This window comes from Brachypodium distachyon, chromosome 4, assembly GCF_000005505.3.
Source record: "Brachypodium distachyon strain Bd21 chromosome 4, Brachypodium_distachyon_v3.0, whole genome shotgun sequence".
Taxonomy (NCBI): domain Eukaryota; kingdom Viridiplantae; phylum Streptophyta; class Magnoliopsida; order Poales; family Poaceae; genus Brachypodium; species Brachypodium distachyon.
The window spans coordinates 5016358-5157277 of record NC_016134.3 but is presented as its reverse complement, the minus strand read 5'-3'; the positions used below and the strand labels follow the sequence as shown (position 1 = coordinate 5157277).

The 140920-nt window shown below is 43.6% G+C and overlaps 12 protein-coding genes, 5 long non-coding RNA genes, 3 other non-coding genes and 2 pseudogenes across 26 annotated transcripts; 9 read left to right on the top strand and 13 right to left on the bottom strand.

Moving 5' to 3' along the window:
- Positions 1-7622: 7622 nt before the first annotated feature.
- Positions 7623-8507, top strand: LOC104584859 (glutathione S-transferase T3). Its single transcript, XM_010240624.1, has 3 exons — positions 7623-7813; positions 7916-8222; positions 8301-8507. The coding sequence occupies exons 1-3, from the start codon at positions 7623-7625 to the stop codon at positions 8505-8507; spliced, it is 705 nt and encodes a 234-aa protein (XP_010238926.1).
- A 4702-nt stretch (positions 8508-13209) lies between these two features.
- On the top strand, positions 13210-15491 carry LOC112272448. The gene is made up of 2 exons (XM_024463219.1): positions 13210-14585; positions 14688-15491. Exons 1-2 carry the CDS (start codon positions 13281-13283, stop codon positions 15138-15140), a joined length of 1758 nt encoding a protein of 585 aa, XP_024318987.1. The 5' UTR covers positions 13210-13280; the 3' UTR covers positions 15141-15491.
- A 317-nt stretch (positions 15492-15808) lies between these two features.
- LOC100839019 lies at positions 15809-28157 on the bottom strand (annotated as a pseudogene).
- Positions 21596-22025, bottom strand: MIR7750 (microRNA MIR7750). Its single transcript, NR_127037.1, has one exon. It is a non-coding gene; the product is annotated as a microRNA MIR7750 (primary transcript).
- MIR7764 (microRNA MIR7764) lies at positions 23142-23252 on the bottom strand. Its single transcript, NR_127053.1, has one exon. It is a non-coding gene; the product is annotated as a microRNA MIR7764 (primary transcript).
- Positions 28158-55034: 26877 nt separating the features above from the next.
- On the bottom strand, positions 55035-56699 carry LOC112268908. Its single transcript, XM_024455177.1, has 6 exons — positions 56581-56699; positions 56313-56507; positions 56129-56227; positions 55800-56053; positions 55438-55513; positions 55035-55342 (listed from the first exon to the last, which is right to left on the bottom strand). The coding sequence occupies exons 2-6, from the start codon at positions 56367-56369 to the stop codon at positions 55220-55222; spliced, it is 609 nt and encodes a 202-aa protein (XP_024310945.1). The 5' UTR covers positions 56370-56507; positions 56581-56699; the 3' UTR covers positions 55035-55219.
- On the bottom strand, positions 56577-59694 carry LOC112272447 (annotated as a pseudogene).
- A 749-nt stretch (positions 59695-60443) lies between these two features.
- On the bottom strand, positions 60444-68850 carry LOC100821635. Its single transcript, XM_003575857.4, has 12 exons — positions 68593-68850; positions 68187-68478; positions 65650-65833; positions 65514-65563; positions 64886-64978; positions 64706-64794; positions 64520-64598; positions 64104-64186; positions 63857-63935; positions 63082-63781; positions 61513-62125; positions 60444-61046 (listed from the first exon to the last, which is right to left on the bottom strand). The coding sequence occupies exons 1-12, from the start codon at positions 68622-68624 to the stop codon at positions 60911-60913; spliced, it is 2430 nt and encodes an 809-aa protein (XP_003575905.1). The 5' UTR covers positions 68625-68850; the 3' UTR covers positions 60444-60910.
- A 132-nt stretch (positions 68851-68982) lies between these two features.
- LOC100822884 (pentatricopeptide repeat-containing protein At4g02820, mitochondrial) lies at positions 68983-70956 on the top strand. The gene is made up of 2 exons (XM_010238918.3): positions 68983-69325; positions 69441-70956. The coding sequence occupies exons 1-2, from the start codon at positions 69038-69040 to the stop codon at positions 70695-70697; spliced, it is 1545 nt and encodes a 514-aa protein (XP_010237220.1). The 5' UTR covers positions 68983-69037; the 3' UTR covers positions 70698-70956.
- A 274-nt stretch (positions 70957-71230) lies between these two features.
- On the bottom strand, positions 71231-76115 carry LOC100838408. Of its 2 annotated transcripts, none has more exons than XM_010238916.3 (5): positions 75954-76115; positions 75569-75835; positions 73862-74870; positions 73425-73573; positions 71231-71703 (listed from the first exon to the last, which is right to left on the bottom strand). In XM_010238916.3, the coding sequence occupies exons 2-5, from the start codon at positions 75802-75804 to the stop codon at positions 71607-71609; spliced, it is 1491 nt and encodes a 496-aa protein (XP_010237218.1). In that variant the 5' UTR covers positions 75805-75835; positions 75954-76115; the 3' UTR covers positions 71231-71606. The 2 variants fall into 2 exon arrangements, with proteins under 2 accessions (XP_010237218.1, XP_010237219.1); XM_010238917.3 differs by having other exon boundaries at positions 75915-76110.
- Positions 76116-81707: 5592 nt separating this feature from the next.
- Positions 81708-84568, top strand: LOC100838111. Its single transcript, XM_003575416.4, has one exon. It carries the CDS (start codon positions 81913-81915, stop codon positions 84325-84327), a length of 2415 nt encoding a protein of 804 aa, XP_003575464.1. The 5' UTR covers positions 81708-81912; the 3' UTR covers positions 84328-84568.
- An 843-nt stretch (positions 84569-85411) lies between these two features.
- Positions 85412-85494, bottom strand: TRNAL-UAA. The gene has a single exon. It is a non-coding gene; the product is annotated as a tRNA-Leu (tRNA).
- A 1362-nt stretch (positions 85495-86856) lies between these two features.
- LOC100842885 (AP-5 complex subunit mu) lies at positions 86857-91402 on the top strand. The gene is made up of 8 exons (XM_003575850.4): positions 86857-87018; positions 87140-87265; positions 87571-87879; positions 88063-88346; positions 88495-89390; positions 89780-89836; positions 90231-90278; positions 91114-91402. Exons 1-8 carry the CDS (start codon positions 86948-86950, stop codon positions 91186-91188), a joined length of 1866 nt encoding a protein of 621 aa, XP_003575898.1. The 5' UTR covers positions 86857-86947; the 3' UTR covers positions 91189-91402.
- A 1282-nt stretch (positions 91403-92684) lies between these two features.
- Positions 92685-99186, bottom strand: LOC106866840. The gene is made up of 2 exons (XR_001407831.2): positions 98909-99186; positions 92685-93513 (listed from the first exon to the last, which is right to left on the bottom strand). It is a non-coding gene; the product is annotated as an uncharacterized LOC106866840 (long non-coding RNA).
- Positions 92929-98141, top strand: LOC100840147 (glutathione synthetase, chloroplastic). Its single transcript, XM_010238915.3, has 13 exons — positions 92929-93123; positions 93291-93460; positions 93691-93766; positions 93897-94027; positions 95166-95288; positions 95373-95453; positions 95805-95885; positions 95992-96061; positions 96345-96466; positions 96707-96846; positions 96917-97109; positions 97209-97335; positions 97776-98141. The coding sequence occupies exons 1-13, from the start codon at positions 93004-93006 to the stop codon at positions 97776-97778; spliced, it is 1437 nt and encodes a 478-aa protein (XP_010237217.1). The 5' UTR covers positions 92929-93003; the 3' UTR covers positions 97779-98141.
- Positions 99187-100117: 931 nt separating the features above from the next.
- Positions 100118-101187, top strand: LOC100841970 (germin-like protein 5-1). The gene has a single exon (XM_003575848.4). It carries the CDS (start codon positions 100310-100312, stop codon positions 101000-101002), a length of 693 nt encoding a protein of 230 aa, XP_003575896.1. The 5' UTR covers positions 100118-100309; the 3' UTR covers positions 101003-101187.
- A 2104-nt stretch (positions 101188-103291) lies between these two features.
- On the bottom strand, positions 103292-106613 carry LOC100838324 (acyl transferase 5). The gene is made up of 2 exons (XM_003575839.4): positions 106088-106613; positions 103292-104359 (listed from the first exon to the last, which is right to left on the bottom strand). Exons 1-2 carry the CDS (start codon positions 106544-106546, stop codon positions 103490-103492), a joined length of 1329 nt encoding a protein of 442 aa, XP_003575887.1. The 5' UTR covers positions 106547-106613; the 3' UTR covers positions 103292-103489.
- A 1648-nt stretch (positions 106614-108261) lies between these two features.
- LOC100837807 lies at positions 108262-110184 on the bottom strand. The gene is made up of 2 exons (XR_732091.3): positions 109867-110184; positions 108262-108508 (listed from the first exon to the last, which is right to left on the bottom strand). It is a non-coding gene; the product is annotated as an uncharacterized LOC100837807 (long non-coding RNA).
- A 201-nt stretch (positions 110185-110385) lies between these two features.
- On the top strand, positions 110386-114704 carry LOC104584389. Of its 5 annotated transcripts, none has more exons than XR_001408029.2 (6): positions 110386-110702; positions 110822-111094; positions 111704-111746; positions 112419-112743; positions 113904-114005; positions 114331-114704. It is a non-coding gene; the product is annotated as an uncharacterized LOC104584389 (long non-coding RNA). The 5 variants fall into 5 exon arrangements; XR_001408030.2 differs by having other exon boundaries at positions 110387-110702; positions 110929-111094; XR_001408031.2 differs by having other exon boundaries at positions 110387-110702; positions 110822-111015.
- A 6448-nt stretch (positions 114705-121152) lies between these two features.
- Positions 121153-125420, bottom strand: LOC100834341 (pre-rRNA-processing protein TSR2). The gene is made up of 4 exons (XM_003575831.4): positions 125165-125420; positions 124295-124386; positions 122637-122750; positions 121153-121610 (listed from the first exon to the last, which is right to left on the bottom strand). Exons 1-4 carry the CDS (start codon positions 125358-125360, stop codon positions 121434-121436), a joined length of 579 nt encoding a protein of 192 aa, XP_003575879.1. The 5' UTR covers positions 125361-125420; the 3' UTR covers positions 121153-121433.
- Positions 125421-129345: 3925 nt separating this feature from the next.
- Positions 129346-130231, bottom strand: LOC100832796. Its single transcript, XR_732089.2, has 2 exons — positions 129931-130231; positions 129346-129864 (listed from the first exon to the last, which is right to left on the bottom strand). It is a non-coding gene; the product is annotated as an uncharacterized LOC100832796 (long non-coding RNA).
- Positions 130232-130914: 683 nt separating this feature from the next.
- LOC104584390 lies at positions 130915-135472 on the top strand. Of its 2 annotated transcripts, XR_002966180.1 has the most exons (4): positions 130915-131442; positions 131518-132786; positions 132887-135071; positions 135181-135472. It is a non-coding gene; the product is annotated as an uncharacterized LOC104584390 (long non-coding RNA). The 2 variants fall into 2 exon arrangements; XR_732090.3 differs by having other exon boundaries at positions 130917-131442; positions 132887-135472.
- The last annotated feature ends 5448 nt before the right edge of the window (positions 135473-140920 follow it).

Below are 140920 nucleotides of genomic sequence, written 5' to 3'. Positions count from 1 at the left end.
AAAACGGTAAGCAGACTAGACATGCCACAGGCATCATGAAATATCTATACATTATTCTGGATATGAAATGAAATTAAGATATTCCCCCTATGTTTTGATTCCTGGCCCTCATTTTGTCCCACGCAAATGATCCTTGTTTCAATATTTAAGTTTAAGATGAAGTGTATTGTATGATCTTATATATTTTTCGATAATGTATGTTGTAGGACAAATATTCAAAGCTGGTGGAAGTGACATGGTCGGCACTTTCCATATTTCAAAAAAGCAAAGGATCTCATCAGGTGAGATATATAGTTTGTTGCTTACTGCACAACAATCTACTTTATGAGATGTTTTGTAGCTTCTGATGCATTCTTTATATATAAATTCACTTTTCCCATGCTGAGTAGCTGGCTGGAACTTATCTTAATTTGCTAATGACTTTATCTGATAATGAATAAGAAAATTAATCATGTGTGTGTTCGTCGTGGAATGCTGTAAGCTTCCAGCAGCTTACAAAGAAAGCAGTAAGAAAGTTTGATTTTATATGTTCATGCTTGCACTAAGAAAGTTTCCCAATTTTTTAGAACAAGAAAAAGACAATGAAGACAGCGTACATGCTGGAACTGGAAGGACCTTGGAACATGGTATGCGTATATATCTAAAAAAATCCTACTATGCTCGAATTGTTGGAGTAGATACCAACTAGTAGTCCTTACCAGAAACAACTTATTTTTCTTATCCCTTTAATGTTGCTGTAGAAGAAAAAAAGGCTGATAAGATAGATGATTCTTCTGCAGATACTGCAGGCAAGGATGAAGGTAACATGAAATATATATTTATACCTTTTAACTCTTCTCTAATTAATTACATCCTGGTTTCACTAAGCAAGTTCTTTTCAGTTTCAAGGGACGTGCAGAACAACGAAGATGCATAGATTCAAGATCAAGCACTACAGGGGGCATGCGTCGCCCTAAAATAAAATTATTGTCGATTATCAGCTAATATATTACTTTATTGGTTTTCACATGAATTGTGCCCGCTGGTGTGTCACAGTTTGTTTGTTTTTTTGTCATCAATGTTGACATTTGTTCAAGCTAGAGGATGTATTACATTATTGTTGCATAATACTCTTTCGCACTTCAAATTGGCACTTTAAACAAATAAATATTTCTTGCTAATTAATCTCTATCTCTCTTTTTTTGTGATGAGTTAGTGTATATCATAGTGCTACATCCGGAAGACCTAAATACAAATATTTTGTCAGTGGAGGAGCCAAGCTAACATTCTGCACAGTAGTTTACTGATAGGTCGTAGAGTTAGGTATGAGAAAACTACGTACATCTTTCATATCAATTATTATCTGGAGTTCAAGGCCTTGTTTCTCATCCTGATCAGGTAAATATATCATTCCTTATTTGCGAGGGGATGTAAAGTTCATTATATATTAGCTATCCACGTACTGGTTAGTGACCTGCCACCAATCCACTATGAAGGCATGATTTGTAAAAATGGGAGTTGGGACTTCGGAGGGTATAGCTTGCACCAATTTACTGCCGTACATTTGTGAGACAACCGTTTTTTAGATCGAATAACTGCGTATAATTAATTAATGCTTGAATGGGCTTTATTGACATTTACCATTTAAAGATAATAATATGCCCATAAGAAGAGCTTGCGTGCTTTCATTGCTAGCAGTGGAACATAATGCATGGCAGAAGCCCAGTCCAAAATTAAGCTCCCTGCAAAATCAGAATTCGAAATTCACAAGACAAGGTTCTTTCTATCTCCTAAATTTCATCGCGAGGCATTCACACTAAATTACATCTCTCCATGATTCTTCATCTAATTAATATAGATAAGAATGAACCGTCATGGATAGCTAATCTAAGTTTCTAGCTCATTATTTCTTGAAGACTACACGGTATGGCATCAGCAAAGGGACAAGGTGACCACTAGCAACTAAATTGAATCTATTTCTCAAGAACACTGGAAAATAAATATATACATAGAAACAAGAGCAGAAATGTATCTCATGATTACTCTAAACAAGAGGATATAAGCAGACATTCAAAATTTTCTATGTGACCGTCCTTTCTGCCATGTGCATTTCGTATTTCCATTGCGACTTGTTGGTCTATCGGTGATAGATGCGCACATTGTTTTAACGCGAACACAAAATGGGCCTCTCCCTGTCCGCCTTCCATGGCGGCTTCCGTTGGCCAAACGGATATTGGCTACTGAAAGGGGGGCGCTGACGACATGCCTTCCTTCAGTGGCGGTTATAGGCCAACCAGCACTGAAGGATTCATATCCAGTACATGGCGGATTCATATCCAGTACATGGCGTTTTCTAGTTTTCAAAACATCGACCTCCACTGGATCGAGGCTATCCCACCACTGGCGTCTCCATCAGTGGCGGTTATCTACTGAACTGCTGGTGGAAGATGTGGCTCCAGTTGCCGGCTGTAAGTACAGACCTCCACTGATGTAGAAGTGGCAGTTCATACGCCAGGAGACGCCACAACAAAAACATACATTTGGTCAACGGAGATAATATTCTGCACAGTAGATTACCGGTAGGTCGTAGAGTGAGATATGAGAAAACTACAACTTTCGTCAATAGAAGGGTGTACGCTTAGCAGGGAATTTATATATCCATGCAAGGGTGGTCTGTGTACACTCTACACCAGAAGGATGTGTTCGTTTTATGATATACTTTGTCAGGTAAAGAAGCAACGAATCACTTGTACTTAGCACGGGTGATGTGTTTTTGCTACTACACAAGTTCATTTTGTTCTCTCTTGGTCATATTCCCGTACTGTTGGGCTGAAAATTTGAAATGTGATCAATTATTATCTGAATTTTTCAAGACCTTGTTTGTCATCCTGATCAGGTAAGTTTATCATTGTTTTTGTGCGAGGGGATGTAAAGTTCAGTATATATTAGCTATCCACACTGGTTTGTAACCTGCCACCATGAATGCATGATTGTAAAAATAGGGGAGTTTGGACTTCTAAGGATATAGCGTGTCACCCATTTACTGTCATACATTTGTGAGACAACCGCTTTTTAGATCGAATAACTACATATAATTAACAAATGGTTGAATTAATGGGTGTGCTTGACCTTTACCATTTGAAGATAATAATATGCCCATGAGAAGAGCTTGCATGCTTGACATCATTGCTAGCAGCGGAAGATAATGCATGGCAGTAGTCCAGTCAAAAAGCTCCCTGCACAATCAGAAATCGAATTAAGTTCACAAAATTACATGTGTCCATGATTGTTCATATAATTAATATAGATAAGGATGAACCTTTATGACTACCTAATCTAAGTTTCTAGCTCACTATTTGTTGTAGACTACACATGATATCGCATGAGTAAAGGGACAAGATGACCACCAGCAACTAAGTTGACTCTATTTCTCAAGAATGTACAATGCAAAATAAATATATAATAGAAACAAGAAGAGAAAATTATCTCCTAATTACTATAAACAAGAGGAGATAACCAGACATTCAAAGATCAAATATTGGATTTATAAAACAGGTAGGCCTATTAATTTATGTAGATATATGTTGATTTACCGGTGATTGCTTCTGGGTAATTAATACCTAGTTTTTCCGAATTGACTTATATACAATACACATAAATATATATGAACAATGTGACCTTCCTTTTTGCCATGTGCATTGCACTTTTTCCATTGCAACTTGTTGGTTGAAGGCTGATAGCTGCGCACGTTATTTTAAAGCGAACAAAAATGCGGATATCGGCTACCACTACAAGAGAAATAGCCCGTAGAGACACTATTTTTGGTTTGTAGATACATTATAATTGTCTCTACATAACTTTAAACACGCTTGGTACAATGTCACAAAACTGCCACTACGGACAGTGTCGCTACGTGTGATGAGACACTAAGAAAATGTCTATATTGTTTTAGACATTGCATAGAGACACCATACCGTCTCTACGTTCAATACGACATTTCATAAAGACATTGCATTGTGTCTTTATACTTTTTAGACATTTCATAGAGACACTATATTGTCTCTACATTCAACGAGACATTTTGTAAAGACATTAAATTGTGTCTCTATAGTGATGTACTAGAAGATATGCATTGAAAAAATCATGTTGAAACCAATCATTGAACTCAAGACCTTAAGGAAAACTACACACTCACCTAACCATCTCAACCTGATACTAATTCTTGGTTATACTTCTAATGAAATTATTATGAGTAGTAATGTCTCTACACAACATAAAATGTGTCTCAAATAGTGTCTCTAACCATACCGTAAGGTCATTTCCTCAAAGTATCTCAAAACCATGTCTCTACATAAATTTTGTGACAATCTATTAAATGCCTCAAAAAATGTCTCTATACCATAATGTCTCAACTAGTGTCTCTATATTTAAGACATTGTCCATAACGACTCATAAACTGCCTTTACATGAAATTCTATCTCAAAATTGTCTCTAGGTAGAGACAAAGAGTACATTGGCTTAATGAAAATGTCTCTACAAGACATATTTGTTGTAGTGTACTAAAAGGGGGGCGGTGGCACACGCATTCCTTCAGTGGCCGTTGTGGGCCAACCTGCACTGAAGGATTTATATCCATTACATAGCAGTTTCTGGTTTTCAAAACGTCGATCGACTGCCACCGGAGGCTACGTACCCACCAATGGCGTCTCCAACAGTTGCGACTTGTATCTACTGAACCGGCACTGGAAGATGGGACTCCGGTGGCCGGCTGTAAGTACAGACCTCCACGATGTAGAAGTGGCACTTCGCACGCCAGAAACATACAAGAGTACCGGGAATTTATATATCCATGCAAGGGTGTTCTGTCTACACTCTACACCTAGAAAGGATGTGTTCGTTCTATGATATACTTTGTGAGACAAAGAAGCAACGAAATCACTTGTACTTTAGCACGGGTGATGTGTTTATGCTACTACACAAGTTCATTTTGTTCTCTCTTGGTTGGCACGGAAGGGAGGTGGAGCTTCCATGCTTGACATCAGTGTTAATTAGCAGGGAAGGTAATTCATCACATTAGGCCACTCAAGAAGCTCCCTGCACAAGTAGAATTCGAAGTTTGCAAGACGAGTTTCTTTATTTAGCTTTGATTTCATCTCGAGGTTTTCACACGAAATTACATGCATGGCTCCATGATTGCTCATCAAATTGAGAGAGATAAGAAACAACCATCACTGCTAATCTAAATTTCTAGCTTCATTATTCTCTGTAGATTACACGATGTGGCATCAGCAACGGGCCGGACAAGGTGACCCTCAGCAAATAAACTAACTCTATTTCTCACGAATACTGTAAAGTACATATATACATTGAAACAAGAGGAGAAAGTTATCTCATAATTACTGTACACAACAGGAGAGATAACTAGACATCAAAGATATTCCCTCCATTTCACAAAGAATGGCACACACGCATTTCAAGATTTTACTTTGACCAACAATTAGACTAGTTATTTGAGGTTTATGTGTTACAAAAATAATATCATTGGATTCATATTTGAAAAACCTTTCCAACGATATAATTTTTTTAACATATAATCTACATATAATTGGTCTAATCGTTTGTCAAAGTTCGACCTCTAAAAGCGTTCCCTCGGCCATCTCCTCCTTCACCTTCTCTCCTCCTCTCCCTCAACCTCACCTCCTCGCCATGGACGGCCACTGGGACGAGCACCGCTGGCTCCGCCTCGACGAGGCCGAGGCGATTCGGCGGACCGGCTACCTCTCGCCGCCGGACTGCCGCCTCCCCCGCAGCTGGCGACTCGGCTAGGGTGGCAGGCCCGTCCCGCCGGTGCCGACGGGTGCAGATCTGGGAGAACTTCGCCCATGCCCTGATGCTGGCGTAGCATGCGTCGGCGGAGTGGCATTGTGAGACCTGCACCGTCTAGGCCGGTCTCTTCGACGACGAGCACCGGCGTGCCGTCCATGATGTGCCACGCCCTACGGTGCGGAACAACATCGACGGCTGGCGCGCCTTCTGGCTAGGCGCTCCATTGACGACGTCCTCGCCCACATCGTCGTCGCTAACCAGCCGCGGCTCGACGGAGGCGCGGCCCTCCCTCCTCCACCGGTCGTACGCCACCGCTACTTGGGCGGTACCTCCGGCTCCTAGTTGTCCTCCTCGGCGGCGCGCACTCCCTGGCTCACCAAAGATGAGCCGGGTACCTCCTCGGCCCGAGCACGGTGGGCCGCGTCGTCCGGCCGAAGCCGGAGCTGGAGGAGTGGGCGCCTCCTCAAGAGTATGAGAGCGCCGCCATCGAGCACTGCAGCGACTCCGACCTGGAGGAGTACTCGGTCAGCGTGCTAGCAAGGAGGAGCCGGAGCGGCATGCGGCGGAGCGGTGCCGCCTCCTCGACTACGCGTTCGAGGCCGGGCTTGCCGACGAAGCGGCGAAGCCGGCACTAGCGCCGGTGAAGCAGGAGTCGGGAGTCATCGTCCTCGACTCTAAGGACGATGACTCTGACTTCAATTTCGACAGCGACGACGACTCCTGGATCAACCACCTAGACGACTAGGTTTTTTTATTATTATGTAAATTATCGCAAGTTTAATGAAATGTCACCGAATTTGATGAAAGGTCGCCTAATTTAAATTTGCTTCGAAAAAAGTATTGGGGGCCCGGCTAGGACACGGCAGGCCACCAAATTTTCCTTTGCGTTGGCGCCCTCCTATATGGCCAAAAATATGGCAGGCCGGCCGCCATATGTGGGGCCGAGTGGAGATGCTCTGAGGCCTGTAGCGTCGCCGCATGAGGGTTCCCTCAATATAATTCCCGATACTTAGGTCACCTCTAGTGGGGCGACCCATTTGGGCCGGCACGGTCCGTTTGCGGGAAACGGACCAAAAGCGTGGTCCAGCGGGGCGACGCATTTGGGCGGGCGTCCGGTTTTCCCCCGGATCGACACATTTCCATCCCAAATTTGGGGCGGGAATGCGTCGTGTGCGGACGAGGCACGGAGCTCCGCTCGTCCGCCCTCGATACAACCCTGGCCCCCTGTCTGGGACCCAACCTAAATTTCATTTGCCCCCCTTTCTTCCCCAGTGCCTCCCGCGCACTCTCCTCCCATGGCGGCAAGAAATCCTGCCCTTCTCGCCGACGCCAACCCCGAGCAAGCCGCCCCGAGGCAGCCGTAGCAGCCCTAGAACCAGCTGCCCCCACCGTCCTGACTCGATCGAGGAAACCGAAGAAGGAGATGACCCCAGAGGCGAGGGCCATCGAGTCCCAGAAGAGGGGCCAACGGTGGGTGCGCAAGCTGGCAAGTGATCCGGAGCAAGCCGCCGCCAAAGAGCGGGAGCCTGAGGAGGAAAGGGAGCGGTGCATCCAGGAAGCTGCCCTTGCCCAAGGACGGCAGGCTGAGGCGATGCGTACCATTCTCCTCTTTGGCAACTTAGCACAGGGCGCATTGTCGCCCGACGACAGCGGCGAGCATGGAGTCTAGCGTGGTGAGCCACCCATCGCCACCCCGGCCGACCACGCCGGCTGTGAGGCCATCATCAGAATCGCCCGACACGGCTTCGACGCCGGCGAGATGGGCTCCGTCCGCAGCAGCTGGCGATGCGCTTGACCTCAATGTGTCCCCAGTCACGATGCCAAGCCTGTCGATGAAGGTGCCCCGCCTTTTCCCTACCTCTTCTTTCGATAGCAGACGCAACCTGTTCGGTGATATGCCCGAACCGGCCGTTGATCCCGCCGACCCGAATTACTACACCGAGCCGTCCCAGTTCATGGACGACCTCATAAGCCAAGAGGGCCCGGTGTTTGAGGAAGAAGTTGACGAGTAATGGGACAACGAAACACAAGAGGGGGTCAGCATTGACACTGAGGCGTTGTACACCGGCATCGGCACTGATCCCGGCTCGGACGCGTCCCGGTGTCAAAGGAAGGGCAAAAGCAAGAGGACGCAGGCGTACGCCGAGTGCGAGGACAAGCTGCTGTGCGAGGCTTGGCTAGAAATTGGCCAAGATCCAATTTGGGGGGCCGAGCAAAAAGGCACCGCGTATTGGAAGCGTATCTATGATTACTTCCATGAGCATCGCCTCTTGCCCCCGTACAGCTTCATTAGCGACCGGGGAGAGGTTTCCCTTCAAAAGAGATGGGGCCTCATCCAGTCTGAATGCAACAAGTTCGCGGGTGCGCATGATCACGTGAAGGCGAGGCCAGTCAGCAGCGTCGGTGTCGGCGACATGGTGAGTTGTGTTCAACATTGTCCTCTTCTCATGTGTTTTTGTTTGTGTTCAACAATGTGTCGTCCTCATTGTCGGCAGGCGTATCAAGCTTTGGAGTATTTCAAAGTGATGTACAAGAAACCGTTTGGCTTAATCCATTGTTGGCGGATCTTCATGGAGGCCTTGAAGTGGCAAGATGTTTATGTGGCCACCAAGAAGATCCCCTGCGATGGGAAGAAGCGCGACTGCAACGCCATCGACCTCGAGGCCTCTGGCCACACTGAGGCAGCAAGCCGTGCCGTCTGACCTAGGGGGAGAACCAACTCCAAGTTGGACGCCAAGTGTGAGGCCTCCAACCTTGCCTTCGAGGAGACACTCAAGAAGATGTGGTCCGAGAAAGAGGCCGTGAAGGAGAAGATGCTTCAACTAAAGGAGGAGCAAATGAAGGAATTCCTCGACGTGCAAAAGAGGAAGCTCGCCATCGAGGAGGCCAATGCGGCGGCGACCAGAACTGCCGCCGCGGCCGCTATGCTCGCTGAGGAGACAAGGATCATTACGGCGGACTTGAACCTCATGGACGAACCGACGCGTGCTTGGTTCTTGGCCAAGAGGAAGATGATACAAGAACATGATGCGCCCTTGGAGGAATGATATGTGGCCAAATTTGTTTCATTTTTTAAGTATGAAACTATGCTTGCTATGTATGCCGGCGAGGCCTGAACGCTAATTTGTATTTTCGTATTTTAAATTGCCATCGATTTGACCTCAATCCTTGCCGGCGGGAAATCTGGCCGCGAACAGGGGAGCGATTTGAATTCCGATGCCAAAAATAGGCCGTAGCGTTTGGGTCACACCGCTGGAGGGTGGGCGATCCAAACAGACGAAGGCCGGACAGCGGAGCCAATTCTGTACGGCCCGCGACCCAAACAAACCAAAGAGAAAAAAAGCGGTCCGTTGCCCTCGTATCCATATCGATCACGTGTGCAAGAGTCCTGGAGCAACGACGAGTCACGCACGCATAAGCATAAATAAACTGATTCACGATTCAGTTCACAGTTCTCCCGTACGTCGGTCTGTGTCGTGTTCATCTCTAACTCGTTATACTACGAAATTTCAGTATAAATACCTGAACGTTTAAGGCATCGATCGATATCCGTACGTACGCCTTTCGCTGGTCCAGATGCCGACGACGTCGTTGCCCAAGCTCGAGGTGCGTGGCCTCGACTACGCACAAGACCACATCCTGTCCGCGCCGACTCTCGTCTTCTCCGTGGGCCGCAGGCCCACTACCGACGACCCGGACGGCCCACGCCGGCTCATCCCCGCCGTGGACGCCGCCCTCGCGCGGCGCGCCGACGGGCCCGACGTGGACGCGCTCGACATCTCCTTCGTCTACGGCGTCTGCCGCGGCCAATACGCGGCGCTCCAGTCCCAAGCCGGCTACGCCCTGAGGCACGGCCACGCCGCCGACATCACCTCGGCGCACCTCTCCGCGTGGCTGCGCTTCGCCGCGCGCCGCGTCACGGGGAGCTTCGCGCTCGCGGTGCCCCCGGTGCCGCCCGCGGCGCCGAGCACGTTGCCGCTGTGCGTCAAACGCGACACGAGCCTCGAAGCCCGGCTCCCCGCCACGGCGCGCGCCGAGACGATGAGCCTGGCACTGGCCACGGCCACGCTCGCCGTCCCCGCCGCCCGCGCCGGCGCCTTCCACGCGCTCACCGACCTCCTCCTCAGCCAGGCCACGCTCCGAGCCGAAGCGGACGCGCACAACCTGGGCCTCCTTCTATCCTCCTGCTGCAGCCCGCGTCTCCGGCGGCTCCGGCTCGAGCACATCGACGGGCTCGCCACGCTCCGCCTCGACGCCGCGTGCACGCTCCAGGAGCTCCGGCTGCTGCACGTCCCGGACCTCTCGTCGCTCGAGCTCTACGCGCGGGGGCTCCGGGCGCTGCACATCGAGTCCTGCCCCTCGATGTCCTCCCTCGAGGGGACGGCCAGGATCTCGGCGCCGAGGCTGGAGTCGCTGGTGTTCGGCGACGTGTGCGGCCCGGACCGCCTGGAGCTCACGGGCGCGGCGTCCGTCCGGCGCCTCGGGAAGCTCCACCTCTGGTCGCACTGCCTGCCCGACACCAACGGCGCGGCCGTCGGCCTCCTCCAGCGCTGCGCCGCCGCGGAGAGCGTCGACCTCACTCTGATGCCGCCCATCGGCGAGCACTGGACGGCCGGCCACGAAGTTATGAGCCTCCTGCCACAGCTTCCCAGAGTTGCCAGCTTGAATCTGGACGCGTGGACGTCCGTACACATCGGATACGCCGCCCACCGCCTCGGGAGGAGCGTCGCCACGCTCGTCGCGCGATGCAGCAACGTCCAGCGCCTCCAAATTGCCTTCACTTACTGGGTCAGAACTCAGAAAGATCCATGAATCTTCTTCTGACCCTGAATTTACTGAATGCTCGCTTTAATTTGTGCGTAAACCGATTGATGTTGAGTTCCTTGATTGATTTTCAGGACGGTGGGTGCTCGGACCCAGACTGCTTCTGCCGCCAGGGGGATAATAACGGCGCCATGGGCATGTCGCTGGAGCGGCTCCGGGAGGCAAAGATCACCGGCTTCCGCCCGTCGTTGGACGATCAGGCCAGCCTCGTGCGGCTGCTCGTCGCGAGCGCGCCGGGGCTCGAGACGATGACCCTGGAGCTCTGCGACACCGAGGGGGCCCCGGATCTGGAGATGGTACCTTGCGACAGGGGGCATTGGTCTTGTGTGTCCGACTCAGGGTCCTGGATTTACACGTGGACGCCGGAGATGCCGAGTGGAGAACAGCAGGACGAGGAGGAGGCGTCCGGATCCTGCTATGTAATGTAAGAAGCGAGCAGTCAGCTCCTCCGTCTCTTCTGATCTAAAGCCAACGACGTCCGCCGGCAACCGGGATGATACTAATTAAGAACACTGAAAAATCTGGAGGGCCGGGTGCCCACCACAAAAGGGCGAAGTATAGACCTTTTGCCACTTGTTTTTTTTCTCTTATTAAGAGGTTCCAGGACAAACATCTCGGTCTCCCTGCAGTAAGTTCGTTTCTATTTCGCGCAAAGTGTATTATACCGGGCCCGGTATATACCGGCACGGGTTTCGGTCATCAGATCTGCGTTGAGATCCGCGCCAACCCTGTCCCCCCCTCCCCACGTGATCTCCTCTGGCACACGGATTTCAAAGCAGATCCGACGGCCGAAACCGCGCTGGCATATATCAGGCCCGGTGTAATCGTCGCATTCTTCTATTTTGTCTAAAGTTTTAAAGACAGTGAGCAGTTGACCAGTCCAAGCATTAGCAGGATTTTGGTCATTTTAGAGGAAGCAGTTGACCAATATTATCCTCGCAGTTAGGCAGTTAGCCGAGACAATGTTTTGGTAACAATGTTTTGTTATGATGACTCTGTGGTTCCAATGGACCAAGGATGTGTTTGGTTGATGATCAAACCCAACTCTATCAATTTTTTGGTCATGACCAAATTTTTGGCACTTGTATAATTGACAAAATTTGGTAAGTCAATATCCATGACCAACTCTATTTCATTTTTGTTACCAACATTGACCAAATCTTGCACAAGCAGAATCATAACCAAAATATTTGGTAAGATCAGGATGGGATAAAACCAAACAAAAACCAAATGACCAAGGTAGGTTGAGGCGTGCCACAAGCGATGGGACGGGGGAGATAGGGCGTTGACGGCAGGCCCTCGTGTCAGCGGCAGCGAATCAATTGGGCGGGACCGACGAGCCAGAGAAAATAATTGCCCAGTCGAACAGTCAAAGCCAAAGGTTTGGTCCCACGTGAGAGAAACATTTCTTTTTTATTTCCTTTTGCAATTTGGTACCTGGTTTTAGAGAAAACGTTTCCAAGAGAAAATCGACTCCAAAACTTATGAAAATTGAAATGTAGGTTTGCAACCATTTTATATATTCCTACTGAAAAAATTCAAATTATTTTGAGTATGTTTGAAATTAAATTACCATTTAAAAATTCAAATGGGGTTTAAAAATTCCAATAGCTTGTTTAATTATTATTTTTGGAATTTTGTAAGCATTTCACAATCATTTGTGCTTATGCCAATAGTGTCAAGGTAATTGCAAATATTTTTATGTGGGTTGCTTCACTCGGTTGGAGGTTATGGATTTACGATATTTTATAAAAGATTTTATTCCTTAGCCAAATTCTTAATACATAAAAGGATGCCATGAATGTATGCTTATCCTTAATTAATCTTATTAGTCATATGGGTGTTAACAACTTAACACTGCGATGAACCTTGGCTAGCTTGACTGTTGTGCTCAATTCTGCAATCCAAACTGAGTGCTATATATAGTATTTGTTGGTACGGTACTTACATCATCCACGGTCATCGAAAAAGTTGCATCTATAAATGACACGAAGACTTAGATGCAACCTCTAAGCAATAAACAATAATACTTTCTCTCATCCACTGTGGCTGATTTGGTAATATGTTGTACGAAATCAGATTATGGATCGGAGGGAGTAAAATGGAACAGAGATATGTGTATGTTATTTTTAGTCATACTAGGGACCCAGCTTATATGTCTAATATTGCCTCAAACTAGTCACAATTAGATAGAGCTGCAATTTTGTGACCCTTACAGTATCCTTTGACCCTCTTTAGTTCAACCAAATGAACTAAAGTAATAAAATGATACAACTTTTTAAAAAACTAATTCATTTGTTTTAGTTAACTAAGGAGTGTCAAAGATACCTGAGGGTCAACATGTTGCACCTCTACAATTAAATGTGTCCCAACTTAGAAACAGAAATTGACTCCCCGGAGCGCAACGAGCCAACGAGAGTCACCCTCATAAATTGATTCAACTCGATCCCCCGTACGTGTTGGATTTAATCTTGCTAGTCCGGTTTCTACACGTGTGCTAGTGTGGAGTTGTGTTTAAACTTAGATGTGAACAACACATTTAGAGTCATATGTGTTATCCGTATAGGAGTAGAAGTGTCATACAGATCGGTCACGTGTTAGAGTCGGGATAGTATCCTATTAGGAAAGCAAGTTAAGTCACGGTGCTATGTATGTATGCCTTTGGCTGGCCAATCTTCTCACTCTGGAAGGGCCAGATGCCGACGTCGGCGGAACCAGCAACATCGATGTGCAAGCTCGAGGGCGCCGCCGGCAACCAGGTCACCGGCCTCGACTACGACGATGCCCACATCCTGTCCGCCCAGACTCTTCTCTTCTTCGTCGGCGGCAGGCCCACCACCATCGACGACGACGACGCACGCCGGCTCATCCCCGCCATGGACGCCGCTCTCTCGCGGCGCGCTGACGATGGCCCCGACGTGGACGCGCTGTGGATCTCCTTTGTCTACGCCTCGTGTTGCCACGACTACTCCGTATTAGACACGACCGATCTCTTGGGCTACTCCTTGAGGCACGACCACGCCGCCGACATCACCTCGGCGCACCTCTCCGCGTGGCTGCGCTTCGCCGCGCGCCGCGTCACGGGGATCTTCACGCTCGCGGTGCCCCCGGTGCCGCCCGCGGCGCCGAGCAGGTCAGAGTTATGCTTGAGGGACGACAACAAGCTCCAGGCCGAGCTCCCCGCCACGACGAGAGCCGAGACGATGAGCCTGACACTGGCCACGGCCACGCTCACGGTCCCGGGCCCCCGCGCCGGCGCCTTCCACGCGCTCATCGCCCTAACGCTCAGCCAGATCACGATCCGGACCGACGCCGACGAGCACAACCTGGGTCTCCTGCTGTCGTCCTGCTGCAGCCCGCGTCTCCGGCGGCTCCGGCTCGAGCACATCGACGGGCTCTACGCGCTCCGTCTCGACGCCGCAAGCACGCTCCAGGAGCTCCGGCTGATGCACCTCAGGCACCTCTCGTCTCTCGAGCTCTACGCGCGGGGCCTCCAGGCGCTGCACCTGGAAGCCTGCTGGTGGTTGTGGTTCGACGGGACGGCTAGGATCTCGGCGCCGGGGCTGGAGCTTCTGGTCTGCAGCTTCATGCTGCGCCATCTGGAGCTCACCGGCTTGGAGTCCGTCCGGCGCCTGGAGCAGCTTCACCTGGTGTCGCACGACGCGCCCGGCGACGACACCGATTACTGGAATCAGGCCGCCGTGGGTCTCCTCCAGCGCTGCGCCGCCGCGGAAAGCGTCGGCCTGATTCTAAGGCCGCCTCCCGTGGAGTGGAACGCCGACAGCGAGGTCCTGAGCCTCCTGCCACCGCTTCCCCACATCGCAGACTTGACCCTGGACGTGTGGACGTCCATGCGCATCGGAATCAAGGCCCACTGCCTCAGAGGCGGCGTCGCCACGCTCGTCTCGCGGTGCAGCAACGTACAGCGCCTCCAAATCGCCTTCTCTTACTTGCGGGTCAGGGTTTCAATCAGAGATATCCATGAATAATCTTCTACTACTCCACAAGAGCTACCTCTTCCTATACTGAATTCTCACTTTAATGCCGATTGATTTCAGCTCGATGAGTGCTCGGACCCAAACTGCTTCTGCCACCAGGACCAGGGGGACGAAGGCCCCGTCGACATGTCGCTGGAGCGACTCCGGTATGCAAAGATCACCGGCTTCCGCCCGTGGTTGGACGATCAGGTCAGCCTCGTGCAGCTGCTCATCGCGAGCGCGCCGGGGCTCGAGACGATGACCCTGGAGTTGTGCAACAGTACCGAGGCCAAGGGGGCACCGGATCTGGACATCGTGCCTTGCGACAGAGGGCGATGGTCTCGTGTGTCCGACTCCAAGTCCTGGATTTACACTTGGAAACCGGAGATGCAGAGAGTGGAGAAGAAGAGGAGGAGGAGGAGGCGTGCGGATCGATCCTGCTATAGAATCTCGTCTACATCGTTGGCCATCTCTGCTGTTTTACTTTTACTTGCTTTTGTTTTACTTCTATCTGGCTCCTATATATACATATAAAGAAGCCTTTTTTTAACTCCTAATTTGGCTCATATATAGGATGACTCCATGGTTCCAATCAAGGACCAAATGAAGATCCTAATTTGGCTCCTAATTATTAGCCGTACCTTCACTTTCCTCAACTCTTTATTCATAATCTGCATATTTGAATGCACCAAAGTAAGGTACATTGCAGAGCCTAGAGGGACTCCCTGGACTCCTTCATTTTCGGGAAAAAAAATGATCATTTGTGAAAATTCCAGGGAAACTCATCCGGCCACCCGCGAGTTCCAGCCTTCAGGCCAACAAAGGATGATACTCCACTTCGCCTGAGGGTGTTGAGATTTACAAGCTTCTAATTGCAGAATAAATTAATGTTCGAATTTTGAAGGATGACTACACTGTATTTTGATGCAGTGTAAGATTATGTCACACAAAAGCATGCTTTCATGGCTAGCAAGGTGTCCACACAGGACAGGGCAAGGCACAGAAAAGGCCAGAATCTTTTTCTATTTCCAGTGAAGATTAGAAAAAACAAGTAAATTATGCTTTGGTGTATCAGAGCCAACAGTGCCACTGACATACATATACAGTTACAAAAAAAGAATCTGTTATACAACGTCAGGGCTCAGGACTAAGTGTTCATCACTTTACATGCGAGGTGTGCTGAATGAAATGAATCCATGAGATTGAGGGAAGTGCATTCACCTGGCTGTCTATTAACAAACATTTTCCACCGCATAGTTATCAAGCAGTATTCAGTTTCCTACTACAACAATGCACATCTGACCACTTGGAGCATACTAGGTTATGTATAGACTACCATATTAAACTAGAACACCAGAATTAAAGAAGTTAACAATAAGTTGCTGTAATGTTTTCCTGCAAAGACCATTCACAGGGACTTTGTCCTGTTCCAACGTGCTATTCATTTAGAGGACAACGCCCATCTAACAATCATAGAGATTGAATAGCAAAAGGTTAAAAAAAATAACGGCCCCTTCTTTTGGGCTTCTAGGCCAACTTATAGGTTCCAGGCAGCTGAAACCCAAAAGAAAGGAAAATTTCTCAAGAACTGCTACGAGAAGCCCAACCCAAATGACATGTAAAACGGGCTGCATGGAGAAATTGGTCCCGACGGCAAACCGTTTTTACGCCCCAAATGCCACCGCCAAGTTCCCCAGTCTCCGCGAACCATTTTTTCGTCCAGACCTGACCGATCCCCTCGAGCAACCCTAGCGGGATCGGGCTCCTCTCCCCTGCCGCCGCCACTCCTCCCCCGCCCCACCTCCTCTCCACCTCCGGCCGCCCCGCCTCCTCCTGCCGCCCTCGGTCAGGTCGTCCAGGAGCTGGACGCCGGCTTCCCCGCAAATCTTGGGAATGAATTGATGGATTTGCTTGTTAGCGGCCATGGCGGTACGCACTCCACGGCGGCGTTCTCTCCTCTGTCACCTCTCCCGCACGTCCATTCCCTCCCTCCCTCTCTTGCCACCGGCCGCAGCATCTCGCCGTGGCACTGGCACACAGCAGGTAACGGCCACCGCATCGTTTCACTCGATGCCTCCCCTTGCAGCGGAAGCGGAAGACCCAGTGGCACCATGTAACCACCTCCCTCCCTGATTTGCTTTTAGCAGCTCCTAAATAGAAGATCGTTGTTTTGTTTGATCCACCTGACTCCGCCGGCCGCCAGCCTCTGTATTTACTGTAATCGGCTGAATCCTCTGAACATGCTCTGCTCTTTTGTACTCGCCTAATGAGTTCTTGATTATTTATTGCTAGATCTTCTTGTTTCTGGCCCAGTTGTAAACCGTGTAAACATCAAATCCTTCAAACTCTTATATCTACTCGGGTTGTGAGCATTGTATGAGGAATCATAACATCTAGAATAATGATCTCATACACCTGCATTCGTCGTAAACTCAAACTTTTGGAGCTTCATCCATCCTTGACCAAACTTTAGGAGCTCATACTGACTAATTCTCAGGCAATTCTTTACTACAAGTTCTTCCAGTGATCCATTCTGGCCAAGGTTCTCCAGCCAATCTGCGCTGCCTATTTTGTGGCAGTCAACAATATGGAGAGTAGATAGGCACTTGCAACCAACTACAACCGAGAGAAGCCCACATGAAGTTATGTTTGATTGGACCAATTATCAGGTTGTGTGCTGTCACAGACCATTTCGTCCACATAGGCCAAATAATCTACAACGTCGATCATTGTGGCTCTAGATTACGACATTTCAGATCTAAAGTAAAAGAAAAAGATAAAAATATACTCCCTCCGCCCCGAAATAAGTGACGTGGATTTGTATAAGAATCTATACAACACTTATTTTGGGACGCAGGAAGTATTTGGATAGAAGTATACGTACATATAAGCGTGAGTTGGTGATTGTCACTTTAGGAAGATGACCAAATATAAATTAAGAGAGATATAATGAGGGGTCTAGCCGCGCAAATGCAGCTAGTACTCCCTCCTTTTCACAAAGGTCGCGTATTTGGTTTAAATAAGACAAAGCTTTGACCAAGAATTACTCTATTAATATGTATTTTTTAAGATAAGAAATTTATACCGATAGATTCGTCTTCAAAAGTTCTTGCTGATAAGTGTGATTTACCATCATATAAATTACATATTGATTGAGTAATTCTTGGTCAATGCCTTGTCTTAACAAAACCTAATTCGTAAATCTTTGCAAAAGGAGGGAGTATATAATAAAATACTAGCTAAGTGCCCCTTGTGTTGCTACGGTCTTCACAAATTATGTATATCCAAACAACGGTATATAGACTAGTTATCCTCTTAGGCCTTGACGCCTTGTTTGGCACTACTGTTTTTGTAGTGTTTTCTAGGGTATTATCCACTCCAAATTGGAAAACACTAAAAAAAACCAATGGTTGTTTGGTAGGAAGGGATTGGAGGCCTAACGCTAGTTTCCCCCCCCACAAAACACCCCATTGTTGTACCAATTAAAAACACTTCTCATACTAGTGTTTTTTTAAACACTAGTGTTTTGGGTTTTTCAGAGTTTTGGGTGAATACCCAAACCCCTCAAATACCAAAACACTAGCGATTAAAAAAATACACAAGTGCCAAACAAGGCCTTAATTGTTGCATTAAGGTCTTGCTGCTGATTTTGGGCTGGACGCCTAGACCCATTAATTCTGTGTGCGGTGGGCCAACCGTTTTAAATCTATGTGTTGATATGGGCTGATGGCTACCTAGCTTGTTATCGACCTTATCATCTTAGTAAGCCAATTAATTTTATGTGCGGTGAAGGTAGAGAGGGACAGATGAACGGACCCCAATTTCAAATTAGTAGGTAGTATAAGCCTATCTCGTTATCGATCTTAGGCTAGGCCCATTAATTCATAATTCTGTCATGGTAATGGTAGAGAGTTGTGGATGATCGGACACCAACTATAAATTACTAGGTACTATAGAGTATAGACTATGGATATAGATAAACAGAACAAGTAACAAGAATTTAGGCTAGAGAGAGCTCACCACTTGCCATCAGAAGGTAGTTGGATCTCAATCCGGCCTCCTCCCAATCGCATCCTTGCCCAATTTGCGCAGTATCCAAGTGATTGCTTCATCGCCTGTGCTCTGGTGTGATACCTCTTGCCTGGAGTCTTACCTTCCGATCTGAGCCATCCATCTTGTCCATCGAAGGCCTTTTCCTCTTTGATCTCTGGCCTTTAGCAACATTTAACTCCTCTTGCTGAGAAGCCAATGATGGCTTTAAGCTGTCAGGAGAGTTGTTGAGGGGTAATAAAGCAGTGGCCTGGTTATCTGTCAGCTGATTGGGAATAGATTGTTTTTGTCCAAATGATCTGCTCTTGTACCGCTTTCACTTGCATTTTCCATGCCAGAAATTATAGCATTGCTCCTTTTTCCAGCTACATGCTTTTTGGAAGTGCCCTAATCTCCCAAAAGGCTATTTCTTTATTGAACTCCAGTCTCTCTAACTAGCTTCATTACACTCTTTTCTTTTTTCTCACTCCTTGAGCTTTTGAACTGGCTTGTTACATCAATCTTCCCTCCTGAAATAGCAAAAGGACACCAAGCTACTTTAATATTTAACACAGTACAAAGGGAAGAAATCTGAAGTAAACAAATCTTACATTGCGAAGAAAAAAAATACTAGCTCAAGTATTATTTATTACGAATAAAGGGATTAATAAAGAATCACGAGATGAATCCAGCTATTCAGGCATTAAGATGGAAAATTTACTGCCTCTCATTTTGACTTTGGGTATCATATTGGCATTGTTTGCAGCAGCTTTCTCTGAACTTCGAGTTGGAGATAAAGTAAACATACTATCATCATTCTTAATTGAATTCTGGCCATGGCTACCTTCTATAGATGACCCCCCAAATTACTCTATGATTTGGCTTCATGCCTTTTCTCCAAGAATATCTCATCCGGATCACCAACTGATATATTTCCTTGATTGCCTTTTTTTCTTGGAATGCTTCTTATTTGACACTGAGGTCTTGAGAACAATCTTCTCTTGCCCAGATTGATGTAATGGAGGCTTACTGCTGTTACTTTTGAAAGAGAATTTTAGTGTGCTTCTACCATCATTTTTTAGTACAAATGCACCGAGTCTTTCATCATCTGAGTTTGGGTTTGATGGTGATAAATCTTCTAAAGAAGGCAGTGCAGCAGCAGCCCTTAAACTAACCATAAGATCATTGTCTTCCAAAGCTCCCGAACTGCATCATCTGGATCCCTGATCTGAAGAAGCAAAATGAGTGTAAGATGACATAGTATAATCCAGCAATGAGGAACCACGACAGAAGTACATATCACCTGGGAGCATTCACCACGGCATGATGCGCCTGCAGATATTCGTCAGCTTGGAACTGCTGGTATTTTTCCTCACTGCATAATTTATTTATGGAAAGGCAGCAAAGTATGCACCACAGAACATCAAAGTGCGAGGTAAAGTGGGGCCAATGATCAAATTTGCCGTGTAGACTAGAAAGCAAGAAAAATGAGAAGTTGTCATTCATACAGTGTAAGCTCAAGATCAATCCAAATAGAGTTTGTTTTCTGGTTTAGTTTGTAGTCCTAGTCGCATTTAGTTAGGTTGTTTGTATCGGTATGCATCTTCCCATGTATATGTGCAAACGGTGCCTTGTAAATCAACCCAGAAAAATAAAGAAAAGAAGACAGGCTCGATTCAGGCCTGTAGCTCTCCAATTGATTCTCTTGTGTGCGGCTTGACGTAGAACTAGCTTGGTTTCATGTACGTGCGTGTCTCTCGCCGGATTCCATCGGCTCGTTATAAAATACTCGACGTGCTACACGTTTGTTTGCCAATCTATGTGGTCTAAACCAACATACAGTGATACAGACCTGATGACATCACACTCAATATGCACCCACTTTTCACAAATATCGCAGCACGCCATAGGTATCACATCAGGATCTCTATAAACCTGAAAAGACAAACCCAATCAGCAGAAACAAGTATATAGAAGTTAACACAGAAAAGCATTGAAAAACATTATGGTATGTGTAAACCAAGACTGCTACGCACGTTCTCCAAGTTAACAACACAAATTGAGTCTCAACTAGGAGACTTTAACCTATAGACAAATACAATCCTCACTTTAAGACCTCATGCATAGCCACTTTATTAGATGCGAAACAGTGGGACAAAACAAGACATACGAACTAATGCCATGAGGCGTATAAATTCGTTCTGTGTAGAAAACAAGCAGTCATGCCAAGAAAAAGTAATAGGATGGGACTACCTTCAAGCAAACTGGGCAGTAGTTTCCTTTCACAAACAGTCGCCCAGAAGCCCGAAAAATCTTCGAGGGGGTTCAATACAGAGAGGGGCAGGGCAGCAGGGTGTGGGGAGCAGTAGGGCAGTAGCCTTCCTGCTTTTTCTGTGGCTAAACCTTTCTCGGATGCTTTTTTACCATAGCACTTGGAAAATTGACACGTCTCAAATCTCCATCCCAGTAATGAATCGTTTGAATGTAAGTCTCATGTGTGGCGGGTTTTTAGAGCCGTCTTGGATGGTCCGTAAAGGCGTAAAGGATATGATATTCTACAGTAAAGACCTCTCCTTTACCTATGTTTTTGCCTTTTCAACACTTAACTGTGTGTAACGAACAGCTATGTAGAGACTTGCAGGCTGTGGGAAATCACACACAAGTGTTCTGTGTTCTTAATTATTTCATAAAAAGCTGAGGCTCAGTTTTGTTTGCACTAATTTGAGATTATTGATACAACGACTAGAAAAATCTACCGGTCAATGGCGAAAGTGGCAGAGTATTTTGACTTGGTGTCGGTAGCATACCTTGTCCAACACCTCTATGTATCAGACAGGTTACATAACATGTTTTTCGTTGAACAGTTTTCAAATTTACCCAAGATGAAATTGTTTTTTGATTTTTTAAATTATACTCGAAATCAAATTAATATTCTTACATGATTTTTATCATGCTATTTGTAGGGACCAGTCTCGTCTGTATCATTGCCGACCATGCAATGTAGTACTATCCTGGTGATTAATGTTACGACAAAATGACAAATGGTTCGCATGATGCCATTTGAGTTGAAGCTTGAATACAATAACTACTCACTTATGTTTTCTTTAAAAGGTGAAGCTGCTACGATCATTGTTAGTGATGCAAGAAACTAGGAAAAGGGTATTGAATTGCATCTTACTGTAATGCAATAACCCCATGTTGCTTGCATCACTAGCAATATTCGCAGCAGTTTTAGGAATCACTTTACTTTTTAGATAAACCAAAATGAGTAACTACTGCAATAATTCAAGTTTCAAGTCAAATGGCATCATGTAAACAATCTTTCATAACATTAGTCTCCAAGGATAGTACTATGTTGCATGGTCGGCAATGATTCAGATGAGTTTCCTCTCTAAAAATAGCATAATAAAAATCAGTAAGACCGCTAATTTGATTCTGAAGTTTCATTTAGAAAACAAAGAAACAATTCATCCAAGGTAGATTTAAAAAAATTCAATGCAAATCATTTAATGTTAACCTGTTGTTTGATGCTTAGAGGTGTTGGACAAGGTATGCTATTGCCACCAGTCCAAAATACTTGCCACTTTCGTTGTTGACCGGTAGATTTTTCTAATCATTTTATCAACAATTTTCTGAAATTAGTGCAGACAAAATTGAGCCTCAGCATTAGAAATAATTTTGAACAATGAACACTTATGTGTGATTTATACCACACCCTGCAAGTGTTTACATAGTTACTGCTTATACATGCAATAAGATTTGAAAAGGCAAACTCATAGATAAAGGACAGGTATTGTATTCCTCAGCATTAGAATATTGTATTCTTGACACACATCCAAGACGGTTCTAAAAAACCGCCATAACGAGGCTTAAATTTCCTTAGGCGACATCCACTTTCCCCTTTCGAGGCTCACAAAAAGGCAACAACACCATTGTAGGCCACATCCGACCACAGTCACCACACACCATACCGCCAGATCCAGTAGGAGGCAAGGTGGCATCCAAGGTTGAGAAGACAAGAAGGAGCTTCGTGCACAACCTTGCCATCATGAAGACACCTAGATAGACTCTGCTCCGACGTTTTCAACGTCACCCCAACATCAGTTTCCGCAACTTGCAGCTCACGGGAGGGCCTTCTTGTCGTAGGCCTCATGGTCAGCACAACAGGACCTAGAGAGTGATGGTGACATCGTTTTGAGGTGACATTGCGTCTTCATGCCAGATCTAGCTGGCCAAATGCGGTCACGGAACCAAAATGCACATAGAGGTTGTTTTGATTCTCAAAAATGATAGATGAACTAATTTTAGATTCGGTCCTCAACAAAATGCATTAACAAAGAGATATTTACAATACTTTATACTTGACAGCTATATGCAGATGTAAGATTTAATATTGTGTGGATATATAACAAAATGTTCCGGAAGAACAAATCCTATAAAGATGTCCATCAGGCCTTCTCTTGTTTTGAACAAGCCACCCTGTCGGTAAATTTCTCGGGTCAATCCCAGGTTTGCAACCCATAACGCCAAGATCTATTTCAAAAGGCGAGGATATTAGATATATGTGGAGATTTTCTTTGGGCCTTTTGATACAGATCTAGGTTATGGGCCGCAAATCTGTGATTGACCCGAAAAATTTACCAAGAGGGTGGATTGTTCAAGAGAAGAGAAGGCATGATGGACATCTTGATAAGGTTTGTTTTTCTTAATCCTTCTGTACTATGTCCGCACAATAGTAAATCTTAGATCTGCATATAAGTGTCAACTATATATATAAAGTATTGTAAGGGCTCATTTGGTTTCAAGGATTTCTACAGGATTTCATGCCTTAGGATTTTTTCTTATGTGTAGCATTTGTTTCATAGGAATGGACATGCTAGATTCCTAAGGATTGTGTCCAATTTAGCCTAATTCCTAAGGATTCTAAGCATTAGGTGAGACCTCCTATTCCTATGGTTTCAAAATCTTGTGAACCGAATAAGCCCTAAACATCTCCAATGAATTGTAAACGTTTGGTTGTGTTGCATTTTGAAAAATATTTTATTGTGTTGACAAGCAAATGATGAACATAGTTCATCCACCATTTAAGAGAATCAGAACTACCTCCATGCACATCTGATGATAGGTGAACTGAGCATTTCTGATATGGATGGTTGCCTGCCCGTCGCGGGTCTTCAAGGGCGGGCAGTGTTGTGACCACATCTGGATGTCCAGATCTAGCATGAAGACGGCAGGTCACCTCAAAATGATCTCACTACCATCCTCCAAGTCTTTTTGTGCCGACCATCAGGCTTATGAGAAGAAGGCCTTCATGTGAGCTGTCGTTGTCCGGAAGGTTGCACATGGTGTTGTTACCGTTGTGGGAGCCTCGAGAAGGGTGAAGTGGAGGTGGCTTGAGGAGATGTACTGTGGCGGATCTAGTCTGAGGTGGCAGTTGGATCAGTACAAAGAAGGTCAAGGCTGCAGGTTGCAAGGAGTAGCCGTGAAGATCTAATTCGGTTGGGTTAAAAGGCGGTTGTAGAAACATTGTCACATTTTTCTATGGTAAAACCTATCACGGATGACTTCTTATTCATGGCACTTGAAAACTTGACAAGTCTCAAATGTCCATCCCACTACATCTTGGCTACCGGATTAATATGTACCGGCTACAAGGATAATTATGAAAAGAAATTTCTTATGAAAAACACTGATAATACTAGTTAGCAATCATCCATTACCAGATTTTCTTATGAAATCATCGGTTACCAGATTTTCTTGATGTAGCTACTAGTTTTTTTACCATCTATTAGATTTTTATTGGTGTAGGTAGCAGATAAATGTGTTAAATTTTTTTATGTCAGTTGTTATTACCATAATTAATTATCTTTGCATCTAGGTTTTTACGACAGATACATGCATTAGCTTGGAAAGAGGATTTCAAAGAGATAAGAAAAACTTCCAAACGCATCATAGCAAAGTGCATAACCCTCTAGCAAAGTACTAAATATTGTAGCCAAAATAGTATTAGTACTGCAGTACGCAGTAGGTGGATGTAGGCCGCAGCCAGTAGTCTAGTACTCCCTCCGTTCCTAAATTCTTGTCATGGTTTTAGTTCAAATTAGCACTAAAACCACAAGACAAGAATTTAGAAACGGGGGGAGTACTATTTTGATATCTTCCTAGATTTGTAGCAGATTAGAGTCATGGTAGTGCAGCTATGTTTCTTGTCTTTGCTTTGTACTCCTGAGAGTGACCAGGAGCAGCGAGAGTGATTAGGAGCAACGGGAGGAAAGATAAGTTTCGGCGCCACATGCTAATGCCATTGTGTGCACATTGCTGTATAGTTATGTCCTTTAGTTATATAATACAAGATTGATAACATAACATTATAATTATGACATATGCCACATGTTTTCTTTTCGTGGATGATTTTGAAGCTTCAAGCAGTTTGATGGTACTAAAGGCCTGTGCAACCATTCACTTAGCCCATATAAGGCCCAGTTTCAAAAACCCTAGTCTTTCCTTTCGCGTTCCTCCAGCCTCCAGCCGCCAGTATTCTCTGCCACCATCTTCCTCAACTACTGCAGAACATGAAAGGAAAACAGCATCAACTGTGCCGCCGCCTGGAATTTCTGGCTCATAGGTGGCCACAATCCCCATCCTCCTCTCGATCATTACATTCTCCCTCGTCATTAGGTGTTGTCCCATCTTCCCCCCACCACCAGGATCTTCTTCCTCACGTACCGGCAGCCGCCATCTCCATCTTCCTCAGTATCCCGTATGTATCTTCCCAGTATCCCTACCGTATCCCCATTTCTTTGGTTTTATATCAAAAGAGGGATACCGGAGATACGCATATCGTGGCTTGTCCTGACGTATCCCCGTATCACTAGCGTACTACACGAGGACACAATTGTGTCGGTTCTACATAGACGAGAATCACTCGTCAGACAAAGCCAGAACTATGCGCCACACGCAGCCCAAGACACACTAGTTCTTCTGTCCACATACAATACGAGGGGTTTGCTAGGGGAAGGAGCATACTGTAGATACCATTTCTATAGTCCCCTTCCTAACGTAATAGCATCCATGCATCTCTCCTCTGATCCAAAGAGTGGAAAGCAAGTTGGAGGGAAGCAGATTTGGTAGAGGAATAACCTTGGTACAGTTGTACCTTGGATCCTGAAGGAGGCGGGGCACTTGGATCTTGGCCAGAGTGATGTGAAATCCATCTAAATCAACAAAGCCGAGAAGTAATTAATTAATTAGCTTATAAACGAGTAGTTAGAGCAATGCATTGCTCGAACTACTTCTGACATATAAGGTAATTAAGTAATTAGCTATGCTAAGTAGCTCAACCACACTGGCCCATCGAGCTACTTCTCACATATAAGGTCATTAATTAGCTAACTAATTAGCTCAATAGCTTCATTAAACTAATTAATTAATAAACAGTACAATAAACAATGCATCAAACAAGCTAATTAATTAGGTTAATTAATTAAGCATAATTAATTAGCTTGATTGAGTAGCTAAATTAGTTAGCTTAATTAATAAACAATATATACAATAAACAGCAATTAACAAGCAGTAATTAATTACATAATTAATAAACAGATATTAACAAAAAGTTATTAATTAGACAGTTAATAAATAGCATCAAATAAATAATAAACAGTAGTAGTAATTAATTAGACAGTTAATAAAAATAAATGAATAAACAACAAACAGCACATGGAAACAGTACATGAAATTAATTAAAAGGTATATGGATTAATGAAACAGCACATGAAAACAATAACAATACATGGATAAATTAAGCAGTACATGGAAAAATAAACATTAAACAATACACACTAAATAATCTCAGGGCAATGAAAGGGCAACCAATAGCACACACAATCGCAATGACAGCACACACAATCACAGATCCACGAAATTACCTTGCAAGAATCCCAAGTGGTAGCAAATGGTCTAGGAGATGCAGACTGAAGCTTCGCGAGCCTTGCAAAAAAAAAGGTCCAGAGATTATAACAGGTACAACCAAGAACAGTATAAGAAACTAGATCCAAGAAGTTGCCTTGCAAAAAGACCAAGAAAGAGCACAAATCAGCCAATTATCTTAAACAAGATAGCCACAAACAGTCCCTTCCAGCACCCTTTAAATAAGTAATTAATTAACTGATTAACTATTACACAGTACATAAGGCTAATTAATTAATAAAAAGTAATTGATTGGCTATTAGTTATTAAACAGTACATAAGCTAATTAATTATTAAACAGTACATTATACAGTACTATGTACAAGATGTTACTATGCTTAGGTTAGAGAATAAAGCAGGGGAGAGACTTGTTGTAAGTACATTATGTTATATTCTGAGAATGTCAAAATTGTTCTTAACAAATTGTTCTTAACTGAGAATGTAGCCACCTAGTTTCAGAATACTATAGAACCAATCTAATTGAACATGCCATAACTAAGATCAGAACCAATCTCAAGATCAAAACAGAGTAACTAGTATATTCTGAACATTTTCTCAATAGAGTGAACACAAGTAGCAATGCTGATTTTAACTAAAGATAAATCTTACATGACAGATAGCACAACAGTTCTTACAAAAGCAAATTTCTCAATAGATCGAACAAATACAAGATTCATGTCCTGTAAACAGATTGAGAACAACTGCGCACACCATAACACATCATCGAAGCTAGACTGAATGAAACCCATGGTCCAACACAAATATTTGATGTCAGTTTCTTGCTACAACATATTTTGCTCTGGGTATTTCACAAACTTCTGCACTGTCCAAAATAAGACATTCCAAAATCAGCACATCAATTATCACCAAGTTTGGCACTACTCCAAAAATCGACACTAATTATCACCAAGATGCTACTGCTAACGTAAGTACACAGTGACTGCATGTACACAAGGTGTACTCCAACTTCCTTACCAACGAGACCAACAATATAGCACTGGGAGATAAACATATAGCAACTACAACTAAGAACATCAAGAAACAGAGAAGGAAGGACAGAACCGGATCAAAGTGGTTACCTTGCAAGAAATCAAGAACTGGAAGAGGCAGTAGAGGATGCCGTAGGGAGGCAAGAAATAAGCAGATTGGTCCCTTCCAGAGCCCTGCATAGCAGATCAAGAACAGATCAGCCACGATCCGGAGAAGAACATGAAGAAGAGAGGTGAAGGAGGGATCAAGAGACTACCTTACCAAGAAAACCACGAAGAGGAAGAAAAGGCCGAACAAGATGCAGATCCGTCCCTACCGGTTCCCTGCAAACAGATCAAGAAACGGATCAACAAAAAAAGATCAAGAAACAGATCAAGAAAACCGGATCAAGAAAAATAAAAAGAAGAGAAGCGAGATGAAGACTTACCCGCATCCAGCAAAACGTGGTCGCCTTGTGTCGTCGATGGCCTTGCGCCGCCGCTGCCAGCCAGCCACCTTGCGTCTCCAGTTTGAGAGCGAGTGGACAGAGCGGGAACGAGAGGAGCAGTGGACGGCTAGGGTTTGGGATCAGGGAGGAGAGAGCGGCGCTATGGCTGCAGAGTTGCGGCTCGGGTTCGGGAGGAGAGAGCGGCGCGAGTGGGGAGTGGTGTTAGGGTTCGGGAGAGGGGGGCCAGAGAGGTATTTGTATGCCGAGGGAGAGTCGTACGTGAGCGAATGGGCTCGCGGGCCGCGTGTCCACAAAATTCAGCGAGCGAACCGAATCGTTTTTTGGGGAGCAATTTTCACCGTGGACCGCTCTGCTCTAGCCCAATCACCGATCCAAACACAAAAAAGCCTGTGTGGAGCCGACCCAACCCGCCCCACCCCAGAACCAAATACAGTACATCCTTAATTCTTCTTTCTAGCTTCAAGTCCACCTACTCTCACGTCCAGCTAAGAGCTTCGCTCCGGCGATGAACACCCTCCACCGCTGGAGCTTTGAGTAACCGCGCATGTGATTAATTAGGAAAGCTGCCGCAACTGCCGCCCCAAATTGATCAACTTTTTTTCTTTTTTGCCGTAACTAACGAGTGGGATAATACATGAAATGACCATTAATATACCATTTCAAAATGTCGAATTTTCTCTCTGATGTATATGGTTAGATCTGATTCGTACTCCGGTTTTTATCTTCTACTAGATCATGATAGCGCAAGTTGCAGTGCCTGTCTATTTTTTATGAATTTGATGGAAATTAGTGAGAAAATATATCAGCACACATACTTAAGAAAATAATGATCTTTGGATGCGTATTACATAATGTGTATGTTCTACAATTAATTTGGTGCACGCTGACTAATATAAGGTAGGATATAGATAGAATGAACTAAGAAAAACAAATAGTTTGGCAGTAACATCTAAGTTATGAGATAAATAATTAAGCACTTGTATGCCCTTCCACTTGTATATATAGCAAAACGGCTGTTTGAATCAGAGTACATGAATAACTAACATACCAAAAAGTACCTACCAATGCATGTCACCAGGAACAAGGACGCATTCTTTGGTGATGATTGTCAATTCCTGGATGGCATGGTTCTGAATAGGTATCATGGGAAGAATTCAACATGAAAGCAAAACCATCAAGGGAAGCATCATGAAACAGAATTAGAGCAGAGGCTCAATCTACGCCATTCAACAGCAGAAGTGATACCTCAAGAAGCTTGGGCCCCAATATTGACTTTTATGTAGTGTGTGGCTTTTCTCGAGCTCGACAAATTGTTGCATATAAAATTCAATTTAACAAAGAAGCTGCAAACAACCGGGTGAGAATCATGAAGGAAATTCGAATTAAGCGATGTCGATAACAAAATACGACTGGTTTGAAGAAATAGTGAAGCAATCGGAGCAGCCTATAATTGTTATTTGTTAGCACACATAATCGAATCCTAGCAAGGTAGAAATGATTCATAATCTGCAGATGAAAAGAACTCCCCTACAGCTTGGGACCTTCGATCTGGCCGTGGAGACCAGCAGTGCTTCGATGTCAAAACCGAAGGCGACCATGGCGAGGTCCCGTCTATAAAAACCTCACTTCCTATTCCTCCCCGTAGGATGCCCTGCGTCGTGCCGCCACCTCTACGGTTACATACAAAAAATTTAGAATGGTAAAGGTAAGGTAATGCAGTGAAAAGAAAGTGGTAGCACGAATGATAGTAATTTCAGTATCTAGCTCAGAAGCATAATACAATATTCATATTACATAATGAAACAATTCCAATTAGTAAGTTAAACTTCGAATATATAATTCTATAACTAAGACTACTTTAAACAGCCATGAAGTGTTCACCATCACAGGGAATTTGCAGTATTTTCTAGTATCATTTATCTTAGAAGCAAGGCATTAGATTCTAGTATCATTTATCTTAGAAGCAAGGCACTAAATCCGATGTAAGAACTTGTCGGAACCAAACACCAAACATTTGAGGTACTTGTCAAATCTATGACTGCAAATGAATAGCAGGAACATAAGGAAATCCACCATGCAGCACGCCAACATTCATACCTTCTGTCCAGTCAGCTTGTTACTAAATCTGAAACCCTGAACATCAAATTTTAGTACATAACTAAATACAACCTAATAGATATCGGAAAGAGAATAGGCCCGAATTAAATACCAAATGTCCTTTGTGCCTAGAAGATGAAATTGGCTCCTTCCTCTCTGAATGTCACTTCCAACTGCTGGCTCATTCTGAATGTTTCGAGCAGAAAGGCAACAATATAGCTCACTACAAGCACAAAATCAGGGAGCCGGAGAAGCCAAAAAAAAATATCCAATGGGACGAGGGGGAGACCAGTGTTAAGTTGTAACTACTAACTTTGTGGATGGACAGATGGAGTAGGGCAAGGGGAGCAGAAGCCGACAGCGGGAGAGATGGAGAGGGATTAAGCACTGCAGGTCACTACCTTTTTTAGGGTTACAATTTCTCTCAAGCATCCTCCTTTCTCAATGTACATGATTTAGAGATGTTACACTAAGAGGATGGATTCTTCCTGATCAATACATACACAAAGTACAACAGTCCTGGCAAGTCGAAAGAAGCAGACAGTGAGAACAGATTTTCTGTTCTCAAGATGAGCAATGAAAAATTGAGGGACTAACCTTATGATTCTATTGCAAGCACTGATGTGCGTGTTAAGGGTGCCATTTCATGACAAACTGTTGAGTTTAAACAAACTAATGGCAAATAAAATATACAATCAAACAAGGTAAGTAATATTTAACTGAGAATGTCTCTCAGTATGTCATGTGTAGCTTCTAGGATTTGTAAATAAGGTACCAACGGGTTACATTTTGCTAAGAACGTCTCCAATCCTTGTATATATCTCATGTCGTAAGAATGGCATGTGTACACCAGCTGTTCAGGTCAATCACAAGCACCAAATTGCTTGCCTTTACTTGAGCTTCAAAATGCTCCACAAGAAAGGATCCAAACAATGAATGTTTACACCCTTGGATGCCATTGCCACTTAACATCACTCAGCCATATCGAATAAAGAAACCTCTCATCCCTAACCTCGTGCTCATACCTACTATCTCACATTTGTCCCTGCTATCAGAAATATGAAGCAATGTAATTCCAATTTTGCACAAACCTAGCCTAACATAAGCACCCTTGGATTTGATGTTCCTGACATACATATGCGGTGTAAAGCTACAACTGTTTTATTGTTTGGTACAACCGCACTGATCAAACTAACCAAGTAAGCAACGGAGAAGACACGGCAACTACCTGCTGGTCGTCAGGCAGGCACACGGTCTCATCGGGCTCCCTCGCCGAGCCTGCGCTTCTGGGCCTTCTTCGCGCGCCTGAGCGTGGCACCTCGCTACGCTTTTCCTTGTTCTTTTTTATCTCCGACGGAAGCGGCAGCGCAGGCTTCACCTCCTTCGGCCGCTTACCCCGCCGCCACTTCCTCTTGCCCCTAGTCCCCCGGAGACGGCGCGTCGGTCGGCTGTTTCCGCTTCCTCGACTCCTCCGTCATAGTCGTCGCCGGCTCGCCGCCGCTGTCTAGCCTTGGCGCACCGGCGAAGCGACGAGAGACGCGGCAGAACGGAGAAACGGAAGCCGCGGCGCCATCGGTGAATGGGGCGAGGAGCGGACGCGAGTGACACGCCGTGGTTGCTCTTGGCGTTACGGAAGCCGAGGGATGCGGTGGCGCAGCATCGGGGCTCCTCGCCTCCTCGCTGGCCGCCGGCGTGGACACCCCGAACACCTAGGGCCCGGGAGAGAGAGAGGCGGAAAGGAGGGGGAGGACAAATGGACGATACGATGACGGTCGAAAACGTGGGTGTGGGCTTGCGAAACCAGCCCAATTGAGAGAGAGACGCACTCAAACAACTAACGCGGAGGCGGTAGGTCGGGAGCGATCTCGCCCCACCGTGTGAGCCACACGATGGAGCATAGGAACGCACTATTCGATCCGTTGAAATGATTTATAAAAATGTCCAAAGATTAAATCTGTCACCTTGCATGTAGCTAGGATAGGTACGGATACAGTGCTTGTTAGAAGCCAAAGAACAGGACACATAAAGTGGCGGGGTTGTCGGTAAGAGAGACTCTGAGGAGAGGGAAGAAAATATCTAGTCTTCTTCTTCCCTGACGAGAAGTTCTTCCTCATAACCTCCATTGTCCGGACGGACCTTGCGACGAATTTGGGTTTCGTGTTTCTCGGTTCATCCGAAACTTTGATTAGAAGTGTACAGGTTCTTCCTCCTCGCTTTTCTCGGTTCTGTCGCATGAACAATTCTACTGGAGAGGCATGGAAGTAATAGAAGTACCATCTAGGTACTGGATGTTCTTTTTGGTTCCATTCGGTTCTTCCTTTCTTACTTCCTACATTTCATTTAAATGGATATGTTATTTTCTTAGATTTGTTGTCCCTCCGCAAGAATCTTCGTCTGAATGCAGCTCTGCTCCACGCATAAACAAATCGCGAGGACGGAGTAGTGCTGGTAGAGCCAAGGATATTCCACAGTACGCGGGCAAAGCTTCAATAGAAGACTGGACTGAAATCGGTGCTTCAGGTGATGATGTTGGGTTTACTGCAACGTCTCGAAGGTTAGGCCACGGAATGTTTCTTTTTCTTGTCTGCAAAAATCTGAATTAGTTACACATGATGTACTTAGACGTACGAAAATAGGTTAGTGATGTACACGGTTTATTCTTAACTAGGTCAGTCCCAAGGAAGTACTATAGGACATTGTACTAACCTAACTTTTGAAATGTGTGGATTACCTAATTGGAAATTAACTGTGCACGAAATAACAGTCAAGTTCAACGCTAACTTTAATATCTTTCATCAGTACAAACCATAAGCAAGAAGTGTATAGGTAGGTCAGACAATGTTTCTTTTTTTCGTCTTCAAAAACCTGAATTAGCTACACATGATGTACTTAGACGTACAAAAAAATGTTAGTAATGTACACGGTTTATTCTAAAGTAGCTCAGTACTAAGGAAGTACTATAGGACATTGTACTTACCTGACTTTTGAAATGTGTGGATTACCTAAATGGAAATTAACTGTACACGAAATAACAGTTAAGTTCAACGCTAAATTAAATATCTTTCATCAGTACAAACGATAAACAAGGAGTGTATATAAATGTACCAACAATATTTCTGAAACGTTCGAAGTACTGAATTGAAAATCAATTGTACATGAAACAACAATGTATTTTATCATGTGCTTATTTTGTTATTATGATGGTAACCTAATGCCTGTCAATTGGTTGGATGTAGTAACGGTAGTTATGTAAAAACAATTAAGTGTTGCTCAAGTACTTAATCATCAGTCCCATAGGTACGTTCATTTCTTGGAAGTACGACCTTTAATTATGCAGGAAGAATTAGGTACTGTTGTAGTACTTAATCATGTGATAAGCCACAATTTTGAGATTTAATAACTTCTATGAATTTTGTGAACATAGGAAAAATTTTGATGCTGGACCAGAAGCACGTGTTCATGTGCCTGGTAGACCTGGTCCCCTTGAGAATGCATTGCGTGGTTTTGCACAGAGGAGCACTGAAGAAATTATGTACCCAAAATTGGTCTTTGCTTTGACTCATTAGCTGAGGCTTACGAGTACATCAATCTATATTCATGGGAAGTTGGGTTTGGCATTCGTTATAGCAGAAGCAAAAGCTATAAGTGCAAATCTGGTCCTAAGAAGGATGTCGTGTACCAAACACTGAAGCATATTGTTTGCGGATGCGAGGTATATTTTTTTCCCCTGATTACTAGCATAGTCAAATTGAACGAATTGTACTAATGGTAATTTATTATTCAGGGTTACCCCAGGAAGAAGAATACATCTTATGTTAGATGTGGTTGCAAAGCAATGATAAGGCTTTTGAGGACCAAGGACCATGGTTGGTATATCAAGGAGTGCAAGTTAGAGCATAACCATAACCTATCTCGGAACAATGGAGAGAAAATGTGTTGGCCCTCTCATAAACACATAGATCGGTACACAAGGGAGTTAGTAAGGAATCTAAGGGAGAACAATCTTCCTCTAACAAAGGTTTATAGCATACTTGGCACGTACTTTGGTTCAACTGAAGACATACCGTTCAATAAACGGTCGCTTGAGAATCTATGCAAACAAATATCAAAAGAGGAAGCAAATGATGATGTTCGCAAGACAATGGATTTATTCACGAAGATGAGAGATGAGGATCCCTCTATTGTTTACACTGCTGATTTAGATTCAGATGGAAGAATTAGGACTCTAATTTGGGTGAATGGTAAGAGCAAGATGGATTACAAGTGCTTTGGAGATGCAATCACTTTTGATACGACGTACAAGACCAATCTGTATGGTATGCCTTTTGGACTTTTCGTTGGAGTAAACAATCATTTTCAAAGCATTATATTCAGTGGAGTTCTCATGCGACAAGAAACTATTGAAAGTTTTGAGTCGATCTTTCGTGAATTTACTTCTTTGATGGGTGGAAAACCTCCGGTGACAATACTTACAGGTACATGTTGTGGTACATTTGTCTAATATGTGATGTACTTCATTGTAAGACACGTATAAAATAATTGAATCCTATCATACTGTTTTACAGATCAATGCCGTGCCATGGAAGTTGCAATTGAACGTGTCTTGAAAAATACAACTCACAGGTGGTGCAAGTGGCATGTTCCAAAAATGGCGAAAGAGAGACTTGGTTCTGTTTACACAAAGTATAGTAATTTCGAACCTGAGTTTCACAAGCTAATCAATTATAGTATAACTGTAGAAGAATTTGAGGCTGCTTGGGAAGGACTATTGCAAAAGTATGATTTGAAAGAACATCATTTCCTTACGCCCATCTATGAAGCGCGTCATCATTGGGCAAAACCGTACTTTAGTGGTATATTTTGTGCAAAGATGATAAGTACACAACGAAGTGAAAGTGCAAATCACATGTTAAAGGGATATGTACCACCTGGTGCTCCGATGCATTTGTTTGTGAAGCAGTACAACAAACTTATCGCTGATCGTATTTTGAAAGAAGATTCTGAGAATCAACGAACTAGGATGGTGCGTGTAATAGTTGACAGCACTGTAGTTTGATTCATTACGTCATGTTACTTATGTATCATCTGTTTTTGCAGGGTGGTGTTGTGCTAAAGACCGGATGGCCTATTGAGAAACATGCTGCCACAGTTTATACCAGTGCTATGCTTCAGCTGTTCAGCGATCACATATTTGGTAGCGCTGCATGCAATGTGATTAAAGCAGAAGCGAACAAGAAATATCTCACCATACATTCTGATGCTGCTAGGAGGGAGAAGTGGTCAAAAGTAAATTATGAGGTAACTATAAGTGATGGTGGTTGCATGTACAAGTGTGAGTGTGGACTAGCTGAACATATGGGCATGCTTTGCTGTCATTCCATCAGGGTACAAACTCGATAACACCAGCTACCTTAATGTTCTCTTCCCGTACATGTAATTTTTTGTCATACAGTTTTTGTTACACTGTTTAGGTCATGCTGAGACAAGGAGTTGACAAGATACCTGAAGGGCATATCTTGAAGCGATGGACAAAAGATGCAACTGATGTGTTGCCTGATCATTTAGTACATTTGCAGAAGGATAGAGGTTCGGCGAGGTCACAGTCTTATCGCCATGCTACTCTCCACGTAGCAGCTCTTGAGTTAGCTGCTATTGGTGATAAGAATGTAGACTGCTATCATGATGTAGTGAAATATATGAAGGACGGCACGAAGAAGTTTGGTGAAATGTACCAATACACTGATGGACGCAGTCTACAAGAACTTCTTGTTGCCCCTGTTGTAAATTTACAAGTACCACAGGGTAGTGATGTTGTTCCTGGGCAGATTCATACCGGAGTGCTTGCGCCTGTTCGTAAGTGTCCTGAGGGAAGACCTACAAATACTAGAGACAAGCCTGCTTACGAGCTGAAGCGGAAAAGGACGAAGTTCTGCACTATTTGCAAGCTCAGTGGACACAATCGTTCAGCGTGCAAAGCTAACCAAGATAAACCAGCTTCTAAAAGAAGCGATCCTAAGTGTGGAAAGTGTGGTCCTGTGGGACATCGCAGGAATGTTTGCGCTTCGTCAATTGATGTTCAGCATATTGAGTATCAACTAGGTGTTTAGATGTTGTAGCACCGTGTAATATTATTGTGTTTATGAAATGGTAGTACGTGAACTTTATGTTTTGTTGAACGAAACTAGTCATTTTTCAATTTTCAAAACTATGTTGTTCTCAATGGATGTGGTTAACCTTGTAATGGATGTTTCAATACTGCATGCAAGTAAATTGAGGTGTTGTTACTTGTTTCTTCTGTTTGTACCATGTACCAATACGGATGAGGTTCTCTATTGGAGAGACTGCTTCTTGAAGAGGATATAGTCCATTTTGTAATGTACCCAAATGTTCCGTCATGTACTACATAATTGTACTCAAAATAATTTCTGGGCAAAACTATCGGTTAAATAGAATAACTATATAGTAATATGTAATATGTGTACCATGTACTTCGTATCCATCTTATTACTGATGTACTATTGTTACTTCAGATGCTAAAAAAGGATTTACTTACTTATCGTGTGTGCAATCGTCATGTGCTTTACGTTCACATGCCTTTACTTTCATCTACGACCAAACATCTCAACTTTTATGATGTATCCTAATTATCAATGTACTTAGTACAAACGCAATCATCATGTCCTGAAGCATGATGTACCCAAATGTACGTTCATGTACAAAGTTTTATAGTGCAACTATGAGTACTAACTACTGTAAATACCTTTTCTGAATTGGATAGAGATTTTTTTAGACGGCGGTGGGTCCTCCTCGTTTGAAATATATGTTCTGGGGGGAACCTCTACGTAGGAAGTGGAGAAGACCAAGCCATATTGAATCTCCTGGGAGGGAAATTAGGTTCCATAAAAGGCACTACATCTGTGCTCTATCATTCTCCTCTATTCAGCATACAAAGTAATTCTCCTCTCTCGACCACCATCGTACAGAATAGGCAATAGGCATGGCTGCATCACCACCTGTAGTGTCATCTTTGGATTCAGATTCATTAGTTCTCAGCCCTTTGTAACATCCCAAAATTTCAAACTTTTACATGTGCATTGCATCCATGAGCATCATGCCACAATTGCATATTTAAATTCAAATTTTGAATCTCAAAAGGCTTTAAAAGATTTTGTTTACATCCATTTAAGCTTTGGATTTTCAAACCAATAGGGTTTATGTATAAAAGGGGTTTAATGCATATATAAGCTATCCCATAATTTTTGGATAATTATTTGGAGTTGAAAAAGTATTTTATTTAAATAGATATATAGCCCTAAAGGCATTTATAGGGCAAATGTATTTTTATATATTTTATTTTGAGGGGAAACTACTTCCAAAAGTTGTATCATGGTAGAACATGATTTTACAAATTTTCTGGATTTTATTTGGACAAATTTGGAGTTCAAAATCAAAAGTTATCAAAGAAATGAGAAAAGCAGAAAAAGAAAAGGGTAAAAGAAAAAAAAAGGGAGGAAACCGGATCGGCCCGGCCACTTTAGGCCGAACCGGCCCAATCCCTCGCACGCGCCGCAGCCCTGCCAGCCCAGCCGCTCGCCCGCGCCGCGCCCGCACCCGCTGACTGGTGGGGCCCACTTGTTAGGGGCTTCTTCCTCGTTTGGAAGGCGCTCGCGACGCGTGCCGCCTTCCTTCTTCGCCGCCGCGCGCCGTCTCCGCGGCAATCTCCTCTTCCGTCCTTCTTTCGGAGCCCCGAGCATGTCCATTTAAACCCCGCGACCCCCTCTCTCCTTTCCGTCTTCTCGCCCCCGCTCGCAAGCGCCCACGCCGCCGCAATTTCTCGCCGCCGCACTCCACTGCCGCCGCCGCGTCTTCGCCCGTCGCCGGCAACCAGGTGAGGCAACCTCGGCCATGGTTCAATTTTCGGGACCCCCGAGACCGTGCGCATCTTTTGACGCGCTTCCCCCTTCGTTTTGCGCGCTGCAGCACCCCGCCGACCGCCGCCCGAGCTCATCGGAGTCCGCCGCCCGCGCCGCCGCCTCATCTTCGACCTAGGCGACGCCCCTGACCCCGGTTCGCCGCGCCGACCATGTCCCCGCCTTCGCCTCGACGAGCCGCATGCACTCGTGCCTTCCCCGAGCCGCCCGTGTTGCCGGAGAACCCCACGCCGCCGCCGGAGAAGCTCGCCGGAACCCTAGGTGATCCCGACCTCCCCACGTCCGTCCGATCTTTGATCAACGGTGTAGATTAGATCCTTTTTATCTCACTTAAACGAACCGGTACAAACCAATGAGAACGTGCCACGTGTCACTGCTAAATAAAATGAAAATCTAATTTTAATTCTCCGGAATAATTAAATGGCTTTTTTGCAGAAAAGCCCATGTTATTTCAAATGATCATAACTTTAAATCTGTTTGGCCAAATTTAATGATCCACACCTTTTTGGAATCCTTAGGAAATATAGAATCTTTTGGCACTGTCCTATTTCAAATTTTAATCTTTGAATCACATTCAAATTACAGAATAGTGTTTAATACCATTTAATTCATAACTAATTATTTAGAAGTCCTTTTTGAATGACACCAGTGCCCAAAATTTTGTTTTAATATCCTCTGTCCATTGGAACCTTTGCCTTTTATTTAAAACCCTAATGCACTTGTTTTAAATACTTATGCTTAACATCAGTAGATCACCCGAATAAAATAAACCCAATCATGTCGCATGTTTGCATCGCATCATAGCATACATTCTTTTGTCATGTTTGGATTGTGTGTTTATGTGGGTGTATGTTTGTTTGATTGTATAGTATGCTCGGAGAGTGAACCTTGCGATTGTGACGAGTGTTTGAACTCCAACTGCTATCAAGGCAAATTCACTTTGATCATATCCTATTACTGTTTGTTTTTAAATACTTATGCATTAGAGTTGTTTGTAGAAATGCATTGATAGCACTATTACTCGTACTTATGGTAGCTATGATTGACCTACTAGCTATAGGGTTACCTTTGCCATGAATCCTCCACCAATAGCCATCGTGATTAGAATTGCTTAGCCCTGCTATGTTAGTATACGTGGGAGGGAATCTCAATCAAATGTGAAATGATGATGTGGAGTGATTTTGGAAACTTGGCAAAAACAACCCTAATGAACCATTCTGGGTGGACTGCTTTGAGATTTTGAGATGTTATGCGACGTCAGGTCCATTTCTATGGGTCCCTCTGAGTCGAGTCTCCGTGGATTCAGAGATGGATCGTCCATGGACGTCTCTTCCGTGGATTCGGGGAGCGCTTGCGTCGGAAATGTGGAATGCCACCTGGGGTATCAGAGACTGGACTAGTTTCCTGTTTAGTAGCTTCCAGTACAACCACAAGCTAAATGGGCTCTGGCTGGATGGAGTAAGAATTGTGAACCCAGATCTGAGGGATTGTACTGAGGTAGTTGTGTAGGTGGGAGCGTGGGCCCCTCAGGTGGTCTGGGCAAACATGTTCTGAAAATTCTTGAAGTCGATGTCGTTGCTACTCCCCCGGGAGGACATGAAGGGATTAACACGTCGATTTCTTGTGGGGAATGTGTACAACCTCTTGAGAGTGTCAAACTAAGTACTTAGCCGTGTCCCTGGTTACGGACAATTATGAGCAACTAGATATTGGGGCTGTAAGGAAAGTCTCACTCATTCCAACTTCTTAAATAAAATGAATGGTTTGAACAGGGTAGGGGCACTTGATGTTTCTACTCAATGTGCTCTAGGTTAATAGGAGCATGGGTGTTTCTACCCCGTGTCCATTAGTTAACAATATTGTAACATTCACTTGTAGTAAGATAAACTATGTTTTGCTACAATGCCATAAAGCCTGAACCCCACTATACCTCAATTGCATATACTTGGTAGGATCTGTTATAACTTTCAGGTGAACTTGCCAATACATTCAAAAGTATTGACCACTTGGTGGCTGCAATTAATAATGCAGGTGAATCAGACGGAGAGTGAGGTTCGTCGATGTTATTTGGGTCATGTGGTTACATTCCAACATGCTCTCTCCTCTGGGAGTAGATGAGGCCCTGTTGCTCTACCTTTCCGCTGCAGTTTTGTGATACAATGTTATCATGGTTTTGAAACGATATCTGTTTATGCTGGCCTAAGAGGTCATGCAAGTTTGTAAGTACAATTTAAGTTCTGGATGATATGATGTAATAAAGTACTTTTGACCTTTGTATCTTGGTATTACATCTTGAACTGTGTGTGCTAGTGAGTCGATCCAGGGACTAGCACAAATAAGCACAGAGATCGAACCCTGGTAAGGGGGCGGTCGCTTCACCCTTCTTCTTCATCTTCTGTCAATGGCCGTTCCCCAGATCATTCGGAGGTACATTTCTGTTACAGCACGTCTCTGTACAATTGTTTTCAAATTTGGAGTTCACCGTTTTGTTGTTAGGTTATTTCTGCTGAAGTCAATTCGCAGGAGGAGGCTGGATATGAGGCTGATTTCGAAGAGGTGAACGATGATTCAGATAAAGATCCAGAGTTTCAGTCCGACTTGGAGGAGGAAGACGACCCCGTAAAGATCAGTCCCTTCTCTATTATACCTTGTGATTTAGATTTGTGCAATGCTCATAAGTAAATATGTATGCAGGAGTACCAATTTCATGTAGATGTTGTTCATCCAGATGCTATACCCTACTTTGTGCATGTGAAAGAAGAAGACGCTGTGGTTGGAGACAACGATATGTTTCTCGTTCTTGGAAAGAAGGAAGAAGATGCTCCTGAGGCGAAGGCTGGGAATGATTCCGATGCATGTTCAAGCACAGAACGTGCAACCAGAGTCAGCGGTGGACGTCAAGGTATCTCATGTCGGCTAGACGTCAAAAGGAGGAAACTGGAGTAGATTGTTCGTGGATCAAAGTAGCGAGTTAATACCATATTTTGCTTGTACCTGGAAGTACATGTGTGTACGTTCAGGTTCCCTGATGTACAAAGTTCTTCGGAATGTTGGAACATTTTGTAAAATGAGTTGCATCGAGTCTAAGTGCGATGCACTAATTTGGGGGTTGTTTTTGCAGTACCAATATTAATCTTTGTTTGCTGAAGAGAACAACATTTCTGTTCAGAACCTGAATTGGAGTTGTTAATCTTATTATGATTTCAATAAACCAATATGTTTATTAATGTTGAAATCATGTATTTGAATCAACCAATATGTATCACAATTAGTATTGACATTCTATACGAGGCCGTTCAATTCAGCTTCTGTTATATTTTTTTCATTCATGTCATAAAATAATCTAACAGTACGGTGGGACCACCAGATATGGATACATAAATTTGGGCTCTCTGTTTTCTTTGTACCGGCAGTACATCAGAACCAACTTAGGGATTATTACGCCCCGGACTCGTCGGACAGGGAAGAGAGGAAGTCGGAGGCCTAGGGGAGTCGAGGAATCCAGAATCCGTGCAGATTAGGTGAGCTCTGGCTATCACTTCTTCCACATCGCGAGCTTAGTCCATCTTCTCCGACGAGAAGCAACCTACCAACAGGTAGTGGAGATGCTTCCCCCTTTTGATTTTGTTTCTACATTTGTTACTTCATTAAGGCTCAAACCCCTGTTAGCAATCTTGTGCTGGATTTCATCTACTATCCCCCAGTAATGGAACTTCTTATATGGATGTTTCTTTGAGTACAAATCTGTACGGATCTTGGGTACTTAATGCTTCTTACTTCTGCCGAAACATATTTTTGAAGACAACTTCGCGCGCTTTATGTTTCTCTTGTTTTTTTATCTGTTGTACGTACGGTACTTTATCCAACCAAGTTGTGATATTATGTGCATGTGTACCAAAGTACTCAAGGTACATATTACTAGCAACGAATTTTATATATTTTAAGATACCTTCATGTACGTTTTTCATATTAGGGCTTAATGGTTTATGTTCACATGTGCCATGTGGTGTACATTTCAGTACCTCTTTCATTTGGACTGCTAGTTGTTTAAGATATGTTGGTTATGAACTAAAAGTACATTGATGTACTTTTATTTAATGTTTTCCTGTATGGATCAGCAATGCAAGTTTATTTGTCCATACAAATAATTTGTATTCTCTTTGGGTATTCCTGTTCCCATTCCTTGTAGAATTTTTTGCATATGAAGAAACTATAATCTGGATTATTGTTTAAGATGTGTCAATTTAGATACTAATATTTCCTTCTCAAAAAATGATACAGCACGTACTAAGCAACTTGTTTCTGATTACCTTGGATTTGGATTCAAAAAATGATAAATTACAATTCAAGGTCCCTTAATGTACCTTCTTGTGTTAGCTTTCTTATTCGATTGGCAATGTATATCTAAATGGATACAGTTACTTCTAAAGTAAGGACAGTTCATATGTGAATGTGTACAATCCACTGATCTGAATCTGGATGTCTAAATGGGTACAATTTCGATTAGATATGGTCCCCTCACCGTCAAGAGGACGGTCGAGAAGCAGAGCGTCAAGTTTTAGGACTACGCACGTAGGTACGCGTTAGAATGAAATAGCGATATGTTCTAAGGTACAGCAAATTGTGTGATCACTTCAGTACTGATTTATAATTCCTTCAACCGTTTGTAACCCAGATAGAATGTAAGTACAATTTGATATATGGGTACGATTAATTAATATTGAAATAGTTGTTGAGTTTAATTTTTTTTGTTTTGGTAGACATGGTATCATCTGTGAGCAGAGGACGTGGAAGTAGAGGCCGCAGCATTAGTTTACCTGATCATGAGATCTGGAATCCAAAACTGTTTGGCTGTCAGAAGCCAAATGTTTTGGAAGATATCTTCTCAAAATTTAATCCTTTCAAGTTATTACTGATGAAAGAGATTTCATTTGATGGGTTGGCAGAAATGCCCAAGCAGCAATGGAATCATCAATTCTCTTTTTTCTGCTTGCACCAGACTGATGCAAATGGTGATCCTATTGAGTTTGAGTACTCTGATGGTACTCGAGTACCCATGTACCCATCACATGTACATGACATCATAGGCGTAAAATCAGAGGGCGAACATATTTCTGTGATTGATGATGATATTCTGCAGAAACAGTCGAAGAAGTTTGCACGGCTCTAGGAGTGCAGGAGTTAACACTATCCAGTGTTTGGAGGGTGGTTGAAAACTTTCTTGATGAACAAAGCACAAAGCAGTAACAAGAAGCTTTTCAAATAGGAATTGTCATAATGGCATTCACGTTTATGCTTGACTGTAGAGATCGTGAGCCAAAGATGCCAAGATATCTATTACCTTACATGGTCAGTGTTGAGAAGTTGAAACAAGTGAACTACGGAAGGTGTGTACTTGATATTATAGCTATTGCTGCTCGGAAGGTTCAGGAACTGAAGAGAAGTCGTTATTCGACATGCACAGTAGGTGGTTGCTCCATTGTATCTCAGGTTAGTTTGAATTGTAAATATTTCGTAATGCAGCATCATAGTGTTCAGATGATAAAATGTTTATATTACATGATGTTGTGTGCAGATTTTTTATTTGGATACCCTATATTTTGGAGAGAGGAAAGCTATGGCAAATGTTTTCCCCAGGATCAAGGCCTACCATAAGGCAAAATTAGATTTGTTCATCAGTATGGACAAGAATGCTCATAGTGTACATTTGAGCCAGTGGTACGGTTATTGCAAGGTAAATGTCGTGACATGTTATTACGTACTAAAGAAAAAAAATATCTCTCATATTTCTATTACGTGTTGTAGAGGAACGATCAAGTCAAGGATGGAACAAAAGGGGAAGGCATAGAAACAGGGTCAAAAAGTTCTAAGAAAAGGAAGTACCGGAGCGATAGGCAATCTAGGAAACAGAAGCGTTTCGATGCTTTGATGAAAGTTGTTGTCGCACCAGTGGCACCCGGGGTACCACGGCTGCACGACGCGTGGTTCACATCGCTTGGTCCCTGGGGGATCGCACCCCGGGCGGCAATGTGCAAGCTGCCCACGACAATGTGCTACCAGCCCGGCAGGCCTAGCGGGGCTTCGGGGAATATTTTTGCCTGGGTGCTACCCGGGAGGTAACTCGCCAGGAGGAGGCGTTCCCGGGCGCAGGTTCCTGCTGCGAAGGCGGGGCCGAGCAAACAGAGCGGCAGCGCCACGTGGGCGCGCGGCAGGCACCCAGTGTGCAGGGTCACCAGGACGAGGAGTATAGCGCAAGACACATTTAATGAGCCGACAGGAGGGGGTTATCCATCTAGTCAGGCAAACAGTGGCTGCCCAGAGCTAGTTTATAGGCTATTAGACCCCTAGCCGTAGGGCTGGCGCATTTGCATGTCTGCCAGCGCACCAAGGAGGAGCTGCCCGAGTTCCCTGCTCGCCACTTGTAATCTATGCACTGTGGCACCTGTGGTATCCCCTTGGCTATAAAAGGAGGACCCCCGCCAACGGTCAAAGGGTTCGTTTTCTCGTTGGTTGGTCCAACACACAGTTTATTACTAGCACTAGCTCAGAGTAGCAAGGAGCACTTAGCCAAAAAGAGAGCACCCGGGACTCTTCCTCCGGCAACTTGTAAACACTCAATCTTTCGATAATACAAGCTCAGACAAGCAGGACGTAGGGTTTTACACCTCCGGGTGGCCCGAACCTGGGTAAAACGTGTGTGCATGTGTCCGTAGTGTGTTTTGCAGGCTGCGCATCGGCCCCGCCAGTGATCGCCGAAGCGATCCCCGTTGCCTTCTGCCGAACCTAAAAAGGGGGTGCCCGCACACCCCTGGTGTCAAAGCCCCGTGCTATGACAGTTGTTGAAGATCATCATGCTGCAGATGGTTATCTTAGCGAAGACCTGAGGAAAGATATACAGAAAAGGAAGAATCTACTTCTACAGAAAATAGCACACCACTCGGAGAACGAGAGTTCATCTGATGAATCAGATGAGGATACGTCGCATCATGTACATGGGATAGAAGGTACGTACATTTGTTGGTACATATAGATGAGTACTCGTGTTGCTAACCGTGGTAACCAATTTTTTCTCAGCTCATCGCAAAGAGCGTTCGTTTCACGATGATGCAACATCAGGTGATTTTGTTGGCAGAATTTTCCTTTCCATGTTGACGCATTTGAGTAGTGTAAGAAGTTACATGATATTATGTTCTTATAGGTAACCCTCCGTTTAAAAGACCTAATCGGCTACCACAAACCAGTGGTGTATGGCAAAGGGAGAAAGTTATTACAAAGAAGAACTCTGAAGGTACTTTCATGCATTTTGTACCTTAGTTTTGTCTGGATGTTTTTAATGTACGGGACCTGTTAGACAGTACTAACCGTACATGACTATTCAGTTCGAGCATCTGCAAATGATGAAAACCTTCGAGAGGACAGTAACATGAATCAAGTCAGAGACAAGAGAGGTGGAGAAGGTAACTGCTTTTGTGTTTGAAAATATGTTTACTGAAGGGATTAATTTATGTTGTGGTCCCATTTTAGGGGAATTAAACTCAGGAAGCGAATCGTCGCAAAGGTACGGTACTTTTGTTGGGGTGTCTTTTTAGTTCAATGATACAGGCATATAATTTTGAGTTGTACATAACAGCAAAAATTGAAAATATGTGTTCTCAGGGTAATAGTTTTTTTGTAGATGCAAGAGTACTGGGCCTAAGGTTGACGTACCTACGAATTATAGAGACAGTCGTACGGAAGGTTAGTTGTAATAGGTACTTCGAGGTACCTTATGGAACATTTAATGAGTATGTTTGTAAATAAAATTTCAGCCACGGAAGGGCATCAACCTATAATAGAAGGTCGAAAAGTAGACAACGGTAGGATTGGAAGGCCAGGTACGTACTTAAACTATGCTGTTTTAATTTTTCAGTCATATAGATTATGGTTGGGTTTGAAAGACTCATGTGTTTCATCTCCAGGAAATCCATGTGTTCCCAGGTCTAGGAGATTGGGTAAAAAAATTGCATTCAGGTAGTTCGCTTTCCGTCTCGTGTAATTTGTCTATCAGTTGTATAGACGTGAAGACAAAAAATTTGGATTCAGGGGTCCACGATGACAGCAGTTTAGTGAAGACAATAAAAAAAAAGAAGATGTTCAGCATGATGTGGTTGGATCAGTTTCAAACACTAATTTACCTTCTGAATCAAGTAAGTGTTAAGCATAAAAAATCGTTAGAACTTTTTTTGACCGAGAGTACATTATTTCTCTGACATAGTACGCTTGTTTTACTTGTTCGAAGATAATGATGACTGCAGCCAGAAGCCCAACTGTGAGGCAGGTAATTTTGCATGTACATTTGATGAAGATGTGATTATTAATAGTGTACTGGAAGATATTCAGGCTGGAGAACATACCGAGCGTGAAGGAGATAATCTTCCAAGTATAGAAGGTTATTATATTTGGATGATGAATAGAAATAGATGGAACCCATAACATATGACCCTCATTTCGTAATTGATCTTTGCAGAAGAACCTCAGGAACTATGCACAAAACAACCTGTCCATGTGGTATCACCCGTTGTTGATCCTATACAATCATCGTCTCAGGGTATGGCAATAGCAGTAATATACTATGTTTGGCTCATAATTTATTATTGATAATGACTTATGATGATTGTTTATTTTAATAGTACATGGCTAGGAGAAGATAACTGATGTTGTTAATGAAGGTACAGCAGGTTCGAAAAGTACAAATTGTGGCAATGTGAATGAGTTGGTCAATAATTTCCTGCTCACTCCTCCAGGGGAGCATGTGTTAGTAGGTACTTTAGTTTATTGTTATCATTAGTGGTTATTAATGGAAATTGTAAAATTTGTGTAACGAAAACAACAATATGGTCATATAGATCACAATGAAGGTTGTTATGGAGACTTTTACGATCTCCAAGGTCCTGCTGCTCCTGTATTTGATCAGACACCACAATGTACGTTGTCGAATCATTCCATTAATTTATCAACCCACAGATTTGCATACTGACTCAGTACATTCTTCAGGCCCAATGAAGGATGCAGTGGATTTTGTTGACAATCTTATTGAGGAGCAGAACGTGGTGGTTTATCGATCAGGTATTTATTGAATTACTAATTGTTTTTTGTCGTGGAGATTCTTAATTTCTATGGCCCATTTTACAGACAGACCAAAGGTGTACGAAAGGAAGACTGTGGCAAAGAGGAAGTTGGGAGGATTGATGGAGAAGAAGCAAGTGATAAGATTGTGAATGAAGGTGCTAGTACTTTCTAGCGGGTAATGACAAAGTCATGTTATAAAATCTGGTACATGCTTAATGCAACTGGAATCGTACTTTGTAATATTTAGATGGTACATGTTGGACACTCCGTTCTAATGAGGAGAAAGTACCTTTAGCAAGTAGTTCATATTTTGTGGGATTCGGTACCACTTAGTGAACATGGATCATCCTTATGTACTTCCTTATGTACTGTATTTTGGAGTTATCCAGATATGCTGTTGTCTTTCTCAATATTTTGGAAGTGATGTGGTTTTCATATTTCGTATGTTATTACTTCTTATGTACTGTATGCTCCTGTATATAGTTGACGTTGTTTTAGTGCAAACTTGCACTAAAACAAGGACAAGTATTTAGGAACGGAGGGAGTACTATAGTTTGTTAATAATGTTCTATTGTTATTCTCCAAAATAGTACTAATGTACTATTTTCATTGCCGAACTGCGGGGTTAACATTATATTTCGTACAGTGCTATATTAACCTAACGTCTATTCCTTGAAATGGTGTTCTAATTATGTTGTATCGATGTTAGTACTAATGTACTATTGTTAGTTAATGAGGTACATGTTTTAACATAATAAACTGCGTGCTATTCAAAGTATTTTGTATCCATCTTAGTAGTAATGTACTATTGATAGTATGTAATATGTCTTCTATAAAAAGGGGTTCTAACTTTTTTGTATCCATCTTAGTACTAATGTACTATTGTTAGTTCATTAGGTACATGGTTTAAACATACTAGTTTGTGTTGTAGTTTGTAACTATAATTTCCATTGTGTGAAGTACCATGTGAAGTTATGTACTTATGTAGTGTTGTTAATTCATGAGGTACATGGTTCTAACATTATAAATTGGATTTCAAGTATTTAATGTCCATCTTAGTGCATAGGTTTACTTCATGATATACATGGGTTTGGGTTTAACGTAATATGTACGACAGTACTATGTTAAGTGACGTCAATTTGTATAGATTCTTGTAACGGAAAAAATTGACGTTTATTTGTGTACATTGACGTCACTTATTTTTTGACGGAGGGAGTACCTCGTGTCCATGTTAGTACTTTTACTATTCTTACTTATGTTCATAAAATAAAGATAGCACAATAATTAACTTTTTTTGCTAGGTTCGTTGGGGTTAAGCTTCGTTGATTTAATTAACATTACTGCCCTGATAAATTAATGTGAGAAGTTGGTGGGGACCACAAAGGAAGCCTAGGTCTCTCTCTCTCTCCTTTCTCTCTTCACAGCCGGTTCCTCGTCTTTCAACCGCTGCAGTCGCCGGCGACTTGGTTGGACGATTCAGCGGCGGCGACGGCGGGAAATCGATGAGAAACCTGCGGAAAGACATCGGCAACAACCAGGTACCGCTTATATCTGGGATTCGGATGTTCTTCTTCGTAGATTCGATGCTAGGTCTTCGCGTAAGCAGCGCGCTATTGTGCTCTATTTTTTGCTTGCAGTACAGATCTACTGTATGTTGTATGAAGGTTGAGTTATGTACTGCTAAGATCTTGTTGTTTTATTTATTTTTTGCTTGTTTGTCATTCGGTATTGTGATGCAGAGTGTTGAATAGATGTCCTCTGTCCTGTACGAAATTAGTATTATTTTCTGCATATATAGTTCAGTGTGGTAAGAAGTGGATCTGGAATGTACAGTTGTGAACAACATGTTGTATTTTTTTCATTTGGTCGGAATAGAGATCCGAACAAACCTGTTTTCTATTTCCTGTAAGTCAGAACAGTAGATCCATGATTTTGTTTCAGTTGTACGTTGTTGTACTTTGTGTGTACCAGAGGTATAGAGATCAGAAGTAAACGTTTTGTCCAGGAGAGCAACAGATATGGAAGGGACAAGTTTGTTTGCATGTCATGAAGGAAAAAAATTTAACTAATTTTTTTACAACTTGAACAATGTATGTGGGATATATATATATATATATATATATATATATTAGGTTTCTGTTTTTTTGCGAGTACTGAACAATGCCCATGTTGTCTGGTTTTGAAAAATGAAGTTATCTTCATTTGTACAACTGACCTGAAATGTGCACGTATCACTTAGAAGTGTAGTACATATGCGTGCAATGCAGTACTAGACGTTCTGAGTGCTAAGTTAAGTACACGTCATTGAAATAGCCGTTAATTTTTTTAATTTGTTGAAATGACATGCATGTGCAATAAATATAAGTGTACGGGATTCTAAGTGTATTTGAGTATGTATTTTTGTTTCCAGAAGTACGTACTCATTTTTGACATAGTTTATCAATTGTTCGTACCATAGTTACTAACTGTATTGTACCTTCTCTGTTAGATATGGCATCATGCGAGGGAGAAGTTCTGGTTCGGTTCCCCGAGGTCGTGGTACTAGAGGACGCAGCCTTCAGGTGCCATATTTGGAGTCCCAAGTTGTTTGCTTGTCAGAAGCCATCCATTATGAACGAGATGTTCTCCAAATTCAATCATTTCAAGCTGTTATTAATGAAAGATATTTCTTTCGATGGAATGGCAGAGATGCCGAAACATCAATGGAATCGGCAGTTCTCACTGTTTTGTCTGAATCAGACTGATGCTGATGGGGATCCTAAGGAATTTGAGTACCCTGATGGTACAAGAGTACCCATATACCCATCAGATGTACATGATATTATAGGTTTGCCATGTGAAGGAAAGCATATTTCTGTAATAGATGATGAAGTGCCTGAAGAGATGATTGAAGAAGTTAGCAGGGCTCTGGGAGTTAAACAGCTAACAATCTCGACTGTTTCTAATGTCGTGGAGAGCGTAATTGATGAGCACAGCTCGAAGAAAGAACAAGAAGCTTTCAAAATTGGAGTTGTAATTTTATCATTCGCTTACCTTCTTGACTGCAGAGATCGCGATCCAAAGATTCCGCTATATTTGCTTCCTTACCTGAGCACCGTTGAGAAACTTAAATAAGTGAACTATGCAAGGTGTGTGCTTGATATTCTAGGATTTGCTGCCAGGAAGGTGAAAGAAGGGAAGAGAGGCAGTTATTCGACCTGTATTGTGGGTGGTTGCTGCATTGTACCTCAGGTATAGAAAAGAACGTACTTCTAAATTATTTGTATTGTGCCACACATGATGTAATGTTTGTTGAACACTTTTGTGTGCAGATTTTCTATCTTGATAGCATTGACTTTGGCGTACACAAAGCTAGACCAGATGTATTCCCAAGAATCAAGGCTTGTGATAAAGGAAAGCTAGATATGCTCATCAATATTGACAAGAAGGCACATAATGTTGATTTGAGCCAGTGGTACGGTAATTACAAGGTAATTTTAACATCATATGCGCGGTGTTTCTAGGATCAGGTTAATGAATGTGTACATCGTTCTTATGATATGTGACTTCTCTACCAGAGAAACAACAAGATCCATTTTGACCGAAAAGGTAAAGGCATAGGGAGAAGTTATGGTACGCCAAAGAAAAAGAAGTACAGGAGCGATCGACGATCCAGGAAACAACGGCGTTACAATGCTTTGATGACGGTCATTGAAGAGCAGCATGATAACGATGGTTATCTGGTTGAACATCTAAGACGAGAGCTAGTGAAGAGGAAGAATCTTCTTCTCCAACGTATAGCGGACTACATGGATAAGGAGACTTCTTTAGATGAATCTGATGAAGAGACGAGATCTCAGGGACATGGGATGGAAGGTACGTACTGGATGTTCTTTCTAATTTTGAAACGAGTGTTAATTAGTGTTATTTATCCAGCACGTTAAGTTATGAATATGTTTGCAGCATGTGACGGAGCAGAACAATCAATTCACGATGATGCGACATCAGGTTATTTTGATCACATTAGTATGTACACAAATTTCATTGGACTAAGCAATAAATATTTATATAGGTAATCCGAAATTCCAGAAGCCTACTCGAGTAGCAGATGGTTCTGGAGGTAATTAATTACATCTCTGTCCATAGCATGTAGTGTCAGGTTTTCATTTAGCAGATTTATTGCTTTTATGAAATGTACCAGATGTACCAATTATTAACACTGGGAGAGAATTTACAGTACAATCTTCTGGGAATGGTGACAATGTTGTAGAGGATAGCAACATGAGTGAAGTTGGTCAGAAAAGAGGAAACGAAGGTAATGATTTATGTATTTTGTATGGTACATTTTTTTTCGGATGATAATGAAAATTGATAATATATTATGTTATGTCCTAGGAACTTAGGAAGCCAGTCCTCAAAAAGGTAGACCCACATACGTTAGTATTGTCCATTATATATTATAAGGAGGAGTAAATAAACATTAAAGATTAAAAAATTTGCAGATGCAAGAGTGTAGGACTCGAAGAGGTCGCACGCAGAGATATTGAAATTACTGATGTAGAAGGTTAGTACAGCTCCATAATGTATTGTACCTCGTTGTACATTGAATTAACATTATTGTACAAATAATTTTAGCAGGACATGGCCATTCTGCAATTCCTGTGGTTGAAACTGAAGCCCCGAGAAATGTTGAAACTGCAGGTACGCAATCTAAAAAGCGCATGTGCTGTGATATGGATAAATGGTTGGCAGTTAGATTTGTAAGAAGTCATTTAACGCGATGTCATGGTTTTTTGATATGGGGGTACACTAGGCCATGAAGGTAACAATATAGATGTACATTCTTCAATAAAGATTATGGTTGCAGAAGCACTTGGACTGCAGAAACACTCATGCAAAAGACCACCAGGAATGCCACGTGTTCCTGAGTGGAGAATAAGGAGGAAACAAGCTGTGAGGAGGTGACTTTCATTTACATGGCTTTATCTTTTTTATAGTACTGTAGTTGTCTAAGTCGCAACAAATATGTATGTAGGGGTGTACATCCAGAACTTTGTTTTGAAGAAGAGGGGGCAAAAGTGTCATCGCATGGTGCTCCGACACCGGGGGCGTGCGGTCACAGCCCCCTTTTAGGTTCGGTATGGGCGTCGGGGTTCGCCCCGGCGATCGCCGGCTCGGCCGATGGGCCCTGAGAGGCCGGCGAAATGATGTACTAGAAGTACGCGCTAATCAAAGAACCCCTGCACGCACGTTTTTACCCAGGTTCGGGCCACCCGGAGGTGTAAAACCCTACGTCCTGCTTGTCTGAGCTGGTATTGATTGCAGATCAAGTGTTTTACACCTTGGTGGGGGAAGGTCCCCGGGCTCTCTTTCTCTCTTCCCTTGCCTACGCTACCTGCTACCCAGAGCTAAACAAACTTGCGGACGTGGAGCCTTTTTCCGGGACTGAAACCTACCGGAACCCCAACTCAGCAAAACTTGACCCTTTTGACCGCTGGCGAGGGTCCTCCTTTTATACTCAAGGGGATGCCACAGGTGCCACGGTGCATGGGCTACAAATGTCGAGCGGAGAGGCATACAGCTCTCCCTCAATGAGCTGGTGGCGCGCATGGACGCCACCTCCGCCGCTAGGAGTCTGAAACCCTAGAGTAGGATTGGACAGCCACTGTTCACTTGACTTGGACGGGTAATGCCCCTCCTGTCGGCTCATTTAATGAGCCGTGCGCCTTACTTCTTGCCCCGGTGGGGCCACGCACCCCACGCCCGCCACACGCCCGCGTGGCACTGTTGATCTGCTCACTGGGCCCCGCTCTTGAGGCGGAGGCATGCGCCCGGGAACCCCTTGTCCCGGCAAGTCGCTCCCCGGGAAGCGCCTGGGCCCAACGCACCCGGGAACCTCCCCCGGGAAGCAGCTTCCCGGGAGGTGCCCAGGCGGGAATATTCCCCGAAGCCCCGCTAGCCCTTCTGGGCTGGTAGCTTGCCGGACTGCTCGTAGCCGCTGCCCGAGATGGAACCTTCCCAGGAACCCGGGGACGGGGCCCACGCGTTGCGCAGCGGTGGTACCCCAGGTGCCACTGGTGTGACAGAAAGAAGATGTGCAGGAGGAAGTTGTCCGTATAGGATTGAACAGCACTGTTCAATCAAGTGAGTATTTGAAATACAGACGCAGAGTCATCCATGGCTTCGAATTAAGTGAATAATGCTTCATTTATTATTTATTAGATAACGCGGAGTTAAGTGCGAACAAGAGAATTCAGGCTGGTACGTTATGTGTTACATAATTTGATAATGCGAGGAGTACTTATTTATGTACATGATGTTTTGTCTGTTTCTCAATTGCAGGTGAAAGCGTGAGTGAAGACTTTAGTATTAATAACGTACTTGATGATATTGAAGCTGCTGAACACATCCACGCTGAAGGACAACAACAGTTTGATGAGACATCAGGTTTCCGTACTTTTATTATGTTCGATGACAGCGTTGACGATAGAAAGTTAAGATGTTAAATTGTTTGCAGATAAAGCTGGTGCAGAAGAGGCATTACCTGCTTGTGTCGTAGAACCAGCAGTTGTTGATGGAAAAGAATCATCATTTGATGGTACTTGTCATATAGAAGGAATAATGTTTGTTCTTGCTGCAAAATTAAGTTGTGGTATGATTTGTAATGTTGTTTGGTAGTTCCAAGAGGAGAGCGTACGGAGAACATATTAGATGGTGAGCACGGTGGGACGGGAGGATCGGGAAGTACAAATTCTGGCAATGTGCATGACTTCATTAACAGTTTCTTCCTAACACCACCAGGTGACGAGACGTTAGGAGGTACGGTATTTATAATTTGCAAGGACCTGTATGTTGTTGAACTTTGTCATATGCTTAGCCTATGCAATGGGTACTTAGCAAGGTTGTCAAACATGTAGGGAAAGAGAAGGATGCCCCTAAGTTGGGTGAGAAGGAGGTTGTAGAAGAGGCAGTGGAGGCGAAACCTAAATCTTCAACTGGAGAGGAAGATGCATCAGGTCTGAAGATGTTATAGTTTGAAGTCCAGTTTATTGTAGTGCAGTTTATTTTAGTGCAGTTTATTGTAGTGAGATGTATCATTCTGAACGCAGAAAATTCTGTTCAAGGCGGCGAGATTTTAGTGTACACAAGGCGTAACACGCGGAGTATGAAGAATTGTGGCGGAGATGCAAGTAATCATGTCACAAGTGGAGGCGGCAGTACTGTGTAGTTGTTTTATGGAATTATGTATGCATTTGGCGAAACAATTTGTTATTTTAGGAGTGAAGGCGGTAGTAAGATGTCACTGCGCTTATTGCAAGTACTTGATGATCGAGTCCATGTCACTGCGGTGATTGCAAGTAGTTGTTTGTGAACATTTTACTCATGTACGAGATTTAACTGTAGTAGTTGTGAAGGTTGAGGTTAGCGTGTATGTAATAATGAAGACATGATGGGCGATGAGAACATAAGTGAATGAAACAAGATTTTTACGTGACATGACATGAGAAAATTAGTACGAGATGGTACATGAGAAGATAAGTACATTAAGGTATATTAGAAAATAAGTACATGAAGTTCTATCTGTTAGTACGTACGTAAAGGCCATGAACATTGAAACAGAAGCACACCTTACGGTACATTAGAAGACTTTGGTTGAGTTGAATTAAGGAGTTTTTCATGTTTTGAAAAACTGGTACATCATGGTACATGAGGATAGGACGGCCGTACCTTACGGCACAGGATAAGAGGACAGGAGTAGTTGAGCATGGATGAGCAGTATGATGCATAATTAGTGCAAAGAAGCTGTGTTATGTGGACAGTACATTAACTTAATGAGAGGTCACAAAGGACAGCATAATAGAAGTTGATAACCCAGATGGGAACATCACATTATGGGCAGATTACGGGCAGTACTTAGTACAGATAACAAGTTCTGAAACAAAAGGAATTCAACTGATATAATTTAGACAGGCAGAGAACTGAAGCGGGTAAAACAGACAACTTGGACGGATGGAAGACTGGGCTTTATCTATAGATTGACACAATTTGGTGCAACATTTGAGCGTCTAAACTTGTCTCCAATTTGGTGGGTCGATGATCTTCAGTATGTGGATTGGTAGTGTGGCTTTGTTGTTCTCCATGGTCAGCAGTTCATGAAGAAAGGTATGCTGCAATCTTGAATAACCATTCTAGGATGTGAACAAAGAATATATATGCAGCAATTAGTAATGAATGTGACACAATAATGCAGCAAGCAATGATTAGTGGAAGATTTAGAACTTACCAGTGTCAGTGGCTGCTCCAATTCTTCCCCATTGTAATTGCGTAGACAATGCAGCATGCACAATCCGCTCTGATTCCTGAAGTACATATATGTTTTACTATTATGTTGTTCACAGATTAGCACATAGCAAACATGATCGAAAGTACTTTGTTGTCCGTATATATGTACCATGGATGTTGTTGGTAGTACCTTTACATATAAGAAAGTAGAAATTGATTGAATGTACATTTCGAAGTTTTGTACTTGTAATAGCATTGGAAGTACTGCTGCGAGTACAATTTGGCAGATGGCAGTGGGTGCGATTGAAGTACTTGTATTAGCTGAACATTGTGAAATAATGGTGTTATTTATTTTTTCCTTACTTGGTGAACTTGTCGTTGGTGAGAACAGGATAGACGTGAGGCCAATCTTTCTTCTGTGGATTCCAAATTTCATAATACTTGCTGAAGCAATGGAAGAGCTTCTCATGAATGACGTCAGCGTAATGAGCCTGCAATACTTTGATTGCGGCTAATTCGAGATGCAGCCCCAATGGATCAAGTACATGAATAATCTCTTCTTTCATGTCAAACATGTAGGCACACCAGGATTGTTCAATAAATGAAGGTACGGTGAACTACAATAAATATTTGTTAGATATCAAGTATAATTGAATGAATGTAAAGATATCACATCTGTTAGGAGTTATTACCATTGTAGTGCAGGACATGTTGTACGTTATGTCGTCGCCAATGAATTGTTGCTGGATTGATAACAGAGGTGTGATGTCGTCTTCTGCTATCGCACATACCTGTTTTTGTACATAAGTTTCCTTCATAGTACCGGAATGGTGAAAACAAGAAATTTACGATGATTAAAGTTTGATTGAAACGTACAGAGAAATCACTCTCGAGGAGATGACGCCAACGCATCCTTGAACTAGTTGGTCCCATCTTGGAGTCTAGTTGCGTTAACCGCCTTACAAGAAGGTCGCACAATTCGAAGTCAAGACGTCGTCACGAATTAGTTGATTCTGTTTTGCACTGCCAGGCATTGAGATGTACCGAGGAAATTCATTGGTGACCCATGGCCTGGATAAGAATGTGCATAGTTAGCATAGTGAGTATACTTCAAGTTTGAGAGTGGAAAAGTACATGTGCTTACATTTTCAAGTACTGTGGAGGCGCATCAGCACACCATTCCATGAGACTAACCATGATGTCACCATCAGGTTTCGGATGTATGTATCCTTCTGACCACGGTGAGGGTGCAAACTTGCCTACCCTGGTTTGACGTTTGCAAGGTGGTGAAGCAGATGCTGCACCAAACAGTACCTTACTCTCCGCGCAGTCCACATCCTCTGTCCTCATAATCAAATCGACCATGTTACCTTTCATGGATAATTTAGTAGCTGCTGGAGAACCAGGAGCCATTAGATCTTGTGGTGATGTTTTCTTGGAGCAGTCACCGGAAGCTGCGAAGGATGGAACAGAATAGATGTCAAGATCAAAAGAAGGTGGTTCAAAGTCCATGTTGCTGAACATAGATCTCCTGCCATCTATTTGTGGAAGGAATGAAAAGAATAATTATGAATATAGCTGTTGATTGTAAAATTAGGCATGTAATGTAAGTTACCTGAGTTAGCGGTCTTTGATTTCTTGTTTATTGCATCATTGAATTGAGATGAGGACCTCTTGGGGGTGTCCTCTAGACATTTCATTGAACGCACAGGTGATGTACAGTCCTTGCTTTGAGCTAGAATGGCAACATTTATATCTTAGATCGTTGGAAAAATTTAAAGATTGAGTTATGTGAAAGAGCACCTTCAAATTGAGAGTTAGGTTGATCTTTGTTATCTCCTCTTTTGACAGAGCTGTTCGCGGAAGCTGGAGGGAAAAGTGGTACCCGGTTGAGAATACTATATTTTATGATGTATTAATAGGAAGTGTAGATGTACCTTCTGTTTTTGAAGTTGAAGCTGATTGTTGCGGTGGTAGTTGGGGTACTCCAGAGATGAATGTGCATATCTTGTCAGCAAGCCATAAGTTTTGGTGCAGGAGATGACTCTTCTCAGCAGTGTGCCTTTCGTTCATTGCTCATACCATTGTTGCATTATATAGTTTCAAATCATTCGCGAGCGTTGTATTGCACTGGATGATTTTGATGTGAACATGTTAGTTATGAGTACGTAAGAGTTGATGGGAAAGAACATTTATCGTTTTCTTACGAGAGTAGGGTATTTTTCTCAGAGGAATTGAGGCAAGGTTGCTGTGTTGATTGGAAGGCTGGTTCCGGAGATGTTGGTATGGAAGGACAAATGGGAGTACTTTGTCCAGATCCTGCAGGCAGAGGAAGTGGCCGGGCTATATTTGGTGACTGGTTGGGAACGAGGACCGTACCCCTCATATTGAACCGCATGGCATCGAGATGTTATTTCAGGAAGAAGTACTATATGATATGAAATAGATTACATGGAGAATGAGATGATGGCAGATGGTACCTGCTTGGCTCCATAACAACCTCCGAGCTTAGCATCAGCTAATATAAGCTTGTTAAGTACTTCTGTTGGAAAAGCCTTCATACGAGGGAAAATATTCTTTCGAGGTTGTAGTGGTCCAAGTAAGAGATATCTAGATAGTGGATCTAAGAAGTAAACAATATGAAGTGAGTACGCAGGAAGTTTAAGTACATGTAGAATTAAATCAATGAGGGTCAATATGGTTGATAGAAGAAGTGGTACATTAGGGTACATGTTGACTGGAGCTATAATTACACGATTGTACACTAGGGAGAGGCATTGAAAGGAAGGAGTAGATTACGTTTACGTTTTATAAATAAGAAATACATTAGGGTATTTTATGTGTACCTGCAGAAATATGTGACAACCAAATATGTTGGAAACAACTTTGTTCATGGATAAGTCAGCCTGTACTTTTTGAGTTGCCTCAATGATACCTTTCAGAACATACGCACACCAGTTGTATTCACCAATCTCTTCGGTACAACGCAAGGCGCCAAGGAAATCAATATTGACATGATCATACTTTGTAGATGGTGAAAGGAGATGACCCATAACAAATAATAACAAATGCCATCTTGAATGCATCCTTCTATAATCTTGTGCTTTCTTCTGACAAATCCATGAGGACAATCTTCTCGGCATCTTTGAGGCTGATCTTGGTCATGGATATACCAGCTTGTTCACGAATGTATGCCATGGCCGTATCCGATATTTTAGTTTCAGGTCCCAGTACATCGCGAAGCCCGCATGGAATACCAAATACTCTATTGACATCCTGAGGTACAAAGGGGAGCCTCCGAATTGAATCCAGGACGATTGCGGGGTCTATGCAATCAACATGCCGAAGGAGCCAAGTACTGAAAATGTGACTAACTGAATTCCATAGAGGCAGTTCCAATAGTCCGCCAAAACCTATTTCCTTGACCAACTGCCTTTTGATTGGATTGAATTTCTTGATAATCCAGTACAGGGTCTTCGCGGAGGTCCTTGATGTTGCTGACTTAGTTGTTGCAGAAGTTTGACTTTCATCATTGCTATCGTACTATGTGACTTCATCAGTACTATCAGAATGTGCAGCAGGTCCTTTGAGCTGGCAGAAAAGAAGTAGCACTGCAATGAATTGTGAGTTGAATGATGAAGTACAACATTGTGTGGAAACAGTGGAGATACATGAGGGCACGTTAGGTTGGTGTATTAGATGAAGAGGTAGATGATGGTACATGTTGTGACATCATTGAGTGGAAAACAATATAATGTAATGACATATAAGAAGAAATACATGAGGGTACATTACGTTGGTGCGTTGGAAAAAGGGGTACATTAGGGTCAATTTGAGTGGAACCAATAGAATTGATTGGGTTCATGTGGACTGAAGCAGCAAGTACGGCAACATATAATTACGGCAACATATAAGTCAGCAAGATGACATGGATACATTAGGGTACATTGTTCGGGACATGATTGAGTGGAAGCAATAGAAGAGTGGATCCATGTTGACTGAAGTAGGAGGAAGGAAACATAAAGTACATGCTGATTGAATGGAAGCAATAGAATTGAGTGGGTCAATGTTGACTGAAGTAGCATGAAGTACATGGAAGTAACATTACATATAAGATGAAGTACATGAAAGTACTATACTTTACATGGGGTACATTTGAAGAAGAGCGTATGAAGAGTTAAAGAACTAGGTGGTGGAAGAAAGCAGAAGATTGGGGTACATTATAAACAAGTAGTTTGCGTACCTTGGAAAGACTCATTTGTTCGAATTGGGAGGAGCAGCAGCGCAATCCGGAAATGCTGGAATGAGTAGTGTCAGCGGTACATAGTTTGAAACGCACAGAAATGTTTGAAGAAATGATAAATCTGAAGTACCTGGCCTAGCAAATATGAAGGAGGATGAAATGTACATCATCTGGAAATAAGTAATAACACGAAGAGTTATGCGCGAAGAACAAAGAAGTGGAGAAGGAAAGAGAAACCGAAGGGACAGACAACATGGAACGTCGACGGAAATCTAACATCGCGAAGAGCTTGGACGAAGGTACATCTCAGAGAAGCGGGTAAAAGACGGAGTAGAAAAACAGAACGATCGAGGAAGAAGCAGGAAGAACAGAACGTGGAACAACAATGGAGGAAAGGAGGAACTAGATACGGAGTTCCGGAGCTATCTCTTCCAGAGGACAAGGAAGAAGAAACAGAACGAAGGAAGAAATATTATCTTAACCCACCATCGGTCTGGCAAGGTCAACGTACAGTACACAGGGCTAGAGAAATAGTGAAATGAACTGTTTGAGCCTACAGAATAGGGGAATTTCCCAAACCATGGGATTGAATGAACGCCAGGATCGGACAGACACAACGGTGGGGCGAGATCGCTCCAGAGCTACCGAGAGGTTTTGCCTCAAACAACTTGCGTTTCTGAACCTTAAATTTTCAGTGGAGGCTACCAGACAGAAAACAACCACCTAATATTTCTTAAACAGGTTCACAAAAGCGACCATGGTCCTTGAGAAATACTATTGCAGTCTATGCTTATTAATGGCAATAAGTCTCGATGTATGGCACCGGCACCAGATATCTACCCAAACAGGTCAAAACCAATCCGAAAACCCACCTGCGATCACAAGGAAATATGCCAAGACAAAACAACTACATGTACAAGAACAACCAAACATTCTTCTAGATCCATGGTAACCAACTACTTTTCCAGTCATCTCTACACCTGACAGAATTCAATGGAAGCCAATTGAGCTTCAAACACCCTGAAACAAAAGTCTGTTACATTCTAGACTGGCCAATGTTCTGTGCAACAAGCAAGGTTGCGCTCCATGTCTCATCCGGTCATCAGCGGCAGCACTGGGAGGACCAGCCTCATGAACAGCAGTAGCCTTCAACTGCTGCACTTCAGATGTTACAACCTGGTGAACCCCAGCAGCCGCTCTGATGGAAACTGAGAGGGACATAGAGAAGGTTTCATCTCTTTCCGCCCTTTGATCTTTGAGCTACCAGACGAACTGCCTGCTTTCCCAGCTCTAAGTTCTCAGAGCTACCATCATCTAACTGAACACAAAGTGTGCCACTGAGGACATTGGATACCACCCCTTGATGCCTGCCAAAAAGATTGATATAGAGTAAGTTAACCCTTTTTGCCACCCAGCAAAAACACAAGGATGCATACTCGACAATACTACAGCACTATGAAAGTTCCTTTAATGAGCAGAAAAGTTACATAGTAAGCAAACTATTTGGGATATATAGTCCTCAGACCAGATCCATTTATCATGGCAAGGGAGGGATGGTTCAGATAGCCTAAGAGTAACTTCAGAAAAATCACAACAGAAAAGAAGACGATATATTTAACCAGTATATACTTCTCAAATCTAAAGGGGAAGAATTTTGCACTCTCTCGGCGCTCCACGATTGTTGCATTCTCACTCCTCTGCCGTTGGTTCATGAGCGCTCAACGCCAGCGATATCGCTAGAGAAGACACGTACATTCGCGGCGTCTGCCGCTTTCTCTAGTAATACAATAAACAGAACAAATAACACGAATTAAGGCTATAGAGAGAGCTCACCATTTGCCATCAGAAGGTAGTTGGATCTCAATCCTCTTCCCAATCGCATCCTTGCCCAACTTGCGCAGTATCCAGGTGGCATCCATTGCTTCATCGCCTGTGCTCTGCTGATGCCTTTTGCCTGGAGTCTTGCCTTCCGAACCATCCATCTTGTCCATCGAAGGTCTTTTCCTCTTTGATCTCTGACCTTTAGCAACATTTAACTCCTCTTGCTGAGAAGCCCAGGTGGCCGTCTCCTCTGGTTGAGCAACCTGGGCACTTGGCTGCTCAAAATGTGGACGCTTAAACTTAAGTTTGAGCAATGATGGCTTTAAGCTGTCAGGGGAGTTGTTGACAGGTAATGAAGCAGTGGCCTGGTTATCTGTCAGCTGATTGGGAATAGATTGTTTATGTCCAAATGATCTGCTTCTTGTACCACTTTCACCTGCATTTTCCATGCCAGAGATTATAGCATTGCTCCTTTTTCCAGTTACATGCTTTTTGGAAGTGCCCAAATCTCCCAAAAGGCTATTTCTTTGTTGTACACCAGTCTCTCTAACTAGCTTCATCACACTCTTTTCTTTTTTCTCACTCTTCGAGCTTTTGAACTGGCTTGTTACATCAATCTTCCCTCCTGAAATAGCGAAAGGACACAGATCTACTTTAATATTTAACACACAAAAGGGAAGAAATCTTAAGTAAACAAATCTTACATTGCGAAGAAAAAAATACTAGCTCAAGTATTATATATTACGAACAAAGGGATTAATAAAGAATCACGACATACTGGCGATCAACAAAAGATGAATCCAGCTATTCAGGCATTAAGATGGAAAACTTATCAGGGGAAACAACAAGATTACAAGAAAGTCAGCAATGCAATTTAACTTACAACAGGTTGTGCAATGGTTGTCTGGGACAGCCATTTCAAGGGTGCACAATCTAGGTATTTGAAATGCCCTAAAGGGAAACGATCTGAACTCTGAAGCAATGGACAACCCCATCGTAACACCAACTAGGCCCTTAGGCTAGAATGAACAGCTAATGAGGTGTCGATAATGAGACACAATAAAGCTTTTTTTGGGAGTCGCAAGGAGTATTAAGACGGATTAAAACATTACCAGACCAGGCATGTGGCAACACAAGTCAACTCAAAGGGCATCAGAAACTATAGAAATGGCAATATTTTGCTATAATCTTACACCTACGCACAGGGGACCTTTGGTAACTGCTTATATATATACTCCCTCCATTTCACAAAGGTTGGCATATTTCGTTTCGTTAAGACAAGCCTTTAACCAAGAATTACTCTATTAATATGTAAGTTATATGATACAAAACCATGATCATTAGCAAGAACTTTTAAAGACGAATCCATTGATATAAATTTCATGTATGAAAAAACACATATCAATAGAGTTTTCATTGGTCAAAACCTTGTCTTAACGAAACAAAATACGCCAACCTTTGTGAAATGGAGGGAGTATATTACTACTTACTAACACATAAATCTGTATGTGCATACCAGATAAATTATAGCCAGTAGCCTAAACTTGTAAATGGCAAAGTACCACAAAATGGTGGGCATACCATGCAGTGAACCAAGCTCTTGCTCTTTATGAGAATTGGTCATTTCAGACTTGGGAGAGCCACTCCCACTTTTGTGACGTGTTCCAAAATGAAAAACCAACTTGGTACCTTTCCCTGCATCACTCTTGGCAGTATTAACCTCGCCCACATCTTTGAAATGCAAACTCGGGGCCTTACTGCCTCTGATTTTGACTTTGGGTATCATATCGGCATTGTTTGCAGCACCTTTCTCTGAACTTCGAGTTGCAGATAAAGTAAACACACTATCATCATTCTTAATTGTACTCTGTCCATGATTACCCTCTATAGTATGACCTCCCAAATTACTATATGATTTGGCTTCATGCCTTTTCTCCAAGAAGATCTCATCTGGATCACCAACTGATATATTTCCTTGATTGCCTTTTTTCTTGGAATGCTTCTTATTCGACCCTGAGGTCTTGGGAACATTCTTCTCTTGCCCAGATTGATCTAATGGAGGCTTACTGCTGTTACTTTTGAAAGAGAATTTTAGTGTGTTTCTACCATCATTTTTTGGTACAAATGCACCGAGTCTTTCATCATCTGAGTTTGGATTTGATGGTGATACATCTTCCAAAGAAGGCAGTGCAGCAGCAGCCCTTAAACTAACCATAAGATCATGGTCAACAATATTTCTCCTCTTCCAAAGCTCCCGAACTGCATCTTCTGCATCCCTGATCTGAAGAAGCAAAACGAGTGTAAGATAACATAGTATAATACAGCAATGAAAAACCACGACAGAAGTACATATCACCTGGGAGCATTCACCACGACATGATGCGCATGTATACTGCAGATTTTCGTCAGCTTGGAATTGCTGGTATTTTTCCTCGCTGCATAAATTATTTATGGAAAGGTAGTAAGGTATGCACCGCAGAACAGCAAAAAATATGAAGTATTGCAGCATCAAGGCACAAAGTGGGTAGACATAGACTTGGAGAAGGCAACAAATATGAGTTTGATTATTTAAACAAAAATGAGAAGTTGGCATTCATACAAACCTGATGCCATCACACTCAATATGTACCCACTTTTCACAAACATCGCAGCAGACCATAGGTATCACTTCAGAATCTCTGTAAACCTGAAAAGACAAACCCAACCAGCAGGAAAAGGTATATCAAGAGAAGTTAACACAGAAAAGCATTGAAAAACATTTTAGTATGTGTAAGCCAAGACTGCTACACACATTTTCCAATGTTAACAACACAAATTGAATCTCAACTAAGAGACTTTAACCTATAGAAAAATACAACCTCACTTTAAGACCTCATACATAGCCACTATATTAGATGAAAAATAGTGGGACAAAACAAGACATATGAACTAATACCATGAAATTGGACGAATCGTGATCAATTCGTTCAGTGTAGAAAGTAAGTATTTATGCCAAGAAAAAGTAATAGTAAGGGGCTACCTTCAAGCAAACTGGGCAGTAGTTTCCTTTCACAAACAGTCGCCCGCAAGCATCACAGCATGTGTATCCCAAAAACCACCTGTGCATGGGAGTTCGTAAAGTTATAGAAAACCACAACTCATCAAAACATGCTAAATAGTCTTAAGTTAAATCCGTATCGATCTCGTTCTATTGAATTAGTAGTACCTTGTGCTATGACCACTCCCAGGTACACCAGACCCACAGCTGTGGCACCTTGTATGTTTTGGACATAAGTATGGTCCATGGCTAACATTCTGCAGTAGCTTAGGGTTCTTTATTCAGTGACAAGCCCCTGATTCAATTTGTAGAAAACAGCAGAAGCAAAAAGGTGCACAATAGTTGTACCTTGTGAGACGGCTGCTGACAATAACAGTGATAAGCACCATCACACCTTTTACAGAACATTAGCTTATTGGGATCACCAGGCCGTCGACACACCTATATATACGACAAGCATTGACTATAAATAGAATCAGGAAAAGAAACTGGGTTTTCTATTTTTACGGTAGTAGCTACTGTATAACAAACGTTGTACACTGTACCAAGATGCTACTTTAGAACTGTAGCATTCGAAAGGAAAAAATATGTATAAAGAAGTAGGGAGAAGAAAACATGGAGAATTAACATGGTCAAAACATAAATATTGCTGGCGTTGAAGAACATGACCACCAGTCCACCACAACAATAATTGACGCATATACAAATAATACACCACCAGAATGTGCAGCATTTGGAGAAATTGCAACAATAACAAACAACAAAAATAAAGAATGGATATGTTTGTTGTAGTTTACAGAAATTGCAACTCAAAAAATGACTTCAACTTCATTTGTGTACCAGAGTGCACATGAAAACAAATTTTAAGAGTACTGAGAATTCATACAATATTTCTGGTGTACAAAACTATAACATCTGGGAAATACACATGCATAAGGACAATAATAATAATAATGTTGATAGAGAGACAACTGACCTCACAGCTGCGGCAAGAGGGGCAGACCCATGAACTCCAGTGGAAAAGATCTAGATGTAATGAATATAAATTTGTAAAAAGTATATGAAGACAATATGTGTCTCAAAGACAGCTAGAGGAATATTTTTCAAATCACCTCTATGTTCACCCCAGTATTTCACACACTTCTTATGATACTTCTTGTTGCAGAGTTTGCATGGAAGCATTTTTGCAGCTTTTGAGCTGCCCTCATTTTCTCCTGAGATGCATAAGCGGCACATAACCTTGATAGCAGCATTTCCTTCTTCTTGGTCCGAGTCATCGTCATCTCCTTCAGCCTCCTGGGAAAAGAACAAGAACTTTCTCATATTAGTAGATAAAAAATTAAGCCCATGGTAAATACTGCTGCTACTTGATAATGAAAAATGCACTGAATTAGATGCAATAATGGAAAGTAGAGCTTTTGACACTCGGATCACAAAATGGCTTCCGGTAAGAAACCCAGATCTGACACTTCAAAGTAATGATGAGATTACACCCATAGCACAGCTACATGCCTAATAAATTCCAAGCATGAAGAGGTCTAAACCAAAAATAACCAAGCTACAAAAAAGGTGCAAGGTGGCATTTTGCCAGCAACTAGGTGGCACTTAAGAGCTACCCCAGGGGGTCACTTTGGTGATGCACAGCCTGAGCATTAGCAGGAGTAGCAAGCCTGAAAGAGAGAAATCAGACCGAAACCAGGCCCCTCAATCCCAACTGCCAGCCATGTGAGCAGTAGGTGGTGCGCCAGAGGTGGCAACCAGGACAACGAGAACAAGCACCAGCGATGGCGATTCTGCAACCATCTCGATGGTTCTCTCCCCTCCGACAAACAAAACATTCCCTACCTCTCCTCCCCTGTTGCCGTCGGCACCAGAGGGCGTCATTTTCATGCTGGACGTGGTTGCTTTTTGCCACAGTACCTCTGACCATTTAAACCTCCACTTAGCGCTGCTAAGACGTCACATTTGGCTGCCGCCAGCACTTACGTGTGCCTAGGAGTTGCTAATATCCTCCCAATATAGAAAATCAATGTACGCATGGCATGCTAGATCTGCATGATTTCATGCTGTTGTAAATATCATCCCAATATAGAAACTCAACGTTATTGTCCAGGTATAGAATAATAGTTGGAAATGGACTTTAGTTGTGAATTTCACAATTCCAGTATTTAACTACCTGCGTAATAATGATAAACTGACAATGAACAACTGCCAAAACTTCATAAACCGGTAAACAGCAAAGTCTTACTTGAGCAGCACTGTGTTGCTGCAGGGGTATGTTCAATGTACAACAGTGTTTGAGGGGGAAAAAGGTTCAATGATTGCAAGACGTGATAGCTCCCTCAATACAGCAAAGAACATGAGCAGATCTGGAACATGATTCTGTTTCTTTTTCCAAGTGTGGGGCACGACCCTGCAAATTAGCTTGCTCATGATAGCTCCCTCAATACAATGCACTTAGGTCAGATTTGAAATTTTGACAATACCAATGAGCTCGCATGCAGCTGCAATTTGATCGAACGTGTTTTTACTCCAAGCCACATGACACGCTGGATCACTTCAGTATCCTATCTCCTCATTAATGCTATGCATGCACGAACGGCTTGGCCTTTCCAGTCTTCTACTACTCGTGTTAGGCTTCGAACGGTTATAGCATGTTGTATTAATCACACACGGAATCGAAACGTCTGCATGCATGAGGTAGGTATTCACAACATATTTTGCGGGACGGGGTACCACTGTATGGCTACACTGTTTCAAGGACCTTCATCCACACTTCCTCTCATGCATGACCACAAAACTTAGAGCAGCGCCAACCACGCAAAAGAACAAAATGACGCTAAGGGACTAGAACCATTAAAGGTTAAGGGTGACAAAACGACAATACATGAACCATCATCTTGCATTTACAAAGCTTAGAAACCATTTAAGACCAGAAGCTCCATAGGCACCAATGGTCGCCAGCGGTTATCATTAAACCCCGGAACCTACCGACTAGACAGTTAAACCCAACACCCCAAAAATCGCATACCTAGATAACACCTCACAGAGTACAACCTCTATATCTGATCCAAACTCTTCCCTCCCCCGCACCCACCCCGTCCAAATATCAAAGCAAGCATCATGATCATTTCCATCTGACATAGCCCTTGTACGTACAGTCACTCAAAATGGTAAACAAGGGCATCCGTATCCTTCTGGAGCCACACGAAATTGATCTATGGGAGCACAAACAACTGTTGACACAGGTATTTTCCTGCAAATCTAAGCCTGGCTCTAAAATCAAAAACTCGCCAGAGTTCCCATATAACACTTGCAGTGGCTACACACTCCTATAAACCTGAAAACCCTAAAAGATGCAAACTTCTGCGCGGGAGCGTGATACCTAGGCATAGGCTCTTCTTCAAATCCAAACTTCCCTACAAATCTGTACCAAAACCTCACAAAATTCACACTAGCAAGGCTAAACAGTCATACACAGAACCCGAAATGCACCAACACGAACATGAACTATCATCACCATGAACATCATAGCGCAAACCCTAGCCCCATCTCCCCTGCCCTGATCCCGCACAAACAACCACCGGGAAACACAAACAAAGAGTCATAGCCGCAACCCGCAAGCAAGCAAGGCCGGTATTCGCCTCACCGGAAACCCGTAGGAGCCCTCGAGCCGCCGGGCGAAGTCCTCCGCGGCGGCCGCCTGGCGCTGCATGGCCGCCCTGTGCGCCTCGTCCTCGGCCTCCTCCGCCAGCGGCAGCGGCGGCACCTCCACCTGCACGGTGCCCACCGCCACGCCATCCCCCGCCTCCGCCGGCCTCAGCAGCCACGGATCCGCGAGGAAGCCCTCGAGCGCCGCCGCCGCGTCCGCCCATACCCCCGCCTTCGCCTCCTTCCCCCTCGCCGCCCCAAACCCTAGCTCGCAGTCGCACAGCCTCCGACTGCACAAGACAGGAGACACAGCCAGAGGAACAGAGAGAGCGCGTCAGCACGAGAGAGCAGAGACGAGGAGGAAAGGGGAGGAGGAGGAAGAGAGAGTGTAAAGGAAAACATACCAAGTGATGGGGCACGCGACGTGAAACGCCATGGGGGGGGGAGCTTAGGGCGAGGGCGAGGCTGGATGCTCGCCAGAAGCCCGGAACCAAGATGGGTTTCGGTTCCGGCCGAATACGGGGGGTGATTTCGCCTCGGTTTCGAATAATTTGGGACGGATTTCAGTTCCCGTGAAATTACTTTGGACTCGGTGGAGACGGGGGCGACGCAGGCAGCGCAGCGGAGGAGGGGTGGGAGAGGGGAGGCGGAGATGGGAGCCTTTGCGGCTTGGCCCCTGGGAGAAGGGGATTTTATACCGGGAGGCTTTATCGATCCGAATACGGGCTGGTTCCTTGTTGGGCCTGAGATGGGCCTTGGCACCCATTAGCTCTGACTTCTGACTTCTGAGTCTAGACTCCAGAGAGAGACTGAGCCGTGGTTTGGTTTCTCCCTGTCTCTTGCGAAGCGATGCTGTCCCGCCGGCTCGCGCACGGCGGCGCTGCCGCGGCGAGGCTGCTGTGCGGGTACGCCGCGGAGGCATCTGGCGGCGGAGGAAGAGGAGGAGGAGGATCAGGCGGTGCGGGGGGCGGAGGAGACACGCTAGGGAAGCGGCTGCTGAAGCTCATGTACCCGAAGCGGAGCGCGGTGGTGGTGCTGCGGCGGTGGACGGAGGAAGGCCGCACGGTGCAGAAGTACCAGCTCAACCGCGTCGTTCGCGAGCTCCGCAAGTATCGCCGCTTCAAGCACGCCCTCGAGGTACGCCGCCACGCCACTGCATTGCTTCCCTCCACGGAACGCCGCCTGCGCCGCGCCCGCCACCTGTTTGTTGTATTGTCTGTCGATCTCGACGCCAGTCCCTTGCCGAATGCAGATTTGCGAGTGGATGAGGACCCAACCGGAGATGAAGCTGCTTCCAGGGGACCATGCCGTGCACCTCGACCTCGTCGCCAAGGTCCGGGGCCTGGCCAGCGCGGAGAAGTTCTTCGAGGACGTCCCCGAGCGGGCCAAAGGGCCGTCCACCTGCAATGCCCTCCTTCACGCCTACGTGCAGAACGGTGTGCGGGACAAGGCGGAAGCCATGCTGCGGGAGATGGCCGATGCCGGGTACCTCACATGCGCGCTCCCGTTCAACCACATGATGTCGATGTACATGTCCAGCGGCGAGCTGGAGAAGGTGCCCGAGATGATCAAGGAGCTAAGGAGGTACACCATCCCGGACCTGGTCACCTACAACATATGGCTGACCTACTGCTCGAGGAAGAACAGCGTCAAAACTGCGGAGAAGGTCTTCGATCTGATGAAAGATGACAAGGTGTTTCCTGACTGGATGACCTTCAGCCTTATGGCTAGCATTTACATCAATGCTGGGCTTCATGTCAAAGGGCGGGACGCTCTGGTGGAGATGGAGAAGAGGGCCTCCAGGAAGGAGCGAACCGCTTACTCATCGCTTCTCACCCTTTATGCAAGCCTGTCAGATAGAGGGAACTTGGACAGGGTGTGGAGCAAGATGAGAGAAATCTTCAGAAAGTTCAGCGACACCGAGTACAAGTGCATGCTCACTTCACTTACAAGGTTTGGTGATATCACAGCAGCGGAGAGTGTTTACAGTGAGTGGGAGTCGGAGTCAGGAACACGCGATTCGAGGATCCCAAACACGATCCTTTCGTTTCATATCAAGAATGGCAAGATGGAGATGGCCGAGAGTTTTCTTCAACACATTATGCAAAAAGGAGTCAAGCCCAGTTATAGCACTTGGGAGTTATTTGTCTGGGGTTATCTAGGCAATGACGAGAGGATTGACAAAATTCTTGAGTGCCTGAAGAAAGCCCTGTCAAGTTTAGACAAATGGGAGCCAAACCCTCAACTCGTCGCAGCACTGTTTTCGCTGATTGAGAAGAGAGGTGACATTGAAGCGGCAGAGGAGCTTCTTGTTGTGCTTCGAGGAGCGGGGTATGTCACAACAGAGATATATAACTCAGTCCTGCGCACCTACTCCAAAGCTGAGATGATGCCTCTGATAATAGATGAGCGAATGGACCAGGATAAGGTCTCAATGGATGAGGAAACTAGGGGGTTGTTGAAATTGACAAGCAAATACCCAATAGGTGAAGTTTCCACAATAATGTAATAAGTTGTGCTTGTGGCTGAAGGGATGTTCCTGTTCCACGATGCCATGTGGTGTTGATATGCGTAGTCATTGCTCTTGTGGATTACAAATTTTAAGTTAAATGGCAGGGTTAAATTGTGAGATGATAATATAGAGCTTGCGCCCGAGCAATTGACTGTTTGACCCAATCTTTTTTGACAAACGAACAAAGCAAAATATGGATCTGGTGTATTTTACAAAAGTTACATTTGTATATAGTTCGACCATTTTTTAAGCACAAGCAGAGATACCAAGTGTAAACAACTTGACTTTGTTCATTTTCTGCGCTTAAATTCTGTGAGTTGTACTTTCTAAATTTTGTATATAGACAAGAAATCTTGTAATACAAAATCAGAGCAGGTTCACAGCTCACAAGGATCTACTACCTCCGTCCCAAAATAAGTGAGATGGATTTGTATAATAGTTTATACAAATCCGCGTCACTTATTTCCGAACGGAGAGAATACTTTGTATTTGATAGTTACGAAAGACTGCTCCACGTTGCACAGCAGGCACAATCAAAGGCTACAAGCACAAGCTCACATACTTCGAGAAAATTCCCCAGAATGGGGTAGTCAGTTATACTCAATTTAGTCGGAGAACAAATTGCTACTTTCAGAAAGCTCACAGATGAGCAAGTACAAGTGATTGATTCTAGACTTCACCGTATCAACTTGACCCCAACAGAGCAAGTTGACCAAAGGATACATCTGAGCTACACTAATAAGCTATAAAACTAAACCAACCGTAGCAAACACCGTAAAGTGTGGCACAAGACGAGCATCTATATGCATCAGGGGAAATGGAGCTTCACAATGCGTCCCTCTTTTCACAGTAGACAGAAAGACATCCAGGCAGCAGTACCAGATGAAGATGCATTTTGCACATCACTCACTTTGCCCACAACTTGGACATGGAAACAACAAATGCCCTAATGATAAGCCAAAATAGGTTGTCCTCTTTCTTCTGTTGTACATTCCCAGTTCTCCTGCAGGTCATCAAAGTAAAACATTAGACTGCAACTAGTATGTCAGCAAAACTAACACTAGTGAATAGTTTGATGCAGAATATGTAGCGCGCCACTTGTTCCCCTGCGTCTATTCTTTATTCAATAAGTATATGTTTAAGAATAATCAAATGAAGATACACTAATAGGTATTTGGTTTGCTTGCCACACATGAGTTAGGCATGCTTCAGATTCTTACACTAGTGTTTGGCCTCACTTTCTTAGCACCTTGTCCAACATGGCATGCACCCAAAAAAAAATCAGATCATGTCACAAGTGTGGCCAACAATTTACCAACCACAATATTTGTGGCTTGCCACATTTTGCACAAGGTATTGGTAGGAACCAATCAAACAGGCACTAAAAACAAGCTATCAAGCATTTGACATGGTTATCTTGTTCATGGGCAAGTACACAAGATTAGACCTCAGGAGACCTGTAGTCATTTACATACACCAGTAGCATTCTTTTACTTTCTTCTTCCTTTTCAACTGGCTGTAACCCCATATCATTTACTAAAAAATATACGGTAGAGCATCCCCGACCATCTGAGTTTTCGGCCTCAAGACAATCACCAGGATTCGAGCAACCAGAAAAAAAATGAGGAAGTGCAACATGACTGCTTTATGTAACAGAATTTAGATAGCAACGATATTAGAATGGTTCTCAGACTCCACCGAAAATCTGAGTTCAGAATTCGTACTAGAGTAAATATAACCATTTAAACCTTTTTTTTAACTTTTTTTTCAAAACCACACTTTTAATAAAACATTTCACAGAACTATACTTGGACAACAACATTTCATAGAACCACCCTTTCAGCATGTAACATTACTCCCTCCGTCCTGTTATAGTGGGCACCCAATACTAATTAGACCAATAATATGTAGTATGTGTGCCAAAAAATATATATAATTGAATTCGTATTCGAATAAAGCTTTCATGGTATAATCTTTATACCACATAACTGTCATTTTATTGGTCTAATTGATAGTCAAAGACTCAGTAAAATTATGGAATGCATGCATGCCTAATATAAAAGGACGGGGGAGTATGTAATATTCTCATGACACTAAAACCTTCCACAGATTAAAAATGTAGTTTCATGAGCTGGTTGATTAACAATGTGAAATACATGATAGCTTTAATAAACGATGTGTGGGTTTGTTGCGCTATTTACTCTTTATATTATGCGGCGCCATAAGACCAAAAATAGGTTTCAAGAGAAGATATGGCGTATCTTAGCACATGAGGTTTTACATGAGTCCATTTCCTAAACTATGCCAGCCAGTTATCAGGGAGCATAAACATAGAGCAAGATAGGGTGTCCTACATAAGACCAATCCAATTACCTATAACTGTTAGCACGTTATTTGATTGTTACTGGTGGCTTTTACAGCTTCATCATGCACTATTCCAACTTCCAAAGATCAAAAATTTCCTCAGTTTGTGCTAAGATGTTGCAGGGTAACCTCACATCAGGACTACAGCACAATTTGGTGCAGATCCTGTGGACTGATTTAACTAATACCTCTACATGGTGTAAATAATGGAACAATATACATACAGAATTAACAGATATGCAGGGGGGCAAAAACATGATGAAACTTTGACTGAACTAATATGTTACAGCCTTTTGGAATGTATGAAGAAAATTATAAAGAGTAAGCATGCAACCCAAAGTGAGAATGCAAAGTGCATGCCTTGCTGTCACTGTTGTCGCGCTTATCGCATGTTCAGTGTTGACATAGCTTGCCTCGCGCTCTTTGTGTGTGACGTCAGATATTGATGTCTGGAATTCGCTTACATCTTTTTCTACTGTGCTGTGTTTGTCTTCCTTTTGCAACAACTTCTACAAAGACAAACAGAATAATATGAATTGGACATATGAAGTAAACAAATTATAAGGAAAACAGGCATAATCAAATTCCGCCTGCAATGCACACCATACAGCAGCGTAGTTCAGTGCCATAGCATAATCAGCAAACACGACAGGTAAAATGAGAGATCATATTATTTGATACTTGAAAGATAAGAAATCCAGTAAGGACTGGCATAATTCTACAATATTAACTACAGATCGCATCTGCACAATTTAGTAAACATGGCCAAATTCTCGCAGAAACCTGCATTGGCTAACCTTTGTATCCAGTGCTGGTTGAGAATCAAGGCCTTCTAAATTATCTTGTTCGTCAGAGCAGGTATTAAGGAGTGGTTGCTCAATCTCGTCACAACTGTCCACAGAGAGAGTGGAGTCTATGGCTTCTGCACTTGTATTCAACACATAGGCATCCCTTTGATTTGCAGATGTTGTAGGTCTAAATTGCCCATCTATAAGCTGAACATCACCAGTCATGATACTTTCAGTTTCTGGTAATTTATCATGCTCCTGTACAAGGGTCTGGTTTGTTTGAAGAACACCATTAGTTTCTGAGTAAAGAATAGCTTCATCAACAGCACTATTAGTTATGTCATCACAAACGTCAGGTAATGTCACATGCTCATGTAGAAGTGCCCCATTTGTTTGAGAAACAGTACTAGGTTCTGACAGAATTGTAACTTCATCAATGATGCTACTGGTTGCTATCTTATGAGCATCCACCAAACTGTCTACCTCAATATCTTTATGCAAATCAGAGACATGAACAAATGAAGGGGCTTGCTTTTCAGAACCAATAGTGTCAACCTCCCTTGGTTCTTCACACAGCGGTTCATCTTCTTCCTGAAGGTTTGTGTCCAAGCATGTTGCACTTTCTACATTCCCATTTTGGACAACACTGTTCAAAATACCAGACTGCAAGAGATTAGATGAGCCCAATAGTTGCTCGGTGCTGATGACATTATTTTGAAGAGAAAATACTCCCTCCTGGTCAGACATTTCCAACACAGAATCTTTGCCACCTTGATTCTCATCAGACAAATCCAATATCTCTATATTGTCTTGGCCCAATTCATGACTAGCAGACAATTCAGAAGAATCAGGAGAATCCTCAAAACTCAATGCCTTAGCATTCAAACCACCAGGGCCAAGAACTCTGTTCTCTTGGATGATATCTCTGACAATTTCACGAACTATATAATATGACCCTCCAACTTCCTTGTGTGTTAGATTGACTGAAGGAAATTTCCCATTGTTTGATACCCGATAGCTGAAATAAGACAACAGCAATGCCAATTGGATTAAACAAGGTAGAAGAAATACTCGACATGCACAAAGTATATAAGATGAAATAGGGAAAATTAAAGCGGCCATAACTTTAACCTATATAGAACCTCAATGCAAAACGAGGCTTAAGAGAAATGACATATTTCCCTGCCACTGGATTACAATCGAATGAATCCAAAAGAAAAAAATTGGAACACTTGATGACCATAATCTAGATCACACGGCAAAAGACAACACTAAATCGTAGAATACGGTGGTTATATCATATAAAACACTGGAGAGAGTAGACTTGAAGTACAAAGTTTCTACAATAGATTGCAAAAAATAAATAGAACTACCAACTATCACAACACCTGTGAGCTAAATCCTAGTGATTCAGACAAACCAATGACATTGTTTTAGCACAATAAGCCTAGGAGATAGAGAAATGCAGTCTCTGGGTAAAACATAACAAGTATGTGCAGTTACTGTTATTGAATTTACAAACACAGACGCAAGGCTTGATTACTAAGAGAGATACTGTGGACTTCGTTTTAGCACCAACAATCAGAATGAGCATGCTAATTAGACGGTACAGGCCTGCATACAGCAGACTGAAACACAGGAGGACCAAAACCACACTATCATTCGCAAACAAAACTAAAAGCGACAGGGAAAAAGAGATCCGGGGACAGTACGTACGTGTTGACGAAGGACTCGACCATCTCCCTCCGCTCCTCTTTGGTCTTCCTCACCCGCGGCTTCTTATCCTGCGCCTGCACGCAGCACCGCACCGCGCCAAGCCCCTGGAACCTACCAGACGAAGCGGACGACGACGAGGACGAAGAAGAAGAAGGGCACGGCACCCCGCCGCTGCATCTCCCTAGGACGGACGCCTGCGCGCCGACGACCCAAGTCACGCTCCCGGTGGCCTGCATCCTCCAGTCCTCCTCACCGTCCCACCACCACCTGCAGCGAAGCAACACATGAGAACCGCATGGACCACCGCCACCAGAAAAGCGGGGAAGAGGAGAGGAGAGGAAGAGACCGAGGAATGCGGGACGGCGGGGAGGTTGAGGGTTTGCACCTGGAAGGGGTTCGACTTCGGGGGGCGACCGGATTGATAAGCCCTAGGCCGTGTGGGCTGGGGAGGGAGATGGGGGGAAGAGGAGGGAGGCGCCGGTGGGGATGGAAATGGGGGCCGGAGGCGCGTAACCCGACAAGATTGGAGGGTTTGGGGGTTTTGGAGAGGGACGGCCGTAGCGGCTGCTCGGCTGTTTTCGAGGGGACGGTCGCGGTCGGGGTTGCTCTCCGCCCTTCCTATCATCATCCTAGGTTTTCTCCGTCGTACATTTCTTTTCTTTTCTTTCTTCGCGATTCAAGAGTGACGATTCTTGCCGTGATTTTTTTTTTTTTGACGAATTAGCAATAAGTGCTCTTTTGCTAGCGAGAAATGCAAAGCCCAACAATATTCGTAAGTGGAGTTTTTTCTAAGTTGAACTTGTCAAAGTAAAAAAAATCTATGTCAAGTTCTTTCGGAATTTAACAAGACCCTAGTGAGGCCACTGATATTAATGCTAGGGCTAAGATTGTATTGGTGCGCAGGTAGAAAGATGAGATGGTCCTAAGGCCACACAAATGTTCCATGTCCACCTTTAGTTCCTAACTCTATCATTTTTAATGTTTTTTTAGAAACACAATACAAACGCAGACGATCACACACGCCCATACACTCAACCCAATGAACACACACACGCTTCACTGTTGACGGGTACGTCACCTATCACTAAAAGAATATCGCCGGTTAAATCCTGAAATAAATCCAGTTAAATGAGCACACACGTCAGGTATAGGACTTGAACCTGGGTGGGTTGGTTCCACCACAGGGAACCACGCCACATGAGCCTTCACATTTTTTTCAATGTTTTTCTAAAACCTCCTTCTCTGCTGACACTTTCCCCCTCTTGTCAAGCCATAGCCCCCTTTGAGGCGGGTGGTGTGGTTGATATGAGGTGACAATCGAGGATGGTTTGATAGAATTCCACTACTAAAAATCACAGTTTTTCCTAGGGCAAAAAACTTTACCTAGAGTTTATTTCAATTTTTCAGGTAAACTAAAGTTGCAAACAGTGTAACTCTAGGTAAAGAAAATTTGCATCAAAAAATAAATGTGAAGTAAACTGTTAATTTAAGCCCTAGGTAAAGAACGCCTCGCTGGCGCTCGATTTTTCTTTTATTTCGCGCGTTCCCTTGCACGGGCCTAGTTGTCAGTGACACACGCATCGACGCACCACGGGAGAGAGCAAAATATCCTCCCCTCCCCTCTCAATAAAAAACAAATCTCGTCTTCTTTCTCCTCTTGTTGCCTCCATGAGTCCACGCCGCCCCGCCGTGCCCACCGTCGCCCTGCTCGTGACGTCCCGCCCTGCCGTGCTCCCCGTCGCCGCTACCTATCCCACGAGGATCGCTGCCGTACCAACCTCCCTTCTCTCCCCGTTTTTTCTCCGTACCACTGCACCTCTCCCTTCTCCCCCCGGCCCTTCTCTTCTTCCTCCTACCGCTCCCCGGCTTGCTCGCGCCGCCGTCATCCCCAGATCAGCGGTACGGGGGATCCAACCCCTTCCTCTCCACCAGACCCCGCCATCCCGGGTCCGGATCTGGCAGACTAGGCGGCGAGGGAGGCCGGCCGAGGCCCCGCCTTCCCCTGCTGCTCGAGGAGGCCGGATGCAGGGCGCCGGTGGATCTGGCCGTTCTCCTGCTCCGAGGCGGTTGGGGTCGTGGTCCAACATACGCTGCTCCGAAGGCCGCCGCCGGCAGTTCACCTCCTTCCGCAAGAGCAGGAGCAGCACCAACAATCACCGGAACCGCCACTGCAATGAGCACGTCGTGCCATCACCCATCCCGGCATTCAACTGTGGTGAGCCCATCTCCCTTCCCCCCCCCCCCCTTCTCCCTGAACAAATTTGATCTTTATTGTTTTACACTAGAAGCCTGTGGCTGTTGATTAGATTTGAAATTGCTTAGCATCCATGTACCTGAATGTGTGTCCGAAATCAGGAATCTCTATATAATCATATTTTTGGAATTATTGATTTCTGCTCAGTAGCCTTTCTTGTCCGTTTGCCTTTTTGTGTGTGTAGGCATTCTTGTTCACCTGCATGCTGGTCAAGTTCTCAGTGTTAATCTAGCAATCATTATTATCTGCCTATGTAATCAAACAAGACTTCTCTGCTGCAGCACCTGAAATAAATCCCCCTTTGTTTTTGTAATCAAACAACACTTCTCTACAATACTTCTCTGCATGCAGCGGATTTATTACTTGATTCTGTTGCATGGTCACCATCTTTAGCATGCAGAGGATGTATTGAGGTGAGGCAGAATCATGTTTATAGCAAACTTCAAATATAACATGGAGAAGGAAGAGAAATTAGCACTCTAGGTGAAATTAATTGGGAGAAATGGATCGAGTGCTTACTGAGTTATGCGTTGTGAGGCCTCTAATTGAGCTTGTGTAAGTGATACATTTATCATCAACTGCCTTCATCATTTTGATTAGATTTTTTATTCCAAGTTCTGAAGTGAAACCATTGGCTACTGCTTGTGCTAATTTTTGGTTCTTCTTTTGTGTATATTCAGATAACTAATATTACCAGTAGCATTATTTGTTGTCTCTAATAGTCTGGTAATCTATTCCATTGTATGTTGACCACCTCACCAATTCTGGACATCCCTATCCATACTCCTAAATGTACATCGATGCAGCCAATTCTTTTAAGATGAACCGACTGCTAGTTTCTCTTTTTATATTTTTTTTGAACTGTCTAGCTTCCATTTTGAAGTCATGCACCATGCCACATGTTTCAACTGTCTAGCTTCATTTTTTATTCCATGGTGTTTCTCCGTATGTTCATTGTAAAATTAGTATAAAGCCACTGGGAGTTTAATATGGTTGTCAGCCAGCCCAATTAAATCATAGAGAGCTAACTGTAATATCATTTCGTGCATTTTGCATATATGAACAGAGGGAGTACATGTAGATTTTCTTTTAGCTTAACGGTATACACTTACTGGTTTGCTGATGAGATATGTTTATTATTACCAATTTATATATATTGACGCTACCACATATATTCATCCAACTCCTAAAATGAGTTTAATCTTATTTTCAGGAACAGAATGTCGGCTCAAATATTTCTGTCCACTGGCCTGCTGCAAATCAAGAATGGGTTGTTTGGAGGTTTCTTCAACCAGTCTAGAATAGAAGCACTTGCTTTCTCATCGTGTCAAGAGTTGACATGTTGAGTCCCGTTTTTTCGCATAGCAAACTCTATCATTCACTGATATGTTATGGATGTACGTCATGAATGCGTTATTTGAATGAAGAGTGAGATTGATTGAAGCAATTTGTGTTTTGTGCAATGTCTATTGGTTATTATTTCTGGCTCCGTTTGAATATATTTGAATATTGTCATTATGAATTCAAATACGGTCCATATGAATTCATACATGGTCAATACAAATTTCAATATGTTTTCCCTAGGGTGCATTTCAGATTCTAGAGGGTAAAGTCCTCTAGGGAAAGATGATGATGTGACACGTGCAGCACCCATGTGATATCTTTTCCTAGAGTTCTAACCCCTAGGTAAAGAAATGTTTCCCTAGAGTTGTCAAAATGCCCATAGATAAAGCCCTCTTTACCCACCATACTATACCTAGAACAATCCCTAGGTAAAGCCTTTACCTAAGGTTTTTATGTTTTCACCTAGAGTATTTGGCACTAGGGGAAACTGTGATTTCTAGTAGTGTTCGTCCACAGTTCGTGATGAAGCCTGCCAACGCCTCTCAGTCGACCGGGGTTTCACGGTAGGGGGAAGAGAGAGAGAGAGAGAGAGAGGACCGAGAAGGATGAAATGGACTTATGGGTGGGGAAGGAGGAGGGTCATGTGGATGTAAGGTTTCATAAACCTAACACCTAGGCCGGGGGGGTATGTAAGAGGGCCAAAGCATAGGTAGTAGCCACGTCATGCAGCCGGAGCTACGCATACACCCGAGGAACCTGGGACGAACCACTTAACAAACAATCAAGACCTAAACATGCGTTTTGAAAGATTAGGAACTGACTTGGCATCTTCGCGAAAGAATAGTGACACGTGATGCATTTTACTCGACAAGAAATTGCCGTCAAAGGGAAACATCTTTCTCTTGTTTGAAGCACATGAAACCTATATGTATTTTTTGTGTTGTGTTCGCCGCGCTGGTGGAGAATGGGTTTGGATCCGATTGTTCTGGTTTTTGCCTGATTTTTCACCGATCAACTTGAGAAGAGCCAAGTTACTCTTAATTCATCGAACGCCTCAGATTCAATTCAATGAGTCGGTTTGATCCGTGGACTCCGAAAGTATCTTGTTACTAGATTCCTCTAGTCTCACATGATTTAATTCCCGATTGCCTTTTATCGATCTAGGAAATTTGGAAACAACGTTTGAGCACGGTCGTTGAGGGATCTAAAAAAAAAGAAAAAAAATACTGGGATTTTGCAGCGAGGGAGTTCAGTTTTGCTGGTTGACCGAAGCAATAATGGAGTTTTGCTCTGTGCATGGCGTCTCTATTGACATTAGTACATTACCATATGCACACATGCACTCCATGCTAAAGACATCACGAATTTAGTTTTAGAGGGGAAAGTGTCACTAGTACGTACCCTCCCAAAGCAAATCTGGCAACACAACACCATTTTTCCTCTACCGTAGACTTCGAGCATGATCCAGAGAAAAGACATGTGAATGATATAATTGCTTGCTGGCCGGAGCAACATTGGAGATGTATCGATATTTTTGAATGCTTATGCATACAATCTTCAATTGGCCTCGATCTTTCCGTGAATGCTTATCGATCCGGCTAACGAACCGGTTGCTTCTAAGACCAGAAAATGATCTCTGTTTCGCTAACCGACCAGAAGCAAGCAAGCATCAAGCAACGAAGAGAAGTCTGGCAATGACGAGTACAGTTTTGTTATACACAAGTCGGCGTAATTAAGGCCATATATGTGTATCTCGATATGGGCCGAAAAACAGATCATGTTTTCATCTCCGTTTTGGGAAATATACATGTGTAATATTGCGTGTCGGCCTATGAGAGTTGTATAAAAGTTGGCTAGATTCGGTTGACCTCGATGCATACACTAATCATTTGGCTTCCTAATTAATATACGACGATCGCATGGTCGATGATTAACCTCGTACGTCACTTCTCGGAGAACAATCACGTACTGCTCTCCGATTTGCCCGAATATGAATATATCTATTCTTAAAAAGCGTCTAGATATATGTCATACTTCGACGACAATTTAGTATCGGAGGGAGTACATACATTCGTCAGCTATATAGATACTCCGAACCGGACGACAGTGGAGTTGCAAGCAAAGGTTCAATCAATCTCAAGCCTACAGCGCAACTTTAAAATCTTACTTATGTGTAGGGATATGCAAATCATGAATCGCGTCCTCTTTGGCTAGTTTTAATTCGAAATTAAGCTGCTGCTGATCCATCTCATACGTACAACGCTTTGGCGGCGAGCTCTGTTCCTTTGGGTGGTTCTCACAAGCAAGCAAGCAAACACGCGGGAATGGATCGAGTGGTGTGGTGGACAGCACGCACGCGCCCGCCCGCTTCGCTTGAATCGATTCTCCTCGCTTCCACACCACCCCTAGCCCCGATCCCATCCATCCATCCATCCATCGATCCCGTCCCATCAAATCCAGACCGTATAAGCATTTGCCACATGCGCACGCGGCACGCGCGCGCACCGTCTTCAATTCCCTTGCCTTCCGGTCCGGACAAACACATCTCCCGCGCCCACGCAACCGAAAACAACCCTCGATCCTTCCCTCATCCATGGCGGACGCACGTATATATACGCCACACTCATCTCCATCGAGCAATATCTTTCACACGTACGAGTAACCAGGCAGTCAGCAACTCAAGAACACACCAAGCTAGTTAATCAAGACTGACCATTGTCCATTGAGTGCGAGAGATCGATCGACAATGGACGGCGGCGGTTTGAGCGCCGACGTGGGGCGGTCGGTGCGGGTGATCATCGAGGGCCAGCCGAGCGCGCAGGGGATGTTCGCGGCGACGCCGTTCGAGCCGCAGCTGTCGGACTCGCCGCCGCGCTCCAGCGTCGAATTGGCCTCCCAGCAAGAGCCCTCCTCCTCCTCGTCGTCTTCCTCGTGCAGCGCGCCGGAGAGCTTCGGGCCGGAGCGGAGGCTGACGCTGCTGGCGCTGCGGCTGGCGATCCTGGAGAAGGCGGCGAGCGGGCTGGGCGCGCTGGGCTTCATCTGGGCCACCGTCGTCCTCCTGGGCGGCTTCGCCATCACGCTGGGCCGCGACGACTTCTGGGCCGTCACCGTCATCCTCCTCATCGAGGGCGCCCGCATCTTCAGCCGCAGCCACGAGCTCGAGTGGCAGCACCAGTCCACCTGGTCCCTCTCCTCCGCCGGCCGCTCCTCCTTCCGCCTCGTCGCCCGCTCCTTCCGCTTCCTCCTCAACCTCCGCTCCTCCAAACTAACGCCGTCCCCATCGTCTTCTTCCTCCGCTAGCACCAAGTCGTCGTGGAGGAGCTGGGGCTTCGTGTCCAGGCACGTCGGCAGGGCCTTCTACTGGCTGCAGCTGGCCTCGGCCACGGCCTGCGTCACGCTCTCGGCGACACGGCTCGTGAAACAGGACTTCGGGGAGGCCATGGACGCGCGCACCAACCGGCGGTCCGCGCTGGACATCTTCTACGGGCTGGCGCTGGCCGAGGCGCTGCTGTTCCTGGCGGAGAAGGCCATGTGGGAGTGGGAGGTGAGCCACGGCCGCCTCCTGGAGCGCGTGGCCGCCGAATGCCGCCTGGCGGGCGCGCCGGGGCTCCTCGCCGTGCGCCGCTTCTTCTACGACGCATACTCCCGCTGCGTCGACGGGAGCATCTTCGACGGCCTCCGGATGGACCTCGTCTCCTTCGCCGAGGAGCTCCTCGTCGAAGGCTCCCACGACGAGCAACGCATCGGCGTCGGCATCCTCGTCAATGTCGCGGGTTCCCCGCGGCTGGGAGATGCCGCTCTGCGCCGGGTCGGCACGTCGGGCGCCGTCATGGAGCGGCTCGTGGAGATGCTCAGCTGGAAGGGCGTCGCCGAGGCCGGCGCGCGCGCGTCGGCCGCGCTCGTGGTGTCCAAGCTGGCCGGGAAGAAGCGGAACGCGCTGCGCGTGGCCGGGATCCCGGGCGCCATCGAGTCCGTGTCGTCGCTGCTCTACGCCGCGGGGGACGAGGAGTGCAACCTCCTGGGCCTCCTCATCATCAAGAAGCTCGCGCGCGACCACGACAACTGCTGCAAGATCGGCAACGCCCGCGGACTCCTCGACAAGATCATCGACTTCTCCGCCATCGAACCATATTCTTCTTCTTCTTGTTCAGCCGGGGGTGCCGTGGTGACGATCACGCCCTCGAGGGCCAAGGCGGTGAAGCGGTCGCTGCAGGTGATCCGGATGCTGGCGGACACGACGGGGGGCACGGGGAAGCAGCTGCGGCGGGAGGTGGCGGAGATCGTCTTCACCGTGAGCAACATCCGCGCCGTGCTCCAGCACGGCCACGGCCACCTCGAGCTCCAGCGGCTCGGCGCTGAGGTGCTCACCAGGCTCGCCATGGACGCCGACGCGCGCGAGAAGATCGGCGGCACGGGGAGCGTCGTCTCCCTCCTCCTCGCCATGTTCTTCCGCCCAGGGATTACCGACGAGGGCGACGCCGCGCGCGTCGAGGCCGGCGAGGCGCTCGCCATGCTGGCCCTCGACAGCACGCGCAACTGCGGCAGGATTCTCAATGCCGGGCCGGGCATCGTGGGCCGGCTCGTGGAAGCCCTGGACGACGAGGTCGTCGGCGTCGGCGCGGCGAGGATCCTCACGAACCTCTGCGCGTACTCCGGAGAGCGGTTTATGCAGGAGGAGCTCCGCGGGGTCGTGGCCACGGTGGTGCTGCGGAACGTGATGGCGAAGAAGACGAAGCCCAGGCTGCTGGAGGTGTCGCTGGGCCTGGCGGCGCAGGCGGTGAAGCTCATGGCTGGCCCGGGCCCGGAAGAAGACGAGCTGGGCCAGCACCTGGCCCGCGCGGGGGTGAGCGGCGAGGACCTGGTCAGCAGGCTGGTGGCCGTGCTGGCGAGGTACGGCAGCCCTTCGATCAAGGTGCCCCGGATCCGACGGTTCGCCGTGGAGCTCGTGATCGCGATGCTGAGCACGGGCGGCTCGTCGTGTTGGGCGGAGACGATGGCGGCGGCGGGGGTGGCGCGGCAGCTTCGGCGCGTGGCGGAGACGACGTCGGAGCTGGAGTGCTTCCACGTGTTCTCCGGCAGCGCCGGGGTCAGCAGGCACGGGGTCAGCCTCTGCGCGCTCGTCGACACGGCGCTCGACCTCATGGCCGCCGCCGGCCAGTAAGGCTTGCATGCAGCAGTATCCGAGCTGGCTGGCTTCAGCTTCACTGCGTGTTGCGTGTTGCGACGTTTGCTGTTGCGTACGGGCGTGCACATCAGCTGCTGAGTTGGGGATCGGGCAAGCTTGTCGTGTGCATCATTGATTCTTTCTTTCGATCATTCCTACGGAGTGCTCATAGCCTCATAGAATATTCACACGGATTTCGATGCGTATATAAAATATGTTGCTTCATTTCTTCGAGTTTTGGAGTCTCAAGAGTATTATCTATTGTATCTCATTTTTCCTTCCTTCTTCTTGCACAATGAATTGCTTTGCTTCTTCTTCAGTAAGTTATCCCTGCAACTGCAAGGATGAACGAATGGTCCTGATGAAACGGTACGGAACTGCAAGACGTGCAAGGAACAGGAAGCGTTCGCTCATCACATGCTCGTTTGCTTTCCTTGTCAGATATGGGGCATTTGGTCGTGTGCATTTGCAGCATTTGCTTTATGAAAACTTATGAAAAACACTTCTTTAAGGAACGCTAGCTTTTAGCAATGCGATTAATGTGCCATGCAATTTACTCTTCCTGGCTAGTCCTACGTGCCTTAAAAGATCTACGAATATCACTACACTAGTATGTTGCAAGACAACAATTTCCTTTTCTTCCAGTGATGATGATGATGCGAGAGAGACAAGTCATTTCTATGAGAGAGAGAGAGAGAGTTCGAAATTGTAAATGGTACAAATATAAGACTCTGACTACCACAAAAGAAAAAGACTTGATCAATTCTACGTAGTACGGAGTAGAATCTAAGAATTGCAATTGGCTTGAGTACATATAGCTTCATGTCAAGACTCTGATCAATTCTAGAGTTTGGAATTCTAGAATCATTTTAGATGACGAAACAAGCATTAACACAGGGAAACCGATTTAGAAAGAAGTGGCAAAATGTTTCCTCGCAAAAAAAAAAGGAGTGACAAAATGTTCATTTCAGATGAAGAAGCATGTCACGCTAGATTGGAAACTTTTTTAAAAAGAACCAACTACTAGGATAAAAAAATGGGTTTAGGAGAGTAAAAATATCCAGGAAAAACACCGGACTGGTGCTGGCTGTGGGGTTCGAACCCACGCGCACTTCTGTGCAGAAGATCTTAAGTCTTCCCCCTTAACCACTCGGGCAAACCAGCTCTTAAATTAAATTTTTTGCTACCACTTATAAGTACTGTAATAATACGTGTGGAAGCTTGCTATTATAAGGTGTATCCTTTTCGTTGACTGCCGAATTTTATAAAGTTTGACTCGTCTTGTAACAAAAAATATCAGCATCTAAGGTCTGAAAAAACCAAGATGTCACGAAAATGACACCTCTTGGTCAAAGTTTAGAAAATTTGACAGTTAACAAAATTTATACATCCTACATTTTGAAACAGAGGGAATATCTTCTCACCACCTACCTTCTTCTCAAATCTTTTCACCGTCTTTCCCGCGCACTTCCTGATTTTCATTGTCTTTGCCGACACCTCAACGACCCTCTCGGCCTATCCCGTACAACAAAATGTCTTACATCCAAGAATCGACAATGTGCAGTGCCACCGTCCCACCTCACTATCCTACTCTAACCCAACCACCACCATCTACGGCAATGTTTGTTGCCCCGGACCACTCTTCTAAACCTGCAGAGGGTGGGTCTTTTCTGGTCTTCTCACTTTCATCGACGTTTTTCGTGTCAAATTTGACCTGTTTTTCACCGCTTCTCCACATTGTCGTCTCCTCCTCGATCTATCTCTCCTCTCCGCAAAAATTGATTGAACCTCCAAGTTTTTCAAACGAATTATAGAATATCACCGCTTATAACTAGAATAGTTGCGTTAGGAGGAGCAAATATGACTGTGTAGATCATTGCTCCTATATAAATCTCAACCGGTGGCGGTGGTCTGAATCCTTCAGATTACTGCACTTGTTGATTTAGCCCAAACCACTGAGCGGATATAGCTATTGAGTTTTAGATAATAAATAATATTCTAACATATCTTTATCTTAACTACTCGTGTATCTTAACTTGCAGTTGGTGGTGATGATGTTTTCAAACTCTTGCTCGTCTTAAGCTCAGTGTTGACATTGGCCCAAGAGCCAATCTTCGTCTTGAGCACCTTACACCGCCCACTTCGCGATGGCCATTATGTCCATCAGCATTCTATATCTCTGAACCTATAGGTCCCAGGCTTCCCTTACCTCGTTATCCCTCTTCTTCTTTATGTATTGGACCGTGGCCACCCGAATCTAAAATAGAATATCATTAAATAATGGAAGCAACAACACCGTTATAAAACCTCACATCAAATTATGTACGACCCTTTTATTTCTGCATGAAGTATTTAGCTAGTTCGAAGAAAATATGTGGTGTATTTTTAGTTCCAGCAACGCACTTGTATTGCCGTGCCCCTAGCGAACCAAAATGCGCAGACCAAGACAAAGAATAAAGACGTAACCTAAGCTGGGAGGCGGATTTGGCAACAGGAAAAAACTGGAAGGCGGATTTCTTTTCGTGTGCCTGTCATCTTCCCCACTGGCCATCCCATCCTAGAAACAACAAACAAGCACCAGGTCCACGGCCACCGAGCGGCCGTTCTCCGGCGAGCCATGTCCGGCGGCGGTTGCAGCGTCCGCGCAATCTGGATCCTCACGCCGCACGACGTGGTCGCCTTCTCCAAGTACGCAACCCCGACCGCCGCCAGCCCACCTGGCGAACCCCCAAGATGAAATCCGGGGCTTCTCGCGCCAGGATTCGGCCCTTCTGGTCTGTGGAACTCACCTTTTGACCTCTCCTTTCAGGCGGTTCGCAGTGGTGGAGAAGCGGTGGCGCGTCGCCTGGGAGAAGGAGGGGCCGGGGAGGGGCGCGAAGATGCCGCTGCCGGCGGACTACGAGGTCGCCGCCGCCTTTGCCGACCGCCGGAGAAGGTTTGGTGTTGCTTTCTTGGCTCCTGGACTAGCTTGCTTTGGAGTTTGTTGTGGTTTTTAAACATCAGACACTAAATTACCCTTGTGTGGAACTGAATTAGGTGTTTCGATATGGTTTAGATGGCAGGATCATGAACGATGCTATATTTGTTTTGAACAGGGAATAAATTTATCCCTATGTAGGTACTCATATTACTACTGTAGTTCATCCACTGAAACTGTAACTCCATCAGCACATGTTGTATGTTCACAGTTTAGAAACATATGTGATAGGCACTTGAATAGTTGAATTTGACATTGTGCAGGGAAGGCACAGCACGTGGTTCTGGTATCCGCACGAGCATATCATCTGTGGGATCGGATTCTTGGGTCGATGATCCAATCACTCGCCATATTATATCCCTTCGTATCGACAAAGAGGAAGAGGACGGGTTTATACTGTGGCCAGTGGTTCTACAGAAACGTGGAGGTTATTATGTCCTTGTGTTGCCTCTGGTGGATCCTCAGTCGTTTAGAGCGTTTGAAAGCCTCTTGAAAAGACCTGATTGTGGGAGTTCGGCTAAGGAGGATGGCAATCTTTCTTCCATTCTTCTTAATCTTCCGTGCATAACAGGGTAATGTAAGTTTGCTTACCTGTTATTGATATGTGTTCTTTGATGTTCCATTTTTCACGCTAGCAACCCCATTGTCAATTCATATATGGCCTTCATATATTTTGTGAGTGCTATACTGCTATCTTCGTCAACCAACTGATGATCATGTTCATTAGATGCACTATACTTCATGTCCTATTGTAGGGCATTTATGGTAGCAAATGTCATTGGCGATATAATTACTGGTGATGTTGCTGAACCGGAGGTGGTCGTTAGTTCTGGCCCCTCTGTTGGTGGACTGTTAGATTCATTGACTGGAAGTATAGGTATTTCTGCCCGGCCAAAACCAATCACTACACCTGTTGCTGCCCCAATTGCATCAGTTTCCTCGCCTGTTGGTGCTTCTCAATCAGAGTCTCTAAAAGGTGGTGTGAGACCTTTTGACAAGGATGTACTACGGAACTTCATCATTGGTGCTATGCCTTTTGGTGAGTAACTAAGAATCAACTCCTGATTTTTTTTTGGCGCAAAATAGACCCTCCTGTTATGGAGTCAACATTTTATGCTGTTCTATTATCTAGCTTCATTGAAATATTTATAGACTAACAAACCAAGGTTAACAACATATTTTTGTAGGTACACCTCAGGATCTTAATTATGGCAATGTTACTTCGATTAGAACAACTGGATTTTCAGCTGATCCGCTTCCGACAGATCAGAAGCAACCTGCCTGGAAGCCTTACCTATACAAAGGGAGGCAAAGGACTCTCTTCTCTAGCCTGGAGACTATAAATGCTGCGCTATATGACCGTGATGATGTGCCCGATTCCCTTTCTGTTTCGGGACAAGTGACCTGTAGGGCTGAACTGGAAGGGTTACCTGATGTTTCTTTGCCACTGACTGGGTTAAAAGCTGCTCGTGTGGAAGTATCATCATTCCATCACTGTGTTCAAGCTTCAGAGCCTACTGGCGATAAGCAATCTCTTATATTTCAACCACCACTAGGAAATTTTGTTTTGATGCACTATCAAGCTCCATGCAACATTGATCCACCTGTTAAAGGCTTCTACCAGTTGTCTATGGTATCTGAGAATGAAGGTGCTTTTCTATTTAAGTTGAGATTGATGGAGGGCTACAAGTCTCCGTTTATTATGGAATTTTGCATGGTAACAATGCCATTTCCTCGGAGAAGAGTTGCATCATATGATGGGAATCCATCAGTTGGGACAGTTTCAATGACAGAACATTCAATTGAGTGGAGAATTGTTTCAAGCGGCAGGGGCCTCAGCGGTAGAAGCATAGAGGCTAACTTCTCTGGCACTGTTAGATTTTATCCTAGAACAGCACAGCGAATGAACTCATCATTTCGGTCAGTTTCAACTGATACGTTAGCTGAAGATAGTGACTGTGAGCAAGATAACACTAACAATGGTGCCAACTTGGATGACTACCTTATGGAAAAAATGAACAGGGACCTTCAAGCAGTTGACTTGGAAGAGCCATTGTCTTGGCAAGGCTATAATTATGCTAAGGTTTGTCTCCACTGAACCATGATGCTGCTGGCAAGTTGAGATCTCTGTCATGACATTTATTTTAATATGAGATCATTGGGAACAATCATATCTGCCTGGTCATTCAGCATAGTAGCTGTAAATTGTTTCATTGGTTCATATAGGACAACAACACTGTTGACTTTTGCATGACATTACTTTATTCATGTAATATTTTATATTTATATTTATATCTGGAACCAGAGTGCATATAATATGGAAACGCCACTGTTTCCTTTATGTTTTTCTTTTTTGCAAGGATTTATGTTCTTTGTTTTTCATACCCAGGAATTCTTTTATATGAATACAACAGCACATATGTTGAACTTGTTTCTTCAATATTATTAATTGATCATGGAATGATTTTCCAGGTTTCTTTTAAAATAGTTGGGGGCACGCTGTCTGGTCTTATAATTGATCCAAGATCTGTAAGTTATTCTTAACCTTTTCTGGTCATCTACGAGGGGTTACGGAGTTTAGCATTGTTATCCAATGGTTGATCCCCAGATGTGGTGCTTGTTTGTTTAGCCAATGTTTTTCTCAGTTTAAAGTCAGCCAGAATATTCACCCATATATTTAGGACGCATTGTGTTCTAGGCTGATGTTAGGCATTTGTTAAGAGATTACTACCATGGGGTCCTGACAGTCATTCTAATGTTTCCCTACTACCATGCTTAAGAGATTACTCAAGAATTGTCCCCTTACATGTCTGACCCCCATTTAATGGTTATTTTGTTACCATTGTTACATTTCTCTAATTCTTTCAGCAAAATGAATCACAATTATAAATCGTGTTTTTCATACTGTAACGGCATTCTGCAGGTAACAATTTACCCTTCTGTCAAAGCCCCAGTTGAATACTCAATGCAGGTGACTTTCTTATCTCACGAGCTCTAACATATGTTCTTTTAAACGGTCAATACACTGAAAACAGGTAGCTGTTCGCACAAATTTCAATAGTCAGTCATAGACAACTGTACAAACAACATATGCAATAGTACATCACCTGCAGCGTTTTGCACTCTGGGAAAACCCAGCGGTATTATTAGGAACCTAAAGTCGCATCAGTGAGGACTTAAACCATGTGGTAAGATTGTACATCCACTCCCCCAACCATAGAAATATATGAACTTGCTACATTCGATGTCGAACAAACAACTACTAAACATTTTAATCTGCTACGAAGCAGCTTCTCGTCCAAACGCAGCTGTTTTTAAAGGGGTCACAGGAGTTACTTAAATTTACTTACAAACTTTGGTTGAAAAGCTGACTCAGAGCAGCTGAAGACAACCTTGTAAAAAGAGCATCTTGCCTTTGTGAAAATTATGTACACACTAAAAACAGAAATATAATCAAATGCCACTTCAACTTGCTCTTGCGTCCCTCCAAAAGGACTTGTCGATGTTTAGTTGTCTATCCTCTAAGGACCCCTTCATCCCTGCTTATAATTGCTTTGTCCAAAGCAACTTGATCCTTTCATCTGCAAAATTCATGATTTCAGGTAAATCTTAATTGATGCTAATGTAACAGCATGAAGAATTTACTCTGCAAACAAACTTTGTTCACTTTATCCAGATATATAAATTTGTACTTGCATTACTCGAAACGGTTTTGAGACCATGGTGCTCAGAAGCGACATTCTATCTATATGATACGATAGTCTTTGATAGCTCGATTGACGTGTGAAATTCTTCTCCTTTGACAGGCCTCTTCTGGAGACTACATACTATGGAATACCTTAGGAAAATGTCCTTCTGTGGCTTTGCCAAAAGAATTATGATCTCCAATGTTCATGACCGGGCCTGGTCCTCAATGGTTTTCTGGTCCTACCAGGGCTGTGATGTAGTAATTATTTTTCTTCTTCTTTGTTCTTCAGGAGGTTTTGTTTCAGCGCGAAAACATCAAACATGTACATCTTTTTGTCAAGACTGTTTGATATGCGGAGTTCAGATTTCATGGCTCTACGCTGTCTCGAGTACAATAATTTCTCTCAATATCTTAGAATCTCTCCATCTTGTCCAAATTTGACATTTGCTGTAATGCTATTTTTTGGACCGTTGCTGAGTGTTGAGAAGCTGAGTTTTTGCCTCGCCAAACATGACCTGAGTTTTTTAATCTCATCAAATACGTTACTATTGGAAAGAGAAACTCAAATCTATTTCTTCCACGAGTTCCATATATTGTGGGGGTACATGCAGCATCTTGTTTCAGGTTCACTGAACGGAGACGCTTTTTTTGCCATGTCATGCATGATGGCATTGAGAATTTGAGATGGGATCGAATATGCGGAACTGTGTTGACAGGCAACATGGTCCTAATCACAAGCTACACAGAAAGCTATATGGTCCTAATCACAAAAGGCGAACATTGAGAGGCTTCAATTTCCCGAACAAAGGCTACATTATCTTCTTTTCTTTTATAGTCTCTTTTAAGTGCACTCTTGTTAAAAAATGGTAACAAGAGCATCTTGCTAGAAACAATTTCTTGTTTTAAACCAGAAATTGGAGTCAGAGAAAGGAATCATAAAAGGTACAATTTTTTCCATTTAATTTTATGTATGTTTCAAAGCAAGATAGTACTCCCTCCGATTCTAAATTGTTGTCGAAATATTACATGTATCTAGACGCCTTTTAAAAATAGATATATTCATATTCGGGCAAATTTGAGTCAAGAATTTAGGATCAGAGATAGCATCATTTATGGTAGAGTAAGAAAGAAAAAAAAAGCAACAACGATAGGAAGAAGATATATTACTCCCTCCGGCAGAATTACTTGTCACTGATTTAGTACAACTTTGTACTAAATCTTGGACAACTAATATGAGTCGGAGGGAGCATGAAACAATTTACAATACAAACTTGTAACATCATTTTTCATGCTGTCTTCCAATATATTTCAGATATATTAGTAATCTAGGTATCGAGAGGTCCATTAGAAAGAACAATTTTATTTTTATGACTCCAGAGTTATTCTAGCGTACTATAATATATCACTACCTCCATCCCTAAATATAAGATATTTATAGGTTCTCCTAAACTTCTTCATGTTTGATAAGTTTATAGAAAAATGTAATAATAAATATATACAATATCAAATAAAAATATACAAATATATATCATGTCATATTTAATAAAAATAATCTAAGCATCGGTAGACTTTTCTATAAACTTGGTCAAATTTAATTAAGTTTGACTTTATCACAAAGCTAGAACATCTTATATTTAGCAACTTGGTTTGCATTCGGCTTGGTCCAAATATCCGCATAATGAACTAATATTGTAAGTGTAAGATTTGAATTGATAAAGAGAAAGTGAAATTTCTCTGCATTTTAATCAACCAAAATTTCTCTGAATTTCAATGTTGGAATGGAGGCTGCCCAAGCAGAGAAAGCGACAGGCGCACAGACTCTTTACAGAGACCAATGCTGACCCTGCTACTTCTGCGCAGCCCCCTCCCTTTTCATAGGAATTCCAATCCCCACCACAGCTATAAAGTTCCAGCTTCCAAACATTATACTCCTAACTGAAAGTGAAGCTGCCAAATATATCCCCTCAAATTACCCAGAAATTCTGCGCGCGCCCCACCACTGCCGGCGATGAGCACCGCCAAGGGAAACCCGCCGTCGCCGGACCCCGCGGCCGTGGAGGAGATGGCGCGGGACGCGACAGCGTGGTGCGCGATGCACGGACTCGTCGTAGGGGACCGAGCTGAGCAGGTAAGGTTCTTGGCTCCTGGTCTGAGTGGTCTCCTCGGTTCAATCAATCTGCTAAGGTCGGGGCACCTGATGCGCAATCTTTGTGCGGGACTTTGATGTGACGAACGGAACTTCGGATGGATCGTAAGCTACTGTCCTGACCAAACATTTTTGATGTCCTCTTGCAGAGATCAGGAACAGTTCCTGGAGTTGGCTTGGTCCATGCTCCAATCTCCCTGCTCCCGGCGCGTCTCCCGGAATCTTTCTGGAGTCAGGCGTGCGAGTTGGCTCCCATTTTCAACGAGCTTGTGGATCGTGTTAGCTTGGATGGAGATTTCCTACAGGATTCCTTGTCCAAGTGAGTTCCGTTGTCGTGTTAGTCTCTCCATGTTTTCGTTTAGAGCTCTCTGCCTGCAAATTCAACAGATGTCTCAGCTTATCAGATCATGGCAACTATCTTTGTAGAGATGTCTTAATTTTTAAGAGGCTGTATGCTCTATGAATCAGATTGTCAATAATATGATAAGAATTTCAAATGGAACTGTTGGACTGATACAGTCATCCCGATTGGCCATGTTGTAATTTCAGAACAAGGCAGGTCGATGATTTCACTTCCAGGCTCTTAGAGATTCACAGGAAGATGATGGATATAAACAAGGAGGAGGTGATTGGCGTAATCTTAACTATCGAGTCAAGTTCTAGATAAGAATATTATTAGATCCATCTAGTCTCTAGGCCCCTTGTTTGGGTAATGTCCTGCTAGTATGGTACTGACAATGCTATTTTTTCCCTAGAATATTCGACTAGGGTTGCATCGATCAGATTATATGCTGGATTCAGAAACCAATTCTCTTCTTCAAATAGAGATGAATACTATCTCAGTATCCTTTCCAGGGCTTTGTTCCTTAGTGACTAAGCTTCACAGGTAAATTTGAACACTGAGTGTCTATAGTATTTACATTGCTATGCTTGAGTGTATTTGTGCTTTACAATTTTTTCCCCAGAAATATGGAAATATATTGTACATATGATTTCTATGTTTAGAAATATGATTCATACACTTTCAAAAACTATGATGAGTTTGAGTTGTGTTGTTAGAAATATGCTTACATATGGATAAGTAGGATTTGTACACATGGCAGAGTACGAGGATTGTTTGCTACTCACTTAATATTTTATCTCTGGTATTCAAAATGAATGTCCTGATTTAATGTATCCCACATAGTAGAAGGAATTATCGACAGACACATTACCGTGATTAATTTGCAAATTGCTCATCTCTAAAACTGATGAACGAATATCAGATTTATAGCATGTACCTTCTGCATTTCTTGGTTTATGTGGTTCACTTCACGGTAACTACCGTGCAGAAGATGGCCTTGGATAAAGGGGACGGACTTTGGGAGAACTATGGGACCATAACAAATAAACTGGCATACTGCTTTGTTTTCTCTTTATTTTCTAGTTTTTGCGCGAAAGCGCTTGAGTAAATCCAAATTCTTAATTAATAGAATCGGCGCTGCCGTTTTTGTTAAAAAAAAGTACTTCAGACGGGAGAATTTATTCTTTCATGCTCAATTTATACCTGATGCATGCCTATCGCTTTGTAGGGACCCTTGAGGAACAATCTCTAACTCTATGGATGCTTATCTCTATTGCATGTAAGATATCTAAGGAAATAACCTAACCAATAAGGAAACTACCTGTTTTTCTAATTTCCAGCTAATGTTGCACTAGTGCCCCTACGCGAACAGTGCATGATAAAGAAGTTTAGCTATAGATTTTCAAGAGTTTCACATAGTACTACTCTAGTACTACAGAAGTACAGGGTTTCAGTTAATGGCTTTATGTTCAGTGATGGTGAAATGAAATTGAGAAACAAAAACATATTTAGTTTCTTACATACAGTAACCTCCATTTCATACCAGTGAATATACTTATGCAGTTTTCTTCTTCTTCTTTTGTCCCTATATGGTCAATTTTGATCACCATATTTTTATCACCATTTTTTGGTCATCATTATGATGAGTATATCAACTGAGCTTTCACGTATTGCTATGCAGAGTCTTGATTAATCAGTATGGAAATTTATTATGTCTAGACTCCAAAAGGATTCCTGAAAATGTGGCAAGCCAGCAATTTGCAGAAGCATTGTCCAGAGCATGGGATGAGTTTAACGTTGACAGGTTCGGTACACCCTAGTCGAATCATGCATATTCGATAGCTAACCAATGAGTATTACTGACACATTTTTTTCATGAAATGCTCAGTGCTGTAGTTATGATGATTGTTCAGCCCGAAGAAAGAAATATGTATGACCAATACTGGATTGTCAAATACTTGAAGGAATCATATCCTTTTGTGATCTGCATTGGCACTTTATTTGTAATGATGCTCATTTCTTTCTCTCGAGTTCTTGCATTCAATTATCATCTCTTGTATAACTTGGCAGTATAACCTAGAGCTCAATCCTGTCATTGTTCTTCTTTTTTGGGTACTATAACTAGCACGTAGTAGATTTGTTTACTTGCTCGTCTCCAATCCAGTGCCCAACATCTTCTTCCGAATTGATATCCTACAATTAGTAAATTGTTTGATAATTTTGTGGTGGCGTTGCATGGGTATTCTAAGTATTGGTTGTTTATTTGGTAACAACATCAAAAGTCACAGCATTAAATTGTGTTCCCTTGACAATTTGTTACACATGGCGTAACCACTATTAGGAAAACTTTGTCAGAGGTGGAGGCTGAAAGCCAGGTCCTCCCAGATGGAACTCTTGTGGTGTATGTACTCAATGGCGGCTTATTATTTGTTTACGGCGTTGTGCTTAGCATTTGAGCAGTGGCTGTAATCTTGCAGTATGTTCATTAAGTTTTTGGCAAAATGCAGAGATGGCAGGACGGTTGCTGTGGTGTATTTTAGAGCTGGCTATACACCAAATGATTATCCTTCAGAAGCAGTATGTGTGCACATTGTTTCCACCTGCCGACGCATCATATTTTTATGATTCTCTCATTGGAAACCAATTGACTTAAAAAGTGTTTCTTTTGAGCTACTATGTTATCATTTTAAAATTCAGTACCCTTAAGCTTGTACATTTCCAAGTATACGTTGATTTTATGTTCTCTCTTGAAATAGGGTCAATACTGAAAGAAAAATGATTGTATGGGGCCTATGGGCTGTGGATGATTAGTAATTGGTTTTGTTACTAATTCTCATGACACGCTTCTTGTATATTCTAGGAATGGAGTGCAAGGCTCTTGATGGAACAATCATCTGCTGTAAAGTGTCCTTCAATATCATACCATTTAGTGGGGACCAAGAAGATTCAACAAGAACTAGCAAAACCTAATGTGCTTGAAAGGTGAATCAATTTTCAGCACCAAAGGTTGACATGCACTCGTATTGTGCAGAATTCATATGACACTGTAGATCTACACGAGTGAATATATTCATAACCAAACACTAGGGTAGTAAGACACATTAGACTGCTGTTGGATTATTGGTGTACTACTGCTACTATCAATATTAAGATCAATTATCACTCTTTATTATAGATTGAAAGCCTCATGTTTTTCCTGACCATCTTGTGTTCCTTCTATAGGTTTCTTGAAAATAAGGAGGAAATAGCGAAGCTTCGTCAATGCTTTGCAGGGCTATGGAGCTTGGATGATGAAGAGATTGTGAAATCTGCAATTGAAACACCTGACTTGTTTGTTTTGAAGCCTCAACGCGAAGGCGGAGGTTGGTTTTTTAACAAGAACATATGTGTATTATTTTTCTCATTGTTAGTTGATATGCTATTCATCTACAGGGAACAACATATACGGTCTTGATGTGCGAGAGACTCTGATCAGACTCCAGAAGGAAGGAGGAGATGCTCTCTCAGCCTACATATTGATGCAAAGAATCTTTCCAAAAGCTTCTCTTGCTAATCTGGTCCGTGGTGGTGTTTCCCATGAGGCCCTCACAATATCTGAACTTGGCATATATGGAGCCTACTTACGGTAAAACCAATGCTTTGAAACCGAAGATTCAGAAACACTAGTACTCCTTATAAGACGTTTTTTTTTACTAAGAGTTAATTACTTGATTTCTGATTCCAGCAACAAAGATAAGGTGGTCATGAATGACCAGTGTGGTTACTTGATGCGGACAAAAGTTTCTTCATCAGACGAAGGTGGTGTTGCTGCAGGATTTGCTGTTTTGGATAGTTTATACCTGACCGACAAGGTGATTCACGACTGATTGAACATGATTCACATTAGTTTTTGCCCTTATGACAGACTACATATTTCCGAACTAGTTGCATCATTATTTGAAGTATGATAGGCTGTAGGTTAGCGGTATTGAAATCTATTATTCCTGTCTGATCACTTGGGAAAACTGAATGATTATTTGCAAACTTACTTGGTCCGAACCAAAGCCCAAAAATACCCAATCTATGTTCCATAGGCTTCTTTAGCCCTTGAGTTTGGTTATTCATAGTTTTTGTTCATTCTCCTGATTGTACATTAAATGCATGATTAGTTTCCTGCAATTGCGTATTCGCATCGCACACTCAAGTTTTCAGTCTGGCTTAAAAGCTAGTGTTCGGCAGTTCTTTTTTTCAATCTGTCCTTTCTGCACAGGGAAAATCATGAATTGAGCTTCATTTGGTTGCTTTCTTGCAGTGAGATAACAAAAGGAACACCAGCTATAAATTCAGCAGGCATTGACCTATTATGGATTTAACATTCTGTTGCATCACCGAGATCAACAAAGTAGCTGCGCAGTTTGCTGACAGCTACCAGTGTCAATTATTACATACACCACAATACAAGGGGCAAACAATAATTATGGTATGTGTAGATTACCTGTGTATGTACAAAGTAGTAATTCTTGAGAAGAAACTGATCACGGAATGTTGACTAGTATTATTTCTTCTGGTTTATGAATCACTATGCCCTGAATTCAAACTCAAAGCCGTTGTGCTGCCAACTGTATATTAGGGAGGAAGTGGTTCTTTCTGAATTTTTGTATTGTGTTCCTCTTCTATTTGTTGTCTCGTCATTATTGTTTCCTCACAGCATTCTTACGGTGCCATGTGTGCAAAACTATGATTGGGATGCCATGTGTGCAAAACCAAGTCACTCCGCTGGCCACTCCCTTTTGAGTGGGGTTGAGTACCAGTTATATTGAAAGTTAGGGTGATCAAACTTACTCGTTTGAAGTTTTGGTACTCCCTCGGTCCAACAAAAGATATCTCAATTGTCAAAATTTGGATGTATCTAAACATGACTCGGTGTATAGATGCATTCAAATTTAGTCAAAGTTGAGACATTCTTTGTTGGATGGAGAAAACAAAGAATTCTTTGTTGGACGGAGAAAACAAAGAAAGTAGCATAATAAACTAAAGCTTCCACACTATGTTTGCAAATTGGATAAGGCTCTCTATGGTCTTAAAGAGTCCCCAACGGCACGGTATTCTTGTTCGAGTCCAAGCTTTACTAGCTCGCCTGGTCGTGTCGTGACCAAAGCAATGTTCGTGCTCCGATTTCCGAGCCTATGGACCGCTAGGTTTCAGTTTATCAAGTGTGCACTGACATGTGGTTTTTCGCATGTCTGAAACGTTATCAAACACGGTAATTGAAGTGAACTGTTTGACATTGACGAAGATCAATTATGCCCCCAAAAATTGTGGTCAGCTGAATTCTCTTTTAAAAAAAATCGTGGTTCCGTGAAACTTCATTCCAATTGCTGTGGTCTTTGTGAAACAGATGAGAGAATCAACCGGGAGGAGGAAGAAACGAATCTCATAACTCACTCGGCCTTGAAGCTGTCTCGGAAGAATTGATTTGATGCACGGCTCCTCCTTGTCTATTCGCATCGCCAGGAGGAGCTGATGGCGCAAGCCTCACCGGTCCTCTCTTCGTTTCCTCTGCGCCATGGAGGGGGTGTATTCATGGCGAGCGCAAAGCTAGCTTATGCATCCGTATATGTAGGTTTTGGCTCAGCTAATTAAATAAGGCAGCTGAACCCATCATGCATATATATCAAAACTTCATTGGCGCCGCATCTATTCTTCCCTCCACTTTAAACCAATTAGCTGAAAGATTAGCGAGCTCACGTGTACCACATTTTCGAGATATTCCTTGCGTGAAGCGTACGTGATGCTCTCGAGAAACTTCAGCCTCATTTTCCAGCGTTCGATCCTTTCCCGCCCCAAGCCCCTTTTTGCAGATATACGAGACGCTGTGTGATTTCAGGCGATGCCCGAGAGGCCTGAGGAGGTCCGGTGCGCGCCGTTGGCCCGCCCTAGATTTTGGCACCCAGAAGGGCAAACGAAGGCCTGGCCCGGCCCGGCCCGGCTAAACAGAGGGTCCAACAGGGCCCAGCCAAACGCTCGACCCTGCAGCACCGCACCGCTCCGCATCGTGGCTGCAGCGTGAATGGACTCGTGTAGCCATGGGCGGATCCACCTTAAGCCCGATGGGGGCTACTGTAGCCCCTATTCAATTATGTCATATCAAAGTAAATCTTATTTTCACCATTGATGTCCCTTCTAAATTTAATTATATCTCTTAAGAGTGTGTAATTGTCCTCTCTTAACTTCTTTCCTGCCTCCACCACTGCGTGTAGCTTGGTCGAGCTTGAATGGCAAGATCTAACAACGTGATCATTCAGGAGTCTCTTCAAGATGCAACTTTGAATTATTGTTTTTATCACTCCTGAGAGGCTGAGACGTTTGCGGCAGTTTCTGACCCGCAACGTAAAAATTCTTCTACCACAACAAAACTACCCCTCCGATCCTAAATTGTTGTCGAAATATTACATGTATCTAGATGCTTTTTAAAAATAAATACATTCATATTTAGGCAAATTTGAATCAAAAATTTAGTATCAAGAGGGTGCCAGAGATGTCTGAAATAAAATAGCAATTCCCGTTGTTCCTTGTGTACTCGTCCAGCAACGTTCTCCGACTAGCTACCTCCCACGGCCAGCACACATTTCTTAGGGTGAACGGGTCATCTTCAATTCCTACGCATTGCGTACCTTCACTCTCACATCACTCACTCCTCCTACTCCAATCCCCAATCTCCTTCTACTAGTCCCCACCTGTTATAAATACGTCCACATCTTCTGTCTACTCGGCATCCAATTCCATCAGCAGAAAAGAGTAAAGAAGATCGTGCAGAGAGGCATTCAATCAAAGGAGCAAAGAGCCATGGCCACGCTTTCTCCCAGCTGCTTGCTTCTCCCCACTGCCATCATGGCCCTACTCCTCTTCTCCCTCCCGACCCCGTCCATCTCCGGCGACCCGGACCTCCTCCAAGACATCTGCGTCGCCGACCTCACATCCTCCGGCGGCCTCAAGCTCAACGGCTTCCCCTGTAAAGCCGCCGTCTCGGCAGACGACTTCTACTTCAAGGGCCTGGCGACCGCCGGCGACACCAACAACACCTTCGGCTCCGCCGTGACCGGCGCCAACGTGGAGAAGCTCCCCGGGCTCAACACGCTGGGCGTCTCCATGGCCCGGATCGACTACGCGCCCGGCGGCGGGCTCAACCCGCCGCACACGCACCCGCGCGCCACCGAGGTCGTCTTCGTCCTCCACGGCGCCCTCGACGTCGGCTTCGTCACCGCCGCCGGGAACAGGCTCTTCTCCAAGACCCTCGTCGCCGGCGACGTCTTCGTCTTCCCCCGTGGCCTGGTTCATTTCCAGAAGAACAATGGCGATGTTCCTGCCTCTGTCATCTCGGCTTTCAACAGCCAGTTCCCCGGCACGCAGTCCCTCGCCATGGCGCTCTTCGGGGCGAACCCCGAGGTGCCGAACGATGTGCTTACCAAGGCGTTCCAGGTTGGGACCAAGGAGGTGGAGAAGATCAAGTCCAGGCTTGCCCCCAAGAAAACAGCTTGAGATCGAAGATGTTGTTCCTGCATTGTTGATTCGATCCTCATTGAGTCATTGTGTAATGCTGCCTGGCCTGCACCAGCTGCAGCAAGTACAAAACTAGCTAGTAGGTGTTGCTTGTAATAAGACAGGAGATCGTTTCTTCATTCCAAATTCAATCATTTGACTATTATCGTGACTTGTGTGCTGTATCATGAGCCATCTCCTCCTACGTTTTGTCCACTCATTTACTTTCTCTCTGTATATGATGACTGCATAGAACAGAAAGGTACTACCCTTATATCTCTGAAAATCTGCCAAAGCAGACGCAAAAAAAATAAAAAAATAACGTGTGTTTCCAAGGATTAAAGCACCGTAAAGTAATCCCTTTGATCCTAAATTCTTAACTCAAATTTGCCCAAATATGGATGTATCTATTCTTAAAATGCATCTAAATACATGTAATATTTCGACAACAATTTAGGATCGGAGGAGGGAGTACATGAAGATATACAGTATCATTCAACAGAATGTAACTAAAGTTAGTTAAACGATAAAGACACAGAAATTCAATCATTTGACTATTATCGTGACTTGTGTGCTGTATCATGAGCCGTCTCCTCCTACGTTTTGTCCACTCATTTACTTTCTCTCTGTATACGATGACTGCATAGAACAGAAAGGTACTACCCTTATATCTCTGAATAAATGTGTTTTTTCCAGGGATTAAAGCAGTGTAAAGTACATGCAGATATACAGTATCATTCAACAGAATGTAGCTCAAGTTAGTTTAACGATAAAGACACAAAATTTTACACTGTGCAAGTTTCAAAGGTGTAAAAGCTCAAGTGGGCAGAGGGTGGCATGCTTTACGGGGAAAGCACGATAGGGGACCCTGGGAATAGAGCACAAGGACCCGTCACTTTCGCATCAAGTAATTCCATGACCCCATACCTATATAGACAGAAAGCATGCTTCAACAGCATGCATACAACTAATGGAGGTTGCTCGATCAGGTTTATTTTTGAGTATCTGGTAAAACTAGTCGGCAGTGCATCTGAACAGGTTAGTGCTTATATCTAGTGGCATTTATTTTTCTAGATACTTGTATTAAAGTTGGCTAAATATATTGAGAGAGACGATAGATGGAACAAAAGTATTGGTGTTTCTAAAAAGACGATAAAAATGAAAACACTCATCCTCATGATCTTTTCATACTCTATCAGGATATAATTTGGAATATAATGTTTACTTCATATTATTACTTCAAATTTGGAATATAATGTTTGGAGGTTATGTGTTAAGAACAGTTCACGCTAGTGTAATGCCCCGCGAGTGGCACCGAGAACTTTTTGTGAATACTAATTAATATGGAATTGCTAAAATGAAGGTATATATCAGAAATTTCTCAAAGTTTTTTTTTGTGGGGGAGGAATTTCTTAAAGTTGCAGTCACTTTTTTCGTTTCAACACTTCTGTGAAGTTTTAGGAAACAATTTAGTCACAAAACGAGGCAGACTCCATATACATCTATCTTATTGGTCTCAGCTTGGCATCTGCATCTCTGGCGCGGTGTGGACGAGTGAGGATAGACATTGCAAAACGGTTTCCAACGCCCAAGAGGCAGGAACCAGGCGCCATAGAAGATGGCCAACTCTCTTCTTCTTCTTCTTCTTCTTCTTCTTCTTCTTTTTTTGAGGTGAGATGGCCAACTCTAGGGAGGGGACAAGCGGCTGCTAGATGATGCAGAAGCCGACATAGGTGGGCGTGCTCCGAGTATACATCTCACTTGATTGCTAAGTACGGTCCACACTTGAGAATCTTCAACAAACTTAATCAATTTACACGGATAGACACTATCTGTGGTGCCATATATTGACAATTCGATTTTTCCACTTCTAGGAGGCTGCCCACGCATACAACCACAGCCACTAGCTCATTTCCTAAAAATTTAAGAAAAAACCTAATTAGGACCCACTTAGGCAGCCGAAATGATGCAGTACACCTTGCCTGGTGTCCGGTTGGAAATGCCACCGCGCATGGCTTGTGTTCTAGCTGAACACTAGACAAAGGTATATTGCTTACATTTCAATTAATTGTCTAAGTGGGTCCTAACAAATTTTCAGGAAATGGGTGGCTGTGGTGGTGGATGGGCAGCCTTTTATGAGTGAGAATGTGTTTTCACGTACATACTAAATGATGCTCTGCACGTTATTGCGAAAAATATTTTAGTTAACATACGGAAGTATTCAAAATTAAAAACATATACTCTTCACTTAACGAGAATAGCTAGATGGCAAGTAACATGCTGCATGCATGTGCAAAAAATATGAGTTTTCAATAAAAAAAATTCCTTTTTCTCAATACCACATGGAGTATTTCTTCAGATCAGCAGCAAAGGATCAACGATGCTATTCCACGGTAGATTTATTCGAGGCGAACACAGACACAAACACACTCGCACACACGCTAAACAACAACAACAACAACAACAACAACAACAACAAACCACCCTCTAAAAGGAGCCTTCCATCTCATCCCTGAACTCCTTAAGATGCTTCTCCTCCACGCACTGCGTCATGACCCGAGTCCCCTTCACCGGCGCCGGCGGAGCACCGAGCACCGCGACCGCCATGTAGTCCGCATAATTGAAAGGTATAACATGGCTAGGCACGCCCCAGCCATAGTCCACCTCCAAGAACCCAAGCCTCGTCCAATCCGACACAAACAACACATTATGCTCAAACCTCAGCTCATAAGGATCATCCTGCACAAACTTCATCTTATCCCCAGCCCCTCCTCCTCCTAAACCTGACGCCCAATCGGCGAACTCCAAAGGCAGCCTGGCCTTCCCGTCCCTGATCATCCGGATAATACCAAGTAAATCCTTGCTGCCGGCAACATCCCCAGCTCTGGCCTTCACGGTGACCGGGAAGAAGCAGTTGCCGTAGAAACCTTCGGGGAGAAGCTCTCCGAGAAGGTGCCTCGTGTTGGCGAAGAAGCAGACCTGCACCTGGGCCTCTGGGCCGTACCTTACGGCCCGGGTTCGGGCCTGCCAGACCTTGGCCACGGCGACGTCGAAGGCCGAGCAGTGGGTGCCCGTGGCCTTGAGGTACTCGGCTTTGGCGTGGGCGATGCGGTCTGGACGGATGTCCGTGGCGAAATGCTGGAAGCCGAAGGATTGGAAGGATGGTGGTGGGCCGGGAGGGAATTTGGGCGGGTTGGGGATTGTGGCTCGGGCCCATATGGGATTCACTGTGGGCCTGTTTAGGCCACGGGCGAATTCGGCGATGGCGTTGATGAATTGGGCCGCGCCGAGCCCGTCTGCGAAGGTGTGGACTGCTACCAGGCCCACCACAAATCCTCCGCAGCTGAATTCGGTCACCTGTTGAATTGCTCCCGGAAATTAAAATAAAAACAGAAGGTACAGAGTTGAAAGCTTCTGAATGATTGAAGAGTATGGACACTTGATTCTAAAAATAAAAAAATTGAAGAAAATTCACACTTGTGAATTAACATAAACCATGGATTTGTATATATCCACGGTTGGAGAGTACGCAGGCACCGGTAAGTAAAGGCTACCTAAACCATTAATCAATACCTTGTGTTAATTAATTAGTGCTTCAGTTGTTGGACATATGTGGTGCTTGCTAGCTATAGGTAGCTAGTTCGTGGTACTTTCTATCTTCCACTATACCGACAATGCATTGTGGTACAGTTCCATCTGGCAGTAGTACTTCATATGTGGCACGGTTCAACCACTTTGGGATGTGATTGTTTAAAGGGCTACTCATTAATCTTACTGTCTTGTGCCAAAGTGTCATTTCACTCATCAACTGATTTTGGATAAAGGAGATTAATTAGACTCACATCAGTCACTTGGCTCGTCTTTCACTCATCTAAATGGAACAAGCTATGCAGAGGCCGGGGCGATTCCTTTATTTCCAAAAATAAAATAAAATGGAACAAGCTAGTCTTGTGTAGACATGAGTCATGAACGCAACAGATTCCTGGCTCAGTGGCGTCGGAGTACGTAGAGTTTGACAGCACAATAATCTTTGCACAGTTTTTTTTTTTCGGGTAAATAATCTTTGGACAGTTGTTGCCAACATTCCTTCTTCTAAGTTCTACATATATTAATTCTTTCTCCAGTCCTTATCATGGACCGCAGCTAGCCCAATATAGTAAATACATGTGGATTAAGTATGGTGATAAGAGGAAAATATATTAATTAGTGCTGATGGTAATGCCCTTTCGAGCTTAAAACCTATAGGTACGTACACAGAACGACAAACACATCTTCGTCAAACATACCCGAACTACGTATAGTTATATGCATGTTGTTAGCTTTAGTTGGTGATACGGCGAATTGGATTTTGCTTACCGCCGTTGATCATTACACAGTAATTAAACAGACATTAATGAATCAGAGCGACGTATTTGGTTTGATTAAGACAAAGTTTTAATCAAGAATTGGTTAATTAACACAGAATTTTTAATACATGGAATTTATAGCAATAGTTGTCTTTAAAATTTCTTACTGATAATTATGCTTTCCTATAATTTAAATTACATTTTATTTAAAATTTATTATCGATAATATTCCGTCTTAGCGAAACTAAATACGCCAAAATTTGTGAAAAGAAGCGGGGACCTTTTAGAACTTTATGATTTTGCTCACTTTTGTTGCCTAAAATACTGAAGATCACTATAAAACCTAATCTCCTATATCCTTTCAAAATTTGTGAATTTTTTACTAAAATGTTAATGCTAATTCTACTATGGAGATGAGGATGATTATTTGGATGTTATCAAACAATTACTACCTCTGTTCCTATCCTAACTTTATCCTAAAGTCAAACGACCAAGTTTATAGAAAAATCAATCAACATTTAGAATGTTAAATAAGTACATCATGACAATATATATATATAATAAAACTAATTTAGAGTTTGTAAATGTTGGTGGGTTCATTTATAAACACGGTTAAAGTTTAAGAAATTTGATTTAGAACATAAACTTCTGACGTTTAGAAAACGTACGGAGGGAGTATTACACGTCCTTGAGAAACACTAGAATTGATGCACATATATCAGGAGTCCTGCATATATACCTGCATCATGACCGGAATGCTTGTAGGATCCAGCTCTCCCTCAGGGGCGGTGGGGAGCAGCTCCTCCTCGCAGACCACGAGAGGGTAGTCCAGCTCGTTCACGTCCTCCAGGTTACAGCCGGCGGCCGCTTCAACGAACCACGCTCCGTCGCCGGTGCACGCCACGCCGCAGTCCGAGCCGGAGCCGCCGACGACGAGCCGCCCGGCGAACGCGGGGTACTCCACGAGCGCGCGGGCCAGCGCGGCGCGGATCACCTCGGCCGGCCTGCTGCAGGCGGCGCCGTCGCCGTGCGGCGGCGGGCGGAAGACGTGGAGAGAGCGCACGGTGTGGCGCAGCCCGGGCACGCGGTCGATGGCCGACAGCTCCAGCAGCGGCGGCGGCGTCTGAGGCGTTGGCGTTGGCGCGGCCGGCTTGACGAAGGACTGGGACTTCCTGTTCACGGTGCAGATTTCTGCCATTGGTAATCGCGCGAGCGTGTCCGAATTGAAGGATGGCTGGCTATGGAGTGAGTGATTCGAGCGAGAGCACGATAGGCGTATTTATACACGAACGGGCACGAAGAGTTGTCATCATGCATGGCGTCACGTTAAGGAGAGAAGCTAGCTATCTAGCTATCCCCTAGCCAGAAGAACAATTAGTTAATGACAATTTTATACACATTATAAAAAACATTTCCATGTATGTTTCTTTAATTTCTCCCCAAAGGTGACAAATCAGGTAAAAACCTCTACTGTATGAAAACTCGTAAACATTATTAGATCTCAAATATACGGGTCTGCAATATATATCGATGCTCATCCATATGAAATTGTAAAAGTATGTACAGTATATTGCCTTATTATTGGTGTTTTTTTCTCTCTGTCTATATTACATCTTCTTGTGGAAACTTATGTATTTCTTAAACAAAAGTTACAATTAGTACTCCCTCCTTTCGTAAATCAAACAGTCTTTCTTCCAAGTCAAATTTCTTAAAAGTTGAACATGTTTATAGAAAAATATTCAACCATATGTAAGTCTAAATTATTTTTATTAAATTTGTGATGATATGATGATATATATATGTTTTCATAGTATACTAATTTGATGTCGTAGATGTTAACATACTTTCTACAAACTTGATCAAACTTGAAGAAATTTAACTTGAGACAAAACTTTTAGAAGACAAAACTTTTAGAAGAGAGATAGTGATATGCATCGATTAGATTGCGTTTTCACTTTGTTTTACAGGGCCGATCGCTTCAGCCTTTTATTGGTTGACTAGTCAGTTGTCATTGTGGGCTGGCCGTTTCAGCCGTTGGGTGAACTGGGTGATCTCAGAATGTATTTTTTTTACGGAAAAAAATAACAGATTTTGGTGTCTAGCTATGCATACTGCACAGGATCGAGGGGCTCTTCGAGCCGGCGAAATTAGATTCCGCTTATTCCCAAAACTGCGCTCCATGGCGAGCTTTCCTTGAAGGAATGTAACAACGAGCAGTTTCTGTGCGAGGGATGGACGAGGGAAAACCGTGGGGGCGTCTTGCAGCTCTTCAGTTTGGATATGGGCTGGACCTGCAGGCCCTTTTGTGCTCAACTGCAAGATGTTCTGCCATTCTAGCAATTTCTTTTGGGGAAACATAGAAGCACTTGCCACTGAAAGTTTATTCTGGTTTCCCGGTACCAACTATTCCGAGTAGCTCTCTCTAAATAGTTGTTGGCCTCTCATGATCTTCCTCTCTTGTTTAAGAAAAAAGTTGCATATTTGTATGTGTAAGATCTGGAGTCTAGGAAGGATTGACATGCTGCTATATATTAGCCAATGTGAAAGCCAGTATGTGTGTGTATATATATACTCTATTATACCCCGGTGTAGAATAACTATTCTGCACCTGGTCAGTCTTACGAGCCGGACTCCACCCGATCAAACCCGTTGTAATTCACCTGAACCACGACGTAACTCCTCTTGTTGTTTTTACAACGACGGTTTTCCCCTGAGGCCTCGTTTGGTTGTGGTGTATTATAGTGTGTTTGAGAGTATTTTCCCCTAGAGTATTTGGTGAAAAAAATTCCAACACCAAATACCCTGAAATACACTTCCCAAAAAATACACTACAATCCCTTTTCTCAAGTGTGTTGTTTGGTAGGCAGGGAATTAATCAAGCAGGTTATGGTTGTATGTCTGATTCACGCAGCATTACAGGAAACTGAAGCTTTCTTTAATGAAATAGTTCGATTACGCATCAGTTCACCACAAAATCTTACACAACAATACATCAACTGAAGCAACAATTTAACTTAGGCTTACACAACAAGTGATGGAACAAAGTTTACATATAGCATCTGTTTCAGATTAATATCATTCGGAAAAAAGTAAAGCGTTGTCCCTTCATGCCGATCTGCACCACGATAAGCCAAAATTGTAGCAGCCTCAACTAATGGACCTGCAACAATCATCAATCGACAACGTTAGGTAGTCAAACATATATATAACCTAGAACTCAATATATAATCAGACATACAAACAATTGTAAAGAAGAATGGTCTGAATGATGTATTTTGGTTGTAGGTAGTGGCCATTGGTCAGGCTACACTGCAGTGCATTACAATCCTAGTGTGCTCAAAAATAAGAGTGCAGAAGGGGGAAAAGAAGCAAAGTAGAGTTGAGGCTACAACTACATACAGCATATGGAGCTACAATCACAACTAAGAAACACATTTCACCAATTACAAGTTGCACACGCGTCACCACCAGTAGCAAATATGACTATATCACAATCCAACAGATTAAGATGGTGGACACATCAGCCACAACCGAATAGAAATAAATCTTCAAGCTGCTCACCAGGACAGAAATGCTACTGCCTGCATTGGCTAAAGACTGATCATACCAAGTAGTTTAAACATGTGCAAAGCATGTAATCTCTCTGCTTTGAGCTTCATTGCCAGTTCTTTTGTAGCAAAAATACAAAAGGCATGGTGTTTTTAATTTAGCTACAATGATCATTTATCTTCGAAATTGACGAGAGAAAAAAAGGGGGAAGCAAACTTGTCAAGCTGCTGCACATGTCTTTTGTATGATCTGATCTGTAACGGCCGGCTCTTCTAGGGATTAGGTACAGAGGCAGAATAAACTCAACTTGCACTAACATACCTAATTCATTTGCCAGTAATTCATTTGCCAGTATCAGGGCTGAGGCACATGATGATGAGAACTCCGAACTGTTGTACTGTAAAAAACACAACTTGCACTAACCTACCAAGATGACCTAAATCTGAAGCATAATTGACTGCTGATTTAACGGATACTTGGCTTATTATGTTACTCGGGCTCTATAATGAACCTGATCCAAATTATGTGGTTTATCAGGGTTCAATAATGTTCTAAATAGTAAATAGCTGACACTGTTTTGGATATTGGGTGCATATGAATAACCTGAGTTTGCTATCCTGAGTTCTGATTCTTTTCTTGTTAGTTGAATCTCTGATACTAAATACTACTCTAATTAATCAATAGTCATGGGGCAGGCCTATGCTTCTGTAATTTCTTAATTAACAATCACATACACAAGCTAGTAGGTTCTGTTACTACATGAGGATATTCAATACAGCGTAGCGTTTCGCTGTAAATGAACAAATTCAGAAGTATATAGGTCGGACAGTGCCATCAGGGCCTTCCAATCAAAACGTTCAAGAAACATAAAAAGGTCACGAGACCAGATGTCTTCCTAACCAGCGAACAATCCCATGGATCTTAGGCCAAGAGCAAAAAATCTTAGAAGAGCAAGAACCCTAGACAAACCTCGGCGAGTCAGGGGAGATGGTGGCAGGACCGGCAGCGGCGGCGGCAGTTGGACTCGTCGGAGTCTCCAGGACTTGCGACTCGTCGGCGTCGCCCGAGAATTCGTCGGCCGCCGCGGAGTGGTCGGCAGGACGGAGCGCCAGCCGGGATCGAGCTTCGCAACTTCGCCTCCGCGAGAGCTCGCTGCGCCGCCGAGGACTCGTTGGGGTTGCCGTAAGACTAGTCGGCGGCCGCGGAGTCCTCGGCAGGACGGAGCGCTTGCGCCGCCGCGTCTCGGGTAAAAAACGCGAACCCCCCTCGCGTCTGGAAAATTGGCCCAAGAGACGTGTATTTAGGGTTTTTTATGGGCTTACACGGGTTGATACCAGACTGCCAAATGAAGTATTGAGTGGATTTGTGGGTAAACTAGCTTCTGGGCCGGTAAAATACAAGGGTTTTCTTCGAATTACCGGCCTGCCAAACGAGGCCTGACTGAGCCCACCTTTCCCTAAAAAAAAAAGCCCAAAATCGTGCGTGTGGTTCGGTTGGAATCGGGGTGGCGTTCCGGCAGCGACTGGCGAGCGGCCGCGGTTGGGGAACGCGGCTGAGAGGGGCGGCGCGCGAGAGCAGACGCTCGCCGCCGCCGCCGCCGGCGGTTGGGGAAGACGCAGTCGGCGGCGGCTGGGAGGAGCAGCCGGCGGCTACCACCACATCACCGGCCACCACCCCAAGGTCCACCGCTGACGGAAACCAGCGTCCTATCGACGATGTCTTCCCAGAACTGCAGCGATGGCATGGAGCTTAGAAGAGCTAGATTAGGGAGGGGTTGTCATGGCTAGCTGCGGCTCTTGTTGGAGGTACCGTTCTCTTCCCCTTTGTGCTCTAAATCACCTCATCTTTCTCTTCTCCACTCCGTCTTCTTGCTCTGTGTTTCTGTAAATTTTCTTCTCAACTCCTTCTTGCTGCCGCCGCCTAGGGTTTCTCGCGCCGTCGCTCCTTGCTGCTACAGCTGCCGGCGCCGCTGGTTGCTGCTAGGTGCCGCTGCCGGCTGCCGCCGTACTCTAATCTTGCCTCCCGTCGCAGCCACCAGAACCTGTGTGTCCTCGTTGCTCGTCCACCAAGGAGGGAAAAAAGGAGATGGCAGGGAGATAGCCAGCACCCCTGTTGCAGGTTTGCTCTGTCCGCACAAGCAGGACCTGGGAAGAGGGATAGAAAGACAGAATTAAAGAATAGGATTTTGGAAACCCAGGTTCACCATGGTCATCTCATCTCTAAATGAAGTTTCTCACAGCAAAGTAGTCCTTAATTAGTCCCTAGATTGGTGTTCGTCCCTTGTTGTCTGTGTTTACATATTAAAAACTGATTTGAGAAACTAATTCGAAAGCTGCTATTAATTGGTTAGTCATATGAGGGTGGTCACAAAAGGAGAATTGAGCTACTCATAACCATCTTTCTAGCGGATCTGACATTGTATAATTATTTCCGTATTCCTTGAAGAAAATCAAATTAAATGGAAGTGCTTCCCCGTAGGAAACAACCAAGTTGGAATATATGTTAAATAATTAGCTTATTCTTGGCTAATGACAGTATGCAGTGCTCTACCAGCTTAGCCTAGATTTTTTTTTTCTTGTAGGCTTGTAGCTCTAGATTAGAATAATGTCAATTAGGCACCTTTACAGGAGGGTTCATCTCATATATACATATTGTTGGTGTAAAGAATTATAGTTGTAAAGAAATTTTCCAAACCAGCAGGTCACCGCCTTGCTGTGCCGTTTGTTTTATCTTACCGGCATTCACATTGCTGATTAAAGAAATCCTTATGCTATACTATTCCTCACGATTCCTTAACTCTTCTCAGGCAGAATCACCTTCACCTTCTCGGCTTAGTCAACCAATTGCAGGTAAACAAAATTTTTGGTGCTTTATGTTTATTCCAGTATGAACTGCTGCCTATCTCATTTTTTCTTTCTATCGCTGTTGAAGGGAATAATAGTCAGGGAAGTTTGCCTAACCGTACGGCTTTTCCTACATTTCAGTGGTGTGCTATCCTCTATATTTTTGGAGTCTTTTTTAACCTAGAGAAAATCCTACTTGGTTCAAAACTGAGTTTCAGATTGCACACTACTTGGTTCTTTTGTCTGACAAATAGTTCGGCAGAAGAACTATCTAAAACACCATACTGAGCTTGCAAGCAAAATAAAGAAGTCTAGGTGTGTTTATCCTTAATTTCCTTAATACTTATAATTTCACTCTGATGGCTTTAAATTCTCCTTATTCAAGTAATTCTCGGTGTATATCAAAGCATAATCATGTGAGGTGTGTGCAAGGAGAAAAAGAAAAATCAGAATTGACTTCTGTGCTGAAAGAGTATATATGTATGGTTGCATGCTTTAATTGGAATAGAGAGATGTTGATTCTAGCTAATGCTTGCTTTATTTGTTATGTACCAGGCATATGACTTGATTTGTATTGTAATATATAGTCAGACTTCATGTAAATTGTCAACTGATCTAAAATAGAAGTGTGAAATCTACAATTTTGAAAGATAATATATGCACTTCTTTTCTCTTCAGGATTCGGTTTCAGCGGGAGCAGGGCGCACTGGAGTTTCTTTTGACGTCGTTATGAAATCAGGAGGCTGGGGTGATATTACCAAGGTGGAAATGGATCCATTGTTGTTGCCGCTGCTACTGGAAAAAAAATTCTTGCTGTTGACGCTTGCAGACTGAAGCTATCGCAGCTGAAATTGTTATCTATTTGGCAAATGATCTCGCTGTCTCTCAAAAAAAGTTGGCAAATGAGCTTGGTGTTTACACGCCTATGAGATTTTCTCTTGCTTTAGCTTGACGGCAACCCATTCATCCATCAGAAGTTCCTTGTGCTCTGCTGTGATTTGAGGTATTGTCTTCCTTCCCTGGTGATACTCTCTTCTCTATCCCCTTGTGCCTAATTGCTCAGATGGAAATGCCCCAGGTTGTGATTCAATCAATGAAGAAAGAAAATGTATGCCATGAAAAGATAAAGGCTTGTTATATGGCTTACTTCCTATATTTGTTGATCTGATAATTGCCCAAGAGGATCTAGATTATATCTTGCTGTATCCAGATGAAGTGTTGGATTACTATACAATTTCAAATACCATGTCATAAAAATAAGTGAACTGACAATAGTGCATTTGGAGTAAAATTCACTAATAACCATCTAAAGAAGGCTCCACTGCACCAATTCAATTGAACTAGAGTAAGAAGCATAATTTTTAAGTACGTTCAGGACTATACATCCTCTGGAAGAGAAAATAAACAGGGAGAGAAAACAGTGCACATCCTCTTTTCTTATTTGTATTCGTCCTACTTTTCTTTAGCCGAGGCTGAAAGTAAGCATCTTGTGGTCATGTCTTAATGTTCTAATTCTCCCACTTTCCTCTCAGCTTTTTCCTTCAATCTTATGATAGCTTTTCACCTAAAAGTCACAGTATTCCTCTATTATTTACACACAAACCAGTTAATCAAAAGCTGAAATGATGTGAGTTAATTAGGTCAATAGCTGAACTGATGTGAGTTCATTAGGTTTTCATGTTAGTTGGCTTGCCCAATGGATATTAGTTGGCTTGCTCAACAGAAACAGAATTGTGATAATTTGGGATTGGGAAGGGGGACATATTTTAAGATTATAATATTTGTCTCAGCACAAATATAAGCAACAAGCTCTTATCTCTTCCACTATTTCATTCCTATAGAATGTTTGTTTTCATAAACTTTTATAACTTACAAGTAGTGTTTAGCCGGCACAATATAAAAATGTTAATAGTACATACACAAGATTGCTTCTGTCTTGCAATGTAGCCCTTCATATTATGACTCTGCATTCCAGGAAGTCTATGTGCTCAAAGAATAACCCTCCGTCATATTAGAACCCATGTTTAAATGGTCAATTCTTGTTCCAAACAAATTGTGGATCTATCCAAACTAATTATGGATCTAGATGAGGAGAGATTGCAAAACCAGACATATTGTTTTATGATTCATGGTTCTCACAATTTTGTCCGGTTTTCTTCAAAGTAATATTTTGCAGGTTGTTGCCTCTTGAAATGAGCAAATTGACCTGGGCACTTCTCATGACTCAGCTTTCAGGCAAATCATTTTCTATGACTGCCAGTGTAGGTCGGTTAGCTTTTTAACGCCTCTGTACCATGTTTTATTCTGAAAATATTGTTTGCATCTGAGGAAAATATGTTCATCTGTTTATCTGTCTCTCATGCTTGCACAAAAACTATGTTATAAGTTCGGTATAAAGTAGATCACCAATGATATCATCACCGTGCCATTTTGCTGTTCATATATCTGACGGGGTAACATATTAGCAGGCAGTAGCTAGCAACCTTACACTCCTTTTTTGGTTAAGATATACTCCTTTTTGCATGCTAAGCAAAAGGTATATAAATGCTTTGTCCGGAAATTAACATAAGCTTTTTATGGTCATCTGCAGATCATGCCATGATTAACGTGGCTTTTTCTTGAGAATATTACCACTCCTTCACTTAGGCATCAGCAGAGAATGTTGCAAATGGAGTATAAACACTGCAATCTCATCAAAAAAGACCTCTCGGAAGATCATTTGCCGAACAAATTGTTCTATATGCAAAGAAATTTCAACATCTATATGAAGTTCAGGAGACGGATCCTAGATAACTCTTGCAATTTGTCACGGCTCTCTTTTTTTTTGGGAAAATTTGTCACGGCTCTCTCAGTGTAATTAGCATTGGAAAGTGAAGTGATCACATTACCTGTTCCTGAAATTAGTTAACTGTGCTGAGTTACTTCTCAGCTCTCGCCCAAAGGAAAAAGTATACTTTGTGCCCGTTTACTTTCACTTAAGTAGAACTTAGGCATCACGTACAGAAGCAAGAGTGACACAAGAAATATACTCCATACAAAATCCCAATATACAGAATCTCAACATAAGAAGGTGCATGTAACATAAACTTACGCAGCATGCAAACATAAACTTACGCAGAATCTCACAAGCTCCCAGCAAGTCGATCGTTGTATGAGTGACAGAGTGAATTACACCCGGTGAATTAATTCTTCTCATACTCGTTAGAGAAAAAAGGATAACTCTCTAAAATAGGAATTGACAATATAAAATAATCACACAAGAGATACAATACAACATATATCGATGCCTGTCCATATCAAATTGTAAAAGTATGTTTATTGCCTTAATTATTGTTGGTGTTTTTCTCTTGGTCCACAATATATCTTCTCCTGGAAACTTATGTAATTCTTAAACAAAAGTTACAATTAGTACTTCCTCCGTTCGTAAATAAAAGTTATTCCAACTTTGTTCGAAGTCAAATTTCTTAAAACTTGACCAGGTTTATAGAAAAATATTCCAACATATATAACTCTAAATTATTTTTCTTAAATTTGTCATTACATATATTTTCACAATATACTAATTTGATGTCGTATATATTAACATACTTTCTACAAACTTGGTGAAAATAGATTTAACTTGAGACAAAACTAGAACATCTTATGTTTAAGAAGAGAGTTTTTTTTAATATGTATCGATTAGATTGCGTTTTCACTTTGTTTCTGAGGGCCGATCGCTTCAGCCATTTATTGGTTGACTACTCAGTTGTCATTGTGGGCTTCCTGGTAGGCTGGCATGTCACGCACCATTTGACATGCTGCTAAAAGGATGTGCACTTAAAATACTGAATACATCTGGATTTGATAAACGTGCTCTGAGCCGGTGAAATTAGATTTCCGCTTCTTTCCAACACCGCGCCCAATGGCGAGCCTCTACGAGCACCCAGCTTCTGTCCTTTGAGCGGCGCACCATGAGACGACGTCGGACAGTTATATATATTGTTGGGTTTGTCCAAGGATGCGGCTGGCTGAGCTGTTGGGTTTGTCCAAGGATCAATTACATGAAGATGCACACGCACACGACGATTACCGGATTATTGCCAAGGGCACGTCTAGTACCCTTTCTCTTTATTTCTTATCTCCTTACAAATCCCACAATCTTACAAGCCATAGCCCCAGGTGTATGTATATACAGAACGCCAATGCCTAAAAGACCTACACCTATTCGCCTCGAGAGACCGTCACTGATGTATGGCTGGGCGGGGACGGGCAGACCCTGCTCTTTCATCAGTAACGGTCGCGGCCGCGACCGAGCCGTTTTGTAGTAGTGTCAGACTACATGTCCAAACTCCAAACTGACATGGACTCGACCAAGTACCACCGAACAATACTAGGACAGAACTAGGACTCACGTTTTGGTAACTACTCTTTCTGATCCTAAATTCTTGACTCAAATTTGCCCAAATATGGATGTATCTATTCTTAAAAAGTGTTTATTCTTAAAAAGTGTCTAGTTACATGTAATATTTCGACAACAATATAGGATTGGAGGGAGTAATCAATATGGAAAAACTTTTCTAATTAATTAATTAAGGATCTACAACTGACTTCAGTATGTTTACGAACAAGAGACCGCGGCTAGCTAACCATATTAATTATATTGAAGTCCATATCCCGTCAGATGTCGCCACGACGCCATCTGCCGTGCACTGCGTTGCGCCGATGTGCCCCTTCGTCGATTGGTTGTCCGTGCGTGTCGATGTGTTCGCGTTGCGTGGGCCGTCGTGGGGACTCCGGAGAAGGCGAAGAAACTTGTACAAAGAAAACCGATTCATTTGCCCGTCACTAATTTCCTGTTACTAATGATGCATCATCAGTAACGGTCGTTCTACCCGTTACTTATGATGCCACCATCAGTGGCGGTTGACACCCCACGACCGACACTAATACATATTTCACGATTTAAAAAAAAAGCCGGCCACAAGCCGGCATATTTTGATCGTGGCCGAATAAAAAATCCCAAATCACATATTAAGCACCCCAAATCACGGATTACAGCAGTAAAAATCGCAAAAAAATAACGAAAACAAATCCGAAGCTCTCCCTCGCCGGATTCAGCCGCATCGCCCTCCATGGCAGCGGCGGCTCCTTGGTCGAGGCCGTGAACGCCGGATCTGCGCGGTCGAGCCGGCCGGAGCCGGAACTTCCTCCTCGCGCGCGGTTCTTCGTCGGTGGCGACGGCGCCTCCCTCCGGCTGCAGAGAGAGAGCATGAGAGAGAGAAAAGAGAGCCTGAGAGAGAGAACGAAGAGGGAGAGAGGGAACTTACCGACGGCTCGGCGACGCCCTCCTTAGCTCTAGCGGAGGCGTCTCGGGGGATCCGATGGCGCCGTTGTAGATGGCGGCGGGCGGTGGGGAGGAGGAGCCGCGGCGAGCTCGCGCAGAGGGCGACGACAGCGGAAGGGCTCGAGGACGGCGGGCGTTGGTGGCGGGGACGACGCGGGAGCGAGCGGCCGGCACGAGGAAGAGGGAGAGGGAGACCAGCGGGCTACGAGGAGAGGGAGATCGAGAGTTGGTGGCGCGCGCGAGCTAGGAGAGATAGAGGGAGAAGAGGGGGCTCGGGGAGAGATAGAGGGGGAGTTGGAGACGGCGCTGAGATAGGGAGAGGGAGGAAGAGTGTAGGTATTTATATCGTCCACACAAATCCTAAAAAATGTTGGACCAGCCCAATTAAGGAGATGGTTATCAGTGGCGGGCCTGGATGAAAGGGCGGCCACTAATGAGTGTTTGAGTGAATTTTCACATTTTTCACATTGAACCATTAGTGACGGGCCCTGCGTGCCCATTACTGATGACCCCTCATCAGTGACGGGTGTGGTACGCCCGTTACTTCGCACGCCATGTTAGACACTGCTGGTTTATCCAAGGCATGGTGGGGGGAGACGCTATTGACTTCGTGTCATGTCCTAAATCGTGTTCCCACAAAAGATAAAGAAGTCATTCCATACGAGCTATGGGAAAAGAAAAGACTCACACTTTCTTACTTACGGACTTGGGTTGTTTGGCGAAAGTCAATGTGCCAATTACCAAGAAATGTAAGTTTGGACCAAAAACCGTTGATTGTGTCTTTCTTGGCTACGCACTTCAGAGTATTGACTATAGATTCTTGGTTGTAAATTCCGGAGTACCTGACATGAGCGTCGGTACAATTATGAAGTCCAGGGATGCTACATTCTTTGAGGACATATTTCCCATGAGAGATATGCATAGCACATCTAGAGAGGATCATGATGTACCTGCTGAACCCGTCAGTTCAGAGGAACATCAGGACCATGGTGTAGCTCCTGAACCCGCCATCCCAATGAAAAATCTTGAACAAACACTTGATGAGATTCCTGAGAAGTATGACAATGAAGCCCCTGTTAGGGGTAAGCGACAAAGGATTGTAAAATCCTTTGGTGATGATTTCATTGTGTACCTTGTGGATGACACCTCTAAAACCATTAATGAGGCCTTTGCATCTCCGGATGCAGACTATTGGAAAGAAGCCATTCGTAGTGAGATGGATTCTATCATGGCTAATGGTACTTGGGAGGTCGTTGACCGTCCATACGGGTGCAAACCTGTAGGATGCAAGTGGATATTCAAGAAAAAGCTTAGGCCTGATGGTACTATTGAGAAGTACAAGCCGCGGCTTGTGGCCAAGGGTTTTACCCAGAAAGAAGGTAAAGATTTCTTTGATACTTACTCACCTGTAGCTCGATTGACCACAATCAGAGTATTACTATCACTGGCTGCCTCATATGGTTTGATCGTCCATCAAATGGACGTTAAGACAGCTTTCCTTAACGGAGAATTGGACGAGGAAATTTATATGAACCAGCCAGATGCATTTGTAATAAAGGGTCATGAAGGCAAAGTGTGTAAGTTATTAAAGTCTCTATATGGCCTGAAACAAGTTCCTAAGCAATGGCATGAGAAATTTGACAAAACTTTAACATCTGCCGGCTTTGTTGTAAACGAAGCTGACAAATGTGTATACTACAGCCATGGTGGGAGTGAGGGAGTTATATTTTGTTTGTATGTCGATGACATACTAATATTTGGGACTAACCTCAAAGTAATTGAAGAGATTAAGACTTTCTTGTCAAAGTGTTTTGACATGAAAGACCTTGGTGTAGCTGATGCTATTTGAACATCAAGCTCGTGAGAGGCGACAATGGTGAGATCACTTTATTGCAATCTCACTATGTGGAGAAGATCTTGAGTGGTTTCGGCTATGCTGACTGTAAACCTTCTCCAACTCCTTATGATCCAAGCGTTCTGCTTCGAAAGAATCACAGAATTGGAAGAGACCAACTGAGATATTCTCAGATTATTGGTTCACTCATGTATTTGGCTAGCGCAACTAGACCTGACATCTCTTTTGCTGTGAGCAAACTGACTCGGTTCAATAAGAATCCGGGAGATGATCATTGGAGTGCACTCGAGAGGGTCATGCGCTATCTAAAGGGCACAATGAGCAATGGTATACACTATACTGGGTACCCCAAGGTACTTGAGGGTTATAGTAATTCAAACTGGATATCTGATGTTGATGAGCTAAAGGCCACGAGTGGATATGTGTTCACACTCGGAGGGGGCGTTGTTTCATGGAAGTCTTGCAAGCAAACGATCTTAACCAGATCAACAATGGAAGCAGAACTTTCAGCATTAGATACATCCACGGTTGAAGCTGACTGGCTTCGTGAGCTCTTGATGGACTTGCCGATTGTTGAAAAACCAATACCTGCGATTTTTATGAACAGTTCTAAAGATAACATGAAATCATCAAGACACGTCAGGAGACGTCTAAAATCTATCAGAGCAATGAGAAATTTCAAAATAATAGCATTTGGGATATATCCTAACGGCTAAAAATCTGGCAGATCTCTTTACAAATGGTCTATCAAGGAATATGATAGAATCTGCATCAAGAGAGATGGGGTTGCGACCCACGTGAGTTACCATGACGGTAAACCAACCTATGTGATCGGAAATCCCGTGAATTAGGATCTGGGAAACAAGTCATTGGATAACTGAGGAGATTGTACATTCTTTATCCCACTCCGTTGACGATGCATTACTCTCGTGTACTGAATGTGTTTTGACGCGTTGTATTAATTTGCAAGGAAGATACTGTCATGTAGAGTAGTTTTTAAATAAGACACCTATATGAATCTGACTGCTGGTCATTAGAGTAGTTTGTCGGTCAATTTATTACTTGTTACCAAGACAAACCTCAGTCAGTCTGTTTCCTCGGTGTTTCTTTCTTTTTAGCATGACCCAGCGGGGGCGGGGACAGACATCTTTTGATCGATCGGTTGGTTGGTCAATGGATGATGGACTGACAAGATTGGAGGGAGCAGCGTCAACAAAAAACAGATCTTTTTGTCTGTACCTCTCTGTTCGCAATCGCACAACAAGGACCGCGCGAGACAGACAGTGGTGATGGCCACTTGATTAGCCGTGCTTCCTTTCGCGGCCCTTTCGGAGACACTAATCCACGCTTTACCTTCCTCTGCATAATCGCCCCCCTTCTTTTCCCCCACATCCACCATCCACCTGCACTGCATAGGAGGAGAGCAAGCGCACAGCAAGTACATTCGCCCTTGCTTGCCGATGAAGAAAGAAACCCATCGAGCGAGCGAGCGGCCTTGGACCCGCCGCGGTTAGTACCAGTATGAACTCTGTTTTCACTTGTCGCAAGTTTGTTTTAACCGAAACTTGACAGCATTGATCTGATCTGATGCACTTTAAGTTGCTTCGCGAAGCTGCTATTCACAACGTCAGAACAAGGCACGGAATGACAGGGGCAGTTGGGATTGGGAACAAACAGTGCAGGGTATGGCAGGGGCGGGGAAAGGAGAGGAGGCTCGCAGAAAGGACTGGAGAAAAAGTAAAAGGAACAGAATCATGTCTGAAACGTACACGTTGCCGAAGCGTACACCTTACCCTACTTTAGTGGAGTATCAAAACATTACCGAAGAAGCGAGACATGGAAAACTTTGGAATATTATTTATAACCGCGAAAAACATGAATCTTATGAGTAGGTTGCGTGACAACAACACTGTCACACTAGAAAATATATATATAGAAAAGATATAACTTTTGTTGACTGTCAAAGTTTTTCAATTTTGTAAAAAAAATATAGAAAATATATCAAGGTTATAAATCAAAATGAGATTTATCATGAAATATATTTTTCATGTTATGTTGATTTGACAGTGAATATGTTGATATTTTTTGCTATAAAAGTTTGACTGTCCGTGGTAGACTGGTAGCGGAAAATGGCCTAGGCATTAACGAAACACGAGGAGATTCAGATAATCGACCCGCTCATAGCTGTTAGTCCTTGAATTAAAAAAGGCTACGAGAGAATGGGCAAGTACCGGTGCAAGTAGAGAATAACACTTTAGAAACTTCGGAGAAGAATTTTAGAACAGTTTACAACTTGAATCGTTTGTTGCCATTTCTAAAACCAAGCGAGTGGCAAGGATAATAAGCAACATAATCAATCCAAGTAATGCAAGCAGAGGATAACACTAACACCTTTAGACCAAAAAACGACCGCAAGTGCCATGACTTGGGCCAAGGTTTTGCTAATAACAATTTAATGCCTTCAGATCGATACAGCCGCAAGCGACAGATCTCACGGAAAGGTTTGCTTCTGTGCTTAATTCTTACCGCGGCGCCGCCTAGGTGCCACAGGAGTAAACCCATCAGCATCAGGGACAGGCTTGGAGGGTTTTGGCTCGTCCACCACCATCTCGTCTGGCCTAACTGCTTCATTGCCCGCCATTGACGGCTCACCATCATCATCTGAGCTATCATCGTCATCATCAGTCACCATCTGCTCATGAGAAAGAGATCAATTAGTAAGAGAACAGGACAATTTTTTCTGGAAACTAACAGGGGGACGTGTTCTAAATATAGCCAAGTCCTAAGTGCCAGCACAAAAAAAAAAGAACTGCTGAACAATCGAAACCAAGTGTTCTCAATAAAAATAGGGTGTATTATGAATTGAAAATGTGAATTCTGTGAAAAAAGTCCGACATGCAGAACATACCTTCTCAGTATCCTTCTTTTTACTATTTTGTATTTTTGTGAACTTTAAGATGGAGTTGCACATGATTCCACGTATTTTCAGTTTTCGCCAGATATGTTGCCAACTAACAGGAGCTTATTGTGGAAGAAATCTAGTAGCAAAATTGACTCCAAGAGGTATATACGCTCGTACATACCAGGACAACTGCTACTAACAATGCTAAGAAAAAAAAGACTAAAATGACTTAATTGGTTTGTGCCTTGATTGATACAAGGTAAAGTCCTCTCTTATGTAGAGAGATGGATAACTTTGTTGTTAAGAAACTAATCCTATCTTTCCTCACAATATGGAACGTAACCAAATCTTATGCCTAGAAAATAGCAAACAATCTCTACTTTCCTAACATAAGATCATTATCTTTAATTTATTGCCTTGTGCTATACATGCACATGACACCAAGAATCCAGTAAAACCAATCCATTTTTTAAACTGTTTCATGCTGAAATTATCAAAACCAATCTTATACCTAGACGTAGGAGTAATGGTTGAAGATCACCTTGGAAAACAAGTGGTTCCCAAAAATAAAAATAAGTCTCAGAGGGTAGCAATCTCCAATTATCCCCGATAAAGAAACAATACAATCATATCACCTTTCCAAGAATTAACAGATCAAATTATCAAAAGCCTTTTGGAAGTGAACTGTGAGAGAACATCTTTGATACTATGTTGCAGCAGAAGTGAGATAAGATGTGAAAAGAGGAGCAGGACAAATTACATAACAGGAAAAATCTTGATCACTTGCTAGAAAATAAATTTGCAACTAGTATGTACCTGCCTACTTAGTGAAACAGCATTTCCTTGAACATGTGTATTCCTTAGCTTCTCAATCGATGAATAGTTGCCTTGTAGGCATCCTTCATGCATAATCAGTATTTGCTCGGCAACCTCTTTGTCACAAAACAACAATGAACTTAATAAAAACATATCGTGCACTATAAGAGCAAACTGAACACAAATTACATAAACAACAGAAACAATACAATATGCCTTGATTATTGTTAAGAAGTTTCAGCTTTCTACTACAGAAGCTACAGATGGAACAAAGAACCTCAGTAGAAACCCCCAAATAGAATGGGTCAACTGGGTAAGAGCCTAATGGTCCTTTGGTCCGAACAGGTCAAACCTTTCAGCCACAAACAAATAGTACAACCTCAGATATTCATTATTCCCTCACATTTTCCATGGTGGATATTCTCATTGATCCAAAAAAATCAAGCCCCTCCTTGTTACCTACCTGACGTTGCTTCCTTCTTCTCACCACCTATGGTGGCCTCTCGGCCACTTCTCCAATCGCACAGGCCCTGCATCTGGCTTTTTCATCATTCCTCCTCCGCCTCAGATGATAGCCTCACCTTCTTCCTCTCCAAAAGTAACCAAGGTCAACCAACCGGATCTGATTTGATTTCTCCGTTTGTGAAGTTGTGGAGGAGCTTGACCTTTGTGGTGAAATTTGTGGGAATGCACATTCATTTGTGAATGGGTCAGCCTGTCACCTCTAGGTCTTGAATCGAATCAGTGTTGTATTGGTGCAGTGCAGGTACTAGAAGAGCCAGATGAAAGATAAAATGGAGTGACCGCTATTGCGCTCATACAATAACCGGTTGCCATGGCTTTTGGATTTAGTTTTTTTTTTGTGTGTGTAGTGTAAATCAGGAGCTTTTATCTTCTTGATTCCCTTCAAGTGGTCTCTCTACTGTATCAAGCTAACAACAGCATTGGTCATGCCATCCCACATGAGCCAAAGGTGCACTGGGGCTGGAGTCAGGGCAAGGACACCAGGTGGGTCGACACATTATCTGAACTTTCCCCATCGATGCCAAGGGCCAGGGTCGCACCAGCCTACCAAACTCCCATCCTTGACATGAGTGTAGAATAAAACTCCGAAGAAAAATTAGCTACTACAAGTAATGTTTCGGATAGAACAGACATACTTCTAGGGATACTTGTCTGGCATGAGTTGTCATGATCAAAGCATGTACAATATGTGCAGACAAGTTGAGGTGTTCAATACATATTTGACATGAGAAAGAAGGTAATAACATAGAAGCTTCTCTATGGTTGTTCCAAGCAGGGTAAGGTCTTCTAGTGCATAACTGGTAAACTTCATGCGGAAACAGCCAGGTACTACGAAGTATGAACTACTGTATCATCTAAAATGAAGACATGAAGTAGAACATGCATCTGCCCATTCTAACTAAATTTTGCTGTCAGCGAAATTACACTCCACCGATGCTAAATCAAGACCGGCCCTTCTTTTTAAGTAAAGTTAAATGTGCAGTTAAACATCGTCAATATGAAAATGCAATAGGGCTACTCCTCGAAAAAAAAATGCAATAGGGAGATCGAGAACTAGTTCAGGGCTACCACAAATCTATCAAATTATAAGCTTGTGGCTGGTGATAAACATGTAGGAGAGAGGCAATAATTACCTCCTCAATACTACCATCCACAAAGTCAGAATTGAAGGTGCCAGATATTGCACCATAAATCATATTATCCAAGTCATCATAATAATATGGACCTGGAAAAGAAACATGAACAATATTTGATGTAAATGCAAACACAAAAAAGAATGACGCAAATAAATTCAAACCCACAAGCATATGGTCAAAACATGTAAACCATGCCAAAATCACTTTTCCAACCTATGGTCTAGATGAAATCACCAGACTACCTAAAATAAACTGATAACGTAGAAGATATTTGATTTTCCTTACAAAAATACTCCCTCCGTCCCATAATTCGTGTCGTTGTTTTAGTTCAAATTTGTACTAAAACAACACAAGAATTATGGGACGGAGGGAGTACATTCTTAATTAAAAAAGTGTACGAATAAATTGAATTATGCATAATATAAGTACTTGAGAACAGAAAGATCAATATTATCGACCACTAAGTAAAGGATGAACAGAATTAGTAAGCTGAGATGCAAATCATTACAAAGGTAGATATTTTTCCTATTGGTAAAACAACTCGGTAGCTCGAACCTAAATTAAATTGTTTCATCGGTCCATACCATGGATATGCCATTTTTTGGATGTTGGTGAGACTAATGGCATAGAATATAATCTATAATCCATAGAACTATAAACTATTCAGTTTGAACCAGAACTACAAATCAAATAGCCCTTTTTTTCTGCCACCGAATCCCTAAATCCCCGACAAGAAGAAACTGTTGCGGAGGCTAAATTAACACCGATAGAAGGGAGATACGCCTTTACTATCGTACCATGGCCGGAATTCCGTTTCTTCTAGAAGAAAATTCTCAGAGGATGCGGAATAGGAGGAGGAGCAAGTACCCTTGGAGTTGCAGAACCAGGAGAGGATGGATTCGGCGAGCTGATCTGCCTTGGCGCGGGAGTCGCGGCCGGCCTGCTGGTGCTCCACTGCAATCTGCAACGCCGTCCACCGCCCGAAGACTAACCTGATGCCCTCCTGGAGGGCCGCCGCCGCCTGGGGCGAGAGCGCCCCGCCGCCGCTAGTGGGTGCCGACATGGTGCTGTGAGCGTTCTAGGAAGACGGGCTTGGTGGTTGCCAGGGTTTTGGTCTTCTGGGAGTTTTCCTTTTTTCTAAGACGGCCTTTTGGGGTTTATAATTTTACTAAAAAAAAAATTCGTGCGATGCTACGGAACAACAGAAAGTGTATCAAGCACGAGCCGGTGGAGGCAAAGTCTGGGCATTGATTTTTCGATTGGATTGATTTCCATACTGAGATTGATACCGAGATTTTTTGTTTGGGTTCGGATTGATTTCCATACTGAGATGGATACGAAGAATTTTGGATTTCATGCTAAGGAGATTGATTTATTTTAGGACTGTTCGTATTATGTTGTGACAAATTTGGACCGTGCGATAACTTTCGGTAAATCTAAACCGTAGAATTTCTGCTACTGAAATCGTGAATAAGGCGGGAGGTAAAGAAAATAAGGGGCAGTGGCATATTGATTATAATTTTAACGAAGTTGACCGACCAACGCCGACCAACGGCGCCCACCCATCACCACCGATTCCAATTTAATATATTGTAATAATAATAGATATGAGAACAAAGAATCGTGTTGTTTTTTACTGGTAAAAAAAAGAATCGTGTTGTTTTTTACTTATTTCTTTTGTTGTTGTTTAGTTTTAACTAGTACAGCCACGGCCTCTTAATTTTTTTCGTTTTTACATACAAACCTAATGCACACGAAAATTCACGCTTATGTTTTGTTAGATGATTATTTTAAGGTTGAGATAAACCAAAATGTTAGGTTTCTATGTCACTACGTGGATAACCTCCTCCATCTGCTCCTGTGGCGTTGGCCCGCCCCTCGTCTGCGGTGTGGCAGGAGTCGCGGGGGCAGCCATGGCGCAGCGAGTGGACGAGGGAGCCGATGAAGGCTGGCGGTCACGGATCTCGTCGGATCCCGGACAGTGGCTCGCAGGGATTAGGGCAACGTTGGCAGCGGCAGCTTGCTTGGATGAGGGAGGCAGGGGCTCGCACGCAGTAGGGAGGCGGCGGCGTCTCAAGTGAAGGAGGGATGCGGCGGTGGCTTGCGCGGAAGAGGGAGGTGGCGCCGATGGCCCAACGTTGAGGAGATGGTACGATGGAGGTGGGGGCGAAAAGGTGCTTGGCGGTGTTCGTGACCCCTTTTTTTTGAGTAAAATGCACCGGAGGTTCCTATTCTTTCGCAAAAGTGTCAAGTACGTCCCTAATCTTTCAAAACGCACGTTTAGATCCTAATTGTTTGATAAGTGGTTCATCCCAGGTCCCTCAGCTATATGCACAGCTCCGGCCGCATGATGTGGCTGCCCCTAGGCTTTGGGCCCACACGTCAGGCGAGGATGTAGCGTTGCAATCTTACAGAACCCCCCCCCCCCCCATCTATTCTCCTTTCATTTCACGGCCCTCTCTCCTTCTCTTCACCTCACTCGCGTTCGAAGAGGCGACGGCTAGACGGAGGAGGGGGCTGGCGGCTCCGGCGCGATTGCTTGGCTGTAAATCATCCAAAACACTTGTTTCACAACATTTTGCTTTTTTCAAAGGCCGGTTATCAAAATCCTGAAAGGTGGTTGTTTCAACGTTGTGGTCCACGTTCGGTAAACACAAGCACAAAAATCAAAGTTTAAGATCCCAACAGAAAATTCTCGTGTCTACAAGAGTTTTCCCCCCTAGGAAACTAGGGTTCTCTCTCCTCTGGCAGCGGCCAGAGTTTTTCCAATCTACAGTCTTCGGCTCGGATTCCACGTCCGTTCCCATCTAGCACTACTCCTCTCGGGTATAAGGAGTGCTGCAGGACTCGGTGGTCTCTCGTACGGTTCAAGATGTCTACGGCAAACTCATCCTCGTCGAAATCGATGTATGCGTTGAAGGCCGGTGTGGCGGCGGGGAAGGCGGCAGCTGTGATGGCGGCGACAGAGTTACCTGGGCCCTCGCTGGTGCTGTCCACGGAGGGGGCGGGTGATATCAGATTGGAAGGGAGCCAGAGGACGGGAGATGGCGGCAAGGCTCGGCTGGCCGATCTGCTCTCGAGTCTTCATCTGCGGGAGGATGAGGAGGAAGAAATTGTCCTGGAGGAGTGTTTGGCTCAAGAAATATTTTCCAGCGAGGGGAAAATAGATCCTGTCGCACCAGGAAAACTAAGAAAAATTGCGGGCGTGCCAGTGTACTGTGTACACAAGAAAAAGGGAAGGAATCGTATATTTTATTAATCTGTTTGAGATTACAAAATACAATTACTCGTGCGCTCCATGGCCTGCTTGCACGGCTTGATTGACAAGGCGATTGTGGTCATCTCCTGGTTCACGGGTCCTCGGAAGGCTCCCGCTTAATTACTCCCGCAGGGTTAAACCCGCGAGAAACCTCCGATTAAGCTGATGTGGTCGTCTTCATGTCTTCGCTTCGCACCACCTATGCATGTACGGGTGGTGATGGTGTGGGTGCCGGCAGAACCCGTGTACAAGATAGTACACGCGCCGTTGAGCATGGCCTTAGCCGTGGCCACGCCCACCCTGTCGCCGAGCCTCATTGGTCTCGACAACCTAAAAGTGGAGTTGGTGTAGACGCATGATGCCGCTTGGCTCGGACATGCTGACGATTCGGCAGCTTCGTCGGGTACGCAGGGAATACATCCCGCGTGAGTGATTAATTGGAGAAGACCTGCAGGCCGGCGGGCGCCTCCCGCCGACATGAATAACATGTTGCTGATGACGATAGCGCTCCAGCAAACGCCTCTCGTGCTGAGGCAACCTGTACGTCGGCTTGATTTGTTCATCAAGGTAGTGCTCCGCCTGGAGCGGGCACTATGTAGACGTCGCCCATGCTCGCACCGTCACACACGATGGTGCTCAGGCGGACGTCGGCGGGTTGTCGATGAAGACGGCGCCCGGCATCGGAGATAACAGAGTATGCAATGTTTCGAAACAATTTAGGATAGGAGTGAGTATGTTTTATGGAATGAAATCGTTGGATACTCTGTTATCCACTGGACATTTAATTGCAATAGCTCTATTACCACTGGATATGCATGTCTTATGGAAAAATCTGATCCCGTTCTGAGATGCATGATCCATGTGACACCACTGATCATTCTTGATCAATTGCTATGTACGTAGATAGTTGCTACCATGATCACTGATCATTCTTGTCAAGTAGTATTTGCTTTTGCCATTTAATTGAATATTTTTGTTACCCAATGGACAATAACAACACATGCTTTTGCACGGATGACAAAGGACTGATCCTTGGCTTTACGCTGCTACCACGGTCCATGTTACTACCCATTGGACATTTAAGTGCATATACTTTTATTATCCAGCGGGTAGAAGGATGGCTCATCCCATTTAAAATACTTGTACATGTATTCATCCCATTAAAAATCCAAAGTACCTATGACCAACGACTCGGTATTCTCGGATCAATAAAATCAGTACTCTCGTTAATATGTGTTCGGTACCTGTATAAAAAACTCTCGGTACAAGAACATTAAAAATCTTAAAATTATCTCAGAGAAAGCAAATCACACCAATGAGGACCAACGACTCGGAACTCCTAGTTCGTATAATCAATACCTCGTGTTAATATGTGTTCGGTACCTGTATAGAAAAGTCTCGGTACGAGAACATTTTAAATCTTAAAATTATCTCAGACCAATGAGGACCAATGACTCGGTACTCCTGGTTCGTATAATCAATACCTTGTGTTAATACGTGCTCGGTACCGATTACATGTTTTCTTAAGGCTCGGTACCGATAATCAGTACCCGAGGTTTATTGAAGCGAAATTAAGCGCACACACGAGCACATTTTGATCCAGCAGCAATGTGATTAACAAACCAAATCATTTGCATAGCACTTCCATACAGACGTTCATCCAAACACGTGATGGCCGTAAACTCCATGAATGAAAAACAGAAATCTAGAGCTAACCTTTTCTAGTTCATAGAGGAAGATGGCTACGACCTGATAAACATAGCACTTGACAATAAAGGTGTAGGAGAACTAGCAATGATATATACTAGTATTAGGTATTGTCACAAAACTCTATTTTGTCAAGCATGGCTCCAACATAGCTTCAAACAAATTCAAATGTTCAGCTGTGCACTGTTATAATCTCAGAAAACTCTCTGTACAATAGAGGAGAAAAAAGAGTACTTTCGGGAGATTTCAGATAGCAGGACAGCATCTTCAACAAAACAAGAAGACCCGATCCTTCTTCCCAGCCAAGAATCAAGCACAGGCTGTTGGCAAAAACAACAGAAGGAAGAACACAACACCTGACACTGTCTGGACATTTCCAGGACGCAGAAGGCACAAAATGCTGAACCCAACAGCTGATTGGCTGTTAATGACCAACAAAAAAAAATACTTCTTGACACTCAACACAAACACCTTCAGAGACTGGACTGAGATTATTATTTTTCTGAGACAAAGATTAGTCTTCTCTCTTTAGCGCATCAAAATTACTCTGTTACAGACTTCCCAAAGCAACCACGAAATTGTTCTAGTCCTTATGCCAGATCTGTACGAAAGAACAAAAATGGATTTAGAAGGATGGATTACACAAAGAGGTGCAGTGTGTGCTTACTTAGATCTGGAGCACGGAAGAGGGGGAGAGCAGATGCTTCGTTGTGATTTTGGTGGCCAGTACAGGGAGCAGAGGCCTTCGTCTTCAACCAGAGAGGAGCTGAGGCCTTCGTCCACATCAGGAGCTCACACCGCCTGGTCTCCTTCTTGTCCATGTATTTCCACAATCTTGTGAATCAAAGAGATGCCGTAACACTTTGGCATGCCTATTCTAAGGCATTATCACAAACACATGTTGGGTGTGCCGAATAAATAAATTCGGTACCTCGGATTCTTCTAGTCATACCTCAATAAATAAGTGGTCGTTATCTAGAATTGAAAAGACTCGGTATTGGATAATAGTGTCCTGCTTGCCTAATAAATAACTTAGGTACCTTGGATTCTTGTAGTGGTACCTCAACAAATAAGTGGTCGGTACCTACGATAAATAAGATAGTGCTAGGATGAATACACATTTGGCAAAAATATCCTTTCGTGTCAAGGAATTTTGTATGTATGCTACGAACATGACACCAATAACCCCAAACCATGAGAACAGCAACAACAGATCATAAACATAGAAGATGTTCTATCGAATAAACGACAGCATGAGCCACCACGAGAAAGGCATAAACCACAACAATGTCATACGGTTTTATGATCAACAAATACCATACCTAATTCTATGGTACGCGGCAACTCATCACCATGCCACCAAAAGAAAACACATCTAGGGGACTGAACCATAAGAACACCCATAATTAGGAACCGGTTTTCTTGTGTTTGATACAAGTATAATCTTGAAAAAAAAAACTTTAGTCCTGAATTCATCGATCGGCGCCTCAACGAAGATGTGCTCGGTACCTCGAGTTCATCGAATGGGCGCCTCAATCAAAATGGCCGGTCTAACGAGCCGGACGGCCCGACCAGAACCAGACCCACGCCCCTCCACCGAGCCGAACGCCCGGACCAAAGCCAAGCGACGTAATTTCTTTAAAAAAAAATTATGGCCGGAGCGTGGCGACGGTTTCTCCCGAGCAGGCGTGCCCACCTCTCCCCTGAAAAAGTGGAAAAATCTTGCGGTTCCAGTGGACTCGGGGTCCCGTTGGCGAGCGGCTTCTGCTGGATTTGCGGCGGCGAGTGGTTTCTGCTGGAATTGTAGCGAGGCCAGGCGGCGGTGGCGGCGGCTGTGCTGCGGCGTTTGACGACGGAAGGGGCGAGGAGCAGCCTACCCCGAGCTCGCTTCTTATTTTGACGGCGCGGCCGTCCACGGAGGAGCAGCCCCGATATCAACCGGCGGCAGCGCCCGCCTCTCTCTCTCTCTCTCTCTCTCTCAGGCCAATAGCTTACAGGAGGTTCTCTTTCCTCCGGCGAAGAAGCTCCTCCCGGCGTTTAGCGAACTTGCCTCTCCATCCACTTCAACCTGGTCGGCGGCGGCTCCGCACGGCTCGACCGTCCAGGGCTATGGGGGACCCTCCCGCACAGGCAGCACGATCCCTGACCTCCCCGGTCCGCAGCCCTGCCGCCGATTAAGGTCAGCTCCATAAATAATTTTTGGAGACGAAATTTACTGCGCTGATGCTAGCTAATTTTGTAACGATTTGCACAGCAACCGGTCCTCATCCGCCCCTCACCGCGTGTTCGACGAGCCGCACGACGGCCTGCCCTCATCTACTGTCACAGTGAGAAACACCTGTACACGTATGATGATAACCTGTTCGACAGAATGCCTGTGAGAGTGATGTGTTTCTCAATCAAGTTTCCTTTTGTTCTTGCGAAGATGAAAATGAAGTTGATTTTATTTACCTTCACGCAAGCAATTCCAAGACGAGGAAGAGGACTTTCCATCTGTTTCACCAGCAGCAGTAGCTGCAGTAGTGGCAGTTCCTGGGAAGCTTCGATGCATTATATCGATAACAAATGGTTTTTTGGTTAAAACCATCTTCCTTTTTGGTAGATTCATGTTTAGCCGTTATTCTGCTTACTATGGTACTCATTGTTAGGATAAATTTGCTGATTTAGAGTTTGTTTACGAAGAGCTGAGAAGCTCGTTTTTCCCATGATCTAATTATCGTCAAACAAGTAGAAACAGCAAATACTGAAATTTATTGCATAGTTGCATTCTGAATCCTGTTATTGCTGGTCAAACTAATGCTCATACTTGATTTAAGTTTACTATCCTTTGGTTAAAACCATATTCATTTTATGGAAATCTCTTCTATTTTTTGCTAGTCTGATGGTAGGAATGGTACGCAAGAGCAATTGTTTTCTGAATTGCTTGAAGATATATAGTCACAAGTGGTTTGTTCTTTTCTTCATTTCACATGCCTTTAGGTCACCCCCTTCTGCTACTAAATTATGATTTGGTTTATGAAAACAACAATTAGATGCATCGATCTGAACTCCAGTTCTGAAACTCATCTATTGTTGTTGGGCTAGTACTTCAAACAGTCCTTGATCTGCCTGCCGTAGAGCCATTATGGAGGAGCAAAACTATTGTGCCATGTTTGCATTCTCTTCTCATCCTTCCTATCCAATAATCTTTTGTTCTTTTCTTAAGCCGGAGAAATTTGTGGTTTGCACTGCTTGACTGTTGTAATTTTCTTTGCCTGCCACATTTGCTTTGAGGTTACCATCATCTCAGATTGTATGTTGTAATGTCTCATTGTCAAGGTTCTATGGTGGTATCTCATTAATGGCTTCATTTGCTGATCTTCTGTCTTGATTTGCTTGGACCAGCTTAATATCTATTTCGTTCTAGTCTTACCGACATTCATATTACTGATAAATGAAATCCATATGCTATACTATTCCTCACGATTCCTTAACTCTCAGGCAGAATCACCTTCCCCTTCTCGGCTTAGTCAACTAATTGCAGGTAAACAACATTTTTGGTGCTTTCTGTTTATTCTAATATCGTCCTCGTTTTCTTTTTTTATTTGTTTCAGCAACTCTCAATCTTTTGCGTTTTGATGCAGTCTGATGTTTGTGGCAAGAAGACCACCACCAATATTAGTAGGCCAAAAGTTTCGAGTCCCTCAAATAAATTATTCATGTCGAAGAATTCCCGGCAGAAGGTTGTCATCGCTGTTTTTTTCATGGACCCAACAACCAAAAACAAGCAGGAGAAATAAACATTTGAGTTTCAAACTGCTTTTTCCTTTCAATTGCCCACCTAACAAAGGAGCCATCTGATTATCTCATCGATAACCGTATTGTTTTTCATAGTCCTATTGCAGTGCTTGTATGTTTTCATGGCTTGAATGTTAGCTTTTGTTAGTGAGATTATTTGATTTTTTTGTCGAGGGGAATCATATGATTAATTAGTAATTATTTCATTTGATTTGAGAGATAGATTGAGACAGCTTTCTTTAGCTGTAGACTGAAACAACTTGGTGTTTTGGTGTATATACAAAGTAGTATTGTCAACTTGGATAGGTTGGTTTAACTTCAGATATTAGTTTCGCAGCTTGCTGACTTCACGGAAAACTAGTGCCTGACCAGAATTGGAATGCAATGCTGGTGATCTGTGCGTTTTATATGTTCACTGTATTTGTGGGATATTATCCGTGCCACTGTCTATTCCTTTTTCTTTAACCTGGTGAAAGTGAAATGATTGTTTCGTGTTGGTTATCTATATGAAGTGAAGCAAACATGAGTTATTTTAGGCATATTGCATATTCAAAAAGCTTGAAGATAGCTTCAGGTCGGCCCTTCTATCATCTGTCCCTACTATAATATTGTTGTAATTATACATATTCAGTTTGTTGTTTGTTTATTTTGTGGTGACCTTTTTCCTTCTTCAACTTACGTCGAGATTCTGAATAAACATATCGCCGAATAATGAATTATGAAGGGACCAATGTGTTTTCTCGAGATATTTTTGTTGTTTCAGCTAAACTGGTTAGGCAGGACAGAGTACACGTGGACCTTAAGAACTGTGATTTGACTTAAGTAAACATTCACTATTTTAGGGCCTAAAGAACTGTGTTTTCACTGAAGTTAATATTCACTATTTTATAGAGATTGTGCCTGTTGCCAGCTGATGCATAAAGCAAAATGCATTAATTTATCTAGCTTAATTTCCATGTTCTTGCTCCATGCACTTAATATTGTACAGACTTCAGGTTGGCACAAGGCTTAGGTTAAAGTTTGGGGTCTCTAGTTTCAAGTGGAGATAATTGTTGGGAATCATGGGTATAATTTAACTAAAGTTTTATGCTGTCGGTAGGGTGCTCCTATGGATAAGTTGCTTATGTTGATTTTTCAAGTGGCAGGGTACAGCGGTCTTCCTGACTGTTTGAGTGGGGAGTAAGATTGTTCAGGCAAATAGTAAGTTATGTCTTCAGCAATACTTGAGGATGAAGGCCTGGTACGAAACAACTAAATGGATGATGTTTGCTTCTGTCCCATATTCTGATTATTGTTCAAGGAACAAGTGTCCTTTCATAAATATTTGAATGTTTTCCTTAGTTACATTTCTGTCTTCCATAAAATATGTTGTGTTTGCATTGATATGTCTACGAGATGCATCATTAGCAAGAGAGAAATGTCTATTACTCAACAAAATTATGTTTCCATATTAACAAAACTTTGTTTCTGTACTAAGCGACACAATGTTGTGAACTTTTTATTTAGTGTGATCTCCTGGGGTATGATTATCACAGGTGGAAATGGATGCATTGCTGCTGTTGGGAAACACCTCTATCTTTTGAATTTTTGATGCCTTGTGAATTGCAACTATTGTGTACCTGGCAAATAACATTATTTTTGTATTCCTGGAAGAAAACCAAATTAAATGGATGTGCTTCCCTGTAGGAAACAGTATGTTGGAATAGATGTATAAATGATTAACTTATTCTTGGCTAATGACAGTATGTAGTGGTCCACCAGCTTAGACTAATTTTTCTCTTGTAGGCTTGTAGCTCTAGATTAGAATAATGTCACTTAGGCACCTTTACAGGAGGGTTCATCTCATATATAAATATTGTTGGTGTAAAGAATTATAGTTGTAAAGAATAGCACTTCTATGGTATATATTATCTGCAATTAGTTTTAAATGTTGTGTTGACGCTCTTCCCTATGTGTGGCAGTGCATTTTTTCCCAGTTCATCTGGCATTGATCACTGTAGAGTGGTTCAGTTTGATCTTTGAGGAGAGGAGGTAATATATTACTGTACATATGGCTAATAATAATATTTCTGTTCTGATTGAGAGAAACAGTAAGTGGCTGGTACTATGCAACTGCAAGTAGCTAACAGGCTTCAAGCAGGTGGCACAGATCTTGATTCCATTACAAGTACCTGTTGTTCCAAAAGGCAAGTGGCTGGTACTGCAATCAGTTGTATTTTTCCGAAGTGTGGTGTGTTTTGCTTGCTTCTATGATTGACGATTGCAATATACCACTGTAGAAATCACAAGTGTGTTGCTGTTGTATGCAGCAATGTAAAATTCAGAAATTTCTACACGTGTATTAATGTTGTATGTAGCACCCAGGAACTAAGAAATTTTCCAAAAAAGTGATGTGTTTTATGCACTCTCCTAATATAAATCTTCTAAAACAAGCACCGCATACCCGTGACTGAGAGCTATCTCAACTTCGACCGTGTCTTCAAATCTTTGCTTCCGTATGTCTTTGGTTAGCTTCAGGCAGCTGCGGACCGAGCTTCAGGAGCGCATGCAACATGCCAACGTAATATTACGGCAGGACGTATGGCCATGATTGTTTTTTTATTACAACCTTTCTCTAACCCCATCTTTCCCTCGGACGAAAATACCTCCCAATGGGCGTGCGGTTCAGGTGCACTCAGGGTGGGCATTTCTTAAACTGCATGGAACATAATATTACGTTGCATGCAAAGTAAAGTTCGGGTGGAGTCTGCACTCTTGCTGCTGGCTCACAACGTAATTTTCTTACGTTACATGCAGAAAGCAACACAGGGCGTGCGCAGCGGGGCAGGGCGGAAGCACGCGGTCAGGCGCGGGTGGTCGTGCAGTTTCTAAAAGCTTGTTAATTCTTCTCATACTCGTTAGAGAAAAAAGGATAACTCTCTAAAATAGGAATTGACAATATAAAATAATCACACAAGAGATACAATACAATATATATCGATGCCTGTCCATATCAAATTGTAAAAGTATGTTTATTGCCTTAATTATTGTTGGTGTTTTTCTCTTGGTCCACAATATATCTTCTCCTGGAAACTTATGTAATTCTTAAACAAAAGTTACAATTAGTACTTCCTCCGTTCGTAAATAAAAATTATTCTAACTTTGTTCGAAGTCAAATTTCTTAAAACTTGATCAGGTTTATAGAAAAATATTCCAACATATATAACTCTGAATTATTTTTCTTAAATTTTTCATTACATATATTTTCACAATATACTAATTTGATGTCGTACATATTAACATACTTTCTACAAACTTGGTGAAACTTGAATAGATTTAACTTGAGACATAACTAGAACATCTTATGTTTAAGAAGAGAGTTTTTTTTTTAATATGTATCGATTAGATTGCGTTTTCACTTTGTTTCTGAGGGCCGATCGCTGCAGCCATTTATTGGTTGACTACTCAGTTGTCATTGTGGGCTTCCTGGTAGGCTGGCATGTCACGCACCATTCGACATGCTGCTAAAAGGATGTGCACTGAAAATACTGAATACATCTGGATTTGATAAACGTGCTCTGAGCCGGTGAAATTAGATTTCCGCTTCTTTCCGACACCGCGCCCAATGGCGAGCCTCTACGAGCACCCAGCTTCTGTCCTTTGAGCGGCGCACCATGAGACGACGTCGGACAGTTATATATATTGTTGGGTTTGTCCAAGGATGCGGCTGGCTGAGCTGTTGGGTTTGTCCAAGGATCAATTACATGAAGACGCACACGCACACGACGATTACCGGATTATTGCCAAGGACACGTCTAGTACCCTTTCTCTTTATTTCTTATCTCCTTACAAATCCCACGATCTTACAAGCCATAGCCCCAGGTGTATGTATATACAGAACGCCAATGCCTAAAAGACCTACACCTATTGGCCTCGAGCGACCGTCACTGATGTATGGCTGGGCGGGGACGGGCAGACCCCGCTCTATTCATCAGTAACGGTCGCGGCCACGACCGACACTGATGTTATTCATCAGTAACGGTCGCGCCGGACCCGTTACTGATGTACCGTGAGATATAGACCGTTTTGTAGTAGTGTCAGACTACATGTCCAAACTCCAAACTCACAAGGACTCGACCAAGTACCACCGAACAATACTAGGACAGAACTAGGACTCACGTTTTGGTAACTACTCTCTCTGATTCTAAATTCTTGACTCAAATTTGTCCAAATATGGATGTATCTATTCTTAAAAAACGTCTAGTTACATGTAATATTTCGACAACAATATAGGATCGGAGGGAGTAATCAATATGGAAAAACTTTTCTAATTAATTAGACACAAACTCAAGATTATCCTAACATGAGCAGCGTGGTACGACGAGCCATGGAGTTGTATCGAGACGCCGTGCTCTAGGCGTGTTCTTGGAGCTACCCACCCGCACACACTAGCTGTAGGCTTCAGCCGAAAGAATCTTTCCTTTAGTGGAAGGCAATGGCGAGCAGCTTCTGTGCGAGGGATACAAGAGAGAAAAGTGTGGGGGCATGCGTTGATTCTTCAGTTTGGATATGGGCCACACGTGCAGGCCCAGATGTTCCTAGCTGCAAGCTGATCTGGGATTCGTGCAATTTCTTTTGGGGAAACATAGAAGCATTTGCCGCCGAAAGTTTACTCTGGTTTCCCGGTACCTCCTATTCCGACTGGTTCTCTCTGAGTAGCTGCTTGGCCTCTCATGATCTTCCTCTCCTGGCTTTTCTCTCTGAGTATCTAGGAAGGATTGGCATGGTCTATATGTTTGCCTGTGTTGGCTGTGTGAAAGCCAACATGTATATACAGGAGTGCTAATTAACTCATGTGCCAACCACTCTCGTTATGTTTTATTTGACGCATATAAAAGCTCGTACGTTTGCTGTCTATACGGAGTGATTGAGTGAATTACACCCAGTGAATTATTTCTTCTAATACTCGTTAGAAGAAAAAAAATGATAACTCTCTAAAAATAGGATTTGACAATATAAAATGGAATTTACAATATTGGCTCCATGACTTCTTTATCTATCTGGCCGCTACCGTGTCAATAGGAACAAATGTATAATTAAAAATGACATTTTGATAGTTAGCAACAATATATGTTGGTCAAGATACGGGGGCGCAAGTGTAAATAATATTTGTCGCTAACTCTATGGAGTGCCCAATTGTTCATGAATTTTTAGTAAAATCTTGTAACCAAGGACGTTCTTTGTCTTTTTCACGGGTTGCAAAAATATGAAATTTTGCATGGAACTGATGCTTTTGCGAGTGTTTGGAAACCAACAGAGGAATCCTTAATTTGACTTTACTTAGACAGAGTGTACGGTGATCCTGACTCCTAATTGTTCGTGAAGTGCTGCAACATCATTCACAGTAACTTTTGTTTGCATTCCTGATGCCTCCCTTTCCAATTTGATCGTACATAATTAGCATATCTATTGTCATGTCTTTTTGACTGAATAATTAGCATATCTATTGTCATGTCCATTTTGCTGTTGTCAGAAATCTATGCATTGGAGGTTTGTTAAGATAGGACGGGCCTTCATTTTTGGCTTATATAGTAGGAAGGGTCATTGCATGAGCAAGGCAGTGGAGATATATAGTATTCCCATCCGATTCTAAATTCTTGTCGTTGTTTTAGTTTAAAACAACGACAAGAATTTAAAATGGGAGGAATAATTTTGTATTCATGTTTAAAGATGCACAAACTCACGTACGGAGTATAAAATTATTAAGGATCTACAACAGCCTTCAGTACGTTTACAAACAAGAGACCGCGGCTAGCTAACCATATTAATTATATTGAACTCCATATCCCGTCAGATGTCGCCGCGACGCCATCTGCCGTGCACTGCGTTGCGCCGCTATGCCCCTTCGTCGATCGGTTGTCCGTGCGTGTCGATGTGTTCGCGTCGCGTGGGCCGTCGTGGGGACTCCGGAGAAGGCGAGGAAACTTCCTCCTCGCGCACGGTTTTTCGTCGGTGGCGACGGCGCCTCCCTACAGCTGCAGAGAGAGAGCATGAGAGAGAGAGAAAAGAGAGCCTGAGAGAGAGAGAACGAAGAGGGAGAGATGGAACTTACCGACGGCTCGGCGATGCCCTCCTTGGCTCCAGCGGAGGCGGCTCGGGGGATCCGATTGCGCCGCTGTAGATGGCGGCGGGCGGTGGGGAGGAGCCGTGGCGAGCTCGCGCAGAGGGCGACGACAGCGGTAGGGCTCGAGGACGGCGGCCGTTGGCGGCGGGGACGGCGCGGGAGCGAGCGGCCAGCACGAGGAAGAGGGAGAGGGAGACCAGCGGGCTACGGGGAGAGGGAGATCGAGAGCTGGTGGCGCGCGCGAGCTAGGAGAGATAGAGGGAGAAGAGGGGGCTCGGGGAGAGATAGAGGGGGAGTTGGAGACGGCGCTGAGATAGGGAGAGGGAGGAAGAGAGTAGGTATTTATACCGCCCACACAAATCCTAGAAAATGTTGGACCGGCCCAATTAAGGAGATGGTTATCAATGGCGGGCCTAGATGAAAGGGCCGCCACTAATGAGTGTTTGAGGGAATTTTCACATTTTTCACATTGAACCATTAGTGACGGGCCCTGCGCGTCCGTTACTGATGACCCCGGTACGCCCGTCACTGTTGAGTCATCGGTGACGGGCGTGAAATACCCGTCACTGATGACTCGTCACATGTACGCTGTTTTGTAGTAGTGATCGATCGATCCTATCCAGAAATCTGTTTTCTGGTGATTGATCTCTCATCATATCTAGTCCAGAAGGTCTGTTTTCTGGTGCCTCTCCTTCCTAGTAGGTCATGCCCGCAAGAACCTAGCTGCGCAGTGTCGTTAGGAACACAAAAGGGGTCATTTTTTTCATTTTTGCTACACGCATATATGTATGAAGATAGCTATACCCTTCTTCGCCCGAGTCTCTTATACCTAGATCATGCAAGCAGGCATTGGAGTAGTCAAACTACAGGGTGGTGCATATTTGTATCGTACACCAAAGTAGGTGTGTCGATGAAAAGAATTATGGGACTGGAATGTGTCTTTGAGATGATCTATCAATGCATTTATTGAGGCAATGTGTCTTGGAATTCCTCATTGTTCCACAGAGAAGTGAAATTATGAGACTTTTTTTTCCTGTTGCTTGGATACCGATTGTTGGACATATATAATAAATACATGTATAAACACGATATAATCTAGTCGGAGCCCATCATCAAAGGATATAAACACACTCTCTTCAATCCATAATAAATGTCACTGATTTAATACAACTCTCTTTGTACATCGGAAGGAGTACAAATTTAATTTTGGATACAAATTCTTTCACGGAGAAATGAAATTGGCTTTGCATCCAAATCAGTTTTCTGTTCAAAGCCCATCATCGGAGAGTATGATCGGCACAAAGTCATAATCTAGTCATGCATCCAACCTGCTTTGAGAGCAAACAACTGGTACTCTTTCCATTTTGTAGTTGACTTCCCAGTGCCTCCTTTCCCAACCGAATCTAGCTACCACTCGCTATGATTCTCAAAACATCGCTTTGACACGACATGAGCATTTGGTTTGAATTGCAATATGACGATGCCTAAGAGTGTGTAATTTATATATGTTCACGCAGGTTAATAACTTACATTTATGCCCTTCAACAACCACACATATAAAATATAAATACATGCATATATGGGGTGAAATTAAAGACCAATACCAGTATAAGGATGCACATATAAATGTGTACGTATTTATTTAAGACTAGTACAGTGCCTAGAGCGCCACATCAGCGACAGAGCGCCCCTAGTGCCCGCAGCACTTTTACAAACCCAAACAGGGAGTCTCCTTCGAGCTATTTCATCAGAAATGAATTAATTAGTCTATTGAAGC

Coding starts and splice junctions, on each gene's coding strand:
- LOC104584859 (XM_010240624.1), top strand. CDS start 7,623: ATGCCAAGCCTGTCGATGAAGGTGCCCCGCCTTTTCCCTACCTCTTCT. Junction 7,814..7,915: donor TTTGAGGAAGAAGTTGACGA/GTAATGGGACAA, acceptor CCGGTGTCAAAG/GAAGGGCAAAAGCAAGAGGA. Junction 8,223..8,300: donor GCGTCGGTGTCGGCGACATG/GTGAGTTGTGTT, acceptor CATTGTCGGCAG/GCGTATCAAGCTTTGGAGTA.
- LOC112272448 (XM_024463219.1), top strand. CDS start 13,281: ATGTATGCCTTTGGCTGGCCAATCTTCTCACTCTGGAAGGGCCAGATG. Junction 14,586..14,687: donor TCGCCTTCTCTTACTTGCGG/GTCAGGGTTTCA, acceptor GATTGATTTCAG/CTCGATGAGTGCTCGGACCC.
- LOC112268908 (XM_024455177.1), bottom strand. CDS start 56,369: ATGGGACCAACTAGTTCAAGGATGCGTTGGCGTCATCTCCTCGAGAGT. Junction 56,228..56,312: donor TCCTCGAGAGTGATTTCTCT/GTACGTTTCAAT, acceptor GTACAAAAACAG/GTATGTGCGATAGCAGAAGA. Junction 55,343..55,437: donor TGGAGCAGCCACTGACACTG/GTAAGTTCTAAA, acceptor TTCACATCCTAG/AATGGTTATTCAAGATTGCA.
- LOC100821635 (XM_003575857.4), bottom strand. CDS start 68,624: ATGGCGTTTCACGTCGCGTGCCCCATCACTTG. Junction 64,795..64,885: donor GTCAGCAGCCGTCTCACAAG/GTACAACTATTG, acceptor AAGCTACTGCAG/AATGTTAGCCATGGACCATA. Junction 64,187..64,519: donor ACTGCCCAGTTTGCTTGAAG/GTAGCCCCTTAC, acceptor TTGTCTTTTCAG/GTTTACAGAGATTCTGAAGT.
- LOC100822884 (XM_010238918.3), top strand. CDS start 69,038: ATGCTGTCCCGCCGGCTCGCGCACGGCGGCGCTGCCGCGGCGAGGCTG. Junction 69,326..69,440: donor GCTTCAAGCACGCCCTCGAG/GTACGCCGCCAC, acceptor TGCCGAATGCAG/ATTTGCGAGTGGATGAGGAC.
- LOC100838408 (XM_010238916.3), bottom strand. CDS start 75,804: ATGCAGGCCACCGGGAGCGTGACTTGGGTCGTCGGCGCGCAGGCGTCC. Junction 74,871..75,568: donor GTCGAGTCCTTCGTCAACAC/GTACGTACTGTC, acceptor GTCTTATTTCAG/CTATCGGGTATCAAACAATG. Junction 71,704..73,424: donor GCGACAACAGTGACAGCAAG/GCATGCACTTTG, acceptor GATGACCTGCAG/GAGAACTGGGAATGTACAAC.
- LOC100838111 (XM_003575416.4), top strand. CDS start 81,913: ATGGACGGCGGCGGTTTGAGCGCCGACGTGGGGCGGTCGGTGCGGGTG.
- LOC100842885 (XM_003575850.4), top strand. CDS start 86,948: ATGTCCGGCGGCGGTTGCAGCGTCCGCGCAATCTGGATCCTCACGCCG. Junction 88,347..88,494: donor CATTGGTGCTATGCCTTTTG/GTGAGTAACTAA, acceptor ATATTTTTGTAG/GTACACCTCAGGATCTTAAT. Junction 89,391..89,779: donor AAGGCTATAATTATGCTAAG/GTTTGTCTCCAC, acceptor ATGATTTTCCAG/GTTTCTTTTAAAATAGTTGG.
- LOC100840147 (XM_010238915.3), top strand. CDS start 93,004: ATGAGCACCGCCAAGGGAAACCCGCCGTCGCCGGACCCCGCGGCCGTG. Junction 93,124..93,290: donor TAGGGGACCGAGCTGAGCAG/GTAAGGTTCTTG, acceptor GTCCTCTTGCAG/AGATCAGGAACAGTTCCTGG. Junction 95,289..95,372: donor GATGAGTTTAACGTTGACAG/GTTCGGTACACC, acceptor TGAAATGCTCAG/TGCTGTAGTTATGATGATTG.
- LOC100841970 (XM_003575848.4), top strand. CDS start 100,310: ATGGCCACGCTTTCTCCCAGCTGCTTGCTTCTCCCCACTGCCATCATG.
- LOC100838324 (XM_003575839.4), bottom strand. CDS start 106,546: ATGGCAGAAATCTGCACCGTGAACAGGAAGTCCCAGTCCTTCGTCAAG. Junction 104,360..106,087: donor GCATTCCGGTCATGATGCAG/GTATATATGCAG, acceptor GCAATTCAACAG/GTGACCGAATTCAGCTGCGG.
- LOC100834341 (XM_003575831.4), bottom strand. CDS start 125,360: ATGTCGGCACCCACTAGCGGCGGCGGGGCGCTCTCGCCCCAGGCGGCG. Junction 124,387..125,164: donor CTGGTTCTGCAACTCCAAGG/GTACTTGCTCCT, acceptor TTTCTTTTCCAG/GTCCATATTATTATGATGAC. Junction 122,751..124,294: donor TGGATGGTAGTATTGAGGAG/GTAATTATTGCC, acceptor TGTGACAAAGAG/GTTGCCGAGCAAATACTGAT.